This window comes from Megalobrama amblycephala, linkage group LG9 (genome assembly GCF_018812025.1).
Source record: "Megalobrama amblycephala isolate DHTTF-2021 linkage group LG9, ASM1881202v1, whole genome shotgun sequence".
Classification (NCBI taxonomy): Eukaryota; Metazoa; Chordata; class Actinopteri; order Cypriniformes; family Xenocyprididae; genus Megalobrama; species Megalobrama amblycephala.
In genome coordinates this window covers 41,054,989-41,179,640 of record NC_063052.1, presented here as the reverse complement: position 1 = coordinate 41,179,640, position 124,652 = coordinate 41,054,989, and the positions used below count along the sequence as shown (strand labels likewise).

At 37.5% G+C, this 124,652-nt stretch overlaps 10 protein-coding genes and 1 non-coding gene across 16 annotated transcripts in view; 8 read left to right on the top strand and 3 right to left on the bottom strand.

Annotated features, from left to right (window-relative positions):
• Positions 1-12,322: 12,322 nt before the first annotated feature.
• LOC125275946 lies at positions 12,323-38,686 on the top strand. 3 transcript variants are annotated; one of them, XM_048203302.1, is made up of 4 exons: positions 12,323-12,440; positions 12,563-12,904; positions 13,372-13,416; positions 13,536-14,374. In XM_048203302.1, the coding sequence occupies exons 1-4, from the start codon at positions 12,377-12,379 to the stop codon at positions 13,706-13,708; spliced, it is 624 nt and encodes a 207-aa protein (XP_048059259.1). In that variant the 5' UTR covers positions 12,323-12,376; the 3' UTR covers positions 13,709-14,374. The 3 variants fall into 3 exon arrangements, with proteins under 3 accessions (XP_048059259.1, XP_048059261.1, XP_048059260.1); XM_048203304.1 differs by lacking the exons at positions 12,563-12,904; positions 13,372-13,416; positions 13,536-14,374 and adding exons at positions 28,337-28,681; positions 37,497-37,535; positions 37,642-38,686 and having other exon boundaries at positions 12,333-12,440; XM_048203303.1 differs by lacking the exons at positions 12,323-12,440; positions 12,563-12,904; positions 13,372-13,416; positions 13,536-14,374 and adding exons at positions 28,051-28,229; positions 28,337-28,681; positions 37,497-37,535; positions 37,642-38,684.
• A 3,899-nt stretch (positions 38,687-42,585) lies between these two features.
• LOC125275942 lies at positions 42,586-44,267 on the bottom strand. Its single transcript, XM_048203299.1, has 4 exons — positions 44,029-44,267; positions 43,522-43,568; positions 43,139-43,426; positions 42,586-42,991 (listed from the first exon to the last, which is right to left on the bottom strand). The coding sequence occupies exons 1-4, from the start codon at positions 44,157-44,159 to the stop codon at positions 42,618-42,620; spliced, it is 840 nt and encodes a 279-aa protein (XP_048059256.1). The 5' UTR covers positions 44,160-44,267; the 3' UTR covers positions 42,586-42,617.
• Positions 44,268-45,857: 1,590 nt separating this feature from the next.
• Positions 45,858-52,485, top strand: LOC125276278. Its single transcript, XM_048203778.1, has 5 exons — positions 45,858-45,960; positions 50,455-50,739; positions 51,241-51,486; positions 51,565-51,627; positions 51,743-52,485. Exons 1-5 carry the CDS (start codon positions 45,858-45,860, stop codon positions 51,844-51,846), a joined length of 801 nt encoding a protein of 266 aa, XP_048059735.1. The 3' UTR covers positions 51,847-52,485.
• Positions 52,486-55,365: 2,880 nt separating this feature from the next.
• LOC125274622 lies at positions 55,366-58,541 on the top strand. Its single transcript, XM_048200991.1, has 5 exons — positions 55,366-55,420; positions 55,900-55,946; positions 56,648-56,944; positions 57,200-57,451; positions 57,649-58,541. Coding segments are annotated over exons 1-5 (732 nt in total). The 5' UTR covers positions 55,366-55,418; the 3' UTR covers positions 57,783-58,541.
• A 10,237-nt stretch (positions 58,542-68,778) lies between these two features.
• On the top strand, positions 68,779-72,745 carry LOC125275938. Of its 3 annotated transcripts, none has more exons than XM_048203292.1 (6): positions 68,784-69,135; positions 69,849-69,898; positions 70,325-70,621; positions 70,880-71,125; positions 71,228-71,275; positions 71,393-72,745. In XM_048203292.1, coding segments are annotated over exons 1-6 (789 nt in total). In that variant the 5' UTR covers positions 68,784-69,133; the 3' UTR covers positions 71,539-72,745. The 3 variants fall into 3 exon arrangements, with proteins under 3 accessions (XP_048059251.1, XP_048059249.1, XP_048059250.1); XM_048203293.1 differs by having other exon boundaries at positions 68,787-69,135; positions 71,221-71,275; positions 71,393-71,464; XM_048203294.1 differs by lacking the exon at positions 70,325-70,621 and having other exon boundaries at positions 68,779-69,135.
• A 1,921-nt stretch (positions 72,746-74,666) lies between these two features.
• On the top strand, positions 74,667-79,193 carry LOC125274621. Its single transcript, XM_048200990.1, has 4 exons — positions 74,667-74,878; positions 74,967-75,311; positions 77,957-78,001; positions 78,135-79,193. Exons 1-4 carry the CDS (start codon positions 74,815-74,817, stop codon positions 78,308-78,310), a joined length of 630 nt encoding a protein of 209 aa, XP_048056947.1. The 5' UTR covers positions 74,667-74,814; the 3' UTR covers positions 78,311-79,193.
• Positions 79,194-80,780: 1,587 nt separating this feature from the next.
• Positions 80,781-85,766, bottom strand: LOC125274620. The gene is made up of 6 exons (XM_048200989.1): positions 85,197-85,766; positions 84,540-84,595; positions 83,927-84,238; positions 83,456-83,707; positions 83,279-83,326; positions 80,781-82,492 (listed from the first exon to the last, which is right to left on the bottom strand). Coding segments are annotated over exons 1-6 (798 nt in total). The 5' UTR covers positions 85,199-85,766; the 3' UTR covers positions 80,781-82,364.
• Positions 85,767-92,041: 6,275 nt separating this feature from the next.
• Positions 92,042-96,498, top strand: nrm (nurim). Its single transcript, XM_048203291.1, has 4 exons — positions 92,042-92,264; positions 92,730-92,923; positions 94,025-94,201; positions 94,474-96,498. Exons 1-4 carry the CDS (start codon positions 92,114-92,116, stop codon positions 94,780-94,782), a joined length of 831 nt encoding a protein of 276 aa, XP_048059248.1. The 5' UTR covers positions 92,042-92,113; the 3' UTR covers positions 94,783-96,498.
• On the top strand, positions 92,618-92,690 carry trnak-cuu. Its single transcript has one exon. It is a non-coding gene; the product is annotated as a tRNA-Lys (tRNA).
• Positions 96,499-96,866: 368 nt separating the features above from the next.
• ppp1r18 (protein phosphatase 1, regulatory subunit 18) lies at positions 96,867-110,220 on the top strand. Of its 2 annotated transcripts, none has more exons than XM_048203289.1 (4): positions 96,867-97,277; positions 98,302-101,844; positions 107,680-107,916; positions 109,445-110,220. In XM_048203289.1, the coding sequence occupies exons 2-4, from the start codon at positions 98,362-98,364 to the stop codon at positions 109,556-109,558; spliced, it is 3,834 nt and encodes a 1,277-aa protein (XP_048059246.1). In that variant the 5' UTR covers positions 96,867-97,277; positions 98,302-98,361; the 3' UTR covers positions 109,559-110,220. The 2 variants fall into 2 exon arrangements, with proteins under 2 accessions (XP_048059246.1, XP_048059247.1); XM_048203290.1 differs by having other exon boundaries at positions 96,872-97,277; positions 107,680-107,920.
• Positions 110,221-123,653: 13,433 nt separating this feature from the next.
• Positions 123,654-124,652, bottom strand: part of LOC125275934 (eomesodermin-like) — a 6,146-nt gene continuing 5,147 nt past the window's right edge. The window contains 2 exon segments of the mRNA XM_048203288.1: positions 123,654-124,202; positions 124,205-124,652. The exon segment at positions 124,205-124,652 is cut by the window's right edge and continues 87 nt beyond it. Of these exon segments, the coding sequence (XP_048059245.1) occupies positions 124,036-124,202; positions 124,205-124,652 (615 nt within the window). The 3' untranslated portion in view covers positions 123,654-124,035.

The window sequence follows — 124,652 nt, the reverse complement described above, 5'->3', positions numbered from 1 at the left end:
AACTTCATTCTATAGTCTACATCACACAGTGAAAGAGTGCACTATCAAGGCCAGTTTCTGCAAAGTGAGTGACTCAATAATGACACATTTACACTGTTATGATTATGATAACAACAACAAAAACAACAATGTTGTTTTTGTTGTTTATCTCATTTTAAACGTCTTTAGAGAGATTTTTTTCCTTGTCGTTGTTGCCTTTAACTGACCTCTTGCTCTTCTCTTTGTGAAGCTGCATTATGTATTGAGAAAGACTCTATACCATGTATGAACTTGGTCTTTTTTACTTGTTTTGTAATCCACTTTTGATGCAGTAATATTTTGCTTATTTGTAATAATGTATTTTGGTATTATAAAAAAATTATTACTGTATTGTTTCAACACAGGTGTAAATATTGATACTCAGGAAAAATAATGAACTTAATCCTGTCTGTGACTAAAATGATCAGGAATCAACATAGACTTTAGCTGCCAAAAACATCAGATCTGTATGTGGTGCTCAAAGGCAGGAGAAGAACATGTTTGATGACATTTATACTTATATTGTATAAACCAAATGGATTTTTATTGTGCTTTTTCTGTTGTCTTCATTACCTCACTGTGAATGTGAAGCTTCTGATCATCAGATATGTGTGAATGTGAGCCGTCATGTCTTCTGAGGTCAGAAGTTGTGGTTTTTACACACTTGTGTTTTGACAGGATATTGCAGATCAAGCTGTATGGCATCTGTGAGATGCTGATTATTGTAAAGAATATCAGTGAGACTACAGTAATCACTTTAAAATGTGAATTAAACATGTCCATCATTTCAGTCTGATAATGCATTATAGTATCTGTCAAAGATTCTTCATGCTTATTGAAGATTGCTGAGATTGTTTATGGTCGTTCTTTCAGTTGTATTTCACTTTTGCTTAAAGAAAGATAATGAACATTTCTACTGTCTGTATATTTAAATGTGTAACTTAATAAATAATATTGTCTGATTTAGAGGTTTTGAGCATTTTTCATCACTGATGTTGTTTACTTTTTCAGTTTTGCAGCGTAGATACTGCTTTTGCTTCCTGTCTTACTGTAGAAAAGACGGACTTCCTCCTTCAGTTTGAAAACATGCACAGAAACTCAGTTATGACATATATAGACCAGGAAGAGACAGAATTTGTATTTGCACTTTTTTGTAAAGAAGTTATGTAATATTTTAAAGATGATTAATTAAAAGTGTCCCAGAATCTGTTCATAGAGCTTAACTTGAAATATTTATGATCATCTACAAACACTTAGTCAAGTTTTGTTAAGTGACTTTGAAAGTTAAAATAGACACATTCAGAGAAATCAGCACATTTGATGAGAGGATGCTACACTTCAACATTCACTATCAAAAGGATAGGACCAGAAAAGATGGAAAGAAGCAAAATGTGCATCTCTGATGAGTCACAAATCAGCAAAATTACACGTGTTTATTTGCCAATCTGTGCTTTTCTGCAAATCAGCATTGCTGCAGGGAAACACAAATGACAACAGACAACTGAGGTTTAGATGCTTTTCCTGTTTGCCAGATCGTACTTTCAATTCAGAGAAGCAGAGATGCAGTTTTTACATGTAGAGAATGAGCCTCAAAAAGAACAGCAAACAGCTTCTCCTTCATAAACATGTGCTTTAATATCATTAGACCAGCAGGACTAGTGCTAAAAATGAACATTGTGTCTGGCTATATCTTTAGACTTTATATAATTATCTAGAGGAGCATTAATGAGTACATTTAAGCTGTTTTCAAGAGGAAATATAAATGTAAATCTCTTCTGTAGCACATAAAACTTGATTTAATAAAAATGTAAGCAGATGTCTTCAATGATCAATGTGTTATTGAGAGATCTGATCAAATAAACAGCAGTAAAACAGAAATTGTTGATTGCATTTTCTGCCAGAAAACATGAACATTATCAAAGCTAAATCTCTTCAAACACAACTGTATAAATTCAGAGGTGTTAGAGCTTTTCCCACACTTCAGAAAAAAAAAAGGTTTCACTTCATTGTCACGCAATTTCCTGACTGATGCAAGTAAACCACAAAAATATGGGTGGGTTTGGTGTAATATCTGATTTCCTCACACTAAAGGGCAAATCATTCTGTGCAGTATTCTTCAGCTGCGCTAATAACGGTGCAGTAGGTGATGTAGGGATTGAGGACGAACCAGACAAATGAATCTTTCAGATGATTCTTTCAAAACATCATTCCAGAGGCCCAAATCAACATTGCAGGACACAAACTCAGAGAATCTAATTTTCGGCTCCAGTCCGTCTACAAAACAACCATAATGCTAGGTACTTTTATGGCCACACATGCTTCCTGAAAGGTGGCAAACTTTAAGCCATTTGTAGAAACCAAATGGTCATAAAGACAACACAGTTTAAGCCACAAAAAGATAAAAGAGTCTTTGATCTCCAGATCAAAAGAGACAGAGAGACAATGCAGGCCTGTTTCTCTGAGTGACCTCTGAATGACACAGAAAAACCCACAGAGACACACTCTAAAAAATGCTGGGTTAAAAAAACCCAAGCTGGGTAAAATATGGACAAACCCAGCAGGTTGGGTTAAAAGGCACCTTTTATGCCGTCTTTCACGTAATATAAGTCTCAGGTCTGGTCAAGTTTCAGCTTAAAATAACCCACAAATTTGCTCCTATTTGGGGGTGAGCAAAAACATGCCTTTTACTATATTACTATAATGCTGGCTAAAAAAATAAATCCAAATTTGGTTGAAAAAAATGGCTGGGTAAAAACAACCCAATCCCTGGTTTTGTCCATATTTAGCCCAGCAGTTTTTAGAGTGCAGAAATAAACTATATCAAATTGTTCCAAAACAATTCTAAATGGACTAACATCATTCAACATCAATCAACAACATAATTCTATATCATGTCTACAACTTATACATGTGACCATGTATGCTTAGAAACACTCACAATTCATGTAACTGTGTAACTTTTGAACAGTTGATTGAACGTATGTCTTGTTTGGTATGAATGCAAATCTCTATTTTCAATTTAGATCATGGCTTGAATGAAATCTGTGTAAAATGTATCATATTGTGTTTAATAGAAATTGTTTCTAAACAGTACTCTCTGTATTCTCTGCCAAGGTGTCCACCGAGGTTATTCCAAAACCGGAGCCAGAGAACATCGAAGCCCCGGAGTTGACGCAGGCTGGTCAATCCACCGCAGAGCCAGGAGCAGACCTGAACCTCATCGATCTGTGGTCCGCGGATTCAATTCCCTACCAAGTCCCGAATCCTCCTCATCTTTGCCAGTCCCGTCCGGCTATTTGGATGCTCCGGTCTTGTCTGGAGAACTTCTTCAGCCTGTATCCCTGCATGACTTCCTAACCCCGTCTCCATCACTGATAACAGCCAATCCCCTGGGTCCGGTTGCACCACTGGTATCGTCAAGCTCCTCGGCTCTGTCCCAGCCGCTCACTCCGTGCGACTCATCTTCCTCGCCTCGGGCTTCACCTCCACCAGCTCGGCTCCACTTCGGGCCTACGTCTCCATCTCGACCCGTCAGTCCGTCACCATCTGCTTGGGTCACCACTCCCTCAACGCCTCTGCAGCCAGTCTGTCCGGATGCTCCACTGGGCTCACTCGCCACTCCAGGTCAGCCTCCGGTGGTCGACGCCCAGCTGCTGCTACGGACTTCCAGGGTTCCATCTGCACCAGAACCCTGCACCCCTACAGCGTCATCGGGCTCCTCCCTTCCTGCTACCTCCCCGTCATACTTGCTCGCCCCATCGTCACCCCGGTCATCCGAGTCCACGTCATCGCCTCGGTCCCACGAGCCAGCAGCTCAGCGCCAGGCTTCCAGGCCTGCAATGTCGCCTAGGTCTGTCAGTCGCTACATTCCGCCGCCACCTCCACTCACCATGGTTCGTTCAGGTCTTATGAAGTGCATTTTTAGCTAGAAATGCTCATCACTCTCTCTTAAAGCTCTTTCTAATTTCCTTTCTGTTTGCTCCGTGTATAAATGTGTGTGTTTGTGTGTGTGGGTTTGTGTTAGATATTAGTTTATGTGTTAGAATAATCAATAAAATCTTCTGTAGATTTTTAAAAGAAGTGTCTTGTGTTAGGTGCTTGTAAATTTACTGTCTTAAACTGCCTATCTAAAGTTACCGTGCTACTAAAAAGTGTTTTCACGATAGTTGGATATTCATATCCTCTACGAGAGCTGAATGCTGGACGATTCAGTTGCTCAGTCGCAAACTAAGTGACTCTTTATAATTCCCTATAAATAAATTAATTATTTCATTTGAGCTGATTTGTCTTACAGTGATATGGGAATTGCTAACTTTAGCCATTGAAAGCATACGATCCCCACCTCCCTGCAAAATGCTGCTATTGAATTACATCATGTGTCATTAAAAAGTGTCATTCTCGCCTGTCATTCTCGCTCTGACTCTGCACCGAGTACAAGAAATGTGTTGATGACGTATGATGTCTGCATGAACAGGATGTATGCAAACTGACAGGGAATGCATGCTATCATTTCATTCAGATTGAATGCAATGATTGAATGAAAAATGTATGGTCCTACGCCTTCCACAGTTGATGTATATTTTTAAAAATACATTTAGACTGCTTAACATAGTGATTGCTATCAGGATATGAGGAGACTTCAACCTGCATGACAAAAACATTTTCCGAAGAGAATCTCCTATTGCACCTTTAATATGTTTGATTGTAGAATGTTTGCTTAAAAGGTTCAGCATGTTATTTGTTCTGCCTATTCCTGTTGAAACATGACTTTAAAAAATTCATCTTGTGGGGGCTGGGCATTAAAATCCAGGGCTGAAAATGTGGCCCAGCTGCACTCCTGATGAGGATGTGACAGGAAGCGGTTTATCTTGTAACATAGTTGAAACTTTTGCCAACTGTGAAACATTTACACTGCGTTCCCAATTATTATGCAAGTGACATATCAGTAAGATTTCAGTAGAATAAACATTCAGATTTTAGTTTTTCTAAGAAAATGTTTGTTTGTTTATTTATCCATGTCTTTTTAGATAACTGGTATCAATCTCAGACAAAATAATTTGCAAGGTCTATGGAAACCCTACTTAGAGGTTGCTCCACATTATTAAGCAAGTCACAGTTCTCATGCAATATGGAGAGGAAGAAAGATCTTTCTGAAGATGAAAAGCATGAAATGGTGCAATGTTGTGCAAAAAGCATGAAAACAACTAATACTGTGTGAAATTGTCTGAGATTGATTTATCTGAGGGAAGTTGTTTGGCAGGGAAGGGAAGTTGTTTGGCGTCACAGAATGGATACAGGGGGCTCGGAGTTCGATTTTATCGAGAAATGTGTGTATAGTAATTTTCTATACTACTGTAATATTTATGTGAGTTAGATTTGGTACATTATTATGATCAAAATGACATTGTACTTCAACAAAAATACTTTACAGCTCCCTTTATCAGTCCATTCAAATGTTTCAAATACATAGACACAATATACAATATGGTGCGATAAACCAAAAATAAATAAATAAATAAAAGGTGCAGCATCAGTGCATACAACCAGTGTACAAAATGTGCATCGTGCAACGAAGGCGCCTCGTTCGTTGGTTGTCTTGTTAAGATGACGCAGAAGTGCATTCCAAAAAAGTATTTTTTTTGACCCCTACACCCTTCATGCCTTTGAAGCTCTTACTCCTGAGGGTAAACCCTTTTTGAGGGGATTAGGGCATAGGGATGGAAATGGAATGCAGGGTAGTCACTCTTCGCTAGGTCTTGCAAGTCTGTAATTGTTGCATTTCTGAGCCTTTGTTTCTTGTTTTCCTGTGTCTTGTTCTGGTTTACTCTTGTGGTGGTGAGATGAAGCGTCATGAAGCATTGAAGCTTTTCAGCCAAGTGGTTCACAAAAGTGTTCATTTCTCATTTGCTCCCACCTGGTGTTCAAAGAGTGTAAAACAAGCAGATACATTACAGATGACCTGATGTGTGATCTGTGATCTGTGATACACTGTATTTTGCACCAGTTAAGGCATAGAAATAACAGTAAAGAAAAAAATTAACATCCACATAGACTAATCTATTTATATGAATATAATGTGGATTTTCTGGTGGTATATAATGATTGTATAACATAACTGTGTAATAAATATACTGGCTTGAAATGAATGGCCATCAAATGTGTGTAAATCAATGCTTTGGTCATAATAGGCAAAACTCACCTCCATCACAACCACACATTTTGAAGTGATCCCATGTGTTTATATATCTGTCAAAATGTCAAGATTCGAGGCGAGGCTTCAGATGTCGTCAATGATGTCATTGGTCTAAAGCGATATAAGCCTCAATACACGCTTAACTGAAAGATTCCGGGATTTCTCGGCACACTCTCTGAAGCCTCGGCACAGAACGTAACGTCACTAGAATTAATGTATGTAATGTAGACATGGCTGTTGTTCCAGGCAGTGGGTTATGGTAAATTGAGTCTGTGATAGTGAAGCAATAGTCCGGGGTGAAGTGCCCTCTGGTGGCTATCAAAGGCACTCCAGCAGGTGATCACAACAGGTGACTAGGAATTCCCATTTCCACCATCAGGACAATAACTAAGAATTTCCAATCAACTAAAGATGTTACAAATCTGCCTGGAAGAGGACGTGTGTCTAAATCGTCCTAATGCGCAGTGAGGAAGAAAATTTTGAGTGGCCAAAGACTCTCCAAGGATCACAGCTGGAGAATGAGTCTTGAGTCTCAGAAAGCCTAAAAAAATGATCAAACAGCACCTACATCCCCACAAGTTGTTTAGGAGGGTTTCAAGAAAAATCCTCCTCGCTCATCCAGAAACAATCTCCAGCATATTCAGCTGTCAGACACGACTGGAACTTTAAACTGGACCGGGTTCTATGGTCAGATGAAACTTTTTTTTTTTTTTTTTTTTAAGCAAACCCACCAGATGGGTTTGGTGCAAACAAGGATAAAAAGTACCCCATGCCCACTGTTAAATATGCTGCTGGATCTTTAATGTTGTGGGCCTATTTTTCTGCTGGAGGACCTGGACATCTTGTTCAGATACATGGTATGATGGATTCTAGCAAATACCAACAGATAAAAACAAAAAACACAACCTGAACACACAAAAACATAACATCGTACAAACATTAGTACATCAAACCTGGGAATATATGAAATGACACAAAACAGACATGAAATACAGCTCATCCAGTCATGTAACTGTCAAAAATAAATATTCATGTGAAAATAAGCAATGAGAAAATACGGAGACAGAAACACAACAAATACCAGGTGGACCTAATGCACTCAACAGTGAGTTCAGTATAAAACATCAATTATCCATCAACTCAAATATGAAATAAAATACTTTTAAAAGAACAATTTTGACCTTAAAGAGAAATAAAATCATCTCTGACAACATTTCTGTTCGACCGGAGAAAGATTTTCCAACTACCATTCTCCTCAACAGCATGAATGAGACTGAGAGAAATTGGCCGACTTCACTCATAGTTTACCCTAGTTGCCTGTAGGTGTCCATATCCCTTTTTTTTTTTTAGATGCATTTAATACATTCTATTTAATGTATATCTTAGAATTATTTTACAATATGAACAAACATTTTGGCAATTGTTTTATTTCAATGAAAGTATATATTATATATATAAAATGCAATTCAACAAGTTAAATGAGTTCTCTTACTGTGGTGCTGGCTGATTATTATTTCTACAACCAAAATTAGATTTTTCTTCCCCTAAAATCATGCTCTCGATATCAGCATGTTCACAGTTGTTTTGTTGATTTTTACAGGGACCAGATTCCACAGATGTGTCTTGCTGACTCAAACTTTCACCAACATCAGCAAGCTTCTACATGAACATGGTAAAATCCTTGGAAATGGCACGTATGTTGAACAGGAACTGTTTCAGGAATGGCACAAAGGTGTGTGACTGTGCAAGTCTTTGTGTTTAGATCAGTGTGCTCATTCCCACTGAGCAAATTACGTCCAGAAGACGTCTTTTTCAGGTCTTGTCTCAGGTTGAAAAGACGTCCACTGAGGGGCCAGAATGAAAGTTTTTATGACGTCTTTTTTGGACGTCTTCTGGACATCCGATATAGACGAACACCAAAATCACCAAAGGAGAAAAATCACAATTTTTAAGCCACCATCGTGGAGATGAGTGTTTGCTTTAGTTGGGCTCTTGACCCTTGCCTTATTAATATTAGAGTTTGTTTGGGCAGTTAACTGAGTCATAACAGCCAGACAAGTAAAGAGAAATGATCAGGTGTTGGTTATGTTTCACATAATCATTATTAGACCTGAATCACTGAACTCATTTAGAGCCCAATCTCTGAGTTTACATTATTGATTATAGCATCACTGTGATTTTACAGCAGAAGATCAGCTTTATCAATATAATCTGAAGGATTTCACAAACAGTTGTTCTGAGCAAAAAAAAATAAAAAATTCTCTTAGGCACACACAGACATCAAGAATCAGCCTGTGAATCTCAACAACGGTGACAAGCAACATATTCTGATCAACAGATCAACTCTGAACATTAGAAAACAAGCTACTAAAAAGTCACATAAACAGAACAAAATAAAATATGAGAATAAAGGAAATTACTAAAACAATTAAGCTCATAATTTATTCATGCAGCAATGCATGATGGGAGCCATGGATGAATTTTGATTGGTGGCTCCCAGAATGCACTGCAACATGCTTTTTGATGGTCACCACTGTTGAGATTCACAGGATGATTCTTGATGTCTGTGTGTGCCTAAATTAGAAGCTTTTTTTTTTGTTCAACACACCTTTTCTGAAATCATGTGAATCGCATTGATAAAGCTGATCGTCTGCTGTAGAATCACAGTGCTGCTGTAATCAGAGATTGGGTTCAGTGATTCAGGTCAAACAATGATTATGTGATAACATAACCAACACCTGATCATTTCTTTTTGCTTATCTGGCTGTTATGACTGAGTTAACAGCCCAAACAAATTCTAATATTAATAAGGCAAGGGTCAAGAGCCCAACTAAAGCAAACACTCATCTCCACGATGGTGGCTTAAAAATTGTGATTTTTCTCCTTTGGTGATTGTGCGTGTTCGTCTATATCGGATGTTCAGAAGACGTCCAAAAAAGACGTCATAAAAACTTTCATTCTGGCCCCTCAGTGGACGTCTTTTCAACCTGAGACAAGACCTCAAAAAGACGTCTTCTGGACGTAATTTGCTCAGTGGGTTAATGTGCCTTTTTGTCTTTCGTTATGTATATTTGGATTGTGTTGTGTTGTAAATAAAATACAAACATTTAAAAAGCCATTCTTTTAATCTCATCACATTCTTTGTTCTAATTCCCTCACAGTCCCATTCAGCTGATAGGCCCATTAGGGGAGGGTCTTTGTTTTACCTTTGTTGAAACTCATAATGATTCATGAATCCACTCATAAGCCTTACTGATACAAAACGACAGGATGAATTTCACATTGTTTTGAAGCAAGAATTCTAGGCTACAAGATATATTTTTTAAAAGTCTTGTGAACAAATATTCGGTATGGGTTTTATGGCCTTATTTCAGTAACTTAAAGGGTACATAACGCACACAGTTTCTGCCAATCTCATGGTAATCTTGAGTACTTAGAGAGTAGTATTGCATCCTTCATATCTCTGAAAAGTCAAATTTCTTGGCTTCCATAATCCAAACGTTGATGGGAGTACTCTTCCTCTCGCTACGGGTGATGTGTGCTCACGCTTATCAGGAAGAAGTGTCCATACAAGGAATTCACAATTTTATGACATGATACAGGGCCATACTCGAAAAAAGTTCCGAAATTTATCTGAATCCAGAAGGAGTGTTTTTGGCAGAAAAGTGAAGTTTTGGCCACGTTTAGCATGAGAATGCAACTGTTAAATAAGTCAGAATGCATGAAATAGCATTAGACCCCCCCCCCCCCCAAGCAGAATTTTATATTCACATATTTTTGTAGCAGAGTTTGTGCTGAATACACTGTAATCCAAATTTAGCCATTAAAATTTTTTTTATCAGTGGTTCTGAAAGATGCATTCTTTCATTTCCAGATAGCTTGCATTTGAAGGGGTAGCTTACCAATACACAGTGCTACCGTTCAGACTGTCCCCATCTCCGCGCACATTCATGAAATGCATGGATGCGGCCCGCTCCCCCTGAGATGGATGGGAGTATGCATCCTGAATTACCTTGTTAGTTGGTTCGAAGGAGGAACTGTGCGCACAGATCTCTTTTCCTCAGCCACTTGGAAGGTCTGGGAATCAGAATCAACCTGAGCAAAAGCTTGCTGTCCCTCAGCAATGCAACTCTTTCCTGGATTCATCCCAAATGTGGGCCTGGATTTCGCTGAAATGTTCTCTGAAAATTCAGTTACATATGCGGCCACTACCACACTGGTTGAAGGCCTGCATCCAACCCTGAATTCTCAGGGTGACCCATGGCTGTACCAGGGCCCTGGTCCCCTGGAAAATGCCCCATCTGTATTAGTTGGGGGTAGAACTGGGCTTGGTTTCTAGAAGGAGAGTGGTTGTAACGGACACCTCCAAGACGGGTCAGGCCCTATGCGATGACAGGCCAGCATTTGGCTCCTGGATGGAGCCAATGACGAGCTGGCACATCAATGTGTATAAATGATGGCAATTCTTCTGGCCTTCAAGGAGTTCCAGACAGAACTCATGTCTGATTGGACAGCATGACAGTGGTAGCCTATATAAATCACCAAGAGGGTCTCAAGTCTCATCTGCTAAACAAGCTGGCACAGCACCTCCTTTTGTGCACATAGTACAATTTTTGCTTAGTAAAAGCGATACATGTGCCGGGCTCCATGAATATGGGAGCAGATATTCTGTCCCAGAACGGACCGTCCATGGGGAACAGAGACTCCACCCTCAGATAGTTTGCATGATCTGGAGCATTTTCGGGCAAGTGCAGGTGGACCTCTTTGCCTTGAAAGAGAACACCCACTGCACAATATTTTCTCGAGGGAAAAGGACACATTAGCTCACAGGAAGTCCTCTCTGTGCCTTCCCTCTGGTAGCTCTGCTCCCTCAGGTCATTAACCGAATCAGGGAGGGGTCAATCTGGCATCCCCAAACCGAATTGTGAAGCCTCCATCTGTGGATGCTCGACGGGACTCTTCAAGTCTTTCCCGGGAGATCATGAACATGATCTCTGAGGCTAGGGCACCTTCTACCAGACCCCTTCTCATGTTCTCATTCCTTCAGGAGCTGTTGGACATTGGATGCACCCCATCCATGCTGAAAGTATACACAGCAGCTGTTACACCTATTGCTGGCCAGTCATTTAGGAAATACGACCTGGTGGTTAAATAACTCACAAGGACTATCACACTGTATAGTGGATGCAAAAGCTCTACCTTGCAAGTCCTTTGACTTGCAGTGCCTTATTGGAGTTAGGGCCCATTCCACTAGAGGTACGGCCTCCTCATGGGCTTGGACTAGCGAAGTGTCCATTGCTGACATCTGTGCGGTGGCTGGTTGGTCCTCGCCGTCCACTTTTGCTAGGTTCTACAACCTAGATATCTTTGCTCTTCAAGGACAGATATTGTTTGCTTAGTTGCTCCTAAGCCTTTGGAGTTTTTGCGTAATGTTGTCAAGCCCCACAGGCTCCGGTTCTGGACCTGAGTCCATCTTATCAAATGTATTTTAAGTCCCTGTCTTAGTAGTTTGCCATGGCATCAAACGGCCAAGGCTACGGACTCACAGGATGGCATTCCATTCTGTGCTAGAAGCACAGCATTTTGAAGTGTGTTCCCCATGTACGTCAGAAGACGCAATGTGAGTGAACGTATTAAAAAGGAATGCTCTGGTTACTAACGTAACAGGAATGAGCATTGCATAGCTCACCGTGCTACTGTGGCTTTCAGTGCGACTTCATCAGGAAGTGGGCCTTGTCCATTTTGGCTGGCTGAAAATTCATTGTCTGTGCAGGTGCACAGACGTGAACCAATCACAAAGAACCAGGAAGAGACAGGATTTGTATTTGTAAATTTTTGTAAAGAGCTTTTTATGTAATTTGGTCAAAATTATTAAGTAATCAAAAGTATGTAAACTTTACCGTATGACAGACATGTTGCCACTTTTTGTTAGCCATGTGTCTATGCAAGCTAAAGTAAACCACATTCAGTAAAAAATCCATTGAGAAATCAAGATTTTTCAGTCCAGGTTTGATGTGTGGATGTAACACTTGATCTGATATAAAGAGTGTTACTCAAAGCATTACATTGCTCTGGACAGGAAGTGATAACTCTGTGTGGTTTTAGTGTCTCTGCATTGAGCTGAAACCTTTAGTTTGATCGACACACTTATAAGCGACAGACACAATGGACAAAGTCATTTTCTTCTTCAGTGTATTTTCTTATTGGATTATGCAAATCACATTCAGTGGTAAATATTTTTTATATTTTTTTCAAGCAATTGTGAAATTAACATATCAGCCTCAAATCAATAGCTATTATTATTAACATACAGTAGTCTAAAAGGATCTGTGTTTATCAATGTGTCTCCAGATGCATCAGTACGAGGATCTTCTGATCAGAGAGCTCAGATTGGAGAAGACATCACTCTGAACTGCAGCATGAGAAACAGATATGAAGTGTCCTGGTATCATCTCAGATCTGAAGAGCTCGTTCTACTGATTTCTGCAGAGAAGGACAAAGCCGGGAAAAAACTTCTGATCAACTACAATCAAAACAAAACTCGCCTGAAAATCATTGCAGACAGTTGGGTCACCAGTGTCTCTCTAACTATTTCAGGAGTATCAGAGTCGGATTCTGGCCTTTATTTCTGTGGAATAAAGTCTGATGCTCCAGAGATGCACTTCGACAAACCCATCAGACTGGAGATTGAGGGTAACACATTTCAGTTTTCTCATCACATCTTCACAATCTTATTAGTGTAGGGATAAGATGAGCCACCCAAGATGAGATCTGAACATGATTTTTGTTTTATAATACATGGATTTGGCTGTTTGTGACTGTGAAAAATGCATGGGTGGGAAAAGTTTAGTTATTTGTTAAATAAAATTCATATGCTTCTTCTTTTGATCACAAAAATTCAATATCAATTAAAAGTTTGGACACACTGAATTTATAGGACTCTTTATTGTTATAGATTTCTATATAATTCCAGTTGATACGAGATATCCTGAAATGTCATTATGCATCATTTCTATTGCATAAAGCACAACTTAAAAACAGCAAAAGCTCATTTAAATCCACTCCCCCATATACAACTAAACAACTAAATCAGTTTTTATTGTTTTGATGTTTTTTGAGTGTGTGCGTTTGATCAAACTGATCCTATACTGTATTTACAGGTCTTATTTTAAAAGAAGGGTCGAAAGCAGTAGTTGGAATCTCAGGTAACACGATGGTTGTTATCTTTATTGTTTAATTAATAGAAACCAAGCGCTAAATCTAGTTATGAGTTGATACTGTCTGGTTGTGTAAATGTGAATATCTCTTCCGTCTTTTTCTGAAGATGAGGTGACGATGACAGAGCAGATGTTGATGTTTGGTGGTGTTGGACTGGCTGTGTTTGTGTTTTTTCTGGCTACATTCATTGTGGCACGAATCATTCACCATCACGGCTGGCAGAAAGGATGGAAAGAAGCGAAACATGCATCTCCAATGAATCACAAATCATCTAAATGACACATTTATGTGCTTTATTTTACAATCTAACGCAGTGGTCTCAAACTCAATTCCTGGAGGGCCACAGCTCTGCACAGTTTAGCTCCGACCCTAATCAAACACACCTGATCCGGCTAATCGAGGTCTTCGGGATTACTAGAAACTTCCAAGCAGTTGTGAGTTGGAGCTGTGGCCCTCCAGGAACTGAGTTGAGACCACTGATCTAACACAATATATCCTTGCGCTTTGCATTGCTGTTTTACCACAAAATAACAATAGATAACTATGTCTCAGATGCTTTTCCTGTTGGTCTGCTCTTACTTTCACAACTGAGATGTTGTGGTAAATTATGTCTTTTTCCACACAGAGAAACTTAAACGGCCATTAATGGTTGTGGTGACTCGTGTTAAAGATGAACATCGTGTCTGGCTATATCTTTAAACATTATATATTCAACTAGAGGAGCATTAATATGCACATATAAGCTGTTTTCAAGAGAAAATATAAGTGTAAATCTGTTCTGTGGCATATAATGCTTGATTTAATAAAAATTTCAACAGATGTCTTCAATGATAAATGTGTTGTCTTATTAAATAAACAGCCATAAAACTAAGAAATTTACATTAACATACTAAATATAGAATTATATTCACATTACACTAAATCAGTTGAGGAGCTAATCTACAATAAAATGAATAGTATTTTAACCGGGTAAGGTTTTAACCTGGTATTTTAATGTTTTTTTTTAATTATTATTTTATTTCCTTGTTTTCCTTGTCACATTTTAGTAATCAGCATAAATTATGTATCATTTGAAAGTGTTGTAGTTTCAGATCATCTCTAAAAGTTGATCTGAGATCAGGATCAGGAGCTGTCAAGGAAACAGAGGGCGTTTCTCAGTATGTGTTCTTTGCATTCTTAGAATTGAGAAACAGCCAGACTGTTCATCCAAAATAAAATTCCCAAAATCATGTTGTAGGAATATTCAAACTACATGGAATACTCAATCAGCAGTATTTAATTGTTGATGATTTGACATGATCCAAGATTGTTTGGTTCTTTGAAGCTCATCACAGAGTTGCTCTCACAGCAACAGGTCCGTAAGCTCAAACCGGCTTTGGAGCAGTTTTTTCATCAAAACAGGATTAGATTGCATCTTTTTAAGTCAAGGTGATCCTTAAAGTCTGTCCCAGCCATTGCTTCTTTCTTACAAGAGAACCCTAATGTGAGCCAGAGACAATAATAATGATGTACAGTTAGTCTATGCCGTTAATTTGAACCGCGACAGCTATTATGGGAGTGGCAGATAACTTGATCTTTACCCTTAAGAAACTTTAATTAATGCTGTCACCTAACAAATCTGTTTCAAAGGTAAAAATTTAATGAATTCCTAATTTCAACATTGAAATATAAATGAAATCCTGTACAAATCATGAATATAGCCTAAATAATTCGGAATCACAAAAATAAACAAATAAAAAATAAAAAAAAACAACCGCACATTTCATTTATCTATTATAACTTTTATGTCATTTTGGTTGCTTGGCTGTTTTCTTACAAAGGTCCAGTAAGTCTTTCGTCAGGTGTCTTTTTTAATTTAATTCAAGGAACACAAGAAAACTCAGTAATCTCAGACAACGTAATCCAGATATTTTAATCCAATCTACAAATTCGTTTGAAGAATCAAATTAGCCAGAGATCAGTTATCATGATTAGAAGATCTGGCATCTGTCAAATTATCTCAGATCTATTAAGCGAGGTACGAAGAACGGACCCTAGGTCCTCTCTCATCTTTCACTGTTGTCACTCCATCTTGAGCTCCTCTGTGTGACTCGAGGCCGGTGTGACGCACAGCTGACGCTCATGAACACTCACTCCACACTTTTATGTCACCATTATGGTGATCAGTGTTTGCTTTTGTTGGGCAGTTTGACTTGTCTTTTTCAATGCTAGTTTTTCTTTGACTGCTGTAAATGTGTTTGTTATGGCAAGAACAGCAACAAAAAATGTGATTAGGCCTAGATGTTGTTAACTATTTGAGGATATTGATAAAGACATGATCAAAATGAAGTGGTCTGATCAAATTATGTCATCAATGTTTTAATCAGATCATCTGTCGATTTTTAAAAGCACATTGTACACAAATCATTTTGAGTAACTGAACCACTTAGACACACATGGACATCAAGAATCAGCATATGAATCTCAACAATAGTGACATGCTTCATGCTGCAATGCATTAGGATCCTGTATCATGCACCAAGAATGCAGCACAGCATGAAGCATGTCACTATTGTTGAGATTCATAAGATTGAGGGAAATCTGGAACCGCACGTTTGGAGAGACTGTTTATGATTTATGGGGATTATAAAAAAGGAGTGGGTGGATTTACACACTGTGGACACAAATCTGTGTTCAAACACCTCATAAAAGTGAATTTTGCATAATAGGTCCCCTTTACATTTTTTTGCATGGTGTTTTTTTTTTTTTTTTTAATCCCTGAAATGATCTGATTAAAACATCACTGGATCTCAGTCGGTAGAATCACAGACTTGCTCCATGAAGTAATGTGAAATTAATACCATAGATTGGACTGGATGAAATCCTATTGCTGCATTATTATCATTTTTAATGACCAACAAATAGCTAACTTCATCTGATCACCTTTTCTTTTGCTGTACTTGCCATAACAAAGTTACAGCAGCCAAAGAAAAACTAACATCGAACAGTGAAGAGTCAAACTGCCCAGCTAAAGCAAACACTGATCACCATAGTGGTGACACCAAACCAAACTATTACTTTCAAATAGACATCAACATCTAAATCTCTGTTATTCTTAATAAAACTTGACTCTGTTAATCTTTTAATGACATTGGAGCTTGATGTGAAACTAATGCTGGGTTTAGACGTCAACCTGATTTTCATTTTTGACCAAATTTTGACATCTGAGCAAAATTTAAGTCCACATCCAATGTTCGATGGGAAACTTTTTAAGAATGTTAGGGGATAATGTTATAACAATGTTATCGCTAAACAGTTTTAGAATGTTTTTAGAGAATGGACACCTCATGGACACCATAGTGAAAACTGCGCAAGCATAACTACTGCTCTCACACTTGCGGTCTTGGCCACTTGAGAGTGTTTGCAAATGACAGGAAGCGCGCAAGAGTGTTCGATGTCTTAAATATGCCAAAGTGTAGTGCTTTTAATGCACACTAAACCCACACTGTCTTGAATACTGCTTCAGAGCAGCTGAAGTTGAACACACCTACTGCTTCATCATGGATCACATGGTCAAGGAGCTGTCACAGAAGCAGGCTTTTGTTCAAAATAAAAGTCAGAGTTTTCTATTAAAGTTGACATGATATGGAAATTGCAGAGTATAACTTAATCTAAGTGAAACATTTCTGGAACTAAAACAAATGCAGGGCTGGGCTTGATTTTGTCCGTGGGGAATTGATTGGATGGTTTTGGTTTGCTATTGGTGGATCTCATGTGTTAATTACATTAATAGAAAAAGAAAAAGTAAAAAAAGAAAGAAATGTCAATTTTGATTTCATGGTGACTTTAAATTTATGTGAATGATTAATCAGTCACTGAACATAAAAAATAAATAAATAAATAAAACAAAAATCAGAAATAATCTTCAAACAGCTAAACCTGCTTTGAATGAATGGCTAGAGGACAATAATGACCAGTCACAGCACAGCCAGCAGGGGGCTCCAAAGTCCCAGTTTCGGGAAGGGCTTCAGTACTTGATTTTTTTTTCTTTTTTTTTCCCTTTTCTTTTTTTCCTTATTGTACTCTCACCACTCACTAAACTTGCAGTAATTTATTATGTTTTGACACCAGACTCATTCATGCAGAATTTTTACCATGTAAGTTTTCATTTTTTTTAAACATATATATGTAAATCCAGTCTGTGTGTTTTTGTGACATTATAAGTTTTATCTTATTTGAAAAAAAAAAAAAAAAATGCTAATGATGCAGAAATAATTGGAAATTTTATGATCAATCCATTACTGTTATTATGATGATGGTTATTATTGGTGTTGGTGGTGTTGTTATAATTAGTAGATTGTTAGTACATATTGAAAGCTTGTTTGTGTTTTGAGTTTGACTGATCATTTTCAGTATTACAGAGGAATCATTAATTAAACCTTAATTAATGATTCCTGCATGCAATGTTTTTGTCAGGAGACAGGAGTAACAACTGCAGATTATGAGTTACCTGCGGTGAGTCCGACATAATGAATCCACTAACACAACACAGCGAATGCCGGTGGTAAACACTCGTGTTCCAATACTCCTGCACGAGTTTTGGGAGGCGTTCCTTTGAAACGAGCTGTGAAGGAGGGGGGTTGTTCTTACGCATGCACTCATTTCAAAAACTCACTAACAGTCTTTGGTTTCTCAGTCGACGAAAAGATCCTCTTTAGCACCTTTAATATATCTGCCTCAGAAATCTAATAAGGACTTTATTCAGCAGTTCATTGACTTTGTGAGTGGACTTTTACCCAGATATGCTAGACTTTTAATACTGGGTAATTTTAATATCCATGTCTGTTGCCCATCTGATACTTTAGCAAAATATATATATTTTTTAAATCTTATTAAAAAATCTTTTAATTTACAACAACATGTGCATAGGCCTTCTCATGGACATAGACATACTTTAGATCTTGTATTATCTGTTAGTTTGCAAGATTGTATTAGAAGATGTGGCTTTTTCAGTCAAAAAAATCATTCACTTTTGAGATTTTTCAATCATAAGACAAGTTTCTACTCGCTGTGTTTGGAAATTAAACTCTATAGCAGTATAACATTTGTTTATAAGTGCTGCTTTTACTAAACTTCCTCATGCACTTCCATTCTAAACTCCGTTGCTCCAATAAGATTTAGATCTGAAAAAATGAGCTCAAGTGGAAGAGGGAGAAACTCCAGGTGTCTTATGAAATTTTTAAGGAGCCACTTTCCACTTATCAGAGGTTCGTTAAAGAGGTAAAGGTGAAATATCTTTCAGATTTAATTATAATAACTATCATAAGCCTTGGGGCTTTATTCAGCACTATAAATTCTGATCAATCCAAATGAGAGGGTTTTTTATTGACGAGTCTTTCAATACTTGTGAAAGCTTTTCGAAATCATGGCAATTCGATCTGAGATCGTTAAAGGGATAGTTTACCCAAAAATGAAAATTTGTAGAACACAAATGATGATTTTTAACTCCAACCATTGCGGTCTGTCAGTCATATAATGCGTGTCAATGGTAACAAAATCTGTCAAAAAAACATGCACAGACAAATCCAAATTAAACCCTGCAGCTCGTGACGACACATTGATGTCCTAAAACACGAAACAATCAGTTTGTACGAGAAACTGAAGAGTATTTATAAATTTTTTTACCTCTAATACACCACTATGTCCAACTGTCTTGAGCATCCTGTGTGTGAGGTCTGAAAACGTGCTTGGTAGAAACGATTCTGGTATGGTGCCTTTGTCATTGAAACATGCTGTAGTTCAACTTCTTGTTAAAAAGGCAAATTTGGATCGCTCTGTTGTGTCTAATTTTAGAACAATTTCAAAACTTTATCTAAGGTCTCAGAGAAAATTGTTCTTAGCCAACTGCAGAGTTTTTTTGGACCAGACTGCTGTGTTTGAGATTTTTCAGTTCAGTTTTAAAGCTTACCAATTACCAGTACAGAGTCTGTGTGTTGTTAAAAGTACTTTCTGATATTTTATTATTCAGTGATTCTGGTCATTCTTGTCACAGACACGCCAGGCTCCAGCACCCTCCAATCACAGCGCACACCATCCCCGGAATACTAATCACCGTCACCTGCACCTCATCAGCACACTCATCACCAGCACTACTTAAGACACACTCACACACAGTCACATTGTCCGGTCTCGTTTGCATCATAGGACTTACCTGAATGCTTACCTCAAGGACTCCCCTTGCTACTTACCTGTACTACGTGTACCCAAGCTCCTCTCCTTGTCTTCTATCTGGTGTGAAGTGTTGTCTGAAGTCATCTACTCCATTCAGCAAGTATCATTCTCCATTGTCACTCTGCAACCACAAAAGAACTGTGTCATTCTTCATATCATTCATCAGTTACGAACTTGCATCTGTTTACTCACCTGTTGTCATCCTAATACTCTGCTTGTGTTCAATAAACTACCTGTTAACCTATCTTCTGTCTCCTGGCTGGTCCTATTGTAATAGAAGACCGGACCAAAACAGCAGAACACAAGCATGAGTCAATCGGATCCTTTCCAGGATTTGACTCTCCACCGTCACCTCTTCCTCACCGCCCACGTTCACCAGTCCCATGGCCAAACCGGCGCCCTACTCTGGTTCGGCGGAGGACTGCAATGGATTCCTCCTGCAAGTCTCTCTGACCCTGGAGATGCAACTGCACCTGTTCCCCACAGACTACTCTAAGGTAGCGTTCATCATTTCACAACTTTCTGGCAAAGCTTTACAGTGGACTGATTCCATCTGGTCGCAAAACAACCCCGTGACGCAGACATATTCAGGCTTTGTTGAACACTTCCGGGAAGTGTTTGGAAAACCATCTTGGGATTCTTCTATCGGTGAGAAACTGTATAACTTAAAACAAGGAAAGTTGTCTGTTAATGAATATGCTCTGCAGTTCAGAACTCTCGCTGCTTGGAGTGGATGGAACGAACAAGCGCTGCTGACGTCATACCGTCAAGGACTGGATCCTCGAGTGCGGTTGCAACTCGCTGCATACGAGGATACCGTCGGGCTCGAACGCTTCATCCAGCTGTCAATACGCTTCGCCACTCGTATGCAGTCATGTCTCGAAGAGCACCAGGGTCAGAGCCTCCACAACACCTTCCTCAGCCAGCCAGAATCCGTCAGCACCCCAGAACCAGCCCAAGGACCCATGCAAGTAGAATCATCACGGCTGACTCCAACTGAAAGACAGAGAAGGCTGACCCAGAATTTATGTCTCTATTGCGGATTACCAGGGCATGTACTCTCCTCATGCCCTACACGTCCTCCTCGCCCCATGGTGAGTGCCATTATCTCTACTCTCCAGATGCAAAAGCCACTCACCACGACTATAACTCTTAATGCTGCTGATGTTTCTCTTCCAGTATCCGCACTCATCGATTCTGGGTCAGCGGGAAATTTCATCTCTGGCGCCCTCTGTCATCAGCTCAACATCAAGACCAAGAGTACGCCAACCACTTACCAGATCCACTCAATAACAGGCAGACCTGTGAGTAATAGACGAGTCAGCCGCATCACGAAACCTGTACATCTCCAAGTCGGAGTGCTGCATCACAAGTACATTCAACTGCTGGTTCTGGAGGGTTCCACCGCTTACATGATACTAGGGCGCCCGTGGTTGCAGCAACATAACCCCATCCTCTCTTGGAACACTGGAGAAGTCCTGAAGTGGGGCGAAACCTGCTTTCCCGAGTGTTTCTCCGACCTGCCTGTTCCCAAGTCTCCTCGTTCCAACGTTCTTCCAGTCTGTGCCACATCCGTTGAGAGTCCCCTCGAGAAACGATCTGTGGACATCCCGTCCTGTTACGCCCCCTTCAGGAACATATTCTGCCCCAAGAGAGCCTCCAAGCTGCCTCCTCACCGGCCATGGGATTGCGCCATCGACCTGCTTCCGGGTGAGTCAGTGCCAAGGGGTAAAATTTATCCATCCCGGAGGAGAAGGCCATGGTGGATTACATCGAGGAGGCATTGGCTCAGGGATATATCCGACCATCAACTTCCCCTGCTGCATCCAGCTTCTTCTTTGTGGCTAAAAAGGACAGAGGCTTGCGGCCATGCATCGATTACCGAGCACTCAACGCCATCACAGTAAAATTCCGGTACCCCCTTCCTCTCATCCCAGCAGCCCTGGTACACCTCCGCGGAGCCACTGTGTTCACCAAGTTGGACCTCCGCAGCGCCTACAATCTGATCCGGATACGTGAGGGGGACGAGTGGAAGACCGCCTTCGTCACGCCCACCGGCCATTATGAGTACTTGGTCATGCCGTATGGCCTGGTCAACGCCCCCTCCGTATTCCAGGACTTCATCCACGAGGTGCTCCGGGAGTTCCTCCATAAGTTTTTGCTGGTGTACATTGTCGACATCCTGATATACTCCCGGAGTATGGCTGACCACCAACGCCACATTGCGGAGGTCCTGCAACGCCTGAGGGACTTCCAGCTCTTCCTGAAGGCTGAGAAATGCTCGTTCCACCAGCCCTCAGTGCAGTTCCTTGAGTACAACATCGACCACAGTGGCATCCGGATGGACGAGGGGAAGGTGGCAGCTATCAGGAACTGGCCAACACCCACTACAGTCAAAGAGCTCCAACGTTTCCTTGGATTTGCCAACTTTTACAGAAGATTCATCCATAACTACAGTTCCATTACCAGTCCACTCACAAGCCTCCTTCGCAATAAGCCCAAGTCTCTGTCCTGGACTCCATCTGCCACAGAAGCATTCAACACCCTGAAACAAGCCTTCACGACCGCTCCACTCCTGGTGCACCCTGACCCTGACAAGCCTTTCGTCGTGGAAGTTGACGCCTCCACCACCGGAGTTGGAGCGGTTTTGTCGCAGCAGCAGGGGAACCTGAGCCGACTCCATCCATGTGCCTTCTTCTCCCGCAAGCTCAACCCAGCGGAGGTAAACTACGACATCGGCAAACGGGAACTCCTAGTCGTCAAGCTGGCTCTCGAGGAGTGGAGGCATTGGTTAGAGGGAGCTCGGCACCCATTCCTAGTCCTAACGGATCATAAAAACCTGGAGTACCTCCGAGCCGCCAAGAGGCTCAACCCCAGACAAGCCCGGTGGGCTCTCTTCTTCACACGATTTAACTTCACCATTTCCTACCGTCCTGGCTCCAGAAATATCAAAGCTGATGCTCTGTCACGTATCCACGCTCCAGAGGACGTTACCGAAGAACCTGAGTCTATTCTACCAGAACAAATGATCGTCAGTCCCATCACCTGGTCTCAAGAAACTCTCCCTCCTTCCAATGCCTCCACCAACACTCCGCCGGGTTGTCCCCAGGGCTTGCAGTTCATCACCCGAGCACGGCGCACCCCACCGATCCACTCTGCACGCTCTTCACTAGGCACTGGCCACCCGGGGGTCAATGAAACCCTCTCGCTGCTGAAAGAGCGCTTCTGGTGGCCCAACATGGCCAACGACGTCAGGAGGTACGTGCAGGGATGCAAGGAATGCGCCATGTCCAAGAGCCCACGCCATTTACCATCCGGCAAACTTCTTCCTCTGCCCGTTCCCAACCGACCCTGGTCACACCTAGGAGTGGACTTCGTAACGGATCTCCCAGCCTCCAACTGTCACAGACACGCCAGGCTCCAGCACCCTCCAATCACAGCGCACACCATCATCACCTCACTGCACCTCATCAGCACACTCATCACCAGCACTACTAAAGACACACTCACACACAGTCACATTGTCCAGTCTCGTTTGCATCATAGGACTTACCTGAATGCTTACCTCAAGGACTCCCCTTGCTACTTACCTGTACTACGTGTACCCAAGCTCCTCTCCTTGTCTTCTATCTGGTGTGAAGTGTTGTCTGAAGTCATCTATTCCATTCAGCAAGTATCATTCTCCATTGTCACTTTGCAACCACAAAAGGACTGTGTCATTCTTCATATCATTCATCAGTCACGAACTTGCATCTGTTTACTCACCTGTTGTCATCTTAATACTCTGCTTGTGTTCAATAAACTACCTGTTAACCTATCTTCTGTCTCCTGGCTGGTCCTATTGTAACAATTCTGTGGTTCTTATGCTTTTAGATCTTACTGCAGTTTTTGACACGATTGATCATGGGATCCTTGTCTCACACCTTGAGGAAGTGGCAAGTATTAAGATCATTCTTATTGAATAGAAGTTTCTCTGTCAATTTGCCCCATTGATTTGTGGAATTCCGCAAGAATCTATTCTTGCCCCTGTTCCTTTCATTTTTATGTGGATGACATGCAAATTTTTTTGCCCTTGAAGAAATTTTGCCCTTGTGAATTGTTTAAAAGAGGTTAAAACCTGGATGTCTGTGAACTTTTTAAATTTAAAAACAGAGCTTGTCTAGTTTGGGGCTCCTGCTCTTCCTCAGCTGTCAAATTTAGGTGAGCTGACCTCTTTTTGTAAACCTGTGGTCAAAAATCTATAGGGGTACTGTTCGACAATACCTTAAAATTTGATAAACAGATAAATTCAGTCATTAAATCAATTTTTTTTTTTTTTTTTTCATTTACAACTACTGCCGAAGATTAAACATTTTCTTTCTTTAAATGTTTGTGATTAATGCTTTTGTGTTTGTGAGGCTTGACTATTGCAATTCTTTGTATGTGGGTGTCTACCAAACAGCATTAAATCGATTGCTTTTGACGGGGACTCGATCATAACTCTCCTATTTTGTCTTCTCTGGGCTGGTTGCCAGTCCAAAACAGTCCTTGAATGGGTTAGCTCCCTCCCTCTTAGCTGTCAGAGCTCTTACAGGTGCACAAGCCTCGGAATTTTTAAGGTCTTCTGACCAGTCTGTTTTAATTGTTCAGAGGACTAGGTATAAGTGAAGGGGTGACTGGGCATTTGCAGTTGCAGCACCAAAGAGAGAAAAGTCTACAGTCTCACATTAGATTTGCTACAACTCTAAGCACTAAAAGATGTCTGAAGGCACATCTTCTTTGCCTAGCTTTCAAGACTGTGTTGAGGCATTGATTTTGTTTGTACTGTTTTTAGGTGTCTTGTCTGTGTTATGAAGTTGTTGTTTTCTTTTATTAGGAATAATTGTATTATTGTACAGTACTTTGGTCAACACTGTTGTTTTAATAATGCTTTGAAAAAAATAATAAAACTACAAAAAGACTACAAATCTAGAAACAGACTAAATGAAAGTGAATGTTTAGTAATGTGTTACTGCTCAGGTAAGTGTTTATCCCTGTATAAATGTCTTTCTGATTATTAGCCTGTATTTGTGACATAATCCAGCTCTTCTGTTTTCTCATCAGGTTTTTGAATCTTCTGCTGCTGTTTTGCTTTATTAATTTTAGTGGTCAGTATCATTTCGTTTTTAAAAGTGATATTGAAAAAATAATTTTCAGTTCCAAGTAGAGTTGATCTATTGATTGTTTCTCTTTTGCACCAAGTGACTTGACGATTGATGATGGAAATATCTCAACATATTACATCATCACACACCATGACATCACTGACATATCCAGACTTATGCAGTTCATTAATTATTGATGATTTGATGGTTGTTTTTAGTTTTCAGAGGTTAATAAGACAAAAACAGGGAGTTAAAAAAAAACATTTAAAAAATGCATTCTCTTCCTTCCTCCTTCCTGCTGTAGATCCTTGGATCATTGTGCTGTCTGTGATTGGAGCTCTGGTGGTTCTGGCTCTGATTATATCTGCTGTCATTTGTAAATGTTGGAACAGAAACCCAGAACATGATCAAAGAGGATTCCCAATGCAACACATTGTACAGCAGTCTAGAGATGACACTGGGTACTTGTAATCTTATATTTATATCATATTGTATGGTTGAGCAAGAGTGCTGTTCTTCTTGAAATATCAGCCAGATCACAAATGTGATGTTTGTTTTTATACAATAGCTCAATAAACAAGGAGTCAATATAACGAGAGCTAAATTTTGGACCCAACTTTGTCTGAAAAAAATATGTAAAACATTTGAAATGAAAGAGGATGCATTTATCTATGTATGAAAAAAAGTCCATAAAGTTAAATGTCCCTGGAAATAAATTTCTGGGAGAAAATATCACCTTTAATGCACAGAATATGAAAATCTTTGTGAGTCAGACAGTCCCAAACCAGCCAAGATATTCCAGCACAAAAAACACAATTATTGTTATCAACACAATCCCAGAAAATATCAAAATATCATATGTGCCTAATTGTGAGGGACTTGAAGAATGTATTTTATTAAATAGGATACTGTTACACCCCGTCTAGGCCAAAAGATGTAACATTAAAAAAGAGAAACTGTACTTTTTATGGCAAAACGTATGAAACAATATTATATATATTGAAAATAGCAGATTTATAATAAATTTGGGGATTTTGTCAGGGTTCTGCCTTGTCAGTCTTGTCTTTGTTTAATGTGTCTCTGTTTGTGTTGTGTGTCAGCACATGGCTTTGTCTTTGTTTGTGTTTGCCATGTGCTCCTTTGTTCCCACCTCCTTGTTTCCAGTTAACACGCCCTCTTGTTTAGTTGTTGTTCAGTCCTCCTTTGTATGAGTGTTGTCACCTGTTCCTAATGTTCACTGCTCCCTTTCTTGTTGAGTCCTCCTTAGTCTGAGTGTTGTCACCTGTTCCTCATGTTGTTTGCTCCCTTTTTATTGTGCCCTCTTTCCACTTGTCTTTGCCAGTTCTTTAAACCTTGTGCCTCTGTGTGCTAATCTTGTTTCTAAACACATCATAAATGTTACAAATGTATTGCTGAAACACATTACAAAACTGTGAACTATGCAGTACTGAATTGTGGCGTGGCTAAACCGAGCATGGCACGATAATAACTACAGCATATTATGCCGCGGTCCAGGCAACCCATGTTTTTCCAACCTTCTACCCGTGAAAGTGCACTGGAATGGCAGTCAAACCCGTGACTTCCCACCTGTGAACTCGTACTAGATTGATGTACTTCCAGTTTCGTGTACTCTACTAAATTTTGCAACCGTCTAACATGACTTAACTCATTAGACAAGTAATTTCAGAGACACGGCATCTTTCTTGCGAGTATCACAAATATGGAAGTTTACAGGAAACAAACAAACAAACGACTTCTCTCTCAATCAAACACCTGAATGAACACGTGCACTGTAAAACTCAATAAGTTCAGAATACTCAAAATATTTAATTAAGCAAACTCATTATTTTTAAAGTTAGTAGAACTTAAATTGTTTGTGACAAGTGGGGTGGGGCCAAGAGCTGTGGAAGCGGAGCAAGGCCAGTGTATGGTATCTCTTATTAACAATCACGTCACCGGCATCGTTCTCAGAAACGCACCCCTCATCATAATGTTAATTACGTACACTTAATTTACAGTACATGCAGACAATGACACAGCATATGTGGTCTTAAGAGTTTTGCAGCCCATCCTCAAGCTAACCACAGGCCTTACTCTTCACCACAATGGTAACCCTACAAAACACTGTAAACCCTAACACTCAAAATAATTAATTGGTTTGAACAGGGAAAAACTCAAATTAAGCAAATTAGTTCAATCAAATTAACCTTTGTGAGTATTTTATGAGTATTTAGAACTTTTGAGTTCATGCAACTGACACATTTTAAGTAATATGAATTGTTTCATTGTTTTGAGTTTTATAAACTTGTTTCATTTAATTTGGACTTAATGTTCCCGAAACTAGGCTGGGATTTCTATTTCCCAGCATGCTTTGCTATGACACCCGAAAAGGAGAATAAATGCTATAATTAACTGTTATATAATGTTTTTTGTGTAATATTAATGTTAAGTGGGGAATTCAGTAATGTTTAATGCTTTGCTATCCCATTTTAGAAGAGTTTCTGTTATGTTTTTATATTTTGAAGCTCAAAGCAGCTTTACATTGATAACTGGAATATAATTTTGGCTGCACAGCAGCTCTTAAAGAATAGTGTCAATGCAGGCAGAGCACTGTTGAATATCAAATGTCAAGTCAAATGTCAAGTGTCCCCAACTAAGCAAGCCAAAGGCGACAGCAGCAAGGAACCCAAACTCCAACAGGTGACATCAGGTGGCAAACGGTGCCAAATAGGTGTTAAAATGGAGAAAAAAACCTTGGGAGAAACCAGGCTTAGTCGTGGGGCCAGTTCTCCTCTGCCGAACAGTGCTTTTCACTTTTGCATAAAGAGAGAAAATTAACATTTCTACTGTCTGTATATTTAAATGTGTAACTTAATAAATAACGTTGTCTGCTTTAGAAGTTTTGAGCGTCTGTCATCACTGATGTTATTCACTTTTTCAGTATTGCAGCATAAGCTTCCTGTCTGACTATATATAACCTTAGAAAAGACGGACTTCCTCCTTCAGTTTAAAAACATGCACAGAAACTCAATTAAGCCAAGAGACAGAATTTGTATTTGCACTTTTTGTTAAAGAACATTTTATGTAATATTTTAAAGATAATTAATCAAAAGTGTCTCCAAAGCTGTTTATAGAGTTTACTTTTAGAAACCTTGAATATTTTTTATCATGGACTCGCAAATCTACACACACTTAGTCAAGTTTTGTTAAGTTTCTTTGCAAGTTAACAGACACATTCAGTACATTCAAACTGCATTGAGAAATCAGCACATAAATGTTTGATGTGAGGATGCAATACTTGAAAAGAGGCTATTGATTCTCTGGTACGGAAATGGAAACTGCGGTTTTAGTCTCTGCATTCTGCTGAAACCTTTAGTTCAGCACTTTTTGAACAAAAGACACAATGGAAAAAGTCATGTTCTTCTTCTGTGTATTTTCTTATTGGATTATGCAAATCACGTCCAGTGGTAAATATATACTATTTCAAGCATTCATGAAATTAAACATACCATCCTCAAATACAATAGCTATCAATATAGTCTAAAAGGGTCTTTGTTTATCAATGTATCTCCAGATGCATCAGTACGAGGATCTTCTGATCTGTTAAAAGTTCAGATGGGAGAAAACATCATTCTGAACTGCAGCGTGAGAAATAGATATGAAGTGGCCTGGTATCATCTCAGATCTGAAGAGCTCATTCTACTGATTTCTGCAGAGAAGGACAAAGCCGGGAGAAAACTTCTGATCAACTACAATCAAAACAAAACTCGCCTGAAAATCACAGCAGACAGCTGGGTCACCAGAGTCTCTCTAACTATTTCAGGAGTATCAGAGTCAGATTCTGGTCTTTATTTCTGTGGAATAAAGTCTGACGCTCCAGAGATGCACTTCGACAAACCCATCAGACTGGAGATTGAGGGTAACACATTTCAGTTTTCATGTTTTGCATGTTTTGATGTATGCATACATTCTCAGACTTGGTGTTATTTCAGAGTTTCCATCACTGCACTGTTATTCTAATATGTGAAAATATAAATAATAAAGATTACGTCATTACACTGGCAGTCTATTTAATACTTGTTGGGGATTTGAAGTCATGATCTTGGAATAAAATAAACCAAATGTTTTTATCATTGATATGAATCATTATTACAGTAGATAATGTTTTTACAAAAGACTTAACCCAAATCGTACAGTTAATTGTGCCGATGGACCACATTGTTATTGAGAAATATCCTGGACTCATTGTTATAGATTCCTTTTTATTATAATTGCCCTGAAATGCCACAAGCATGCGATAAGCCGCTGATCACTGCGCCATAATCATAATCTCCAAATCACATGCATCCAATTATAACACAGTGTGCAATACATAAACATCTAACATCAAATATCACATAGAAAAACTCCAAAATACACTGAACAGAAAGATGAATACAGGCAGAATGATGCTAATTGGCTACTGTTTAGACTGGAAATTAAACTATGCATATCTCAGTAAAAACGGGAAATATGTAGACAATATTCACACGCGCACAGCAACTCAATACAGTCTTAAACTGAACAGCAATAAAGCATCGATGGATGAAGTATACTGATGATGACATACTTTAGACTCTAACATGCACTGACACTTCTCTCTCTATTTCTAACACGATTACGCTTCAGCACACGTGACGCAATGGTAACATTGTGCGCTGTGATTGGTCAGGATTATATGGGACATGTAAAGCATCCAGGACTTTTGCACAGCCGCCCCCAGAGTTGTAGCCCGTCTCATCCAGCTTCCAGTCCTACTGGAGGATGATCAGGACAAGATATAGACCTTTTGTGAGATGATTGAACTGAATTCGATCATCTCACAAAAGGTCTATATCTTGTCCTGATTATCCTCTGGAAGGACTGGAAGCTGGATGAGACGGGCTACGACTCGTGTGTAGGTCCTACCCTTGACGTCTAACACGACCATCTGAGCCTGGGAACACTTGGGTGACTTTGCCTACTGGCCAGAGGGCACGAGGAAGTTGAGGATCTATGAGCATGACCACATCCCTGATCTTTAGTGACTTCTTCTCTGTCTTCCACTTCTGGCGGGCTTGAAGACTGGGTAAGTAGTACTTCAGGAAATGTCTCCAGAAGTGCTCTGCAAGTAGTTGACTGTGGCACCATCGCCAGCGACTCAGGATCTCAGACTCTTGATAAACCACCTGACGTAAAGACGCATCACGACGACCAATCAGGAAACAATATGGTGTGATTGGGTCAAGGTCGGCCACATCTGAGGAGGTATACCCAAGAGGCTTTGAGTTGAGAATACCTTCAACCTCAACCAGGACTGTTCTCAACACTTCCTCAGTGACAGTCTGGGCCCTGATGGGCGGATCTCCCTCTCCCAGCAACCACCAAAGTGAGGTGCACTTAGCGGGTTATAGATGAACTTTATCTGCTGGATACTGAGATGACTCTGTAGCTCATCTTGGAGGGTGGCAAAGGAGTCATTCAATTCACATTCTGCTCCCTTAAAGTTGGTGCCTTGGTCACACAATAGCTCATACGGCTTCCCTCTTCGGGCAATAAATCGTCGTAGGGCCATCAGGAACGAGTCAGAGTCAATACTGGTCGAGATGGACTGCCCTGGTGGTCATACACTTAAAGACTATACCCCACCTCTTCTCATTACGGCACCCAATCTTAATTAGGAAGGGGCCGAAACGGTCCATGCCAGTTGAATAGAAGGATGGATGGAAGAATCTCTGTCTGGTAAGGGGCAGGTCAGCCATTTGGGGGACTTCTGGGTGGCCTCTCCATTTTTTACACCCCGCACATTGGCGCTGGTGTCTGCGGACAGCTTCACAACCTTTCAATATCCAGTATGTTCTTCTGATCTCAGCAAAAAGTCTCTCTGTACCAGGATGATGCAGCCTTTCATCATAATCCTTGATGATTAGCTCAGTGGGCAGATGTCGGGGGTTGAGGGCAATTGGATGTACAGCATCTGCGTCTAATAGTTTACAGTAGCGTAGATGTCCTCCTACTCGAATCAGTCCAGTAGTAGTGTGAAAAAAAATTAAGGCAACATTTTCCAGCTACTTTTTGTAAGTTAGGCAACATGCCCTGGCCAGATTTCCAAGATCAGTAAGCACTGGGATTCCCTCAGTGATGATGCCCACTGCATCTGGTTTACAGCAGACATATATCTGCATATTGCGCAATTTCAGGTCCTCGTGGACACTGCTCTCCGTTTTTCCCTGTATGAGACATAAACAGAACAATAAGTGGCAACAAAGAATGATCTTCAAAAGCCTTCAATAAAACCACACATTAAAAGTTCACTAAAGGTTTTAAGTTTGGTCGAACCAGCTCCTGCACAGAAAGCATGGCCTGTTGAACTGGCTTCATAGTACAACTTTCACCAGAGACTCACTTGCCACAACAAACCTGCTAGACTACATCACATACACAAGTAACCTCCAAGGCCTAAATCCTTAAAGGGGAGAGGGGTTCAGCTGGTAACACATAGGTGTGGTTAAGTAAAAGTATCTGAAAATGCCACTCTTACAGTTATATCATCAGATGATTATGACTCTTGCATTATTGTAAAACAAGAATTTTACTTCTGTGAAGCTGCAGTTGAAAAATATAACAGTATTTTTTAAATCAAGTCTACTAGCCACTGGAAGACCAAAAGGTTAATGTTGGACACTGGTTCCTGCACCTACATTTGGGTGTTTGTAGGTGTGTTTTTGAACTTTTGACAGAGCTAGACTAGCCATTTCCATCCAATTATAGTATTTGTTCTAAGACAAGCTAACCAATCCCCAACTCCAGCTCCGTACTAAACTCAGACAGACATAAGATTGATATCTGAGAAATAAGTGCTTTTCCCCCAAAAAGTCAAACTATGCTTTTTAAACAATACTTACATAGTAGTCAGAGATGAGCTCTTGCCCACTCTCTCCCATGTATTTAATGAGGCATCTCAGAGTCACGTCTCTCTTCTTCACCACAGATGTACTTGGATCCTATAGTTGGTAAGTGAATAATGAAAAACTGAATCTTGCAGGGAATATAACTACATACAACATACAATGCAATTATCAGTGTGGGTATGTACTACCTATTCAACAGAGCTTATATATACATTTTTTTTTTTTTTATATTTAACCTTAAAATGAATTAGGAGCTGTAAACAATTTTTTTTGCAATATACACCCAATTAGGCAAGACAAGAGAATAAAGTTCTTATTGTATTAATATGCCCCTGCAACATTGTTACCACTTTTGCCTCACCTGTATCAGTTCCATTAACAAGTTCCTGATGCGTTGACCAACCGCTCCACCCTTCGCACTAAACAGGTTGAGAAGTTTTGGAGTGTACTTGTCCAGCTGGGACATAAACATTGATTCTAGTGGAACTGCAGCACACCTTCGGAATTCTTCATTTATCTGTAATACATCAATTGTTTGACTGTTATTTGGAACACTCAAGATGTTTAAAGAATTGGCAACCATTCAATCCAATACTCCATAAAATATGTGGGGTGGGTCTTCAGTATGCGTTCAGCAAAAAGTGTGTCTAACATCACATAAACAAGCTTATTCACTATTATTTGCCTTTTAAAAAAAAATGAATGAGCAGCATGTCAGTGCTAAATCATTTACCTGGAATGGTTCAAAGAGGGCAGGCCATCTTTCTTTAAATTTTGCCACATCTGGGGACTGGACAACCACTTTCATTCTTCTCCAGCTACAGTATATGTCCTGGCCATCATGGCATTTATGCTTTTAACGTCCCTTTTCTTGCTGGCTTCTATATAGAAAGGGATGATCATTTTTTTATTTATTTTTTTGGTGATTACTACTTGAAGGTGATTACTACTTGACCCTCCCTGTCCTCAGGTAAGCCACTGACCCATATGCCTGCTCTGACGCATCACAGAACACATGAATCTCATGTCTACAGGAAGGGTGATCCATCTGTAAGTTGAAGTAACACCTGGGCAGAGCTATCTCCTCTATACCACTCAACTCCTTCTCCCACTCAAACCACAAGGTAAGCCATGCCTCAGGCAACTGGGGGTCATCCCAGTCACGCTTCTTGTCCCACAGATGCTGTACCAGTATCTTGGCTCTAGTAGTATAAGGGATGATATAACTGAGGGAGTCATATTGGCTTGCCAGAACATGGTAAATGTGATGCATCGTCACAGGGGAACAGCGGCTGGCTTGGTGTGTGTAACGTAGGGTGTCGGACTGACAGTGCCAGTGCAGTCCGAGCGTAGACTCGTGGACATCTTGTTGGCCTTGACGGAGCTAGAGTTCACAGGAACTGGATCTGGACTCAGAGGGGAGGTGAGTAATCGCTGATGGACAATTGCTGGCCCATTGACGAAGCTCAAAGCCTCCAGAGTCTAAGAGTGCGCAGAGGCGATCAACTAGTTCTCGGGCCTCTTTGGGGGAGTGAAGACTGTGCAGACAGTGCAGACAATTATCGACATAGAACAACCTCTCAATGACCTTTCTGAATTGGTCTCCAGGCTGGCTGTGATCTATGACGTGCCTCTACAGGGCATAGGTAGCACAGCAGCGACTACATGTGGTGCCAAAGGGGAACACCTGCCACTGGTACATGTCAGGGGGTTGCTCAGGCTTCAGGTCTCGCCACAGAAATCGGAGCAATAGCATGTCATCAGGGAGCAGCCTCACCTGGTGAAACATACTACGAATATCGCTGTTTATGACAAGTGTGGCATACTCTGCATACGAAGGAGTGGTGTGGCATACTGCATTGTCCCTTCTACTTCCACTCGCACAGTTTTCTCCTGCAGGACTCTTGACAGCTTCTTGATCTAGTTTGGATCTTGTCACTACCTTGTCGCTGCGGTAGAGAATCACATCCATCTGCCACAGTCTCTCAACATGAGCAAACAGGTCTGCGTTGGAAAGGATAGATGTGACGAAGCATTGGTGAGCACTGATGCCATGTTTAATCTCATTCGTGGGGCCTTAACCAAGATGGGTCTTACCTGCTGCAGGTCCACCTGGTGGGCCTAACAGGACAGGTTCAACAGGTGTGATGAGATGTGGGTAGTCTGAACCAATCAACAGCACGGGTTGTACTTTATCCATTTGCTGCAGTGGGAGACCAGCTAGGTGTCAATACCTCTTCTGTAAGGATGCCACTGGGAAGGTATGTTCAGCAAGGCTCAGTCTCTCAGCTGTAAATGCACCTCTAATGAGAAATTTCTTGTGAGGATTAGACACAGGAGACACGGTGAAAGACACAGCAGCTCCATGAAGCACCTGCTGATCTTGTCTAACTGTTCGCAATATCAAGTCTTCAGCCTGTCCTTTACGGATCAGCTGCTGTGCTGCAGCATGGAGAAGAATAGTAGAATAGTCCTTTCTGACCCATCATCTAGCATGGCATACGTCTCCATCGAAGCATCTCCATTTGTAATGATTACTTTACTCACTTTCAGAAGGACTCTGTGGCTGCTGACAGAATGGTCCACATACAAGATGAGCTCACTCATTCAGATCATGCAATATAAGGAGATTTCCTATTGCAAGTCATGCACAGGGCCTTCAGAGTGCATCTGGATGCATGATGATTGCGACCGCATCTCCAACAGCGCTTATTCTTGTGAATCCAGGCCTCTTTCTGTTCCTTATTCAGCTCTCTGAAGTTCAGACATCTATTAAGGAAATGACTGGCACTGTCACAATAAGGGCAGTAAGCATGTGACTTTTCTCTCTGCACTCTGCATTCACTGTCTGCAGCAAGCTTCTCGACACTCAGCAGGATGCTTGTGGATTACCCTGGATGCTTGGGGATGTAACAATCGTCTCTCTTCTTGGTTGATAAGTCTGGAGCAAAAGTAACTGTCCTGGCAGTATCATCCTGAATCTGGAGCTCATACTCTAACCAGTCCACAAAGTCAAGGAGAGTAGGAACTGTTATTCTGGATGGGTGGGCATACCTCTTGAAACGGGTCTTAAGCTCATGAGGAAGTTTGCCTTGCAGCTTGGACACATGCAAACCACATTCCAACTCAGCCGCCCCTTCTGACCCCAACTAATGAGCGCACACAGAGGGCAAATAGCTTGAATGCTCTAACATCTCCTGGTCTGATGTTGGGTCCTTCCAGCACTTCAGCGATGTTTCGCAGAACAAGCTTGTGGGGTTGTCCATACATCTTCACAAGAACTTGCATGGTGTCTGTGTACGGTCTCATGGAATTACAGTATGAGTCTGCAATCAAGAGTGCCTCTTCAATCTTAAAATGATCAGTCAGGATCTGATATTTGAAGCGCTCACTTGCATCTTCCAGCAGGAGGTTCTCCAGCATCAGCCGCAGTCTTGAAAACTGTCTGGGGTCAGATGCTGTCAGACTGGGTATGGTAGGTTTAGGTCCTCTGTATATCTTCTCTTGAACATGTAACATCTCAGCTCTAGATGTAATCTCAGGTCGTTGTGTTAAATAGAACTTTCTTTCACCTGGATAGAGACCATATCTAGATTGAGGAGGCTGTTGTGAGTATGCATAAGACTTCTGTGCGGTGGGGGGCGCGATGGCTCACGTTAGCACACATCTGCTCTGACCTGGGTGAAAGCGTAAGGTCCCTCATCTGCCTTGTCAACTGCTCACTCTGGTCAGGTCTGTATTGAGGAATATCATCAGAATATCCGGCAGGATTTCTCTGGATGACCAGTGATTACTGACTATGCATGGGAGTTGGCACATTAATACGAGGGACTGGTACTGGTGTCACAGATTGACAAGGAGTCTCTTTTCCTGTGGCTATCTGCTGGATTTCCTGCTTTAACTCAGCATTCTCTGCCTTGAGCCCTTGTAATGCAGACAGGATGAGGAGGTAGGATGTGGCTGTGAAGCTTGTCACTGTCTCTTATATCTCATGCCACATAGACTTAATGTCAGATAACTGTTGGGCTTGAAAGCGAAGCTCCTCCTTCTCCAGTACCATATCCTCAAATGTCTCTCGCCATTCATCTTGGAGTATTAGTTCATCTCTGTATGAGGGCTGGCTCTTTGGAGAGGATGATCGCAATGCATTCTCTGGCATGGGCAGAGCTTCCTGCATTTCAGCTTCATTCAGACTGGCAGTTGGTAATACTCTCTTCACATAGCCAGATCCAGGAACTTGATAGTCTGCTAGATGTGCAGGTAGCCTTATTGGTGGCCTTATTTGTCATCTAGGTCGGACAACAGGAGGATCTGGCTCAGGGCTCTGAGGTTCGCAGTTTGGCTAACTTAGATCTGTGCAAAACGCAGCAGGCAGTCAGTTAGAACTGTGTGAGTTGACTCTTAGTTTAAGAAACACACCAAGCAGGGTCTAAGTTCTCACTCTGTTTACTGAAGAGTTGTTTGAGTATACATGTGTGGTTCACTAACAAATTATACAATAGAAATAATTGTATTAATATATACATACATATATTCCACAAACATAAACATCCATTTAAATAATTAAACAGTATACAGTCTGCGCAAGAATTATAGGCCTATTAAAGGCACTTTAAGCTATTTGATGCGTTTTTAGGCCCAATTTTTTTTTGTTACATACCGCAAACATCTCCTCACTATCCGCTAGCTGCCTGTCCCCTGAACACACTGTAAAAAAACACGATCTCTGTAGTCGCCACAAGCTCCGAAAACTGCAATAAAAACAAACTGGTGCAGCCTGGACCACTTAACATAATAAACATGCTCCAGCCAATAACCGACAAGCAGCGTCAATACGCAAGCTACTTACATTTTAAATGCGCGTTCATGACTGTTTCAGGAAGCACGGATGGGAGGGCCAGGAGGAGTAGGAGGGAGGGTCTAGCTAGCCTCTGTTTTGTTTGACAACACTTCGAACATCAACAGGAAGTTACTCCGCTCAGAATCGCTTAGAGCGCCTTTAATAAAGTATTATTGAACAATTATGAGTAATTATCCTGAACATCGCCACAAGAGGGCGCTAGTAGCACGTGAATGCCATTTAACTAGGCATGCCACAAGCATGCAATAAGCCGCTGATCACTGCGTGATAATAATAATCTCCAAATCATGTGCATCCAATTATAACACAGTGTACAATACATAAACATCTAACATCAAATATCACATAGAAAAGCTCCAAAATACACTGAACAGAAAGATGAATACAGGCAGAATGATGCTAATTGGCTACTGTTTAGACTGGAAATTAAACTATGCATTTCTCAGTAAAAACAGGAAATATGTGGACAATATTCACTTACGTGATATGTACGCACACAGCAACTCAATACAGTCTTAAACTGAACAGCAATAAAACATCGATGGATGAAATATAATGATGATGACAAACTTTAGACTCTAACATGCGCTGACACTTCTCTCTCTATTTCCAACACGGTGCTTCAGCACACGTGACGCAGTGGTAACATTGTGCGCTGTGATTGGTCAGGATTATATGGGACATTTAATGCATCTGGGCCTTTTGCACAGCGAGGAAAAAAAAAGTCAGAATTGTGAGATAAATGTTCACCATTATCTTTTAAATTGTTTTATTCAGTGGCGGTAACAAGCTTTCATTTATTATGCATCATTTCATTTGCATGAAGGACAAAATGACAGTTAAAAAGATAGAATCTTAATGCACTCTTACATATGCAACAAGTTTTAATTGTTTTGATGGTTTTGTGTGTGTATGAGTTTAATAAACTGATGATATATTTACAGGTCTGTCTGTGACAGAAGAGCCAGAAGTTGACGTCACAGGTAACATGTTGATTTTGATCATTTGTGTTTAACTTCTGTGGAGATCCAGCACTAATTGTAATAATGTCTGGTTGTATGAATCTGAGTATCTCTCCTGTCTCTGTAGATGGTGTGACCCCGACAGAGCGGATGTTGATGTTCGGTGGTGTTGGACTCGCTGTATTTGTGTTTTTTCTGACTACAGTCATCGCTGGAGGAATCATTTACCATCGCGGTTGGCAGAAAGGATGGAAAGAAGCGAAACATGGAGCTCTCTTTAGCTAAATGATATCAGTCTCTGCTTTATTTGACAGTCTGAGCTTTGTCACAAATGTGTCTGTGGCTCAGATGTCTTTTCCTGTTGACAAGATAAAATTTTCGCTTCAGAGAAACGGAGATGTTGCGGTAAATGATGTATTTTTCAGCACCAGTGGAACGGTTGTGGTGATTATTCAAGTTTGTTTGATTCAGTCAATATTCAGATAAATATCAAAGTGTCGAGCTACTGTCTATAACACGATGTCTATTAATTCTGTATCAATGAACAAAATGTATGCTAGAGTGCAGTTTTTACATGTAGAATAAGCCAATGTCCTTCAAAAAGAGCAGCAAAACAGCTTCTTCTCAATGCAAACAAGCTTTAATATCATTAGACCGGCCAGACCAACATTTTGCCTGGCTATAGCTTTAGACTTTATACATTTATGAGGAGCATTAATATGTACATATAAGCTATTTTCAAGAGAAAATATAAATGTAAATCTCTTCTGTCGCACATAAAGCTTGATTTAATAAAAATGTCAACAGATGTCTTCAATGATAAATGTGTTGTTGAGAGATCTGCTCAAATAAACAGCAGTAAAACAGAATGTTTGATTTCTGCCAGAGAATCTCATCTCAGGCAGCAGGAAGACTGCAGAGAACAGGTATGATGTGCACTCAGCAAAGAGCTGAGGATACAGCAGAGTAAAGTAGCAGAGAAAATCAGAGTAGAGAAAGAACAGGTGTGGAGATGATCAGCATGAGCTCTGACAGCAATAGTGAACAGCTGAGTCTAACAGTAATGACAGGAAAAAGAAACAGGGAGAATATCAAACCCGACTCTTTCGGAAACTTTCAGACAAAAGGTTTCAGATCATTGTCAGGCAATGCACTATAATGATTTCCTGACTGACGCAACTAAACCACAAAAAAAAAAAAAAAAAAAAAAAAAATGAGGTGAGGGTGATAACAATCTGACTTGTTTACACTAAAAGGTCACGTAACACACATACACACACACACACACACACACACACACACACACACACACACACACAAAGGCTATTTGGAAACATTAGTTAGACTTAAAGTCATAAAGTTTTAAATAAATGAATCTAATCCATTTGCTGTCTGATATTCAATTAATTTATTTGGTTTTATTGACAACACGGTTGTTTAGACTCATACAGTCATCATAGCTTAGTGTTTTTAGAGGTTTGTATATAATACTGTGCTTTCCCTGGCTCACCTGTTACCCAGCAAACACAAAGAGTGACTCCTGTTTTCTATTCAGCAGAATCTGTTATTCGTTTTGAAGTCATTATCTGTGCATTTCCGACTAAGGTATTCGGCATCGGGCACATCCCTTGTGTTAGTTTTAATAGGTTGACATTTGACGTTTCTTGAAAAAAGTCCATGAAAGGAATTTTGTGCCTTTTTGAGATGGTGCCATAAGTCACTGTTCACTTGCAGAAAGCAAGCTTCTGGACAGACACATGTAGTGAAGTAGTGAGTTCAGGTATAGGTTAACTGAATGGAAAGGTTGTGATGAAGTGTTAGGTTGGCAGAGACCATAAGACGTTCTGTTTTTGTGAGGTTGAGTTGAAAACGGTGGTCCTTCATCCATCCAGAAATGTCTGTCACGCAGGTTGAAATGCGAGCAGCTACCGTCGAATCATCTGGCTGGAATGAAAGGTAGAATTCTGTGTCATCAGTGATAGGAAAAGCCATGTTTCTGAATGACAGATCCCAGTGTTGACTTGTAGATGGAGAAGGGAAGCGGTCCCAGCACTGAACCCTGAGGTACCCCAGTGGTTAAATGTTGCAACTTAGACACCTCACCCCTCCAAGAAGGACCTAACTGAGAATTAAGACCACTGGAGTGCAGTTCTGGAGATGCCCTTCATTATGAGGGTTAACATGAGGTTAAGTGTCTGGTTTTGATGCCAGACTGGTTGCTGTCCAGGAGATCACTCGCTCAAGTGTCTGAGCAATGAATGGAAGAAGGGATGATGAGGTGTTGATGATGTGAGTGAGTGCAGGTACAAGTGAAGAAGAAATGGCCTGAAGAAGATGAGTGGGGATAGGATCAAACAGACAGAGGGTAGGTTGATTGGAAAGGATGAGTTTTGGAGACTAATGCTTCCAGAGGTCCAGAGGTCCATTTGCGGTAGCTGCTCCAAGGTTGTGGAACAGTTTACCAGCGTATTTGAGGCAATTATCATCTCTAAATTATATTAAAAACATTTTTTTTTTTTACACTGGCTTTTGATCAGGTATAAGTATTGAGGTATTGTCGCTGTAGCTACCTTAAGTTAATCTTGTATGTGGGGTGTGAGGTTTTTATCGTGGTTTTTAATTCACTGTGGTCAACTATGTTGTTTTATTATGTGCTCTATAAATAAAGTTGGAGTTGGCTTCTGAAAGTTCACTAACAGCAACACTGGTATTTGTTTGGATGATCAGCTGTGTTAAGTAGATATTGATGTGATCACTACGAAATGAAAGTAAACTTTCAGAACACTGTGCATGTTTTCTGGTGTTTAAAAAATAAGGGCGGAGTTCCATTTTTTTCTAAGATATTTGTTTTTGTATTAATTTAAGCACTAATTAAACAACAGTCATGTAAGATAGTAAGCTTATGCTGCACTTTTTCGCTTTCAACACCATCTGTGATAAAAGAAAAGATGCTCAAAACTTTTAAAGCAGGAAAAGTTATTTATTAAGCTATACATTTAAATATACAGACAATAGGATGGAACAACTGTACACTGTATAGAACATATTAAATTCCTCTCTTACAGATGCTATAGTGCTTGATTTGCATTATTCCTTCAATGCAGTCACAAACACTCAAACACTGACAATATCTGAACTCAGAAGACAACACTGCTCATATTCACACATATCTGAAGATCAGAAGCTTCACAGTCACTGTGAGGTAATGAAAATTAATTAGAATAGATATTGTTCTATCCTAAACACGCAATAATTAATTTGATATATAATGAACAATACGAGTGTAAAGTCTACCAGGCATTTTGCTAGTTTAATAACACAAAAAAGTAACAAAACTACAATATAACCAAATTCTATTTCAAAATACATCATTAAAGAACAAAAATATTTAGACATTTGGTAATGACATTTATAAAGCAGCTAGTTCCTTTAAAAATATATATAGTGTTTTAGGCTCAATACATATTGTCCACAAAAATGGAGAATGCAGTATTTGCAGTGACACAATGGCGCCCCCTTCTGTGTGGAGCCACTGTGCCGAAATCATTCTTTGAAAATTTTCTTTAATAAGACGTTATAAATAATCAAAAGCTAATTTGTTAAAAAAAAAATAAACCTTGCTTATTTGTTAATTTTGTTTTTGTTATTTGTTAAACCTTGCTTAAAAATAAACCTAAAATTAGCTCAAATTTTTATTTTATTAAATCAAGTGATGGTGTGGGGGTGAACGAGGCAACCATGTTAAACATCATATAACACTGTTGGCTCAAAGTACACCACAAGCACAACCAGGTAGCCTTTTCGTCATTTAGTTTTAGTCATATTTTAGTCATGTTTAGTCATTAGTCAATATAAGATTTTAGTCGACTAAAAACTAGTGGCTTCAGTTATACTGTAATGCATCAATTAAGCATTTCTCTAAAATTTACAAACTCATTATATATTCCTTTTACATTTTACTAACCTGTTCATATGAATGATATTAAGGATTGAACATGCAATACAGACAAATAATGTTACTGCTGTGACATATAGCATGTCTTTATTTATCTTAATAGTTGACATTTTAAAATAATTGTGTGTGTATTTGTCCGATCAAGCATGAAAAGATGCAAAAGAGCGAGAGCTCAATGACGTACCTTCTGTGTGCGCATGGAAAACCAGACTGAATTGAGCTCTCTTTCGTGCTCTTCTCCTTCTCCCAGATGTTTACATTTTTTTTAATGTTTTATGAGACATGCAGAAACTGTATGCCAACTTATGTCCCACCGTTAGATCAGCACATTGCAATAAAACATGTGCTCATCTACAGCGCAGGACATCAGTTCTGACCGGATCTCTTCCCAAATCGTCCTGCCCTAACATTTTCATATTGTTTTATTACTGTCGTTTTCGTCAGTGAAATTAACACTGTCTCAAAATACCCATGGTGAGTATTCACGTAAACTCTGTTGGTTATGTCTTATATCAATGTAAACAGTTGAGAAAGGGAACAGACGTGTAACAATAGGCTATATTAGATCCGTGCATTAGTTCTTAAAGTGACAGCAGCCTATAAATACCTGCTGCTGTCTGTCATTAATGTTAAACGACAAAAAGAAAAAAATCACTAACTAATTTTAACTGTAAAACTTTATATTTAATTTATATAGTGAAGACTATGCCATGTTATATACATTTGATTATTTAATTTCTGTACCATTAGACCTACCCAAAAACATTTTTTAAAATTGGGAAAGCCAAGTAATGTATTATTATTATTAATTTACTATAATTATTGTTATTATTATTATTATTATTTTGATGGCTGTCACAGCTGATTGCATACCCCTCAGTAAATGTGCCATTGTGCCCCTGAACGTCTGTGCATCTTTTGACTTTTAACTGCAAAGAGCCAGAGCCATCAGAAGCACAGACAGTCCGACTAGGAAAATCCAGTACTCTACAGGTGGAAGTGGGGAAGCTGAGAAAAAAAGCACTAAAAAAAAAAAAAAAAATTATAATATGTTTAATGTCATTGTTTAAAGATTTTGTAAAGCTCTCATTGCCTCTTGTTTTACTTACTGTGTTGTTGTGCTTTATATGTTTTGTCATTTATGTAGCTCAATTTATCCACTGATCCTGCACTAGATTCTGCGGATGATATTGAATAGTTAGCGATTCAGCTTGCACATGTTTAAAAGCTTTAAAATAATATTTCTGAACATCCACTGATCTTCTCTCACCTTTGACTGTGAACATGATCAAGATTTCTCCTTCAGAGTCCAGAACCTCATATGTTCCAGCGTCAGTGGATGTAAAATTACTAATGATCAGTTTTCCATCTCTGAAGGTCATTCGATCATTCTGAACCCCTTCACTGCTCTTCCAATCCTCCTTCCACCCTGTGCTTCTTCTGCCCTGATGCTGCACTTTATCAGCATTGACCAACAGAACATCCATCTTCAGCTGCTCTCCTTTCTTCACAGAAATCTCATCTGAGGAGAAACAGAAAGACATTCATCATTATTATAATGGTGTCACTCAGTGAGGGCCATGAGCTCATATATGGATACTAAAATTAAGAATTTACAAATCTGCCTCTAAAAATCACATGATGATGGATTGATAAGATTTAACTTTACCATGAATACAAAGTTGATAGATCCTTTTCAGCACTTTCTGACCATCATCATTATAGACTCTCAGAATGTATTTCCCAGCATCACTGAAGATCAGATCCTTGATGATGATGTCACATGATCCTTCTTTAAATACTCTGCCATTTCCACTCTCACATTCTTCATTCTCACAGACAGGGATGATTTTTGAAAATCTGCTTAAATTAATATGAGAAATCTTACTGGCCTCATATTGACATGGCAGTGTGACGTTGCTTCCCTTTTTTCCTGTCACAGGTATAGTGCTGGTTTCTGAAAATACACACAGTATGATATTTATTCAATAAAAGGATCAATACTATATCAGATGTGTCAGAGAGGTACACAGAAAATGACTGTATACTGACCGCTGAAAGTGAAAAGGCACAACAGCAGCAGATTCAAGTGTGTGAACCTGATGAAAAAACAGAAGAGCTCAGATTTTCAATAATAAAAATGCCCAATAAGAAACATCAGACTATAATTCTTAGGTACAAAAGTAATAGGGGGTAAATCAGGTAAGGATACCTCTCCACTGACAGCTTTATACCTTTTTTCCTGAGAGTGTAAATGATTCTTGTGTAATAGTCGAAATCACAAGTCCCAATACAAACAACAGGTTTTAGAAATTCAGTAAAAATCTAATAATTATAATAATTATATTAATAACTCCACTAACTAAAACCATCATAATACTCATTGTTATATTGTCATATTAGAGCAATGGACACACTATAGATGTTCATTCATTTTCTTAGTATCAATAACAGGTTCAGTTTTGCAGAAACAGAAACACAACAACTGGCAAAACACAAAAACACAGGCTGGATTTACTGTATATTAAAAATAATAATAATAAAAATATCTAATCTTACATGGTAAAAATTCTGCAGGAGTGTTCTGGGCATCCGAACCACAGCATGTTCAGTGACAGTTCAGTAAAAACAAAACTAAAAGAAAGACACACAGGTGAGTTTTCACACACTAGTAATTTGGTGCCTCCCATATGATGAGTATTTAGTAGTATTATAGTATTGCACAATAATAACCAATTATTACTGTTCTCTACTAAATATGCTTTCAAAGCTGATTCAGCTGAATATTAAGATAATATTGCATGGACTGACATACTTTTGTGAATTATTTAATTATTTGCATATGAACTCAATATTAAATCTGACTTTTGTTTTGAAGGAATGCCTGTTTCCATGACAGCTCCATGGTTATGTGACATGATGAAACAGTGAAATCTGATCTCAGATCACTTGTTAGAGCTTAATGGGTCACATGACTAATGTGAAATCGAAACCCAATAAAAATGTAATTCCTTTATTCAGCTTCTGTGTTCAGAGTTTTAAACATGTCGACATTTCAATGTTATCATTAGACCACAATGCAGAGACTCTAAACCAGTCTTTCCACTCTTGTGCTTCCACAGAAAGTCAAATAGCATTCTGTCAATGTCTGCGCATACAGATGTATCCATTTATAAAGAGAGAGAGAGTGGGGTTAGTCATTTTTGAGATGCCCTTTATCATCCTTACATATACAGTATTTGTTAAATACAGGCTGTGGATGTCGTGCACCGGGTGGGAAGGAAGGAGAACAGCCATCCGAGAGAGGTGATCATTTATTTACACACAGAATGATGGGCCAACGTGATGAAATATGGAAAAGAACCAAGACGTCTTCGGTGTGCAAAGAAGCGGGCATCTGTTTTGTGGAGGACAAAGAGGAAGATAAACTTGCTTTTTTATAATAGGCTCTATGGGAGGAAACGCTTTGCCTATTAGGGCCTAGAAGATGAATGCAACACACACAGTTTCACATTCAGGGCATTTCCTCCCTCATAGAGCCTGTTTAAAAGATCACGCTTAACGTGACATCGCATTAAGACAGTGATATTAAAACTCAGTATACACCTTATTGATCATGCATACAGGCAAGCTGATGAGCCCAGAATACATTCATGCATTAAGACAGTGATATTGAAGGACAAGCAAGAACATCAACTCAAAATGCGCAAAGTTTCACAGTTTCTTCTGGGACATCCTAAAACGCTTAATATGGAAAAAAAGCATTCAGAATACTGTGGTAAAAGACCAAACTCTGCAAATAAAGAAATAAATAAATAAATAAATCCCAAAGTCAGTGATATTAAAAGAACAAATTCTGTACACAGCTCACTAATAAAGTATGTACAGAAAAACAGATGAGCCCAGAATATGAAGTTTTACATTAAGCCCTTTCCTCCCATAGAAACCAGTGTCACATGCGCAAATGATGATACACTAATACAAAAGAAAACATTTGTATTCACAAAAATGTCTTTATTTGTATAAATTGCTGTACATTTAATTCTGGATTTTGCACACACAAGTTAAAAGGCATTTGTTTGTGGACAGTAAAACATGCAACATTTATGAAGTTCATGGATAATTGTGTGTGCATTTATTAATCATTTTGATACTAAAATCATCCCATAGGAAAACATGATGACTCCGGGGGTTTTTAGTGAGCAATCAGCTTGGTGAAATTAAATCTTCGTGTCTGTCTGTGACCAGTGCACTGTAAAACTTAAGTTCAGAATACTCAAAACATTTGAGGAAACTTATTACCTCGAAACATTTAAGTTAACTAACTTATTTTTTTTAAGTTAGTAGAACTTAATTTTTTTGTGACAAGTGGGGTGGGGCCAAGAGCCATGGAAGTGGAGCAAGGCCAGTGTGGTGCACAGGTGTCTCTCACTAACAATCACATCACTGGCATTCCTTCACTCCCACAGTTCTCAGCCTCGCCCCACTCAAGTACATTTAGTTAATTTACATAAACATCACATTCAGATCTTGGTTAAATGTTAGTTAGCAAAAAACACATGCTATTATAAATATCAAAGAGACTGTCAATATATACTTGCATGTATGTAATCAAACAACATAAAGTATATGTGGTCTTAAATGTTTTGCAGCCCATCCTCAACCTAACCACATGGTCTACTCTTCACCAGAATGGTAACCCTACAAAACTAGCATAACAGAACCCCCTGTCAATCCCAACATTAAACACTAAGTTATGTCTCCCTATGTTAATCTTATGCAAAAACACACAAAATAACACTTAATTTCAACATTTATACAGTCTGATGCAAAGCATGCTGGGAATTAGAAATCTGCTGCAACTTAAACAGTTTAGTTTACCTGAAATATGTCAGTGCTGTGAACTCAAAAGTAAAAGAAAGTTTTAAATACTCATAACAGTTAATTTAACTGAACTAATTTGTTTAATTTAAGTTTGTCCTACTCAAACGAATTAAGTATTTTGAGCGTTAGGGTTTACAGTGTGCGTACAAGCTTGATGAATGATGAAAATAAGATGACTATCAAAAAGAAAAGCTATTATATATTGTTTAAATTCTTACTGCCTTTAGATAACATTATGAAATTGACACTTGGCTTTAATAAATAGAACATTACATAGTAAAAAATACAAAACAGAATTGTATTTGACTCTCTTTTTTATGTAATGTTTATTTAACAAGGAAAATTAAGTGCAAGAGTGAAATGAATTTACAGTTGATATATATATTTATATAAACTTTTATGCTGAATGATTAGGTCACTTCTAACTTTAGGTCACTTCCCCTCAAGAATAAGTGCATCTTTATTATCCGGTGGAGGTGTATGACCTGGCTAGGCAAAACACTGACGATAAGAGCCATTAGTGTATTGGATAAGTGCAGCATGGTTATAAATAATTTAGACATGTCAAGATACTGTTAATGCAAAGGCACTGAGAAAAAATACTAGCAAAACAATGTTGATGTGTAATATGTTAACATACATTTAATTATTACAAATTTAATAATAAAAAAAAATCCCTGCGAAAATTAAGTGCAACAGGGATATAAATGTACATTTGATATATATATATATATATATATATATATATATATATATATATATATATATATATATATATTTATTTATTTATTTATTTATTTTTTAATAATAATTAATAAAAATAATAATAATTGAGGACTTTGCATCCTCACAAGTGTGGCAGAAACATAAATCGGCGCCTGCCCACTGCTAATCACCTGCTATTTGTGTCTCTCATTGTTGAAAATGATCTATGTCTTGAGCTTTCCGCGTTCAAAGTGTTAACAATTTATGAGCGGGATTCTCCAGGAGTTCTCCCTATGATCACTCCGGAAAGGGGATCCAACTTTTGGTTTTGGTTTTACTCTTATCTCGCTAAGCGCGCTGTGGATTACAACGCCTGGATATATACACTTCATGCACAACTTTTACCATGTAAGTATTTATGTTTTAAAATATAAATCCAGCTTGTTTTGTGTCATTATAGCAATAGTTGTGTTTCTGTTTGTTTGATTCTGACGGCATGATGAACAATTACTGTGATTATGATGATGGTTTTTATTTATAGAGATATTATAATTATTAGATTGTCAGTGAGTTTCTAAAGCCTGTTGTTTGTGTTTTCAGTTTGTCTGATCATTTTCGGTATTATTACACAGAAATCGTTTATGAAAACTAAAGATTCAGGTTATAGTTTGATGTTTCTTATCTTATTGCAAAATAAATATTCACAGAAAATGTCATTGTTTTGTAATATTTTACCATTCAGGAAAGTGTTTTTTCCCTGTTTAAATCTGTCTGTGACATAAACCAGCTCTTCTGTTTTCATCATCAGGTTTTCAACAATACTGCTGCTGCTGATGTTGTGCTTCATCAGTTATAGAGGTCAGTATCATTTTTGTTTATAAACTGTATCAATCTTTAATCTTTAGCGCCCTGACTAGTTGATCTAATCGATTGTTTCTGTTTTGCACGAGTGACTTTGTGAGTTAATAATGGAAATTCTCCAGCATATTACATCATCACACACCATGACATCACTGATGCATTCAGTTCATCTAATAATAAACACAGTCCAGGAATTCAGCACAACTGGATGTATTTTAGCATGAATGAAACCTGTTAGCTCTGAATATCAAATAAGACATAATGCTGTCCTAAAAGTGGATCAGGTCTTGAAGAAAGTGAGAATAATCAGCTGTGACCTTGGGACTGAGAAACATACAGGATTTACCTCTTAAAGGGATAGTTTACCCAAAAATGAAAATTATCCCATGATTTACTCACACTCAAGCCATCCTAGGTGTATATTTTCTTCTTTCAGACGAACACAATCAGAGATATACAGTTGTGGCAGGAATTATTAGCCCCCTTCATAAATATGATCAAAGATGACTCTAAAAATAAATCTGCATTGTTTATCCTTTTGATCTTTAATTCATAAAATTAGCAAAAATCTAACCTTTCATTGAAGGAAAAGAATTGAAAGTGGGGGGGAAATAACATTAAGAAATAAATGTTTTTTCTCCAAAACACATTGCCCACAATTATTAGCACCCCTAGAATTTTTTATGAGTAAAATATCTCTGAAGTATATTCCCATTCATATTTACATTTTTTTAGCTCACCGGGGTGATCATAAACATGAAATTGTCCAGCCATGACTTCCTGTTCCACAGGAATATAAACATGAGGAAACACAAAGGCCAAATTCGGCCTTAATCATTCATCACAATGAGAAAAAACAAAGAATATAGTTCTGATGTGTAGCAAATGATTGTCGAGCTTCACAAAATAGAAAGTGGCTGTAAGAAAATAGCTGAAGCATTGAAAATCCCTATTTCCACCATCAGGGCAATAATTGAGAAGTTCCAATCAACTAAAGATGTTACAAATCTGCCTGGAAGAGGACGTGTGTCTAAATCGTCCTAATGCGCGGTGAGGAGGAAAGTTTGAGTGGACAAAGACTCTCCAAGGATCACAGCTGGAGAATTGCAGAGATTAGTTGAGTCTTGAGTCTCAGAAAGCCTTAAAAAATTTATCAAAAGCACCTACATCCCCACAAGTTGTTCGGGAGGGTTTCAAGAAAAATCCTCTGTTCTCATCCAGAAATAATCTCCAGCATATTCAGTTGTCAGACAAGACTGGAACTTCAAACGGGACGAGCTTCTATGGTCAGATGAAACTAAAACAAGAGCTTCTTGGCAGCAAACCCACCAGATGGGTTTGGTGCACACATGGATAAAAAGTGCTCCATGTCCACGGTTAAATATACTGCTGGATCTTTAATGTTGTGGGCCTATTTTTGTGCTGGAGGTCCTGGACAACTTGTTCAGATATATCGTATCATGGATTCTATCAAATACCAACAGATAAAAATCAAAACCTGACCACTTCTGCTAGAAATCTTATAATGGGCTGTGGTTGGATCATCCGTCGGGACAATGATACAAAACAAACATCAAAACCAGCACAAAAATGGGTCACTGAGCACAAAATGAAGCTTCTGCCATGACCATCCCAGTCCCCTGACCTGAACCCTAAAGAAATGAGTGGAGTGAACTGAAGAGAAGAAGCACCAACATGGAGCTGGGAATCTGGAGGATCTGGAGAGATTCTGTATGGAGGAATTGTCTCTGATCTCTTGTCAGGTGTTCTCCAAACTCATCAGGCATTATAGCTGAAGACTCAGAGCTGTTATCTTGGCAAAAGTAGGTTGCAAAAAGAATTGAATAAAAGGGTGCTAATAATTGTGGGCAACGTGTTTTGGAGAAAAACATTTATTTCATAATGTTATTTCCCCCCCACTTTCAATTCTTTTCCTTCAATGAAAGGTTAGATTTTTGCTAATTTTATAAATTAAAGATCAAAAGGATAAACAATGCAGATTTATTTTTAGAGTCATCTTTGATCATATTTATGAAGGGGTCTAATAATTCTGGCCACAACTGTATTTAAATATATCCTGGCTCTTCCAAGGTTTATAGTGGTTGTGAAAGGCAGCCCAAATTAAAAAAAAAATAAAAAAATGCATCCATCCATAATTGAAGTAATCCATACGGCTCCAGCGGGTTAATAAAGGCATTTTGACTCACGTTTGACTCTAGATGAAAATATTAGAGGATGTAGTGCCAAAAGATCCATAAACGACCCTAAGCACTTGTACTTTGTTTCGATGTGCTGCTCACTTTAAATTGTACAAACGGTACAATGGCGCAATTATGTCCTGTGGTCCAAGCAGGAAAAAGTGACCATGGAAAAAGTTAAAAATCATGTTTTTTGGAGCTTTATTAAATGCATAAAATGCTTTTGTTTTGCAACTTGACAAAGAAAAGGTATATTTTACAGTACTGATACTTGTTATCTTACTTGATACTTGTTAGTATGTTTATATTGAATGAATATTTTTCTGTCTGTTTGCAGAAACCTCCACTCGATCTGTGACGGGCAAAAAAGGAAGCAACGTCACTCTGTCATGTGAATTTGAGGCCAGGGACATTTTTCATATTGATTTAAGCAGGCTGTCAAAACGCATCCTTGTTTGTCAGAATGAAGAATGCAAGAGTGAAAATGACAGATTATTTAAAAAAGGATCATGTGACATCATCATCAAGGATCTGATCTTCAGTGATGCTGGGAAATACATTCTGAGAGTCCATTACACTAATGATCATGGAGAAGAGAGGGAGTATCATCTTCATATTCATGGTAAAGTCAAAACTGAGTTTTCTGGATTTCCTTTGGTAGCTGTGTTGGTCTTGCATGCTGTCACAGAACGGCTGTATCAATGAAGCACATCACGAAGGAAATTCTAGGAAATAGTCTTTTAACCCAAACACTGAAGGAACAGGCAGAGAAACTCAGAAAACAACCATCCAACATAGATGAGACAGGACAAAGAACTGAACCATACAAAGACCAAACAAGGAACTAATTGAGCTAATTAATGAGCAACAGGTGAATGAGATGAAACAAATAAACACATGGGTCAACTGAAGATGAGCAAACAGAAGGTGAACACAATGAAAACAGAACAAAACCCTGACACACGCAGACACTGAATGTGATGCATCCTGTCTAATAAATAAAGATCAGTCATCTCCAATTTAAGTTATCCAGTGGCTGATTTTTAATGTTTACATTTGGTCCCTTTAATCTGATTTGATTATAATAATGATTGAGGATGAATGTGTTTCTGTTTCTCCTCAGATGAGATTTCTGTGAAAACAGGAGAGCAGCTGAAGATGGATGTTCTGTTGATCAATGCTGATAAAGTGGAGAAAAACTCCAGAGGAGCGTGGACAGAGGTGTGGACGAGAGGTCACGGGGTCAGCAGTGATCGACTGACCGACAGTAATGGAAAACTGACCATTAATGAGTTTACATCCATGGACACCGGAACATACAGAGTTCTGGACTCTGAAGGACAAATCTTGATCACAGTCACAGTCACAGGTGAGAGAAGATCAGTGGATGATCAGAAATGTTAATGGATGCTAAAGTGTGTGACTAACCTTTGAATATCCTCTACAGATTCTAGTACAGGTACTGGCTCAAAGAGGAAAAAGGACAAACCTATTGACACTGAACAACATAGTAAGTAAAACAGTCAGTGAGAGATTTACAAAATCTTAAGCAGTGAGTTAAAAAAAGAATTTTTTTTTTTTTTTTTTTTTTTTAATTTGTTCTTTTCCCTCCTTCCTCCTTACAGCTGCAGTGTTTTGGATTTTATCTGTTGGACTGCCTGTGTTTGGGGTTCTGCTGGCTCTGCCTCTGATTACATTGGCTGGCATCAAGATGTGTACGAACAAGTGACTGACACGGGTTACTTGTAATCTGCCCTCAGAGCCGACAGATCTGTCAACATCTGTCTGCAATATGCATTCCTACATCAAGATTCTGTTTGTATTTGCATGTAGTTAAAGATAAAGATATGTTGCACTGGTACTGAAAGTTTACATCAACTAGGAGTTATTGTTTCAATCGAGTATTGTAGTAAAAATAATAATAATAATAATAATAATAAAGTATTCAGTTTTAAGAGTGAGCAAGCATATCTGCTTTGAAAGAGTATGCCTATGTATTGTGAAAAAGAAACAAAGCACTTTTGTAAGACACATTTTTGTTGGTATTGTTTAGTTGCTATTTATTTATTTATTATCTTATGATGAAATATGAAGAGGATGTTTTGATGGTTTACATTTGCTGCGTTTACTTACAAACTAAACAGCCTCTTTGTGAAGCTGAGATTCATGTTCAGAACACTGTGAATGTGAAGTTTCTGATAATTAAATGGGTCATGTGTTCATTTAACCTGGTTTGAGGTCAGTTCTGCAGTCATGACGTCAAATTCACCAGTGATTACCTCCAGTATTTATTTACTGTTTTTTTACTATTACTATTATTATTATTTTGTACTGAATTGTTGTGTGATTTGTCACTAAATAAAGCATGAAAAAGGTTTTTATGATGAGGTATTTCCATTTATGAGTAAAATAAGGTCTGTGGTAAACTGGTGTACATAAAAACTGCAATGCCGTCTGCAGAACCATCCATACTTCACATGCAGCAGTCTCATGATAGTAGTGCCGGCAAGCTGTACCTTAAAGGGATGGTTCACACAAAAATAAAAATTATCCCATGATTTACTCACTCTCAAGCCATCATAGGTGTATATGACTATCTTCTTTCAGACGAACACAATCAGAGTTATATTTAAAAATATTCTGGCTCTCCCAAGCTTTATAATGGTAGTGAATGGGGGTATAGACTTTGAAGCTCAACAAAAATCCATCATAAAAGTAATCCATACGACTCCAAGGGGTTAATAAAGGCCTTCTGCAGCAAAGCGATGTTTTTTTTTTTTTTAAGAAGAATATCTATATTTATAACTTTATAAACTAAAATAACTAGCTTCTGACGGACGACCGTATGCATACTGCACAAGTTGCTCTTCTTCTCTTATATTGAACTCTGACAACATTTCTCTTTAAAATTTCTTGTTTTAGACTTCTAATTCATGACCGGTGTTTTGTTTTGCTCTCCTCTCTGAGCTTCCATGTTCATCATTACATCATGCATCGGGTCAGAGGTCACTCTTCTGCTGCAAATCGATGCGTACGGCCATTGGATGGACGCCCCCGTTCACTACCATTATAAAGCTTGGTAAAGCCAGGATATTTTTTAATATATCTCTAATTGTGTTTGTCTGAAAGAAGATAGTCGTATACACCACGGATGGATTGAGGGTGAGTAAATCATGGGATAATTGTTGGGTGAACTATCCCTATAGTGAATGCCATGTTAAATGTGTGTACATTTATGTTAAATGCTTGTCCGTCCCGTCCAGTATTTCACCATGAGTCACCCTACAGAGGAAACAATCGTAACACTTCGTAGGAGGTGTCAAATATCACTTGTTCTTGGAAGCTCGAGCTCACTTGTGTGATAGTTAGGGTCAAAGCCCTTTAAAGGGTTGAAGGCCCTATTGTTTTCCTTAGGGAAATTATTTTTTTTTAACTATTAATGCCCTTAACATTCTCAAAAACTCATGAAACTTTGCACACACGTTGGAACCCGCGGCCATCAGGGCCAGACAGAAGCTGGTACCCGGGCATGGCAGGGGTGCTCAACAGCGCCCCCTTGAACGGTGTCTAAAAACTTGGTCCATATATCAAACATGCTTGCATGTATTAGTATGAAACTCTGTACACATATAGACCTCATCGGGCTGAACAACTTTCATGTGTGTGAGAGAGAGAGTGAGAGAGAGACACCCTTGATCAGTTATTTAACTCTTTTATTGCAGACTCACTGTGCTTCAGACTTTATTGCCAACTCAAATCAAACACACCTGAAGCAGCTAATCAAGCCAGTGTATCTGTAGGCCACTGACAACATAGTATTACATTATTAGTTTGATAATTAGGTTAATTAAAATATAAAAACACACTGCAAATGATAACTTTGAACTTTGAAATTGAACTATGACACTATATCACTATTAGTATAGGATTAGTTTTCTAAATGTCGTTCGAGTTACAAATATTATTTTTACAATTAAAATTATTTTTAAATTAATTATTTATTGATATAATTCAAATTTATTAAAACAAAATCTTTAAGTAAATTTCACATGATTATAAAAGTGGCTGTAGTGCATAAGTGAGCAGAAAAATCTAGACATGTACCTTACTATTACCTGAGACTGACATTAAAATTGTTAGGATTATACAACATCAGCAATCACAGACATTTGCATTAAAGGTCCCGTTTTTCGTGTTTTTTTGAAGCTTTGATTGTGTTTATAGTGTGCAATATAACGTGTTCATGTTTCGTGTGTAAAAAAACACAGTATTTTTCACATAATTTACTTATCTGTATACCGCTGTTTCCACTGTCATAAAAACGGGCTGATGACTTCCTTGTTCTATTGAAGTCCCTCCTTCAGAAATACGTAACGAGTTCTGATTGTGCCAGCGGTTCCTGTGTTGTGATTCGACAGCAGTTTAGCGCATCTTGCCCGGAAAGGTCACGCCTCTTACCATAACGTGGAGATGCACGCGCTCAGTGTTATTGTAAACATGTCTTTAATTTTACCCTATCAATTTGAGCCGGAATCAGACTCGGTGATTGGACTGCGGGATGAAAATAACAGCGTTTCGACGACATGGCGACAAACACACTCTACAAACGCAACTCTTGTGTATTCCTGTGGGCGGAGGTTAGTCAAAAAACTGTTTTAGTGACGTCATTAAAGAAGGAAGTAGAGGGATGTAGTCCAAACTGGCCGTTCGATGTAGGCGACTTCTGTTAAATAAAATATCTCGCTTGGCATTGAACTTTGAGCTTTAACATTTTACAGATTTTATTTATACTCTAACAACAACATTACACACTAACTAAAGTTTGAAACATGGGATCACGAAGAACGGGACCTTTAAGGCTGGATTAGATTTCTCAGAGCACAAATAATAGTATATAATTTCCTCTAGAATTTTTATAGGGGTTGTCTGACAAAAAACACAGACATGTCAGATTAGGATGATATTCTGCACTCATTTGAAATTGACATAACATTCTGTGACATGAAAGTTATCTCAATTTAAATGATCTCATGGATGTGGCTGTTTGTGATCAAAGGAGCATCATCTGCTGCAGTAAATGTAGTGTGAATTTGACATAGTCCTTTAATGTTTAACTGTTTTAAATGCCCATTGGCTGCCATGCACAGATGCCCTGAAATCACCGGGGTGGCGGTGCCTCCAGGCTTTGGCCCGTCATCGCTGCTTGCAGCTATATTTTTGTTTTTGTTTTTACTGAAATCTTGCCAAACAGGTTTACAATGTTTTGACGCCTGAAAATAAGACTCATGTCGAATTTTTACCATGTAAGTTTTTATGTTTGTACATATAAATCCAGCTTCTGTGTTTTTGTGTTATATATATATTGTGTTATAGCATATAGTTGTGTTTCTGTTTGAGGAAAACTAACCCTGCTAGTGATGAGGAAATGAGTTGACATGTTTATGATGATGGGTCCATTATTGTGATTATGATGATGACAATTATGATGCTAGTTTTTATTAGTGGGGTTATTAGTAATTATTAGATTGTCACTGAATTTCTAAAGCCTGTTGTTTGTGTTTTGAGTTTGACTGATCATTTTCAGTATTACATAAACCAAAGATTCGGATTAAAGTTTGATGTTTCAGATTGGACATTTTTTTATCATGTAAGATCCACATGTGTGCAATATTCACACTAAATGAACGTGAATATTTAGTAGTATTTTTCCACTCAGCAAAACATTTTGTCTCTGTATGAATGTATCTGTGACATAAATCCAGCTCTTCTGGTTTCTCAACAGGTTTTTGAATCTTCTGCTGCTGCTGTTTTGCTTTGTCAGTCATTGCGGTCAGTGTCATTTTGTTCAATGTTAGATAGACATGCAACAAGTGACTTTGATAAAGTCACAATTGATATTTGTAGATTGAAGTTGGAAATTTTCCACCTTATTACATCATCACACACCTTGAAATTAATAACTTCTCTATGCAGTGACTTCTAGTTCATTAATTATTGTAAAATGAGTATTAAGCAGAACAGTAGCTGAAGAAAGCAAGAAAATTATTTGATTGTTCGTTGTAAATGATTGTATAGAGATAGGTGATCATGGCTTGAAGCTTTAATAATTACATTCAGTTCTGATGTTAAATATTGAAGAAACTCCACCTTAACTCGGATGTGTGGTGATTGTGAAACATCTGGAGCAAAAGAAAACCCAGATGACTAAAATAACTCTAGAAAATGTTATGATTACAGAGAATAAAGTAAAACACCATATGTCAGCGCAGTAACAATTTTGTTCTTAGTTGTGCTTTTGAGAGTCAACATAAAAAGGACATTTCACTAAAAGTGTCATAGACTAAATAATTTAAGAGATTTTACATGATTTATTCAGGTAGATTCCATTAAAAAATAAAAACTCAAAAATATAATGTGTAATATTGTTACCATTATTTTTTTAAGTAAATAGCTCATACCATTTTTTAAAATGCACATGTATTTTTCAGCATTGATAAGTCAAATGAACTTTATACTGTCTGTATGTACAGGAACCACAACTACACATGTGACAGGAGAAAAAGGAGAAAATGTCACCCTGCCATGTGACTTTGAGGCCAGAGAAATTTCTGATATTGTTTTAAGCAGTCTGTCAAATGACATTCTTGTCTGTGAGAATGAAGAATGTGAGAGTGAAAATGACAGAGTATTTAAGGAAGGATCATGTGACGTTATCATGAAGGATCTGAGACTGAGTGATGCTGGGAAATACATTCTGAGAGTTTATTACTATAATGTTCAGAGAGAACTGGAGCGACAAATCAGAACATATCATCTTCATATTCATGGTAAAGTCATCATGTTCTTTCTGCATTTCCTAATAATGTTAGATAAGCAGTAAATGTCAGTAACCAGCAAAGACAGTAAATGTCTCACATCCCATCCAACATCCAGATTAGTTGATTCCAATATAGGCTTTTTAATGGCTGATTTTTAAATGATTAAATTTGGTCCCTTAATCCTGAACATGAGTTTATGATCTTGATTGATTCACACCATTATAATAATGATTGAGGAGTAACTGTCTTTCTGTTTCTCCTCAGATGAGATTTCTGTGAAGAAAGGAAAGCAGCTGAAGATGGATGTTCTGTTGGTCAATGCTGATAAAGTGAAGCATCAGAGCAGAAGAAGCAAAGGGTGGAAGGAGGTGTGGAGCAGAAGAGATGGAGTCAAGAGTGATCGACTGACCGACAGAGATGGAAATCTGATCATTAGTAATTTTACAGTCTCTGACACTGGAACATACAGAGTTCTGGACTCTGAAGGAGAAATCTGGATCACAGTCACAGTCACAGGTGAGAGAAGATCAGTGGATGATCAGAAATATATTTTTAATACATCATGAGGGTTTTTCTCTTTCAAACTGAAGCTAAACTGTATGGCTAATCTTTACATATCTTGTACAGAATCTCACAAAAGTCAGAAGAACAGTAAAGTAAGAAGTTATTTTAGACAATCAACTTAAAAATGTAAAATTTGTGCTCTCTTCCAGCTTCCACACATCCTGTTCGAGAACTTTTGAGTTGGACAGAGAAACTGAATGGGTATTTTGTGATGTCACTAGTTTTTGTGTATTTAGTGATTATGGCAGTTCAGATTGTGATGATGATTGCTGGTCACTGGTAATTTTCCTTGAGCGTCAAACACATCTTCAGAGGATTCTGTATTAAGATTATATTTTAAGATTATAGATCATATAAGATTTGTTTACTGTGTCTGCAAGTGGCCTATAGCTAAAGATTTGGACAAGTGACTGAACGTTTACCAATCCTAATTCTCAGAATTATAGTTTTTATTGAATATCAAACATTGTTTCTAAAGAGTTAGAAAAGTATTTATAAAAACAAAAACACTGAAAGCATTTACATATTTATTTAAAAGGATTGTAGAAAATATTTGTTTAAATAATATTTCTTATTTCTATATAAAATTTCTTTCTTATTTAAGATATATTTGAACAAGTATTTACATTTCTACTTGATCTTTATTTTCCTGTTTATCATTGTGAGGCTGCTTAATATTCAACAATTATTGATATTGTTGATTTGACTGATTTAAAAACAATCTGTACTGTAAAAAGCTCTAGAAATATATGGATTGAGGAAGGTTGGAAAAAATTACACGACTTTTAAAATCTTCACATATCTTAAAACACTATTGCTGCCTTTGTATGTGTTCAAAATAAAAAACTGGACAACACGTTTGATCTCCTCCAGCTGATAGAATTACACCCTTAAAAAATCAGTCTGTGCCAATAATAGATTATTAGATTTTCTGTGAAATCTTTCAGCTGAAACCTGCAGTTTGGCTCTGATTTCCATCCACCGTCCACCCATCCAGACTGTAAATCGGGGCAAAACTGTCTTCATTGTGTACACTTTTCTGACACTGTATGTATTGAATAATAATAATAATAATAAAAAACTATACAAATTAAACAACATTTGTAACTAATACTTTTGTTTGTGTGCATTTTTGTATGATATATACTGTATATTCTATGATGAAATATAAAAGGGGAATTTCATGAGTTTACTTCTGTCGCATTTACTTATAAAATATACCGCCTCTTTGTGAAGCAATACTGCAGCAGATTCATAAAGCAGCATGTGCTGAAATGTGCTGCTAACTGTTGTGATCAGACGGACATGATCCAGGATCTTGTTCAAAATAAACTTCAGTCACTCTAAACATTTCGCAGAGCCACATGTGGTACTGAGCACTTACAGTGATTTACCATCTCACTTTCTAATTTACCACCTGTCTTACTTTGGTGTCTTGTACAGTTCTAGATTGGTAAATCTGCATTACATCACTTAACGAAATATATGGTTGTAGGTTGTAAAACATACAGGCACCAATATGCAATTCAGTAATACCCAAAACATTGTCATCGTATTTTTGTATGGTGAATTTTTGGCGACTACTGTTATTGTTTTATTAACCATAATTTTATACATAAAGATGATTACTTCAAAATACATGAGATAAAAAGTTAAAATTATGAGGTAAAAAGTTTTTTTCTGAAAAGTGTAATCATAACATAGACTGATTCTGTTTACATTCGCCATTGTGATTCCCATCCTCAAGAACACAGAGGGAGAACTGAAGGCTTAAGTACACAGACCAAGCAAAGGAGCAAACAAGATAATTATTGGACAACAGGTAAATAGGATAACTAATTAAACTACAGTACAGTCCAAAAGTTTGGAACCACTAAGATTTTTAATGTTTTTAAAAGAAGTTTCGTCTGCTCAACAAGGCTACATTTATTTAATTAAAAATACAGTAAAAAAACAGTAATATTGTGAAATATTATTACAATTTAAAATAACTGTGTACTATTTAAATATATTTGACAAAGTAATTTATTCCTGTGATGCAAAGCTGAATTTTCAGCATCGTTACTCCAGTCTTCAGTGTCACATGATCCTTCAGAAATCATTCTAATATGCTGATTTGCTGCTCAATAAACATTTATGATTATTTTCAATGTTGAAAACAGTTGTTTACTTTTTTTTCAGGATTCCTTGATGAATAGAAAGTTCAAAAGAACAGCATTTATCTGAAATACAAAGCTTCTGTAGCATTATACACTACCGTTCAAAAGTTTGGGGTCAGTAAGAATTTTTATTTTTATTTTTTTGAAAAGAAATTAAAGAAATGAATACTTTTATTCAGCAAGGATGCATTAAATCAATCAAAAGTGGCAGTAAAGACATTTATAATGTTACAAAAGATTAGATTTCAGATAAACACTGTTCTTTTGAACTTTCTATTCATCAAATAATCCTGAAAAAAAATATTGTACACAAATATTTTGTACAATTGTACACATTAAATGTTTCTTGAGCAGCAGATCAGCATATTAGAATGATTTCTGAAGGATCATGTGACACTGAAGACTGGAGTAATGATGCTGAAAATTCAGCTTTGATCACAGGAATAAATTACTTTGTCAAATATATTCAAATAGAAAACAGTTATTTTAAATTGTAATAATATTTCACAATATTACTGTTTTTTACTGTATTTTTAATTAAATAAATTGGTGAGCAGACGAAACTTCTTTTAAAAACATTAAAAATCTAAGTGGTTCCAAACTTTTATACTGTACTGTAGTTTAATTAGTTATCCTATTTACCTGTTGTCCAATAATTATCTTGTTTGCTCCTTTGCTTGGTCTGTGTACTTAAGCCTTCAGTTCTCCCTCTGTGTTTGCCTGTCTGAAGTATATTCTGAGAGTTTTGTTATTAAAGTTCACACAAAAATGAAAATTATCCCATGATTTACTCACCCTCAAGCCAGCTGTATATGACTATGAAACAACAAAGAGTTATGTTTAAAAATATCCTGGCTCTTCCCAGCTTTATAATGGTAGTGAATTGGGGTTGAGATTCTGAAGCCCAACAAAAATACATTATAAAAGTAATTAAGAAGAATATCCATATTTATAACTTTATCAACTAAAATAACTAGCTTCCGGCGGACGACTGTACGCGTACTGCACAAGTCGACTTGCGCCACAAGAGATGTAGGAGTATCATAAACTTTGTTCAAACAAATTGGGCTGTGCAACAAACTCAAGCTCATCTTCTCTTATATTGAACTCCTCCAATATTTCTCTTTAAAATTTCTTGTTTTCTTCTAATTCATGACCAGTGTTTTGTTTTGTTCTCTCCTCTGAGCTTCCGTGTTCATCATTACGTCATGCGTCGGGTCAGAGGTCACTCTTCTGCTGCAAATCGATGCGTACAGCCGTCTGCCAGAAGCTATTTATTATAGTTAATAAAGTTTTAAATATGGATATTCTTCTTACAAAAAACCATCACTTTACTTCAGAAGGCCTTTATTAACCTCTGGAGCCATATGGATTATTTTCATAATGGATGGATACACCCCCATTCACTACCATTATAAAGCTTGGAAGAGACAGAATATTTTTTAATATATCTCTAATTGTGTTTGTCTGAAAGAAGATAGTCATATACACCACGGATGACTTGAGGGTGAGTAAATCATGGGGTAATTTTTGGGTGAACTATCCCTATAGTGAATGCCATGTTAAATGTGTGTACATTTATGTTAAATGCTTGTCCGTCCCATCCAGTATTTCACCATGAGTCACCCTATAGTAGAGGAAACTCCTCATCAATCATAACACTTCGTAGGAGGTGTCAAATATCACTTGATCTTGGAAGCTCGATCTCACCTGTGTGATTTTTGTTTTTACTCAGATCTTGCTAAACAAGTTTACAAAGTTTTGACGCCTGAGAATAAGACTCATGCCGAATCTTTACCATGTAAGTTTTCATGTTTGTCTAAATCCAGCTTCTGTGTTTTTGTGTTATATACTGTATAGTGTATTATAGCATATAGTTGTGTTTCTGTTTGAGGAAAACTAACCCTGCAAGTGATGAGGAAATGAGCTGACATGTTTATGATGATGGGTCCATTATTGTGATTGTGATGATGACAATTATGATGCTAGTTTTTATTAGTGGGGTTATTAATATTAGATTGTCACCAAATTTCTACAGCCTGTTGTTTGTGTTTTGAGTTTGGTTTTAAGTAATACTGAAAATGATCAGTCAAAGTTTCAGATTAAAGTTTGATGTTTCAGATTGGACATTTTTTTATCATGTAAGATCCACATGTGTGCAATAGTCACACTAAATGAACGTGAATGTTTAGTAGTATTTTTCCACTCAGCAAAACATTTTGTCGCTGTATGAATGTATCTGTGACATAATCCAGCTCTTCTGGTTTCTCAACAGGTTTTTGAATCTTCTTCTGCTGCTGTTTTGCTTCATCAGTCATTGCGGTCAGTGTCATTCAGTGTCATTTTGTATGTAAATTGTAACAATTCTTGATTTTCACTATTACATATACATGCACCAGGTGACTTTGACATTTGTAGATTGATGTTGGAAATTTTCCACCTTATTACATCATAACAAACCTTGAAATCACTGACTTCTCTATGCAGTGACTTCTAGCTCATTAATTATTTTTTTAAATGAGTATTAATTGAGCAGAGCAGTTAGTGACTGAAGAAAGCGAGAAGATGGTTTGATTGTTTATTGTAAATGATTGTATGAAGAAGGTGATCAAGCTCGAATCAACAACCTAAAGGCCCATTCACACCAACAACTATAAAGATACTATATTAACTTTAACTATATCTTTAGCATTATCTTTGTCATCCGTGGTGTGAACGGGCCTTTAATCATTACATTCGGTTCTGATGTTAAATGTTCCACCAGCTGTTGAATCCACTCGGATGTGTGGTGATTGTAAAACACCTGGAGCAAAAGAAAACCCAGATGACTAAAATAACTGTACTAGAATATTTTATGACAACCTGATAATAGAGAATAAACTAAAACACTACATGTATTTTACTTTGTATGAAATTAATTTTATACTGTCTGTTTTTGCAGGAACTACTCCTATACCCGTGACAGGGAAAATAGGAAGCAACGTCACCCTGCCATGTGAATTTGAGGCCAGAGACATTTCTCATCTTGATTTAAACACTTGGTCAAAAACCATCCCTGTCTGTGAGAATGAAGAATGTGAGAGTGAAAATGACAGAGTATTTAAAAAGGATCATGTGACGTCATCATCAAGGATCTGAGACTGAGTGATGCTGGGAAATACTTTCTGAGAGTTTATTACTATAATGATCAGAGAGAACTGGAGCAACAAATCAGAACATATCATCTTCATATTCATGGTAAAGTCATCATGTTCTTTCTGCATTTCCTAATAATGTTAACAATGTAACTGCATGCAGCGCAGTAACCAGCAAAGACAGTAAATGTCTCACATCCCATCCAACATTACATTCGGTCCTCTTTGTACTAAATCTGCTTATGATCTTGATTGAGTGACACCATTATAATAATGATTAATATCTGTTTCTCCTCAGGTGAGATTTCAGTGAAAACAGGAGAGCAGCTGAAGATGGATGTTCTGTTGATCAATGCTGATAAAGTGGAGAAAAACTCCAGTGGAGAGTGGACAGAGGTGTGGACGAGAGGTCACGGGGTCAGCAGTGATCGACTGACCGACAGAGATGGAAATCTGACCATTAGTAATTTTACAGTCTCTGACACTGGAACATACAGAGTTCTGGACTCTGAAGGAGAAATCTGGATCACAGTCACAGTCACAGGTGAGAGAAGATCAGTGGATGATCAGAAATATTATTTTTAATACAGCATGAACTTGGGTTTTTCTCTTTCAAACCGAAGCTAAACTGTTTTTTTTTTTTCATATCTTGTGCAGAATCTGGCCCAACAGGAGAAGACAAAGGTAACACAGAAGAACAGTAAAGTAAGAGACTTTAAAAAGTTTAAAAATGTAAAAATTTGTGCTCTCTTCCAGCTTCCACACATCCTGATCGAGAACTTTCGAGGTGGACAGAGAAACTGAATGGGTATTTTGTGATGTCGCTAGTTTTTGTGTATTTAGTGATCATGGCAGTTCAGATTGTGATGAGGATTGCTGGCTGCTTGTAATTTTCCCTGAGCGCCAAACAGATCTTCAGAGGATTCTGTCAACATATTTCTCCAATTTAGACCAAGATTCTATTTACTGTATCTGCAAGTGCTCTAGTTCTGATTGAATATCACCTATTGTTCTGAATGTATTTATGGTAAAAACAAAAAAACTGAAAGCATTGTAAAGATTGTAAATATTTGTTTAAATAAAATTTCTTACTTAAGATATATTTCTAATATATATTTGAATTCTATTTCATCTTTATTTTCCTGTTTATCACTATGAAGCTGCTTAATGTTCAGCAATATTATTGATCTGACTGCACTGACACCGATGAGGACTGAACTACGTTCAGCCCCGACAAAACGTTGCAAAACATTTTTTAAACGGAAACGGTGGTGCGTTGAACTGAACACCCCATTCTGATGATGCAAGAGATGCAACTATGGCAGCTGAGAAGGCCATTGTATGGAGTCAAATTAATGCCTTAAAGTTTTGCACAAAAATAAAGTTTTGCAAAACAAAAAAAAGAATTGAGCAATAAAAAAATGTTTTGCAAACAAAAATAAAGAATTGCAAAGGAAAAATAAAGTATTGAGCAGAAAAAAATAAGTTTTGCAAGCAAAAATAATAAATTGCAAAATAAAATAACGTAGTGCAAAAATAAAAATATAATCAATTACAAAAATCAATGACAGCTGTAATCCTATTTTATCTTTGCCACATATTTTTCATGCTCAAACCTACTAAATCATTTGCAACGCTCATTTTATTCTGCGTTTCAGTCAAGCGTGCGCTCACGATACCGGTTTTCCTTTGCGCTGCACTTTTCTGTGCGGTTCTCTTTATGGCACTGGTTTGACGTGGGGGTGGAGTCAAGAAACGGGGGCACGCCCCGCGAAACACGTCATCGACAGGAGACGCAGATCGCAACAGAACAGATCAAGCATAGAGACAGAGCGCATTTATTATAATCTGAAAACCATGCCCACCGGGGGAAAAATCAATCCAACCGTCTCCATTGACTTTGTAATGCATGATGCTGCCTCCTTGTCTTTTCTGACTCATTACAAAAAACAGAACAATGCCTAAAAGCTGCTGTGTGACAAGGTGTACAGCTAACAAGCTAAAAACCCCAGAAATAAGTTTTTATAAGCTGTCGACCCCAAAAAATGAATGTTTAAGGACACAAAAGTGGATACAGGCAGTGAGACAGAGCGCAACAGGTCATATTACTATAAGAAATGCATTGGAGGGGGGCGTAATTGGCGACAACATATGCTAAACAAACCAACAAAAACAAACCATTCATTATTTTTAACCATGTCAAAGAATTATTTCACCTGTCGCTGATTACGTTCCCCTCCAATGCATTTCGCGGGGGCGTGCCCCCGTTTCTTGACTCCACCCCCACGTCAAACCAGTGCCATAAAGAGAACCGCGCAGAAAAGTGCAGCGCAAAGGAAACCGGTATCGTGAGCGCATGCTTGACTGAAACGCAGAATAAAATGAGCGTTGCAAATGATTTAGTAGGTTTGAGCATGAAAAATATGTGGCAAAGATAAAATAGGATTACAGCTGTCATTGATTTTTGTAATTTATTATATTTTTATTTTTGCACTACTTTATTTTATTTAGCAATTTATTATTTTTGTTTGCAAAACTTATTTTTTTCTTCTCAATACTTTATTTTTCCTTTGCAATTCTTTATTTTTGTTTGCAAAACTTATTTTTTTCTGCTCAATACTTTATTTTTCCTTTGCAATTCTTTTTTGTGTTTTGCAAAACTTTATTTTTGTGCAAAACTTTAAGGCATTAATTTGACTCCATACCATTGTGTTCTTTTTGAAGAATTTTCGGAGCCTAATGAAGTCGGTATAAATACATGTTTAACACTGCAAAATACGCTTGATGTTACAGTCACTGCCCTTGCCGTCCAGAATAAAACATCTCAAAAGAGTGAAGGGATTTGTGAAAACTGTGGTTTCTAATTATTGTGATCCAACATTTGTCTTTATGTTTATAAAAGTTTATGAAAGTATCACTCCACAATACAATAACAAAATATATAAGTATAGAATTTTTTATGTTTATCACATTAATCAGTGTCTAGCACACCTTCCTAAGGAAAGGATATGGACCAGAAGACATTGCAATTACTAAATGATATTTAGACAGACTTAAAGAAGTTCCAGATCTATACTTGTGCACTTATTATTTAAGTTATTTTGCCATTAATGTAAATAAACATGTGTAAACAATATACTTGCTCTTGTGAATTTGTGATGTAAATTACATTTACGAGCTGTTTCTTTAATACCGCGTGGTTTATATGCATGTTGATGCTGATTGGGCTGACATTTTTGACACACCCACCAAACAAGAGAAAACGTATTTGTAACTGAGCTGATCGATGACATCACCGAAAGTCATTTAATAATTGATGTTTACAACTGCTTTACCGCAGAAATGAACTCTGTTTGCATCACTGAATCATTGTTTTCCTGTTCATCACTGTAAAGCTGCTTTGAAAACGATCTGTACTGTAAAAAGCTCTAGAAATACATGTAACTTGGCAATGGATGAGGAAGGTTTGAATATACTACATGACTTTTAAAATCTTCACATATTTTTAAAACACTAAGAATCATACACTTGCTGCCTTTGCAAATGGTTAAAAACTTTTTACATTGTTCTGAGCAAATCAAACTCAGGCATGTCCTTTGTTACTAGGAGACACGTGACAGATGAAAACATTAATGTGTTCTAAAGTTGGTTCAAAACATAAAACACATTTGATCTCCTCAAATTGGATAAAATTATACCCTGAGGCTTAAGAAATCTGTCTGTGCCAATCACACGATGATATTTTCTGTGAAATCTGTCAGCTCAAACCTGCAGTCTGGATATGACTTTCAGCAACTACACTGTAATCACATGTGATTATGGGAAATGTAGTCCATGATAGAGTGGCGATGGTCTGGGGTGGAGTGCCCTCTGGTGGCTATCAAGGGCACTCCAGCTGGTGATCCTGACAGTGATGCTGGGAGAAACATTTTGAGAGTGTTTTACAAAAATGCTACAACACAGCAGCAGCGACTAATTATCTTCATATTCAGAGTAAAGTTAAACTCAGCATGTGCTTTCTGGATTTACAAATGTTAACGTTGTAATAATAATGATGTCCATCAATATAATGTCAATTAATGTAAAAATATTTGTATTGCATGCAGGACCATAACCAGTTTAATGTAGTGAGGGGTGGTTTCAAAACACTGCTTCATGGAGCTTCAAACGCTTTATGAATCTTTTTATGGTTGCAAACATTACAAAGATGACATTAATGATATACAATTTTGTATATGGTATACAACATGTATCAACATTATGTACAATGTCATCTGAACATACAGAACAAAAAAAAAATATTAATAACAATAATTGCAAACAGAAAAAGAGTAAGATATTAATTTATATTTCAATTAGAGTGTGCTGTGCAAATTAAAGTAATTACAAACTGAGGTTGTTCTTCTTGCTTTCTTATTTACAGAGGATGAAATAGTGTTAAGGTACATTTTAAATTATTTAAAAAAAAAAAAAAAAAAACAAGAAAAATTGGTTGTTGATAGTGAATTTACATTTATGGATATAGAATTTGCCAAGAAAATAAATTACATTTATAACAAAAAAAAGCTTTGTTTTTATTAGAATCAGAATCAAAGTGGCCAAAAATAATATCTTTAAAAGTTACATATATATATATCTTGTTAAATATTAACTTTAATAAATGTTTCAGTATCTTTAGTTGTTTAGTATAGAAACATGACCAAAATAAATTATAGACAGTTTCTGTGTTCACTTGGCAAAATGAGCATCTTGTATCAATATTGGTATTATATTTAATCATAAAATATTTAACAGGGTAAAATCTATTTATTATTTTGAAAGACACTTCTTTTACTTTATTGGTGAGAAAATATTTTTGTTGTAAATGGTGAACCATTAAACAAGTGTCTGTGTTTTTACCTGATCTGATCTCTGATTTTAATGAGACATTTTTATAATTAAAAGGAATAATAGTAATTATTAATCTCTTATTTAGCTGAGCCATCTGTAGAACAAACAAAACAAGCCCTGAAAATTGTTAAAAGGACACATACAGACTCTTTTATACAGCTTTTGTTGCATTTACAGCGTTTTGACCAGCAGGGTCAAGTTCTGTCAACATATTTCTGCAATTTTACAATCAGGCCTGAAATCTGCTGCTCAGACTGTTGAGATCAGACTGAAATCATCAGGATATTATTCCTGCTCATGACCTCACTGTGAATGTGCAGTTACTATTAAATATATGTAGATATAATATATCCTGGTTTATGAGATCAGCGATTCTTTTTGCAGCTTAGTTTGAGCAGATGCCTTTTTGTACTAGTGTCCTGAAACAGTTATACTGAAATCTGAAATAACTGAAATCTGTTATACTGAAATCATGCAATTATCACACAGTTCTGAAAGTTTAACCAGAACACATTACACATGTTAACATCAAAAGCATGTGCCAGATGTGTTGTTAGATATTAAATTCTATGAAACCTGGAATATTTATGAACATGGATTCACAAAACACTGCTTTGTTAGCCAAGTGTCAATGCAAGCTATATAGAGCACATTCAACTGGTTAAAACTGCACTGGGAAATCAGGAGGATTTTAATACATCTTTACACTCAGTGGTTTGATGCAATAAAGTGGGTTATTTAATAATTAAATTATTTAATAAACTGAACATTAAATGGGTTATTAAGCAAAACATTTTTTTCTTATTTTTTTAAGAGAAACAGGAGTTTTTGATTGGATATGAATGCTATAGGGGTATTAAGGAAAGTTAATAGCATTATTAATAGTTTAGTATTATTGCAGGTCAGGGAAGAAGTGTGTGTGTGTGTGTGTGTGTGTGTGTGTGTGTGTGTGTGTGTGTGTGTGTGTGTGTGTGTGTGTGTGTGTGTGTGTGTGTGTGTGTGTGTGTATGTGTGTGTGTGTGAGTGAACGGGGGGGAAGGTGGATGGTTAGTCTGTAAACCATGCTGTAAACCTATGTTCTGATCCACACTCCGGAACAGAAGGGGGCGGTAATGCACCAAAACGCTGGATCCCAACCGCCGTAAACAAGAAGATGACTGACGCCGATAGGTCACGTGATGACAGCATGGCAGACTCTATTCCATTCATACTGTAAAGAACGTACTTTTTAATGGTCGCGAAGTTCAGATTCAAAAGTAGGCTAGTAGCTACTCAGACACGCGATTTCGGACGCACCGTGTGGAAGTTAGCGAGGGAAGGGCGCGAGGAAACGATCTGGAGCCGCAATAGAAGCTCGCACGTGGTACTTTCAGTTTCGCTTTTATTAATTTATTTTTTCGCTCACTAAACTTGCAATAAATCTTAAAAAAAAGACTCAAGCATTACTTATCATGTAAGTTTTCATGTTTTAAAATATAAATCCAGCGTGTATTTTTGTGTTATTAGTATATAGTTATTGATGCGGAAATGAGTCAGCATGTTTTTGATGAACATACCAGTTATGTCACCAGTGACCTTTGCCCTCTGTGTGTGTGTGTGTGTGTGTGTGTGTGTGTGTGTGTGTGTGTGTGTGTGTGTGTGTGTGTGTGTTAAAGCGCTGTGGTATATCAAATGTTCAGACATGTTCTAATTTGTTACACTGTTTATTCAAGTTTAAGTTATGTTAAAATATTTTCCTCTATTATTTTAATGGGGTTTTTTTTGTTTGTTTTATGTATATGTATTCCAAGCTTTGGCAATATTGTATTATTTTAAGTAAATGCCGATAAAGCAATTTTGAAATTGAACTATTACAGTGATTTATGATGGCCATGGTTGTGATGATGGTTTTTATTGGTTATTAATATAATTATTAGATTGTTAATTAGATTAAAGTTGTGTTTTGAGTTTGACTGATAATGTTCAGTATTACACAGGGGTTATTTATTAAAGCAGAGATTCAGATTTTATCATGTAAGACCCAGATGTGATAGCCTAAATATTCACACTAAATGTAATGAAAGTCATTGTTCAGTAATATTTTAGTGCTCAGGGAAGCATTTTAATGTGTTTATGTTTATTATCCTGAATCTGTCACATAAATCATCTCTTCTGTTTCCTCATCAGGTCCAGATGCTTGAATCTCCTGCTGTTGTTGTGCTTTATCAATTATATCGGTCAGTATAATATTTGTTTATAAATTGTAACAATGTTTAATCTTCAGTTCAGTAGAGTTATAGTTGTTTGTTAGCTTTCAGAAGCCAGTAAGCATTATATAATCTTAATAGCTGAACAAATTAACTCTGAAGAAAGCGAGAAGCTTGATTGATTGTTTATTGTAAATGATTATATGGAGAAGGTGATCATGGCTCGAATCAACAACCTTAATATAGGCATTTCTGATGTTAAATATTGGGGAAACTCCATCATCATCATTATCAGTTCAATTATTGAATCCAATTGGATGTGTGAGCAAGTGACTAAAATAAATATTTCATGATGACCTTTATTACTGAGTATAGACAAAAACATCTATTGTTCAGTTTGTATTGAATGAAGTTATATAAATATTTATATAAATATACAAATATCTTTATTTGCAGAATCCTCCACTGTAGGAAACATCCTTATACATGTGACAGGGCAAAACGGAGAAAACGCCACCCTGCAATGTAAAATTGGGGCCAGAGACATTTTTAATGTTATTCTATACAGACAGGCAGACCCCATTCTTAAATGTGAGAATGATAAATGTGAGAGTGAAAATAGACGAGTATTTAAAACAGGATCATGTGACATCACCATCAAGGATCTGAGACTGAGTGATGCTGGGAAATACATTCTGAGAGTCCATTACACTGATGATCGGAGAGAACTGAAGTACCATCTTGAAATTCATGGTAAAGACAAAACTGATCAAATCATCAGCTTTCCTTTAGTAATTGTGTTGGTATTCCATGAGGTCCTGTAACCATCAGAGACACTGAATGTGACGCTTATCACCTGTTCAGATTAATCATTACCAATATGGGTTTTTCCAATGGCTTGCATTGGAATATAATACCATAGTGAATGCATTTGGTCCCTTTAACTCTAAACATGTGTTTAGACTGACATCATAACAATGATTGAGGATGAATGTCTTTGTTTCTCCTCAGATGAGATTTCTGTGAAAACAGGAGAGCAGCTGAAGATGGATGTTCTGTTGATCAATGCTGATAAAGTGGAGAAAAACTCCAGTGGAGAGTGGACAGAGGTGTGGACGAGAGGTCACGGGGTCAGCAGTGATCGACTGACCGACAGCAATGAGACTCTGACCATTAAAGAGTTTAGAGCCACTGACACTGGAACATACAGAGTTCTGGACTCTAATAATGAAACTTTGATCACAGTCACAGTCACAGGTGAGAGAAGATCAGTGGATGATCAGAAATATTTGAGTTTATTCATCATGATTTGAACAGCAAATGCTAAACTGTGTGACGAACCTGTGATTTCCTCTACAGAATCTGGTACAGGATCAGTGGGAGGACAGCAGGGTGACACTGAACATAGTAAGTAGAAGAAGAGGCATTGAGATCTTTAAAATAAAATGTAGGCAGTGAGTTTTAAAAAAGAAATAATTTTTAAAAATTTGTGTGCTCTTTCCACCTTCCTCCTTCCAATCCCAGTGTACTGGTTCTGGCGTGTTGGACTGCCTGTGATTCTGCTGGTTCTGGTGGGTGTGATTGTCTTTGTCGTCATCAAGAAACGCCAGCGTCTCAATAGAGGTTACTCACAGGGCCATCAAAGTCCAGAGGAACCTGAGGGCCTATAATAATCTCTCCTAAAGGGCCCCTGTGCGATTAAACTGTAAACATGGCTCAGAACATCTAGCGACGACACTGGTCACTTTCAGAGCCAACAGATCTGAACAGTTTTTTTAACTATTTAACAGCATTAAACTGCCAGTATAAATACATCTAAATGCCACTTCAGATGCAGCTTCTGTGCCAAAGATGGGTTTTGTTGATGGTGATTTAATCCAATTGTGTCTTATTATTCTAACTGAATTTATTGATTAAATGTAAGAATTTGACATAAAAGATGATGCATACATCTAGGTTAGAAAAATCAATTTAAGGGAGAAAATATCACCTTTTAATGCACAGAATATGAAGAACATAAAAAGCTTTGTGAGTCAGTCATGCCTAAACCACTCAAGACAAACCAGCACAAAAACTCTCCGAAAAATATTGTCTATTATCGTTATCAACAAAAACGGAGAAAATATCGAGATACCTTATGTGCCTGTGAACTGTGAAGGACTTGAAGAAATATTTTTGTATGCTTTGTGTTAAAATATGCTGCAATCAGAGCCAATCTTCCCTATACACAAACTACGCAAGTTGCATAGGGCCCCTGAACCACTAGGGGGCCCTTTGCTCATCGCTATATAAAATAAACATGACATTAATTTACCATAATGTGAATATTTCTTTATAACATACATATTTATGTGAGGAGTCAAACATTCAATAACTGTTTTGGACTCTGACATCACGCAGTGCGTCAGATAAAAACATGCGTTTTGACATGGCTATGGCTGCAAAACAAAACTATCCTTCTGGAACAGAAAAAAACGTGCCAAGAACAAAGAAAGAATGTATTTTCATAACATTTCAGTTTCTTGATAAAGCTATATATTCATAAGCTAGTTGTAAAGCAATAACTCCAGTCCAGGTTTTATTAGACATGTCCCATGATGAAATGTAACTTTCGGTTTGCGTTGGTACAAATCAATAATCAAAACGATCTTATGCGTGATTTAATGTATAAATAAACATTCCTGTTCAGTATTACAAGCTGTCGTGTGACTCAGGTAAAAACAATGCCCATTTATCAAAATTAAATTTAAAAAATATAACCCAACGGTTGGGTTGAAAGAATCGTGCCTTATTTATTTATCATTCTGTAATTTCCTTTAGAAAGCCAATTCGGTTGTGGTGTAGTTTTTTTTTTTTTTTTTGACAGCTAGATGGTGCCAGAACATTACTATTTAAAAAGCATTTATTTAGCTGTCAACGAAAATTTAAAAAAAAAATTTTTTTTTTTAAAAAAGTTTTAATTTTACTTCATTTTACTATTGCCAACTGAACACGTTTTAATGGGTTTTCCTTTACATATTTCTACACGTTTTCAGACCATCCGTGATTTTCTTTGCTGCTGTTGCCTATAACTGACCACTAGGGCATAATATGATTTCAAACTATTTTTTTTATTGTTTTTCTAGCTTTAAATATTCATACTTTGGCCAAATAATGAACTTAATTTTGTGCCAGGAGAAGAACAATGATTTACATTCCTGTTGTATAAACCAAACTGATTTTCTGGTGTCTTCATTACCTCACTGTGAATGTGAAGCTGCTGATCATCAGATGTGAATGTGCAGGTGTGTCTTGTGAGGTCAGCAGGTGTTTTTTATACTGTTTGTGACTGCACTGAAGAAATATTGCAAATTAAGCTGTATGGCATCTGTGAGATGTTGTTATCCCTTTAAAAGTATAAATGTGAGTTAAACATGTCTTCATCATTTCAGTATTCAGTGATGCGATCCATCATGCTTGAGTATTGTTGTGATAATTTTAAGTTTGTGGTCTTTTTGTTTTCTTTCAGTTGTTTTCCACTCATGCTTAACATTTCTTTTCTCAGGGAAAATTAACTGTTGATGTGGTCACTTTATAAAGTATATTTTTTATAGAGTATATACAGAACAATTATGTTCAATGCTGTTTGTATATTTAAATTGTATAACTTAATAAACAAATACATGCTTTAAGAGTTTTGAGTGTGTTTCCATTCATCACTGTTCAAGTTTTCAGTATTGCAGCGTGAGATGCATGAAAATGGACTTCCTCCTTAAGTTTCAGAAACCCACACACTGTAATGCAGTTCATGTAAACCAAGAAGAGACATCATTTGTGTTTGTACATTTTTGTAAAGAACTTTCTATGTAATATGGTCACAATTATTAGGCAGTGGCTATGAAAACTAAGTGAAAATAGCGATAGATTCTATTTACCATGTAAAAGTATCAGTTCTTTGCAATAAGACTAAATAATTAGATGCTATCTACTTTATATCGGCAGATACTATTTGCACCTCAGTATTTTTGTACATTAACAGGATGCAATAATATCATAGAGTGTAAATGATTATATTTATTAAAATTCTGCCTTATTGGGAAAATAAAAACGTCCCTACACCTTCCTCTAACCCTACCCAATAAACACTTGAATTTTTGAGGGCCTAAACGTGCTTGAAAGCTCATGAAACTTTGCACACGTGTCAGAAGTGGTGAACATTTTTGAGTTTCAGAATCAGGTGTGACAAAATGGCTCGTTAGCGCCACCTACAAATTTTCAACAAAGTGCCCCACTCGCTACGTTTCACGTACAGGTATGAAATTCGGTTGACACGTGTAACAGCCCAATACCTACAAAAAAGTCTTCTGGTACAAAATCCGAAAACCAACAGGAAGTCAGATATTTTTAATTTTCTCTGCAAAACTTTTGCAGTTTTTGCCATTTCCAGACTCGATGTTGAATTCCATGTGTCTTTTTTAAAACTTGAGTGGACCAACCAGACATTGGTGGGTGGAGCTAATGTAAATAACATTTCCCAACGAGGGACGCTAATTGCACTTAGTGTAAATAGATGCTCCAAAATTGGCAAATTAATAAAAAGCACCACCCAATAGAGCTTAACTTGAATGAAACCTGGGTTATTTATGATCAAATCTACACATGCTTATAGCCAAGTTTTGCCCACCAAGGGTCTTTGCAAGCAAAAGTAAACTACATATATCACATTTTTGTTATGTTAAAATATGTGTACAGGTTGCACATCAATGAAAACAACAATAGCATTAATTATGCTTATTATTAAGGGAAAAGTTGATATTTAAAAAAAAAAATGTGAGGATGCAACCCTTAACACACTATTATTCAATGCTTTATATTTCTCTGGTACGGAAAGGGAAACTGTGGTTTTAGAGCCCCTGCATCTCGTTAAAGCTATAGTTTGATCGACACCTTTTTGAGCGACAGCTGCAATGGACAAAGTCATTTTCTTCTTCTGTATGTTTTTTTATTGGATTATGCAAATCACATTCAGTGGTAAATATATTCTTTTTCAAACATTCATCAGCCTCAAATAGGTATCAACATAGTCTAAAAGGGTCTGTGTTTATCAATATATCTCCAGATGCATCAGTACGAGGATCTTCATATGTGTTCAGAGTTCAGATTGGAAAAGACATCACTCTGAACTGCAGCATGAGAAACAGATATGAAGTGGCCTGGTATCATCTCAGATCTGAAGAGCTCGTTCTACTGATTTCTGCAGAGAAGGACAAAGCCGGGAAAAAACTTCTGATCAACTACAATCAGAACAAAACTCATCTGAAAATCACTGCGGACAGTTGGGTCACCGGAGTCAATCTAACTATTTCAGGAGTATCAGAGTCAGATTCTGGTCTTTATTTCTGTGGAATAAAATATGACGCTCCAGAGATGCACTTCGACAAACCCATCAGACTGGAGATTGAGGGTAACACATTTCAGTTTTCTCATCACATCTTAAAGGGAACCCGAGGTATTAAGGCTTGTATGGCTTAATATCACATAAATGATGTCTCTTACTGAAATATGTATTAGAAAACTAATGAAAGATTTACGTTATTCAAAAAATCCATGACATATTTGGACAATAGGGGACAGCATTTTTTTTGTCGATGAAGTCAGATGGTTGCACTCAGTGAGCGACTGACAATGTCCTGCAGCTATTTTTACCACAACACAACCCTGAATATACGATGCCACATTGTGCAGCTTTTGGTCGATTTTCAGTCGATGAGCCACAAGAGAAGTGATGTAAGTCTTCACTGCTTTACTAGCGATAAGAAGAGAAAATAATGGGAAGTTGTAAAGAATCTGTATGAATAAAACTTCTTAAAGATCCGCATCTTTGTTCTCCTCACATTAGCCCTGATGACTTTGAGGCTTTTAGTAGACCACAGCTGAAAGAGCGTACAGCTGCCGATGGATATAAGCGCATGCTTTAACTAAATTGTGTGCCGTGATGCACAAGATATCTGTGATCGCATAAAACAGCAGCATCTTCTCAGCATTTTTATTTGTGTGTATACATGCAGGTGATCAGACGATTTTAACACGTCAATCATACAACAGTAGCTCGAATAGCCATTTCTATGTTTTTATCCTCACTCATTTTGTGCTCTGGCTCAAATTGAAAAGTGCTTTAAAAGGAACCCCACAGATATTAAGACTTGTATGCGTTACTAGATTACAGTTGCACCAAAGGAAATTTTATTTAGGAAGTTTTATTCGTCCACTTTCTTCACAACTTCCCATTCTTTTCTAATCTTATTGCTAGTAAAGCAGTGAAGACTTACAAACCCAATTCCAAAAAAGTTGGGACACTGTACAAATTGTGAATAAAAACAGAATGCAATGATGTGGAAGTTTCAGATTTCAATATTTTATTCAGAATACAACATAGATGACATATCAAATGTTTAAACTGAGAAAATGTATCATTTTGAGGGAAAAATAAGTTAATTTTAAATTTCATGGCATCAACACATCTCAAAAAAGTTGGGTCAAGGCCATGTTTACCACTGTGTGGCATCCCCTCTTCTTTTTATATCAGTCTGCAAACGTCTGGGGACTGAGGAGACAAGTTGCTCAAGTTTAGGAATAGGAATGTTGTCCCATTCTTGTCTAATACAGGCTTCTAGTTGCTCAACTGTCTTAGGTCTTCTCTGTCGCATCTTCCTCTTTATGATGCGCCACATGTTTTCTATGGGTGAAAGATCTGGACTGCAGGCTGGCCATTTCAGTACCCGGATCCTATGGGAGCATATGTTGTTCTAGAACTTGGATATACCTTTCAGCATTGATGGTGCCTTTCCAGATGTGTAAGCTGCCCATGCCACACGCACTCATGCAACCCCATACCATCAGAGATGCAGGCTTCTGAACTGAGCGCTGATAACAACTTGGGTTGTCCTTGTCCTCTTTAGTCCGGATGACATGGCGTCCCAGTTTTCCAAAAAGAACTTCAAATTTTGATTCGTCTGACCACAGAACAGTTTTCCACTTTGCCACAGTCCATTTGAAATGAGCCTTGGCCCAGAGAAAATGCCTGTGCTTTTGGATCATGTTTAAATATGGCTTCATTTTTTACCTATAGAGTTTTAGCCGGCAACGGCGAATGGCACGGTGGATTGTGTTTTCTGGAAGTATTCCTGAGCCCATGTTGTGATTTCCATTACAGTAGCATTCCTGTATGTGATGCAGTGCCGTCTAAGGGCCCGAAGATCACGGGCATCCAGTATGGTTTTCCGGCCTTGACCCTTACGCACAGAGATTGTTCCAGATTCTCTGAATCTTTGGATGATATTATGCACTGTAGATGATGATAACTTCAAACTCTTTGCATTTATTTTTCTCTGAGAAACTCCTTTCTGATATTGCTCCACTATTTTTGGCCGCAGCATTGGGGGAATTGGTGATCCTCTGCCCATCTTGACTTCTGAGAGACACTGCCACTCTGAGAGGCTCTTTTTATACCCAATCATGTTGCCAATTGACCTAATAAGTTGCAAATTGGTCCTCCAGCTGTTCCTTATATGTACATTTAACTTTTCCGGCCTCTTATTGCTACCTGGCAATCCACTGAAAATTACAACCAAAAGCTGCACAATGTGGCATCATATATTATATTCAGGGTTGTGTTGCGGTAAAAATAGCAATAGGACAGTGTCAGTCGCTCACTGAGTGCAACCATTTGACATCACTGACAGAACGCATTATGCAGCTAAACAAAATTGCACCCCTATTGTCCAAATATGTAATGGATTTTTAAAATAACGTAAATCTTTCGTGGGTTTTCTAATACATATTTCAGTAAGAGACATCATTTATGTTATATTAAGTCATACTAGTCTTAACACCTGGGGATCCCTTTAAGATGAGCTACTCAAGACAAAATCTGAATTGTTGTTGTAGTGATTTGAGATTGAGAGCAGAACACGAATAGATATATAAACTTAACACTGGACATTACTCAACCCCAGATTTTAAGGGTAATTTGAGGAGTGGTCTTAAAAACAACTTAAAAATGACAGAAGCAGGTTTTTATGTGTGTTCATAAACTGATTATATTCACAGGTCTTTTTGTAAAAGAAGAGACGAAAGCAGAAGATGAAATCACAGGTAACATGTTGCTTGTTATCTTGTTTGTTTAAATGTTTTTTCTAATTGCTCTAACTGCTCTGCTGAGGAGATCCAGCACTAATTCTAACACTGTCTGGTTGAACACATCTGAATATCTCTTCTGTCTCTGTAGATGATGGAGTGACGGTGACGGAGCGTGTGTTGATGTTCGGTGGTGTTGGACTGGCTGTGTTTGTGTTTTTTCTGGCTACAGTTTTTGCAGGAGGAATCATTTACCAGCGAGGACGGCAGAAAGGATGGAAAGAAGCGAAACGTGCATCTCGGATGAGTTACAAATCAGCTAAATGACACATTCATGCTTTATTTGGCAATCTGAACCTTGCTCTGCAAATCAGCATTGCTGTAGGGAAACACAAATAGACAACTGTGGCTCAGATGCTTTTCCTTTGGTCTGATCTTACTTTCACTTCAGAGAAGCTGAGATGTTGTGGTAAATGTCTTTTTCAGCACCAGTGAATCTTAAACAGTCATAGTGATTATTCAGGTTTGTGTGGTTCAGTCAATATTTAGTTAAATATCAAAGTTCTTCAGCTGTCTTTAATGAACTGTTTATTAATTCAGTATTAATTAACAATGTGAATGCTTAGAGCTACTAAAGTTTTTTGAAAAAGAACAGCAAACAGATTCTTCTTAATGAAAACATGCTTTAATATCATTAGACCAGCTGGACTCATGTCTGGCTATATCTTTAGACATTATATATTTATCAACAAGAATTAATATGTACATATACGATGTTTGTAAGAAGATATATAAATGTAAATCTCTTCTGTGCCACATGAAGCTTGGTTTAATAAAAATGTCATAGATGTCTTCGGTGATAAATGTGTTGTTGAGAGATCTGATCAAATAAACAGCAGTAAAACAGAAATTGTTTATTGCATTTTCTGTAAGAAAACATGAACATTACCAAAGCTAAACCACTTCATGTATAAATTCAGAGGTGTTAGAGCTGTCCTTACTCTTAAGAACAAAAAGTTTTCACATCATTGTCATGCGATGCAGAATAATGATTTCCTGACTGACTGCATTATGTGAAACCACAAAGAGGTGAGGATGATATCAATATGACTAAACTAAAATGCAAATGGACAAATTAGCCTTAGCGTGTGTGTGTGTGTGTGTGTGTGTATGTGTGCGCGTGTGCGTGCGTATACACACATTAATGGAATGGAAACATTAGTAAGACTTCAAATCATGTTTTAAATAAATGAATCTAATCCATACTGCTGTCTCATATTCATTTAATTTATTTGACTTTTTCATTGCATTGTTTTTCAGCGGTGCCTATTAATATGTTTGATTGTAGAATGTTTGCTTAACAAGTTCAGCATGTTATTTGTTCTGTATAGCCTATTACTGAGCCTAAACATATGTAAATAAAGCCGTCTTGTGGGGGCTGGTCTCGGTGTTAATATCCAGACCTGAAAATAGGCCCAACTCTGCCCCTGACAAAGACGCAACAGAAAGCTGTTTATCTTGTTGCATAGTTGAAACATTTGTGTGTATTACACCTGTAACCCCTCACCCAGGTCCTGGGTCTCCAGTGTGGGAGTCAGACGCTCTATCAAGGAGGCTAAAGGCTACTGTAACATCAGTTGCTAGAGCATCTCTTGAGATCAGAGGAGTAAGGTTTACTTGCACAGCGACTACTAGCTGGCCTCCACTACACATCTGCTATATAATTCTTGGTTGTGGCAAAGAAAGTGTAAAGTTCCCCTGTAGTAAATAATTGCATCCCTTAAAACTAACCAAAATGACATATTTAAACATTTTTTTAAATATGAGTCTTTGAAAAGACTCATACCCGCTACCGCAAATCGATGTCACCCTGGACTATATTGCAGGGTCGAGCTGGTTCAGCTCCCTTGACCACCAGAGTGGGTACTGGCAGGTGGAATCTAAACCAAAGACCTCCTTCACCATCAGCCAGGGGCTATGGCAGTTCTGGGTAATGCCGTTTGGCCTCTGTAATGCTCCAGCCACCTTCTCCTGGTTGATGGAGCAGGACCTGGGACATCTTTTGCCACTGTTGCGTGGTGTATCTGGACGATCTGTTGGTGCATGCACCAGACTTTGCAGCAGCACTGCAACACCTCCAAGTGGTCTTCGCTGCTATCTGTCAAGCTGGGTTATGACTCAATCAAAAAAAATGTCACCTATTATGAAGAGAGACGACCTTCCTGGGGCATGTGGTGAGTGAGTCGCCACTGACCCGCCAAAAATAGCAGCAGTGACAAATGAAAACAAACTAAGAAGTCCATGATAACTAAAAGTCAGTGTTGCTACCCCACTGGAATGATGGTCAGATACTCCTTAAACTGATGTTTCCATTAGCGTTTTATTCGTGACACTCATGTAGACACCGTAAGAGCTTATAACCCTCTAGTGGGATGCACAAAAATACAATAGGAGAGAAACGGCAAGCTGCGTCCTTCAATCAGCTTACACACACACATACACCTGGCGGAAATGGGCCCCACTTTATACAGTCCAAATGTCACGCACATAGGTCGCGCATCAAGTCGCTTACCAAAGTAAAAGTCCCTTAAGGAACCTTGATACAAATGGATCGATGAAGGCTAGAAAACTCTCCCTTGTAAGTTAGCCGTCCGTTACAGTCAGTGAAAACTAAACATAACTGAGACAACAGGAAGCTTATGCTGCACTTTTTCGCTTTCAACACCATCTATGATTAGAGGAAAGATTCTCAAAACTTTTAAAGCAGGAAAAGTTATTTATTAAGTTACAAATTTAAATATACAGACAATAGAATGAACAACTGTACACTGTATAGAAAATATTAAATTAATTTCAACTTACACAAATGCTATAGTGCTTAATTTGCATTATTCATTCAATGCAGTCACAAACAGTACAAAAAACACAATATCTGACCTCACAAGACATGACTGCTCACATTCACACATATCTGAAGCTTCACAGTCACAGTGAGGTAATGAAAATGATAGAAGATAAAAAGGATAGATGTTGTTTTATCCTAAATGCATAAGAAATTCATTTAATGGACAATAAGACTATAAAGTCCACCAAACATTGTACTGCTTCTAAAACATTTTTTTAAGTTAAATAACACAAAAAAGTAACAAAAATACAATATTACCAAAATTCCATTTCAAAATACATTACATAAAAAACTAAAAATATGACAGTATCAAAAGTGGTTAAGACATTCATTAAGCAGCTAGTTCCTTTAAAAAAAATTATTGTGTTTTTTTTTTTTTCTCAATTATATATTGTTTTTAATCAGGGGTGTAAAAAATGGAGAATGCAGTATATGCAGTGGCACATCAGCGCCCCCTTCTGTGTGGAGTCATTGTGCCAAAATCATTCTTTGAAGCTTATTTGTTAAAAAAAAACGGTGAAAAGAAACATTTTATTATATCTTTTGTTCAAGTTTTTTAAAATTAGCTCAAAAATGTATTTCATTATATCAAGTCATTATATCAAGTGGGGGAGGCAATGTTGTAAAGGCCAATTTCAATATGCTTTCAATTTGTACTATTATTATTATTCTCAACCTATTTCTGTTTGCTGCAAGTGCTGTATTAATTAAAAAAATTTAAAAAAATTACAAAGTTTACTTAAAGTTTTCTTTGTATATTTTACTTGTTTGCTTTAAAGCCACTCCTCCTCATATGTTCAGACAAGTATAGCTTTATTGACTGATTTAGCTAAAATGATTCAAAAGAGGTAGAAGGAGAGAGAGAAACAGTTACTTTACCATCTGTCTGTCAAAAATGTTGAATTGACGAAAATTGTCTAAACCAGAATCTAAGCAAAATATTGTACAGATTTAACACATGTACGTTTTCAAAGGAGTTGGATCCATACTTGAGCACTGTTTGTAAGTATTGGCTAAATGAATGAAGTATTTTTTTCCTGTTTTTGCATTTTTGTGTTTGTGAAAATAAATGTGCAACAGTTTAACGGACTGGTCATGTATTTTTTGACACATATACTGACACTAGCAGACACTTCAACTTCTAATAGAACCAAGAAAAAAGGCTTTGACCCTTGTTTCAATAAAGGTTATGCAACATATAACATTGTTACCTGAGAAGGAGAAGTGCACCTATTTGCACAAACTAGGCCCTGTTTGGGCCCTCGAGGCCCTCGATTGGAATCGAGAATGCTGAAATTATAACTTTGGTGGCTTATTTATTAGAATACAATACATGGGTCAAAACAATGAAAACAATACCTACCTACCTACCTACCTACCTATTTATTTAGTTATTTATTTTTAATGTATTATAATTATTTTAATTATTATTTTATTTTCTGTGGCGGGGGCCACAACACTGATCTTGCATACTCCTCAGCAAATGTGCATTTGTGCACCTGGACATCTGTGCATCCTTTTTCTTTTTAAAGCAACCAGAATCAGCAAAAATACTGACAGTTCAACTGGGACAATCCAATATGCTTCAGATGGAATGGGGGGAGCTGGGAAGAGAGCGCATTAATTAATTAATTTAATTTAATTTATTACATTTTTACAGTAACATTGCTTTAAAAAGTAGGTGGGACAGTAGTGTGTGTGTGTGTGTGTGTGTGTGTGTGTGTGTTTGTGTGTGTGGGTTGGGGGGGGATTGCATATCAAAAATGTACAATAATGAAAATGTATTGACATTTAACTTGTGTTTAATGTGATAGTTTCATCCTTACATCTATTATAATACAATATATTGTTAGTCTCGAGAGTATTTACATTAGTGAATAAATACATAGATCTGCTTTAAAAACGCATACGGTCTAGTGGTAGAATTTTTGTCAAGCGTGCGAGAGGTTCTGGGTTCTAATCCCCCCTCATATTGTTTATTTTATTTTTCCTCATTAAAACCAAAGATGTTCATCAGTGATTGTATATCAAGAGCAGGGACATGTTTGTGTGCATTTTGTTTTGTGATTTCATAAAACGCATAGAGTTTCCACAACAGCGTTAAGCAATAGCCTAGATTGAAGTGCTTGTCCTCGTGAAGACTGCGCAGTGTGCACGAGCGTCATGATAACAGCGACAACGAGCACTCGACGTGATTTCAAAAACAACACATTCCAGCGCAAACGAACAAATTGCTAATCAACTAGAGATGTTTATTTTGTATCAGATACATCCGTGCGGCGAGATGAAAAGTGATGGGGGCATGTTCAACACGCAAATTACGCCTCTGAATTTTTAAACTGAATGTTTAAAAATTGTGTAAAGCTCTCAATGCCTCTTGTTTTACTTACTATGTTGTTGTGTGTCATAATTTATGTAGTTCATTTTGTCCTTTGATTCTGTAGATGATATTGAAAGGTTAGTAATTCAGTTTAGCATCAATCTGATGTTCAAATCATGATGTAACACTTGCACTTGTTTAAATGCTTTAAAATAATATTTCTGAACATCCACTGATCTTCTCTCACCTGTGACTGTGACCATGATCAAGATTTCTCCTTCAGAGTCCAGAACCTCATATGTTCCAGCGTCAGTGGATGTAAAATTACTAATGGTCAGGTTTCCATCTCTTATGGTCATTCGATCACTCCTGACCCCGTGACCTCTATTCCAATCCTCTTTCCGCCCTGTGCTTCTTCTGCTCCAGTGCACTACTTTATAAGCATTCATCAACAGAACATCCATCTTCAGCTCCTCTCCTTTCTTCACAGAAATAAAATCTGAGGAGAAACAGATATTAATCATTATTATAATAGTGTCCATCAATCAAGGCTATAAGCACATATTCAGGACTGGAGGACCAAATATAATCATTTGAAAATCTTCCATTGTAAAGCCTAAATTTGAGACGACTAATCTGTCAATTTCAGTGTCTCAATATCAACACAATTATTAGAGGAAACGGCACACTCTGATGGTTTGATCAGTTTTGACTTTACCCTGAAAATGAAGTCGGTACGTCCTGATTTGTCGCTTCAGCTCTGTCTGATAGCTAGTGTAATAGATTCTCAGAATGTATTTCCCAGCGTCACTCAGTCTCAGATCCTTGATGATGACGTCACATGATCCTTCTTTAAACACTCGACCATTTTGACTCTCACTTTCACTTTCACTTTCACATTCTTCATTCTGACAAGAAAGGATGCTTTTCCTCCTGCTTAAATGAATATAATAAATGTCTTTGGCCTTAAAGTCACATGACAGGGTGACGTTGCCTCCCTTCTTTCCTTTCACAGATCTAGTGGTGGTTTCTGCAAACATAGACATTATAATATTCATTCAATAAAAATATAAATACTAAAAAAAATAAATGTGGGATTTCTCTCTGTTCTCATAGAGTTATTAATGAGACAACAATATTAGCTGTGCCACATTTTAATTTTTCAAATGTTGATGACTTTAGTATAAAGCTGTATCAGATGTGTCTGTGCAGTTGCGCTGAATTCCTGAACAAATAATTGAACTCAGCAGAGAAACAATCAACTAAAAGAAATCTAACAATGAAAATTGAAAATTGTTACAATTTATTAACAAAAATGACTGTATACTGACCACTGTAATTGAAAATGTACAACAACAGCAGCAGCAGAAGATTCAAGTGTTTGAACCTGATGAGAAAACAGAAGAGCTCTGATGTCACAAATACTTCACAAAGACATTCATACAGGGATAAAATGCTTTCCTGAGATAAAAAAAAATAATAATAATAATAAATCTTTCACTTTCATTTTGTCTGTGAATCTTACATGATAAAAATGCCCAATATGAAACATCAGACTATAATTCTCAGAAAAAAGCTGTCACTGGGGTTAAAAAAGTAATAGGGGGTAAATAAGGTAAAGGTTTGTACCTTAAATAAGGTTTGTACCGTTTGTCCAGAGACTGTAAATGATTCTTGTGTAATAGTCAAAATCACTCAAACCAAAACTCCCAATTCACAAACAACAGGTTTTAGATATTCACCAACAATTTAATAATTATCTTAATAACCTCGCTAATTAAAACCATCATCATAATAATCATTTTGTCATATCACAGTAATGAATACATTCTGAATTAAAATGTTGATTAATTTCCTTATTATCACTAGCAGATTGGTTTCCCAGAAACAGAACACAACAATTGATATAATAACACAGGCTGGATTTATATAGCTTATATATATATAAAATAATTTATATAAATGTTTAAAAAAACATGAAAACTTACATGGTAAATATTTTGCAGGACTGTTCTGGGCATCTAAATCACAGCTTGTTTAGTGAGAGTTTCTCTTTCAGTAAAAACAAAACTAAAAGAACGGCACACAGGTGAGTTTCCAGGCACTGCTAATTTGGTGCCTCCCTCTAACGATGAGTAAATTATTGGTCATTATTGTTCTATTAGATATTCTTTCAAAGCAGATTCAGCTGTAGTTTAACATAATATTGCATGGTGTTCATTGACTGACATCAGTTTGTGAACTGTTTAATTATTTGCATATGAATAAAAAAAAAATTAAAAAATTATCCTTAACCTGACATTTGTTTTGACAGAATGCCTGTTGCCACGACAGCATGATGACAATGTGATCGGCATAAGGGGTCACATGACTGATGTGACAACACAACACAGCAGAAATGTCACTTCTCCACTCTTTTTCTGTGTATAGACAATTTTTAAAATTTATCATTAGATCATGCACCACAAAGTCTTTCCACTTCCTTTCCAGAGCAAACTTTAAACTTTTATTTTGCTTTTTGTTATGTTCTGGTTTCCATGTGCCAGTTTCTGTAGTTTCAGAGATAAATCTCTCAGCAGCCATGAATTGAACAAATGGGTCAAAGTTCAATCTGACTTTATCATCATTAGTAATGGATATACCCAAGTAGATCAACAGTGACTTACCTGAAAAACTGTAAAGAGAAAGAGAAAGACAGGTTTTAATTGGCTAACAACTCACATGTGTCCTATTGAGGTAAATAAAATATTTTAAAAATACATAGTTTTTAGCAGGAAGATAACTTTGCAAGTGTGTTTGAACTTCTTACCCAATTGAATTTCTCCATTTATCGTCCAGGTACTAAGAAAGTGAAAGCTGATGCGCTCTCGCATCTGCATGCTCTAGAAGAGATTATATCATTAATTTTAATGTGTTCATCAAAAAAAAAACTAATAGCAGAAATGAACTTACGTTTGACAGCCCTAGTTTAAATAATATTTACATTTAATATTGCAAGAAAGTGACTTGGTTTCTCCTAAAGTCCTTCTGTTTTCAAAGCCGATCTGCACTATTCTTTGTAAATCTGCTTTGAGAGAATATTGTGAAAAAATAGAGAATTGAACCACTTAAATATTTTGTTGGTATTGTTTTGTTGGTATTTTTGTATGAATTAAATATTTTTACTATTTACTATCAGTATAAAATGTTTTATTTATAATATTAAGATGAAATATGAAGAGGATGTTTGAGTAGTTTACATCTTGCTGCTGTTACAAACTACACCAAGACTGGGTTGGAGATACAAACGCAAGTTTAATGTTGTAATCCACAGACATTAAAAACAATGGTAATGGTAAGAGCTGAATACAATGAGCGTTAACGAGTCCAAGCAAAGGATTATGGGTAATGTAGTACATGACAGAGTGGCAATAGTCTGGGAGGAGTGCCCTCTGGTGGCTATCAAGGGCACTTCAGTGACTGCTGCATTTACTTACACACTAAACTGCCTCTTAGTGAATCACAGATTCAGACACAATCTGAAATCTGCTGCTCAGACTGTTTGTAACAGGCTGGTTGAATTATTAAATGCACAACGAAGAATAATGACAAATACACTCGCATCTACATTATAATGTTTTGATGCCAAAAATTAAAATGGGGATGCAACACTTGATCTAATATAGAGATTATTATTCAGTGCTTTACATTGCTCTGGGAAGGAAGTGGAAACACTTTGTGGTTTTAGATTCTCATCATGCTGTAACCTATAGTTTGATCAACACCTTTACGAGTGACAGACACAATGGACAAAGTCATTTTCCTCTTCTGTGTATTTTCTTATTGGATTGTGCAAATCACTTCTAGTGGTAAATATATTCCATTTCAAACATTCATGAAATTAACATATCAACCTCAAATGCAATAGCTATTATTATTAACATGCTTAGATGTCTTCATTGTTTATCAATGTGTCTCCAGATGCATCAGTACGAGGATCTTCAGATCTGTTAAAAGTTCAGATTGGAGAAATCATCACTCTGAACTGCAACATGAGAAACAGATATGAAATGGCCTGGTATCATCTCAGATCTGAAGAGCTCGTTCTGCTGATTTCTGGAAAGAAGGACAAAACTGGAAGAAAACTTCTGATCACCTACAATCAAGACAAAACTCGTCTGAAAATCACAGCAGAAACTTGGATCACCAGAGTCTCTCTAACTATTTCAGGAGTATCAGAGTCAGATTCTGGTCTTTATTTCTGTGGAATAAAATCTGATGCTCCAGAGATGCACTTCGACAAACCCATCAGACTGGAGATTGAGGGTAACACATTCCTGTTTTTCACATCATGTCTTCATAAACTTGTCAATATAGAGTGAAATGGATAAGATGAGTCAATTTTGGGATACATGGATTTACCTGTTTGTGATTGAGGTGGAAGAAGTGCTCTTATATGCTAAATACATTTTATATGCTTATATGTTTACATGGAATTTTTTTCATGCATAGCAGAGTAAATTTTCAAATGACAAGTAGGCTGCAAATCAAATGTTAAAATTTTAAAAGGCTGAAATGGGCTTTGTAGACAAAAACGTCCAAACTTTTACCGTAATACATGTCAGTGGTTTGCCAATTTACCCCAGATTACTCAAATAACACACGACTTGAGGCTAATAAAATTTAGTTTGAGAAGTCATATTTCTGATAACTCAAAAGCTCATCTCACCTCACTCTCTTATAGTGTTTATATCATTTTGATGGCTTTCTGTGTTTGTAATTAGTGACATATATATTTACAGGTCTTTATATAAAAGAACGGCCAAAAGAAGAAGCTGATAACACAGGTAACATGCTGGTTGTTATCTTGGCTCTTTAATTCATTGTTCATGTTGTAACTGCTCTGCTGTGGAGATCTAGCAATAGTTAGTTATCGTTTAGTACTGTCTGGTTGTACAAATATTAATAACTCTTCTGTCTCCCTGTAGATGAGGCGCCTACAAAAGAGAGGTTATTGATGTTGGCTAGTGTTGGACTGGCTGCCGTCGTGTTTTTCCTGACAATACTCATTTCAGGTGTAATCATCATCATCGCGGCTTGCAGAAATTCTGGCGTGCATCTCTGATTAATCAAGAAATCAGCTAAATGACACATTTGTGGGCTTTGTTTAACAGTAAAGTTATCTCAGTAAATCTCTGAACTTCATACTGCCAATTAAATAAGTATTGCTGCAGGTTATTACTGATTAAAGTAAAAAAAATGTGGCTTAGACACTTTGTCATCTCAGAAACTTAAATGTTTTGGCAAATGTCGCCTTTTTCAGCACCAGAGAAACTTAAACATTCATTCATTTGAATTCAGGTTTGTGCAGTTCATTTGTGCTTGTCGATAATATTCAGTTAAATAGCAAAGTATTTGTTGTCACTGTCTTTAATGCAACAGTTATTAATTCAATATATAAGTTTTATGCAAATGCAGTTTTTACATGTATGAGCTCAAAAAGAGCAGCAAACATATGCTTGAATATCATTAGACCAGCAGGACTCGTGCTTGAAATGTGCACAGTGTCTGTCTATCTTTACACATTATATATTTATCTAGAGGCGAAGTAATATGTGCATAAGCTGAGTTTGATTAAATAAAAATGTCTTTCATTTTAAAAGTGCTGTTGAGAGTTCTGATCTAATAAACAGCAGTAAAACTAAAGACATGATGTGTCTGTGCATGTTCTGGCAGGAAACCTGGTTATTACCAAAGCTAAACCTCAAACATAAGTATATATATATATATGTAATGATGCCCTCACACTTTCAGAGGTTTTTTCAGATGGTTTCAGGTTTGCCCTCGGTTTCACAGACAAGGCTCCCAGACTAAAATGTGTGTTAAAATCTCCTCCTCATTCAGTCTTAAAAAACAGCAGAAAACACATGTGCACTAATACAATCCTATATTGGCCAAGCATTGAAATACATTTTAAAAACATGTAATTATCAAACAGTTCGGCAACCACTTAAACATTACATGTGTCAATCTAAGACTGATTAGCTGTCAACACCTTTTTCACTCATTAACCAGGAAAACACTTTTTTTGATTTGTAAATAACTTAATGTAATATGGTCAAAATGATCAATTAACCTCATGTCACAGAAGTTGTTCATTCAATTATCATGTATGGACTCACAAATCTATGCATGCAAGATAAAGACCACATCCAGTGAAAACTGAATTGAAATGAAATTTAAAAAATGCATTTGGTGATCATGAGGATTTAGAGGTTTTTTATTTGTTGATGTAACGCTTTATCTGATAAGAGGCTATTATTTAATGCTTAATAATTCTCTGGGACGGAAGTGGAAACACTTTGTGGTTTTAGTCTCTCTGCATTGAGCTGAAACCTGTAGTTTGATCAGCATCGTTTCAAATGCAGACAAAATGGACAGATGCGTTTTCTTCAGTGTATTTTCTTATTGGATTATGCAAATCACATACAGTGGTAAATATATTCTATTTCAAACATTCATGAAATTAACATATCAACCTCAAATAGCTATCAATATAGTCTGAAAGGATCTGTATTTATCAATGTGTCTCCAAATTTGTCAGTACGAGGCTCTTCAGACGTGTTAAAAGTTCAGATGGGAGAAATCATCACTCTGAACTGCAGCATGATTGACAGATATGAAGTGGCCTGGTATCACCTCAGATCTGAAGAGCTCGTTCTGCTGATTTCTGCAGAGAAGGACCAAACTGGAAGAAAATTCCTGATCAAATACAATCAAAACCACACTCGTCTGAACATTACTGCGGACAGTTTGATCACCAGAGTCTCTCTAGTTATTACTGGAGTATCAGAGTCAGATTCTGGTCTTTATTTCTGTGGAACAAAGTCTGAAGCTCCAGAGATGCACTTCGACAAACCCATCAGACTACAGCTGGAGGATCAGCGTGCCGGTAACACATTTCAGTTTTTCACATCATGTCTTCACAAACTTGTTGTTGAAGGGGAGAATGGGTTATTTGACAGTTTAGCAGTCTGTATGTGAGAGCGAAACATTTGAAGAGAAAGTGCTCTTATATGCTAAATGTATTTTATGGTTTTATATGCAATTCTTAGATAAAATTAAAATTTTGAACACACTGATTTTTATTTCTGTTCCGAGAAACAATGCTAAAGGCTGCTTAAATGCTTTGTAGAGAATTATACTCAAGTATGAATTTCTTTAATAAATTTGTAAAACTGAATTTTTAGTAGTGGAAACTACATATTCCTCCTTCAGTTGTGTTATAAAGCAGCCCATGATGAACCTCATGAAGTGGGCTGATGAATGAGCAGAGCTGGAATCTAGTCAGAGAAGCTCAAATATAAGCGAGGTTTCATTAGTATCATCATTTCCAGACTTCCACTGGTATTATTTCAGCATTATGCACTATTATTCTAAAATGTGAAACATATAAACAATAAATCCATGTGTCCAAACTCTATACACTAGCAGTGTATGTAATACATGTTGGTGATTTGCCAAAATAATTTGACTTATAAACAGGTCATTTTGTATCCAAAACAATGATTGTGGAATAAAATAAAGCAGACGCTTTTAATAATTGTTATATTATTGCTCATCATTATTTTTAGTTTTTACACCATATGGCTCAACTTGCTTGACATTTCTCATATTGATTTCTTCTTATCCCAGACACCTAGAAATACATTATGCACCATTTTTATTTAATAAATGGCAACATAAGCTCATCTTAACACACTCTCACATATACAGATTTTAAGGATCTGTGGAACTAACAACTAAATCTGATCATATATTTACAGGGTTTTTTTGTATCAGAAGTTGACTTCACAAAAGAAGCCATCCCAGGTATCAATTCAGTTTTCATGTTTACAGCTGGAGATCCAGTACAAAGTTATGAGTTAATACTGTTTGGTTGTATGAATCTGAGTATCTCTCCTATCTCTGTAGATGGAGTGACGGTGACGGAGCGTGTGTTAATGTTCGGTGGTGTTGGACTGGTTGTGTTTGTGTTTATTCTGACTACAGTCGTCGCAGGAGGAATCAGGAAGGCTGGACCGCAGTGAAACATGCAGCTCTGATTAATCAAAAGTCAGCTAAATGGCATTAATGTCTGCTTTATTTTACAATCTTCATTTTCTGTAGGCTACCACTGATTAAAATAGAAAAAATGTTGTTCAGGGGTCTTAATCTGTTGGCCAGATTTCACTTTTACTTTAGTTGTGGAAAATTTTAACTTTCATTATCAAAAGTTTAAACAATCATAATCATTTGTGGTTAATATTTAGCAATACTGCTTTAATGTAATATTCATTAATTCAGTATCAATAAACGATATTCAAGCTTAGAGTTTAAGTATGCATGTTTTTATATGTAGCTATCAATAAGAAAAGCATGTGTCAATGTCCTTATTTACAGCCAAATCAAGCAAATAGATGCTTTAATATTATTTACAGTAAATCTTTATATCTTTAGACATTATATATTTACACAGAGGAGCACATATAAGCTGTTTTCAAGAAAAAATATAAATGTAAATCTCTTCCGTGGCACATAAAGCTTGATTTAATAAAAATGTCAACAGATGTTAAATGTGTTGTTGAGAGATCTGATCAAATAAACAGCAGTAAAACAGAAATTATTTGATTTATGTGCATTTTCTGGCAGAAAACCTGATCGTTACCGATGCTAAACCTATTCAAACACGATATAAAGTCAATGATGCGTCGTCTAATTAATTATTAAGAGAATTAAATTTAACATTTGTTCTTATATATTTCTTATAGCACAAGATTGAAAACCACGAAGCATTAGCGCCACCCTGTGGTCATCCGCGATTCCGCGTTCCTGCCCCGCCCCGCCCGGAAGTATCGTGCTGTCCGTTGGAAATATAAATATTATCATGGCGTCGGTGACTTTTCGCGACTGTTTTCTCTGTGTTTCTGCTTTAATCACATTCGTCTTCGTTTTTGTGACCGGCGCAGACTTTGTTCGCTTTGTATCGTTTCGTGCCATCTATCATAACCTGAGCGGGGCCGCGCCTCCGTGTCGAGGTAAGGGAGCGCGCGTCAAAAGTTTACTAATGCACATAAATGCTAATATTATGTTTCTAAACCCATGTGCACACACATATAATAATAATAATTAATGGAGAGATTATTACGAGTGCACGTAAATTCACTTTGTAATGTTCAGTCCGAGTTACTAGTTTCTCAGTAACTTAGTTTCTAGTTTGATCTGACTTTTAAAATGAAAAATATTAATTGTATTAATATTAATTTATATGCAGTTAAATATTTTGTGAAACTATCCTATAATTAGGTGTGCATTTAAATGAAGACGGAGCATAAGAAACGTACACATGCGTCATGTCGTCATTAAGGAATGTGTGCGTCAGTTGCGTACAGCCCGGCTAGCTCAGTCGGTAGAGCATGAGACTCTTAATCTCAGGGTCGTGGGTTCGAGCCCCACGTTGGGCGCAAAGTTTTTTATCTTGTTTTCTGTCTGTTTTTCCTCAGACTCTGTGCCCTGGTCTGTGGCTCTACGGGACGGTGTTGTTCTGAAGGCTGTAGCTGTGGATGTTTTCCTTCTGGTCCTTTTCAGTCTCCAACACAGTCTATTGGCCTGGGCTCCAGTTAAGAGAGTGTGTCAGAATGTGTTTGGGGTTTTGAGCAGAGCCATGTACTGCTTCACCACCGCCGCAGCACTGCAGGTACCTCTAATAATGTTAATGGACTGTAAACATTGCATACTGCATGCTTATCACTGTGTGAAACAGTATGCAACAATAAATATTTCACACATTAGTATACTACATCATTGTCACGTTACCTTGTTATGTTGCATATTTAATTCTGCAGCTATAATCTCAAATAAATTAGGCTATTTTGATTTATTTTTTTTTAAATCTTTTGAATGCCACAAACATCCAAATATGATCATCCTTGTACAAGGGACCCTCATTCTAAAACTTTAAAAGACAACTATATATATATATTCACATATAAAAACCCTATTAATACTGTGAAAAATTATTATTATAAATATGGAAAATATTATTTGGAAAATATTTAGCTTCTATTACGTTACATTTTTACTCCCTATAATACTTTACAGTTAGATGTGTAATGTAAATCAAATGTAATTAATTTAAATGAATTTGTATTTATTTTAATTTTTTATTTTAATCATATTAGTTAATCTTAATTTATTTTTAATTTAATTACTCATTTTTATTTGAATAAAATATATTATTTTAATCAAATTTTATTTATTATTTCTAATTTTTTATTTATTAAAATATTTATATTGAATTGTTTATTTTAATCATTTTAAAATAATATCTAGTATGGTAGTTTAATCTTATTTGTACAGTTAGATGTTTAATTAAATCAAATTAAAAAAATATTTTAATCAACAATAATTTGGAAAATACATTTATTTACTTCAAATTAAAGCAATTTAATTTTATTACTGATTTAATTATTTTTTTATAAGTATTTATTTCAATCAAATTTGTTTTTTTAGTTTAATCTAAAAAAAAAATATTATTTTTTATTTAATCTTTTATTAAAGTTTTTCTCTAAACTTTTCCCCTGACTCCCAGCACTCCCTTGCGACCCCTGGTGGTCACCAGAACCATGTTTGAAACCCATTTTAACATATTAACCCTGTAATGTCTAAATAGTTTTTATATAATTAAATACCTTAATAATTAAACTGTTTTTAAATAACACAACCTATATTAGTGAAATGTGACAGTTAGAATATAATATCTCCTGCTGCTCTAACTGTGATCCTGCTCAATGTGTAGATATTGATGCACTATTGGCACCCGGTCACCAGCGCCCCCTGCCTGTGGTCAGTGCACAAAGCACCCTGGGATATCTGGTTCCCGCTCATCTGTTTCATCTTACACTTCCTGTGCTGGGCCATAATCTGCAGTATCCTGCTCATCTTCGACTATCCTGAACTGCTGGGCATCAAACAGGTACATTTGCATCTACAAACTGAATTTATAACAACATAAAACTCTATTTTTAGATATTTTTACTGTATCATATGTGATACAGGAATTTCTAAGGCCTGCAAATGATCAAAATGTTGCTGTTGCACACATTCTCCTCCAGGCCTTCTGTCTCTGATTGATAGTTTAGACATGTGGCATATATGACATCTACACTACATCTGACAGAATCATTGCACATTGTGTATTTAATTATTTCACATTGCACTTTTTTATTTATGTTGTGTATTGGTCAGGTGTATTATGAGTGTCTAGGTCTGGGCGACCCTCTCCTGCTGAAGTCTGAGCGCGCGCAGCGGCTTTACGCTCACCTCAGGCATCCGGTCTGTGTGGAGCTGCTCACGGTGCTCTGGCTTCTTCCCACCTTCCCGCTGGACCGGCTCCTGCTGGCCGTGTTCCTGTCCGTGTACCTGATCCTCGCTCACTCTCTGGACAGTCAGGACTGCACTTACCTGCGCCGGCAGCTCCGGAACAAACTGCAGCTCTTCTCCGCACCACTAGAGGACAGCGATCAGAGCAACAACAACACGCATAAGCAAGACTGAATGACGAGCATGTCAATAAAGCCCAAAGTATACTTCGGTTTTTACACGTACACGTGATGTTTGTAACTTTGTATGCACATGTCACACATGCACATTGAATTTGATCTGCACTAATTAGTTGTTCCACCAGGTGGCAACACTGTCCCGGGCCGTTTTACAGTAGAAAACAAAACTAAAGAGACGGAACAACTAAATACTGGACACTGAAACAACAACAGATGATAAGTGCTTGTGTGAGGAGGTTATGAAATCTTTAGTTTAAAAGAATATAAAGACATTCATCAAGAGACGTTCATGCACGCTATCAAATGTACGCGTAAAACAATGCAGTATACTTTGGGTTTAAGAGTGTAGCGCTGCCTTCAAGCCCTTTGGGAAGCCATTATGGAGTTTAGAAGTCATAATTAAAAAAAAATCCCTTTTCTATTGTTCAATTTGTCTCTTCCTAACAAAGACAGAAGATTTTACTGTTAATGCAACAGAATGAATAACAAATAATGCACGTTTAGTGATGCTAATCTGTGTATTTGATCATTCTTACGTGCTACAGGGAATTATGGGAAATTTAGTTTTTTTGCCTTATAAACCAACTAAAGCCTTAAAATGTGCACAAACTAAAATTGGTACTTTAACAATTAAAACGTCTTATTTCACCTTGATTCTTTAAATTGTCCTGACACTTAAATTATGACTTCTGGTGGTCATCATGTGACTTGAAGGCAGCATTACAATCACATATATATTTGGAATACTAGCATACTGCATAATGCACAATATACAATGCCCAAATATGTTTAAATATGAGTATGAGAAACATTGTGCATGCATCAATGCACATTTCAAACAGCCTTATGCTACATTACAATATGCATGTTGAATACAGCGTTATTATCTCAGAAATAATTAATGTTATTGTGCATTTTTCAGTATGCTGTTCCAATATTGCAGTATTTGAAGTCCTCATGCTTCATGTTAATTTTTTTCTGCACATTTACACTGTTTACTATTTACATTACAAGTTCATTAAAATAGCTTTTACAAACAAATCAAATTATCTCTATTTTTAGTCGGCTGAAAAGGAGCTAATGTATTGTGACTTCAGATGAGGAGCACAGGTCAGAGGTCATCAGATTAAATTGCTCTACTTGGCCCTGACCTGACACAGGAAGAGGGACACAAAACACACACACACACTTAACCACCAAAAGCCAGTGCGCAGCTATCGGTAATGTAATTGAATGCTTTTGTTTTGGTCAGTAGTAAAATATTTCTGTTTTTATGAGGACTTTTGTTTTGTGTCTATTGCTTGTTTTTTTTTATATAATGCTTTTATATTTGACAAATGTCTGCAGATGGTGGGATAAAAACTGCGTTGCATACTGACCTCCTGTGTTTTTCACCATTAAGTGTCATAACTACTGGAAAACGTGCCTTTTGTTTTGCTTTATAAAAAGTTGCTTGAAGTTGATGCTTGAAGCGTGTTTACATAATGACCTCAGAGTTAGTTGGCGCAGAATGTATTTTTACATGGTCAATAAACATGAAATTATTTTTTATGAAAATAAATGCACAGTTATTAGAGCTGAAAACCACCTTCATTTTGTTTATTAACTTGATTACATGGTAAAATCTTTTTTTTTGTTGTTGTTCTGTATCACACCGCATCTGCCTCTGTTAGAATCAGATCATTCTGAATAAAGAAAATGTTGCAACAAATTATGTTTTTGTCTTGTAATTAAATGTATTTTTTCAGGAATCAGATAGTTGGCAATGATATGTTCAAAATATGGTCGAATTTTAAAGTAATGTGTATTTTTAGGTGCGATAACTGGTCACCATGGTGCATATGCATAACAATGGTTAAAGTTTGGCTTTATATCTTTTTACATAAATAAAAAGCTGAAAAATTATGTGGACTACGTTTATTCACATGCATGGGAAACTTTAGCAAAAAAAAAGTGTGATTATTATAATTAAGAGGTCAATTAATCAAGAGTTTCTGATCTGTAAGTGTGCGCTGATGCTGACGTTACTCCCGTGCCTCCGTCACCTCGCGGAACTCTCCCGTTAACGGATCCGCTGCTCGGGAGGGACACAGAGGAGGAGATGGAGGACAGCAGACGGTCGTTTCAGCTAAACGTCTTTTCTCAGGCAATATGGTGTGTGTGCCTGTGATTCTCCTGCTGGAGTTTAATGATATTATGGGATTACAGTCCTGCGCCTCTAAAGCCGGTAATATTTACTACACTGCCGCTCCGATTGACGGGACCGAAATACAGTTCAGGGAATCACAGAAATATGAATTAACTGGAGGTTTCTTACTTGTTGCACGATAGAAAGGAGGGAGCGTCCATTTTGCAGGGAGTGGATGAATTATCTGGACTTTTGATGCGTTTCTTTGGAGTTTAACACATGGAAAGATGAACGTCGAGCGAGTGGAAACGAGGAAAACTTTATTCCAGTGAATCAGGAATTCAGTCATCCCACAAAATAAGGTAGGCTATGTAAAAAATAATTATTTAAAACACTTGTTTTCATGAAGAACCTTTAACATCCATAGAACTTTTCCATTGCACAAAGGTTCTTTAGATTATTAAAATGTTCTTTAGATTATTAATAATGATTCTTTTAAGAATGTTTCACATTGCATCACTGCTTTTGGAAATCCCTTTATATTTAAGATTGCAGTACTATTTAAGAATTTAAGTGACCCAAAAAAAAAAGCTAAAATTGTATTAAGATTGCAACAAAATGGTGCAAATGGTAACCAGTCACAACACCTAAAATATACACCTTTTCTTGTCCATTCAGATTCATTTTAAACATAAAATCTTGATCCAGAATGAAAACATGTTTTATTATTTGTACTCCTGGAAGACTTGAATTTAAAGGGATAGTTCACCCAAAATTGAAAATTATCCCATGATTTACTCAACCTCAAGCCATCCTAGGTGTATATGACTATCTTCTTTCAGACGAACACAATTGGAGATATATTTACAAATATCCTTGCTCTTCCGCCCAAATCGACGTACGCAGTATGCATACGGTCGTCCACTGAAAGATAGTTATTTGAATTTATAAAGTTTTAAATATGGACATTTTTCTTGCAAAAACACGTCCATTCACTTCAAAAGGCCTTTATTAACCCATGGAGTTGTATGGATTCATTTTTTAATTTTTTTTATGGATGGATGCATTATTTTAGTTTTCACAAACATTATAAACTTTGGCAGACTAAGGATATTTTTTAAATATATATCTCACATTGTGTTTGTCTGAAAGAAGATAGTCATATACACCTAGGATGGCTTGAGGGTGAGTAAATCATAGGATAATTTTCATTTTTGGGTGAACTATCCCTTTAATAAGATTCTGGTGCTATTAGACAAATGCATGGACATATCTGTTTTAGACATACCTGTGTTTATTCTGACAGTAGTTTTGCACTCATTAACACAGAGAAAATAAAACAACAACAGCCAATCTGTTAATCATTTGGTTTATTGGTTTTGACAGGACTCCCTGGAGAAAACTTGTCTTTGATCAGTAAAACAATACTGTTTCATCAAGAACTGCATGGTTATGTCTCTGTCGGCTCTACCGGAATGGAAGCAGCTGCTACTGGAGCGAAAGCGAAGAGAGGAGGAGGACAGAGAGAGACGAGAGCGGGAGGAAGAGGAGAGGCTGGCCAGCATGCCGGCCTGGAAGCGAGGGATCATCCAGAGAAGGAGGGCGAAGCAGGATGAGGAACGAGAGAGGGAGAAAGAGAGAGATGGAGGACAGCATACTCCGGATGTCCTGGGAATCACGGAGGACATCGTCACAGAGCAAATGGACAGTAAACTCGCACATCACCTCCAGAGTGACCAAACTGGGCACAAAGTGCAAAAGCAGATATCCAAAGACACCATCAGCCCCATCCAACAGAACCCCTTCATCCGTTCCGAGAACAGCTTTAGGAGAGATAAAAGAGGGAAGGAGGTGATTAGAGATGGAGAGAATGAGTATAAAAAGACCACCAATAATAAAGAGAGAGAAAGGAATAGGGAAACTGAGAGGGAGATTTGGAGAGGACGAGATAGAGAGATGTGGGTAGAGAAGATGGGAAACAAAAACGAGGGACGAGAGCGAGACCGAAGCACTGGGAGAGAAAGCAAAGAGGCAGACAGTAGCAAATCCCCATTTTCTCCGGTCATAGGTCTTCGCACGATCCAGGCAAACAACATTATCATCATTGAAAAAGAGAAAAATTGTAAGGAAAAACTGGATAGGAGGAATAAGGATGTTGATGAGGAAGAAAAGAGGATGAGGATGGATTTTAGAGAGTTTCTGGCTTGCGGAGGAAGCGTGACGGAGATTAGGGCGTCGGAAGTATTGATCATCAAGCCGCCCGTGACGGAAGGGAAAAGGGAAACAGAGATGCCAGAGAGAGGGAGCAGTGAAGAACGTTTAGATAGAGAAGGGATATGGTCCTCCATGCACCTGATGTCGAGGAAGGTCATGCAAAGAGCAGAGAGAGTCCTGAACCACAAGGACAGGCGAACTCCAGAATGTAGTGGCCGGGTTAGTCAGCTGCTTAGTAAGTTTGGCGAACACCCCAAACCTCCGATGCGCTCCAAGAGCACGGAGTGCTTCAACCGACCGGGCAATAGTCAGACCAGATACAGCACAGGAGACCTGTTTGTGCAAGAGGATCAGAGCACAGAGGAGACGGACACGAGTCCGACATTAAGGGGTGTTCCCAAACGCTCCTTTAGCTTCTCTGACCGTGTGGTTTGCCAACAGGAGAACAGTGAGGAAAAGACAGACTTTAAGGTGATGGAGAGGACATACTCTGACCGCAGGGTCAAGTCACAGGGAACATCGGAGAGCCATTCGAGGGTCACCAGGCGATGGGGCCGACCCAAACATGATGAGGTGATGCACGAAAAGAGACAAAAAGAACGAAGAGTAGAAAATAAGAATGACTCTGTTTGTGGAGAGACAGAGGAACGGACTTCAAGTGTAGACGGAGAAGAGGGCTTCACTCTGGCCTCCGTCAGAAACCCAGAAGGGGTCGCATTTGCACGACGAATTCCTATCAAACAAGATGGGAGGGAGAGCAGTTCAGAAAGAGAGATCAAGAGAGAGGAGAATGAGAGAGAAATTAAGATAGATAAAGAGAAACATAAAGAGAAGAGGCGGGAGGAAGAGATAATGGTAAGACAGACAACGGAAGCAAAAACAGAATCCGAAAGGAGATGGAATCAGGATGAGGTAACCGTCGGAGCTTCAATACAATCCCATGCTGCATATATCCCATCCTCAGATGACCGTATTATAGATTTCTCTGCAGACGTTCGGTGCCAATGTGTAGATGCCAGCTGCCAGACTACGGCCTATGTTGAACAAAGACAACCCTCTGGCCAAGAAAAAGTCCAATCAGACAGAGAACTTAAGAGGACAGGGCATGTGTTTTCACATGGTGAAATGAGTAACCAGGATCAAGAAGAGCATCAACAGTATCAGAATTTACCAAAACGAGCCACAGAGGAAATACATTTTACCTCACAACCCCCACAACACTCTGTTACACTGGGACAGAGCAAACTCTGCACCCAAGAGGGAGTCACCATCCCCAGGACTGTGTTTTATGGAGTCGATATATCAGAAGAAAGGAGGGCCAGTCTCCCTGTTGGGGATGGACAAGATGGAGGACAAATGGAGAGGAAAGGGAGCTGGAAGGCTGGGCGACCTCTGACCCGAGTTGAGTCTCTAAAAGAGAGAATTCGTCAGCGAGAGAAGGAAAGAGAGAAATCTGGGGAGGATTGCAAAGAAGTGGCCAGCAGAGAAACAGAAGGAACTGTGAAAGAACAGGAAGAAACCACATTTCAGTCTGTCAGACTGTTTGACGTCACACAGGACGCTAGCATGTCAAAGTCAAGCCCTCAACTTCCTGTTCCTGTTTCTCTGTCGCTCTTGCAGTCAGCCTCGACAGAAACAGAAGTCGGGGAGATCTCTAGAGAAGTATCCGCGAGCGATTTCTGCCCCGGGAAAACAGAGAGAGAGACAGAACACCATGTAGAGGAGTGTGGAACAAGCAACGCTTGGAGAACACAGGACATTGACGGAGGAGAAGACAAGAAAGAGAGAGAGGAAGAGTTGCTAGAGGAAGAGTATCTTCCTCCCTCTCTTTCTCCCTCCCCACCACTTTCGGACTCATTAGACGCCATGAGCCGTATATACAACCTCAAGACGGTGGGCTCCAGGACTGCAGTATGTATCAGTGAAAGGACCGCTGATTTGCCACCACACAGCGGACCTCAGGGCAAGTACAACCCCATTAGAGAGGCACCATCACCGGACGTCCTGCCTGAAACGGCAAAACTGTGGAATCATGGGAGGGACAGTGATAAATCTGAGACGACGGAGTCGACAGGTGTTCAGATGGTACAGCGCAAGTTGGAACGGCTACAGCTGAGGGAACAGGAAGCAGGATGTGGTCCCCACAACGACAGAAAGGCACAGACCAGCATGGAGAGGAGCCCCTTTGTAGAACCGGAGGTTCGTGCAGCCAAGAGACCAGACATATTAAGAGAAACACAGAAATCACAAGAACCTACAAATCCTAGATTTCCACAAGCCCAACAGAAAGCCCAAAGGCAACCAAATAAACCCCAGCAGGTCAGATCATTCACAATCAATGCCCGGAACACCGAATCAACAGAACAAAGCTCTCCATCGTCATCCTCTCCCTGCACCGCATCCCCCTCCTCAACTCCATCTCCACCTCTCTTTTCCATTAGGAGCGCCTCGGGTGGACCAGGAAAGAGAGGAACTACTATCACAATCACCCCTAGAAGACCTGCTGGGGCAGCCTCGACCAATAGCATCCCAACAGGGACCCCTGCAACACCCAAAGCAGCCCCACAGGCCAATATAATACCCACGCCTGCTCCCAGCAACACCAAGGCGACAGGGAAGAAGAGGTATCCTACAGCAGAAGAGATTGAAGTGATTGGAGGGTACCAGAACCTCGAGCGGTCATGCTTAGTGAAGAGCAGAGGGACACCGAAATCGGTGAGTGGGTTTATGTCATTTTGCATGACATTTACAATCTAGTGATCAGGGCAATGAGCATGCAACATGCTACAATTAGACTCTAAAGTATGGGATATGCAGTGCAACTAGCATAATGCAATGTTTTAGATAATGTAGTTATGGTTTAGTGGGATTTCTAATTTCAAAGAAACAACTGCACTTAAGAAGATTCCCAAGAATGAATCAAAGTGTGATCTCTCAATAGTCAGGCCAGAATATCTCTGTCGTCTTTGATTGTGGCCAAAGCAGTTTCTCAGTGTTAAGCCTGGATTAGGCTTATCTCTCACGCCATCACAGTCCACAGGTGAAGATAGTCCCTGTGTGTGTTAACACATTTAAAAGCTGCATTAAAAAAAAAGCGAAATCAGAGAATGACTTTGGGAAACACGTGCATTGTTCAGAAGTACTTAAACCAAGTCATGAACAATTGATACATTTAAAATGAATTTCTTGGCTTAAACAACAACAAAAAAGATCATTACACCAAAAGTCTGGCTTCAAGGTAGAGTGAGTGTCTAAGAATAGACTGAGGTTAATCTATTGCAGTCGTGCCTTCTTCAGTACCTTTCACCCTGACACTGTCCTCCTGTCTGACCTAGACATTGGTTAGCCTAAAATGACCCAGCTCAAGATGTAGCTGTAGTTTTAATACTGGAGTAATGGCTGATGAAAATTCAGCTTTGCATCACAGAAATAAATTATATTTTAAAGTATATTAAAATAGAAAACCATTATTTTGAGGAGCATAAGAGACTTCTTTCAAAAACATTGCAAATTTGACCGGTACTGTATATGTATTTGCTCTTTTTTTTCCCAGAGTAATAAATGCGATAAAGATTTTGAGCTTCCTAAAATTATACAAAGACAACATGTCCGTCTATTGCATTGCTTTGACTGTTTATACAAAAACAAAGAAAACTCAACCAATGTAGTCTGATTCACGAGCGAAAGAATCTCATGAGTCATTCTTTTAGTGAATCGCTCAAAAGACTAACAGTTTGAATCAGTCTAACAAATCCTTCACTGAATCAACCATTTGGTTAACTGAACGGACATGAATGGACTCACTGAACTGTACACTATCATTGCTTTCAGCCATGTCTCACTTTCAGTCATGGGTTACAGCAGGGGGAATTACAGTATGTAGGGAACACTGGTGTGACCACACGCCATTTATGATGGCATCTGATTGCAGTATATGTCAGATACTTGATATACTGCTGAACGTTTGGCTTCCCCTAACTAGCTTTGTAGTTCCTCCCTTGAGCTGCAAAAAAACACTGACACACAAAATACTGGAAACTTTCACTTCTGGAAACGTATGCATTATCACAACTATCATCAGAGTTTGCTTGCAAGAGATATCTGGTCTTCCGATGTGGGGTTTAATGGCAGTGCCTGCCCTCATCAGACAAAGCTTTTTGAAGTAAGTGGGACACAGCGAACACAAAGCAACTCAACAGAGCAGAAAGGAGGAACGAGAGAATTTGGCAGCGTTTTCTTTGGAACAGAAGAATGACCTTTTAATTTAGTTGGGCTTTATAAGGGAGTTAATAGAGCAGTATGTTTGCATTGTGGCGATCAGAGTAACCACATACAATAACTTCTGCCAGGAACTGGAGTCAACTGTACACGAAGAGAACATTATAATGAAATTGGACTCTTGAGCAGAAGACCACAAGCATTTATGATAATAATAAAACAGTTGCAGTTCCAATTCAAATGGAGAAAGCAATTTTATAAAAGAAAGTTGTGTTACTTTAAGTTCTGATTAGAGGAGCCGTGTTTGAAGCCACTGTACAATGCTTATAAACGCACACCCGTGACTGTATTTTATACATTAGAATACATTAATTACATATTCGTTCATATACGTGATCATTGACGGCCTACATTTATGCTAATGAACTATATTATCTGGCAAATGGTTTGACAGGGGGCATGCAGGAAGTTTGTGATTGCTGAAATGCTAATAATTAATTAAATCATAAAAAAAATTTAAAATAAAGAATCAAATTAAACACATACTAAAAAATTAAATATTTTATTTAACATGCATGTCATGTGACAATTAACTGACATCAGTGAACCGTGAACATGTGCATGTGTTGTTAAATTGTGTGTGCAAAAGTGTTGTTAAAATATTGAAATATTAACTTAAAGTAAACAATTTAGTTCAAAGAGTTTCAGCTAACAAAAAAAGTTTAGGAATTCCTGCAGAAACCAGCAGTGATCTAACAATAAGTCAAACAATATCAGTGAAAATACACATTGTATCTTGATTTAAAGATGTTTAGATATTTGTACTGGAAAACAGGACAAAAATACTGAGAAAGAAAATCATTTTTACAGTGCACACAACATTTAATGCCATAACTTTATGAATTTAAGACCTTCTGCTCTGATTTAAGACCTTTTTAAGGCCTTAATTTGCGTAAGTTTGAAGACTTTTTAAGACCTGCAGATTATTTGATGAATAAAAAGTTTAAAAAGCACAATTTATTTCAGAAATCTTATGTAACATTATAAATGTCTTTACCGTAATTTTTTAATAAAAGTCCTGAATAAAAGTTATTTTCTTCTAAATTTTGCTGTATTTTTCAGCCTTGGTGAACAGAAGAGACTTCTTTCAAAAACATTTAACAATATATACATAAAAATATTCATATTCAATATTATTTTATGCAATATTTAAAACTACACATAAAAAGCAGAGGATTGAGTGAAATGCTAAACTGTACACGTGGAAGAAAGTGATGTGTTGTACTTCTTTTACAAGCTCAACCCTATGACTAATGTGTGTTTTATTTGGCTGTAACATTTTGGGGTTTTTAAAGCAGTCTGGTGACAACCCTATAGCTACTTCCTCCTCACAGCTGTGTCACTTCCTGTAGCACAGACAGAATGCATTAAAACAAAAGCAACCTAACCTCAGTTTATCACTTTATGTTAATTTCAGTTCATATGACCGGCAATATCACATGTTCCTGCGTTACATTTAACAGCGGGTGTGTGAATGTGTCTCTGCTCCAAGAGTATTACCCTGGTTTACACTCTGACCACATCTAACTTTCAATCTTCTTACTGTTGTGCACATGCTGACTTTCTCTGGAGACCCTTTTATGTTTTGATGACTTTAACATTTATGCATTTTGGTGCATAAACTTTAACATTTATGCATTTGGTGACACTTTTTTATCTTTGAATCTATCTTAAGTAACCTAAATGTTTTTGTTCAGTTTACATTTATGCATTTTGGCAGATGCTTAGATGTAGAAGATCATCTGCGTATGCATGCAGAAAATCTCGTACTGATTCCCTAATGCATTCGACAGAAATAGCAGTAGTATATGGTAGTGTGCTGTCATTGCTGTATTACCGCGGCCCCCTGCAGGCCGACTGACGTCAGTCTGTTAATCTGTCAGAGGGGGGTGATTCTACTTTCCTCATCTGAACCTTAAGCCACTATAGTGCTGCCTTTCTCTCTGTATTATGTCCTCTGTGTTATTTCTGTTTTATCTTCGAAGGTTTGCTGGTCTGATTGCTAAGAGGTATCAGCATTATCAGCAGGTTGTTCCAAGGGGATTGTGGATTGAAGTGCACTATAAAGGCGTCTTTACACAGCCAAGTTAAGGCTGCTCTGTGCTAGTGTTGCCAAAAGTATCAACAAAAGTACCAAGTCAGTAGTGAATTTTAAAAATGTGACGATACCAGCATTTCCCCATTTTGAGCGCTGTTGATTGTATTCTTAAAGACCTCTGATTGGCCATTGTGTTCATGCACTCAACAGATATGTCTGTGATTGTCTACAATGATCAACGCTTCAAAAACATGGGGCGTTCAACAGCGCTCAAAATGATAGGGGGAAATGCTGGTATCATCACATTTTTAAAATTTCAGTAATGACTGACGACACTTACTCTGTGCCTGCTCAAAATTCAGATATAAGTCAGACTAAATTGTGCCTATTCAAGCCCCTAGTATAAAAGCGTGGTCATAATTGCTGTGTAAATGCATTTATGGCACCTCTATCCAGCATTATACAGAGTTAAATGCCACTGCTGAAGTATTTTTAGTATAAATTTGGCACGTTGGATTGGATAAAAGCATCTGCTAAATGGCTACTTTGTAGTCTTATAATTTCTGAAAAATTTCTGTAACTGAAATCCCTGAGGTGTGACTTGATATAGGGTACATTTACTCAACAATGATGTACTAAAAAAAAATGTCCTTTGTGTTGTCAAAATGATCCCCGATCCGCGAAAACGACGAAAAACGCTGTATTCTGCTGCCAGGCCAGTAGATGGCGATGTCACTTTGTTAAGAAACGCACGTGTCTATAGACTGAACACGTTATACACATGTGTTTGACGTCACCGTGTTCACAAATTCAGGAGACGATAACAGTATCTTGCATTTTGAAACCCGTTTTCAAAATGTTTGCACTTTTATGTCCCCAAAATGGAGTTGTCATGTAAATAAACGGGCAAAAACGTATAAAAAGTTTTCAGTTTTTAGTTGTAATCAGCCCCTTAGAAAAGGGAAGGGTTTTAAAGTTTTTAACTTTAACAAGATGTCTGTCCTGCTCTAAAATTCAGACATTTTCAGAAACTCTCATGCAGTACACCAAAGTAACTTCAAAGTAAGTGAATTAAATGTGAAATTTTGAAGTAGGAAGACTGTAATAGTATTTGTAAAATGTACTCCGAAATGTTTTGTTCTATGTACATATTTTTTATAGTTTATTTACATATACTAAAAATTAGATGTAGAAATTACTTTGAATAATGGCAAGTAACATATTGAATTAAACATTAAAGTCTCCCTCTGGTAAAAAAAAATCAAGTTTTTAATGTTGTTTATATGTCTATGTGGTGTTTTTAATATACTTTAAGACAAATCATGTGCAAATTCATAAGTCAACAGCATTGCTGAGTATTTTCACCTTGAAACTGCAATGAAAAAAGATGCCAATCACGTAAAATTGTGGGCGGGCTTTAGCATATCATTAACAGGGGAGTCTCAAGAGGTTTTTTTTTTTTTTTCAATTTTGTTGATATGACAAAATTGGGTAGATTTAGCATTATAGCGGGTGTATGATGAATATTATGATGTTACAATGAACTATTTCAAAGCATTTCTAAGGATACTGACTTTTAGAAGGCAGCTGTCTGATTTGCAAACGGAAACATAGACATGGTTTGTCTAATATTAGCACCACATTATTAGCTGTTTTATAACATAGTCAAGCAAAAGGCTAATTATATTAATTACTGTCATGTGTCCGATGTTGTAAAGAGCCATACCATTGTGCAACGTTGAGTAAAGTTGAGTAAAAGTTGTCCGAGTGGATCTCTGAGTTGGTGTGAGTGAGTGGAGGCGGGGCTAATTTGCATATTCATGGTCTGCGTATACTAAATAAGGCAAAGGTGTAGAGTTACGTTCAAGCTATTTTAAGGCATGACAAACAAAATTCACAGGAAGAAAATGTTTAAATATGTCATTTGGTGATCAAATAAAATTATTGACTACAGGAGGACTTCAAATTTTGACATAGAAAGACTATAAATAGTATTTTCTTGTAAAACATACTCCAATAACAACTCCAAAATCATTTATTCATCTTTTTGTTACACCAAACCCGTATGACTTTCTTTCTTCAGTGGAAATCCAAAGGCAAACTAAAAGTCTTAATCATAATCCACTTTTATTGTTTTGGGAAAAAAAGAATCCTAACACATTTGCATTTTTATAATGAGTTGGATTGTGTCTCACTGACCGTTCTGCCACTCTTTCTCCATTTCTCTGGTTCAGGTGAAGGTGTGTTTCGATGACGCTCAGCTGGAGAGAGTTTGTGAGTACCCTTCAGAAGCCTGTGAGCTAGCTTCCCTCCCCTGCTATCCAGGGCCAGAAGACGGAGGGAGGGAAGAGGGGTGGCGTGGGGGGGAGCAGGAGGCCGAGGGACAGGAGGAAGATGAGGAGGACGAGAGCGCAGCGTTTGTATCTCGCAGTGCCATGAATGAGAGCACAGGAAGGGTTCGATTCCTAAAAGTGGGTCAGTGGCTTCTAAATTACATCAAAATTAAAACAAGCAAACGTGGAATAAAAAAACTCCATGAAAAAGAAATACAAATACATTTAGGTAATTATTTTCATTAGTGCAGCAATAGGTCCGTTCACATTGATAACTTTTGCTTTCAGATAAATTCAAACTGGAAATAGAGTGTACACTACATTCACAAATACACTGCGCCTGAACTTGAGGGAGGCAGAAATACTGCTAAAATATGTTTCCTAAATGCACTTCAGAATCTGCCAAATTAAAATAAATTCAAATGTAGAATGTAAATATGAATGCAAATGTTGTGCGTGTCTAAACTGTAGCATTAGAGAGCTTGTAGAATAGACTATGCATGTGTGCTTTATCATGATGTATGTATTTTTATGATAATTTTATGAAATAAAATTTTATGTTCAGGGTTGTGCAAAATTCAGAATCAAAAAATTGTCTCACTTTCCATTCATGAGGAATGATCAAAATAGAGTAAATAAGCTTTTGAAAGTAACTTGCTTCAAATAAAGACTGTATCATTACATCGTTACACCAGTAGGTGGCGACAAGTGGCTGTTAAAACTTTTTTTTTTGTCATTGAATCATTCATTCAACAGATTCTTTCAAAAACGCTGATTCATCCAGTAAGAAACAAGTGAATTTGGCACAACCCTGCTGCAGTTAAAGGGTTAGTTCACCCAAAAATGAAAATAATGTAATTTATTACTCACCCTAATGCCGTTCCACACCCGTAAGACCTTCGTTAATCTTCGGAACACAAATTAAGATATTTTAGTTGAAATCCGATGGCTCAGTGAGGCCTGCATAGCAATGACATTTCCTCTCTCAAGATCATTAATGTACTAAAAACATATTTAAATCAGTTCATGAGCGTTATATTAATATTATAAAGAAGAGCGCCCAAAAAAACAAAATAACCACTTATTTAGTGATGGTCGATTTCAAAACACTGCTTCAGGAAGCATCGGAGCGTTATGAATCAGTGTATCGAATCTGCTGTTCGGAGCATGTGATTTCAGCAGTTTGACACGCGATCTGAATCATGAGTCGATACACTGATTCATTTGTGCTCCGAATCTTCCTGAAGCATCGTTTTGAAATCGGCCATCACTAAATAAGTCGTTATTTTGTTTTTTTGGCACACCAAAAATATTCTCGTCGCTTTATAATATTAATATTGAACCACTGTACTCACATGAACTGATTTAAATATGTTTTTAGTACATTAATGGATCTTGAGAGAGGAAATGTCATTGCTGGCTATGCAGGCCTCACTGAGCCATCGGATTTCAACAAAAATATCTTAATTTGTGTTCCGAAGATGAACGAATGTCTTGCGGGTGTGAAATGGCATGAGGGTGAATAATTAATGACAGAATTTCCATTTTTGGGTGAACTAACCCTTTAAAAAACATTAAACTGCACATTTTTAAATCATGAAAATTGACGAAACAAAGTTTTATTTAATGTAATTTTAAATGTTATTTTTGTCTGTCTTTTTTCCAGATGAATCCTGTAAACGACTCTCTAAATGACAAACCATGGCATCCTTTAGATTTAAAATTATTTACTTTTGCAGAAGGTGTAAGTAATGATCAATTTTTTAAAATGTGGTTTTAAAATTATTACAATTTTTTTTTATTCTTTAGTTTTGCTTGTCCTGTTGGCAAATCAAAAATACATGCACAATATTTGATTTCAGTTTCATGTTCAGAGATGAAGAAAATAAACATTTGTTTTACGCTGTGCGCAGTTCAAGCCCTGTAAGTGCTGCTCTGATTCACAGAATGATTACTCAGGTCCGATATGATGGTTTGCACAGTTTACAGAGTTTTATTATTAAAACCTTTTAAGGACTGAAGGCTGTTCATTTATGAAAATAACTGGAATAGATTTTATTTCTTTTTATTGCATTATCCTGCATCAATTTTGAGGGGATTTATTTTTATTTATGAATGAAAATTAAACCCTCATTCTCTGATTGTTACATGTTTAGAGTTGACTCTCTCTTGTGAAAGTATGATTATGATTAATAAAGATTAGAATTAGTACTTATATATGATATCTGTTTTCATCTTGAGTTTGTAAAATAGAATTTTGACATTGCATATAGAATGTGAGCGAGAGAGAATTATCTGTATTGATGGGTCACTTGGATTTTTACAATGCGATCAAATAAAAATCCATTTTTTGTATATTATTTGTACTTGAATACAGGTTTTCAACTTTCCCATGAAATGAGGAAGCACCTTTAAAATATTATTAAACATTTTAGACAAACAGTGTGTGTCTGTATTTTAAAAATGGGGTAGTCCATCATCTTTGAGTGACAGGTTGTTTTAGCTATTCTATTACATACTTGTTGTATTAAAGCGCCACCTGCTGGTTATTTACAGTAACAATGAGTGATTCTGCACATTAAATCATCTAAAATATTGATGAGATGCCAATTTGCACAGTCCCTGTGGACAGTTAAATCAATTTACCAATGTTAATTTATTCCAATTTACTGCCTTTGCCAAATTTCATTAGAAATTGTTTCTGCTCATTGGTACTTAAGACCAAAATAAGCTTCCAGGTGAATTGATAAGGACATTTACCTCACTTAAAAAAAAAAAAAAAAAAAAAAATGTTTGGTTAATATGTTGTTATGAATAACACTAGTAAAAAAAAATACAGTTTAGCTGTAAGTCCTATCAACAAATTTCGATAACTGTACAACATCAAAAAGTTGTATCTGATTGTCGTTTCCCCATTCAGTACTGTACATTCATTCACCATCATTTTCAGGGTATATGTTGCCTTACAACTGTTGTATACTATAGTAATTTATAGTAAATACTATAGTGTTTTTGAACCATACTATAGTTATATTGTAGTAGGCTATACTGTATATATTATAGTATTTACAACACGAATGCTACAGCATACTGTAGTTTTAACTATAGTGAACTGATAAACTGTAATAAATACTGTAGTATACTTTAGTTTTTACTACAGTAAACTGTAGTGTATATTATAGTATAAGAAAAATTACAGTAATTTGTTTATATTACTATAATTGTTATGTTACCACAGCAACTATAGAATTACCACAACAAATTAATTCAAGTACTATACTATAGCATGGTTCAAAAACACTATAGTATTTACTATAAATTACTATAGTAATTTTTCACCTGAGTAACAACAAAGTTGTTAAGTGATGGTATAAACATGACGATAGCATAGCGTGACATGATCCTTCCGAAAAACGAGCTAATTAGCTGTTTGCTCCATCACAGTATGCAACGCCAAAATACGCGGGAATCCGTGAATCAAGCGACCCGCCATTGACCGAATCACCACAGACATGTAATCACGTGAGGACGTCTAAAATGTGCTTCAGAATATTGTAAGGATGGACAACTAGCAGATTAATTTACTCAGTTTCTTGGGGGGTTATTAATTTGTTCCGCACTTTTTGATTTTCCCCCCTAATCATTCAAATTCTCCAAGAGCGGGAAAATCTAACGGCTTCTCTCGCGCTGTGTTTAGTGTGTCAACGTAATCCAACTTCTTTTTCTTTTGTTTTGTTTGTATGTTTTTAAGATTATGAAGCGGATAACCTCACCCCCACGTCATAATGTAAGTATGTTTTAAGCGCTTACCATGGTATTCATTGAAGTGTCATGTTAATACCAGACTGGCTATAAGATATGGTAATCGGAACAATATTATATAGGCCTATTAGAGTAGGATATGGTATATTACCATCAGTACACTGTACCTTACTGCTTTACTATTTGTAAAGGCTATACGACCACAAGTTTTTATGCCGTATTGTGGTTTTCATTTTGAATATGTGTTGTATTTTAAAAGCAGTGGTGTAGTCGGGGCGATACGCACGCATACGCCGTATGCTTACTTTTTGCTCAGGGCTGTTTGCGTATTACAACTTCTAAGGATCAGTATTTGCGTATACCCACTTGTTTTTTGCTTCGAAAGTCCATAAAATATTGTCCTGTTAGCTTCCCCTTTAACTGTGTGTCCAATGCTGTTGTGTAAACTCGCGATTCGTTGATGTAATTGGTGCATGAGCACTTCTGTCATACCTTGTCCCGCTCATAGTCGGCTAAAAACCAGGCTTCACAGTGCGTGTTCGCGCTGCAGTGAGAGAACTCCGATCAACGCCGCTCGGTGTTTTGAGCCGTGCATTGAGCGCATTTCTCTCACTGCAGCGGTCTCGGCGTGAGAAACATGGTGGTGAGTAAATAAGACTATTAATTAATTATATAGCCTACATAATGCGTTTTCCAAGTTTCCGTACGAACTGAAAAGACCATCAGCGCAACTGAAGCCTTGTTTATAATGCATTAGTGGTGCGGGAATCATAAACATACTAGGCTAACTTTACTCTCTGAATCTTATCAAGCTCCAAAAGTTTGATAAGATTTCCATTCCGACACTGATGATAAAATGTGCGATCCATTTGAATTCTATTGAGAGTTAAACACTTTAAAACGCTATAGAGAAAGTCAAACATGTTTCTATAGGCTATGTGTAGGTTGCTATTTTTCATAACAAATGCTATGATAATGGAAAATGATATAGTTTGACTTCTTATGGCACACTGAAGTAGAAAATTCTGTCAAACTGATATTACATGTATATAAATAATACAAAACTGAGTTTACAGAGGTTACCGGGGAAACAACTCTATTTCTGCTGTTCCATAAGCACCACCTACCGACAGAGAGTGGTTTAAATTTTCATTCAGCCTGACTACTGTTTTTGTTTGTTTGTGAAACTCATGACCACATTTTTATAATGTTAATAAATTAAATTTTGAATAATTGACTTTTTTAACACCCTTTTGAATAAAATGAAACTTTAATTTCAGATATATCATTTTTTTTTTTTTACAGTGAATATAATTCCAAAGCAGCATGTTTAAATAATAGTCAAACTGTAAAGCAATAAAAATGTCAACCAATTTTAGAATGCACTGTATATATTTGTTTTTAATGAAACATGTTACTAGTGAACAACAACATAAAACACATTTACTGGCATGTTTATGTTTATGTTTATGTTTTTTTTTTTTTTTTTTTTGGGTTTTTTTTTGGGGGGGGGGGGGGGGTCTGGGTAATAGTACACCACTTATTTTTTTAGGACTACACCACTGTTTAAAAGTAATCACGTTTTTAGGTAAAATATAATGCACTTTAATGTTTCCAAACCCTTAATTCTAGACTAGTTTGTGAGTTCGCTGGTGTAAATCAGTTAGACCTACCCATAAAGACCACTAGATAGCAGCAGAAGATTAAATTCTGTGACAAACTTCATGCCTATCATCAGTAAAGAGGAAAGACTGCTTTATTCTGACCCCAAATGGGCCTGGTCCTCTAGCCTGATCACATGATCTCTGGAATCCGTCCATCAAAACCTGTTTCTAATGTACATGTCAATCAACATCCAATTTTAGAGTGAGTGTCAAGACACCTGCTCATGATGGACCTGCTCCGGGACTCTCATCAGCTCTGTTCTTGCTCTATAAATACTCTGTGCTCGTTAAGAACTCTTGTCTAGTGATTAAAAAGGGTGTAAATATATGCTGTGACAATGATTCAATAATGATTCTTCACTAAATTATGCATCATAAAATCAGGAATTTGATCAGGTTTGATTAAATTAGATTTGATTATTTTGGTTGTTCATCAACATTTGTGTCTTCAGCATATTTACTTAATAATTTAATACACTAGTAAACGTAAGTAAGTAAGCATAAACATTATGCCATTCTTTTAAGACGGTGTCTTTCGGTATCAAATTTGTTTTTATGTAGGCTAACTGATTTAAAAAAGTTATGAACATGTAACATGTAACTTGTAAGACTAGTCTTAGTGGTTTATGCAACCGTTCCCAGGATGGTTTTACATTCATAGTTCCAGGCATTGTATTTTGAATAAGAAATGAATGCATTTATAAATTATTATCATTTTTAAATTTTAATTGCATTGAAATTTCATTGTCAGACTGATGCATATGGCAAATTTCTACACCCCTATTATGAACAGATGTTTGTGCAGTGTCAGTTTTTTGGTTTTCCTCTTGTCGTTTTGGGGCCTATCTGAGCATATGTTGTGTATTCTCTATGTTTTATCATGGTAATTTCCACTTAACATGATTTGTGCTTTTTATTACGTCAATTTGGTATGAAACATCTGCTTAGAGCATAAACATAAAGCGTATTTTTAAGGCATCAGAAATCTCATCCAGTCATTAACAGCTTGCTGTTAATCTCCGTCCCATCCCAAATGTTCTCATGTCTTTTGAAGGCTCCTGTGTTTGTTTGAGTTTTGTGAGTTTAACTGCTGTACCTAGAAACTTCATATTCGAATGCATAAGTCTGTCTAAAAATGTAGGCACATCTCTCTGTTATAACGGCGGTGTGCGCTGTAAGATGTCAGATGTGGCTTTCTCACTGTGCAGGGGGTTCAGTCTTGAAATAGTTCTTTTCCCAAAAGGCAAGTCACACCACAGAACACGGATAGCACAGACTCTCTCACCAGTTAATTACACCTCGATTGTAGTTCTGTTCAGATCCTTGAACACACACTGAGTACCGGAGGTGTGTGTGTGTGCAGGTTTGTCAGACAGATTGCATTGCTTTACCTGAGCACACCTTTTCACCCTGATGCACAGATATAATGCCTTTATTGGAGCTCATGCAAGCCAAACATTCAAACTTTTGTGCCATAAGACGCCATGTATCTTCTTTGTTTTAACAAATAATTTATGTATTAATTCTTTTTAGTGACTCACTATTGTTCTTCATAGAGTTTATCTAAAGGGTTTTATTCCCACCAAACACACATACTGATAAAATGCACAGCTTGAATGCACTACAGGTCGCTACTGATTCAATGGCAAGCTTAGATTAACACATTTTATTGTCAACATTTTATTGTTGCGCTTGAAAAAACATAGATTTTGGCTATTAGTTATGTGTCATACAGAGCCGCTGTCAGAAATTTGTCTGGATGCGAGCTGCTAGTCACCACAATGACGCAATAGAGTCTAAAACGCTTCAGTGCCAGAGGCTTCAGGAACAGAGACAGACATTCACGTGTCTAACTGTTAGGTACAAACCCCATCAGCCTGCGCTAAAGGAAAAATAAGTCTTAAAGGAATAGTTGACCATCATTTATTCACCCTCTTGCACTTCAGATTGGATATTTATTGATTACGTCTGAGTGAAGCACGAATGAGATGCTCGGATAGCAATGCAATGAAAATGGATACTTTATCATAGTATGATAAAGTATCTAAATAACTGGTGCATTGCATTATATTTCAGGTCTTCAAGCACATGGATTAGTGTATTTTTGTCTTTTCTATTCTTATTTTGTGCAGAATTACAGCTCATTTTGTGTCTATCTGAAGAAAAGACGTCATATAGGTTTGAGTGAATTTTTTTGTAAACTTTCCCTTTAAACAGCATTTATTATGTTTAGGAGTTTTGCGTTTGTTTTGGTTCCAGGATTTGTTTTAGGCTCTGTGCTCGAGAGAGATCAGCTGTTTTGGTGTTGAGAGGAGCTGTTTTTAACAATCTGAAGTGATTTCTAGAAGATTAGTGGGCTGATCTGGTGTGGTGTTGTGGTCAGAGCTTGGAGTTGGTATCTGGAAGGTTGTTGGTTCAATTCCCACAAGGAGCGACCTATGAATTATCACCTTTGTGTCTGTTATGAAGACACTTAACCTCAGGTTACTCCATGGAGACTGACCCTATATAATAAATTCATGGTGCTGCTCTGTGGCACATCATGTGAAAGCCAAAGAAACAAACACTGGCTCTGGTGTAGAAATAAGATTTATATTCTACTTTATCCACATTGACAGTTGTATTATCTGGTCGTGACCCTGTTGCTCATGGCAAATATACCAAAGTTTGGGGTCTGGTGTTTCTGAATTAAGTCTCTTCTGCTCACCAAGGCTGCATTTATTTGATCAAAAATACAGTAAAATTGTGAAATATTATTACAGTTTAAAATATCTTTTTCTGTGTGAATATATAGTAAAGTGTAATTTATTCCTGTGATCAAAGCTGAATTTTCAGCATAATTACTCCAGTCTTCAGTGTCACATGATCCTTCAGAAATCATTCCAATATGATGATTATTAAAACGTTTGTGCTGCTTCATATTCTTGTGGAAACCTTTTTTTTTTTCAGGATTCTTCTAGAAATCATTCATTTGAAATCTTATAGCATTATAAATGTCTTTACTGTAACTTTTCTATAAATTTCATGCATCTTTGCTAGTGCACTTCACAAACAATCAGACATTATTTATGAGCGAGAAACACATTAAGAAATATATTCCAAATCATATTTATAATTATTTGGATGTAAAAGCAAAAGCTTTTATCTGAAGTGTCTTATAGTTGACCTACAGTCCCACAGGTCCGTCCCTCTGGTGTAACCTGAGGTTAAGTGCCTTGTGCAAAGACAGTGGTGATGGTCATAGGTCAGTCCTTGTGGGAACCGAACCCGCAACCTTCCAATTACCAGCAGCAGCACACCACACCAACCTGTACCAAACACTCATGAGCTTATGATCTCCAGCTAACTAAACCTAGATAGATGAGCTTCCTCAGATTTGAACCAACAGAGCCTCTGGTTCTCCAGGATCCTGTAGGTCTGTCATAACTGGGGCCAACGGGGTCAACAGTTCAGCTCTAGAGGGGCCGCCATCTGCTGCCAATGACATTTGATCATACTGTGGGCATTATGTTTTTTTTAACATTTAACCATCAATGCTTATCAGTTGCAGTGTTCAGAGGTTCGGGGTTGGGGGAATATATCGCAGTGCTAAAACTATAGAAGTCAATGATAGAAAAACTAGCGTGTGTGTGTGTGTGTGTGTGCCGAGCAGGTTATTCAGGTTGGAGGTTATCGAGTGTGTTGCGTTTGTTCCCCAAGGTGATAGAGAGATAGCATCCCTCTTTCCCTGGGGCTCTGGAAGGATGGAGGGATGTTGTTTTTCTTTTTTTTCCAGTGGTTTGGACCCTACAGGGACATCCTAAATCTGTCGGACGCTCCTCAAAGTGCCAGTGCATTGATTTCAGCCACCGCGACTTTCCAGCCCGCCGGCTACGGACAACACACACACACACACACACTTCACTGGAACTTGTTTGCGGTCATGTTGGTAGCTTTAGTGCTCTGTGTGTCTGCTGTTGTCTCTGGGGAGATCCACAGGGGGGCGCTGGTACCGAACCACGCCCCGACCCACCATCCTGACCCAGAACCAGTGAAGTGAAAGTGTGGCTGTGTTCTAAATGCAATACTGGCATACTAGTTACTGTTTATTTTATTTTTTATGTAATGTATTAACTTTTGCCAGTTTCTTTTTTTTTTTTACTCCGATTTTATGTAATTTCCTCTTAACTTTTGCCAGTGTGATCAAATAGAATGAGACAAGAATGAGATACAGAAGGTCAAGTTGAATGCGACATGCATTGTGGGATACAGTACTCAGAGTGTGTTGGTTGTGCACATTTTGGCAAATGTAGCTGGCCATCCAGGTTTACAATAAGGTATTAATCTTACACTTTTAAATTTTTTTTTTTCAGTGTTTGGGTAGTTTTACCCAGCTCCGGGGTTCAGACATAACCCAGGGTTTGAGTTATTTATCGTGGGCTTTTTGCGCCCTCTTCAGGAGAGAGCAGTGCAGCTCCGTCAAATTGGTGCATGTCTTCGGTAAAATACAGGTTTAAAATACAGTGCTTCCCACAGGTTTGAAATATACTTGCGGTGGTAGCCAGCGAAAAATCCTCCTATTACCCACGACACAAAAATTGTCTAATGTGACAAACAAATAATGTGTGATTTTTAACAATATTTTTATTTATTGAAATTTATTTTAATTACATAACATATTACATTTAATTACATACTAATATTACGCATTATTATGCATTGTAAATTATGCAAAATTACAGCATTTAAATGGTTCACATTTTCCTATGTTCTCCTTGCTGTCATATAGTGTCTATCTCAGTGAATGGGACACAGATTTTACTAGTAAAATTTAGCCTATGCGTGTCAAATAATGTTCTTAGTGTTTTCTTCCTGTGGGGGAGACTACAATAATTTACCATGAATTAAATAGAAATCAAATTAAATACAATTTATTGTGTGACCAAAATACCAATAATGCCCAAAAGAAAAAGAAAAAACTTAGCGTGTGACTTTTAATTATAAACAAGCCCGAAATACACATAGGAAATACACCGGTACTCTTATTTTGAAATGTCTGTACTATTGCAGGCTGATCCTTCAGATTCTTACAATCGTCTAAAACATTTTATATAAAGGCCATAAAGTAGACATTGTAATAATTCATCAACTTGAGTTCATTAGCAATCGCTTGGCATAAATCTGCACTTTTCATTGATTGAGAATCACTTTGAAGCAGACTGAAGCGCTGTTGCGCGAGCTTGTAGAACCCTTGTGACTTTGCAAAATGCAGCGCCCGTTTGAATGTTAGAGGGAGTAAACAGTTCTGACGCACACATAACGAGCAGGTACGAAACGACTAGTTAATCGATCGCAGATGGTTTCATTATCTTGCGCGGATATAAAAGAGGATAAAAATAATAAAAGCAGAAATGTGTCTCCGAATATACTTGGGCGGCCATTATTAAATGTGGGCGGCCCGCCCAAGTAAAGTCTGTGTGTGGGAAGCACTGACAGGTTATGACTTGCAGAAAATTTTACAATTTTATTGAGAAAAAGAAAAAAAAAAAAAAAAAACAGAATATAAATACTTAGGATGTAAAAATATGGACTCAGAATTGTACACTGATTATTTATGGACAGGTTATGGAGTCAGTCACAGCATTTTTCGGCTACGAGTGAAACGCAGGCGGTGGTCTAAAGTTAGCAGTTCCCCCGCCGAACGCGAGCCATCTCCGGCACGAGATCCAGGCCGGTCGATTACTTCTAAAAGTTTAATTTTTACTTCTAATATTTGTCAAACAAGCTTAAATGGCAATATGTATTAAAATTAAAAATGATATAAAATATGCTATACTATAAAATATGATAGAAAAATGGCATTATCATGCAAACCAGTGATTGTGTGGAGTATTTAAAAAAGGTGTAGAGGATTTAAATTAATTTGTAAACATTAATTCATGTATGAAGTAAAAGGAAAAAAATACGCTAGTATTAGTAAAAATTAATTAACCCATTGTACTGGGTTAAATAACTCAATTTGGGTAAAATTAACCCAACATGTTCTATATTTACCCAGCCCTTGGGTTGTTTTTTAGAGTGCAGATGTTTGATTTTACAGTATGTGTGTTGCTAGATGTGTGTGTGCCGATGCTCAGTCTGTGTGTGTTCGGGTTGTTCTCCAGCGGTAAAGCCCGGACCCTCCCAGGACGGCAAGGGGTGTCTAAAATCAATTCAGTGTTAAGTGCAGGTCTGAGCAGGGGACAGTTTCAGGCCCCAACACTGTTATTCACGCACTACTGACCCAGACTTTACACACACACACACACCGAGAGCAGTTCAGCCACTGACACACAGGCCGTTGCAGGATACAGCTGGACGATCTGTGTGTTCACGACCCAACACAAACAACCTGACCTCCTCAAATCAGCCTGATCAACCTAATCTGAAAATAAACTCAACTGAGAACAAACTGATCTCAGTTCTGTCTCTCGTTCCCCACACCTCCTCCTGCATGTGCATGCACTCAATCCTTGTTAGAGGATATCACTGCGTGTTAATGATGTTTGAGGGTCTAGGGATTGTTCACTCCAAAAAATTAAGACTGTCATCATTTTATCACCTTCATGTTTTCAAACATGAATGACTTAATTCCTTCCATGAAACAAAATGTTCCATACAGTTATTATTAGTGCATATAGAGAGAGTTGTTAATTTTTATCGAAGGAGTTTTAAATAATTTCTTGTCTATGCTGATAAGACTTTATACTGACATCTATCAGTGTTGCCTCATGCAAAAACAAAAGTTTCTGATTATGCAACTGATAACTCATGATATATATATATATATATATACACTCTAAAAAATGTTGAGTTGTTTCAACCCAAATTTGGGTCAAATACAGACAAACCCAACCCAGCATTTTTTAGAATCTACATTCCATATTCAGAATTTTCATAAAATAAAAACAAAATCACATAAACTAAATTTAAAGTAATTCTGTTTGGCGTCACAAAAGGTTGCATGTTTTTCCCTATTTCTTGCCATTTTTTTCTTGCCAGTTTAACTGCATTTTTTACACCTAAACTAAATTATTTTTGACATGTTTAAAATTATATACACTCAAATGAAAGGAAGAGTGGCATAGACACATGACCAGTGGAATACTGTACTTTATCAGTTACATTTGTAACCAAGAACCTTTGCTTTTGCATGATGCAACTGATAGATGTCAGTATAAAGTCTAAAATAACTGTCATAGTAGCCATAGACAAGAAATTAATAGTTCTTAGTCAGTCAGGTTAGATGCCACATTGAATTTAACGCAGATGTAACCGAGGCTGTGAGGGAAAGACAGTCTTTACAGTCTTTACACTGTATAAAGGTCCTATGTCATGTAATTTTCACAACTTTTAAAAAGTGTTTTTCAGAAAGATGTTTCATCAGCTTGACAATCGGTGTTAAACAGTACAAAATATTCCTGTCAAAAAATAAATATTGCACTACCCTGACTAGGCCAAAGCTCCATTGATAACAAAATAAGAATCAACTCTTTACTTATCTCAACATATTGCTCACTATTAAGTCTGAAGATGCAGCCCTTCTCAGAGGTCCTGCTGTTTTTATGATGTTGGGATGTGCCTAACTGGTTCAAACATCTAGTGTAAAAGCAGTTTAGAGTGAATCTGCATCACTTCCTCTTTGGGAATCCCTTCAGGTGTCTGATGGCTCGGGATCAGGCGGGTCGTGTTTTCCTCTCCTCGTTTACATGCTGTGACTCTCGACATGCAGAGCGCAGGTGAAGTGTCTATTGATTACTGTAGTTCCTGCATTAATGCGTGTTAGTGTTGCAGTCGATTGACTTGTTGTAAGAGTACAGTTCCTGTCCTCCCGATGCTCAGGGTCATGTGTGCATGTGATCCATTAGCTAAACGAACAAGACAAGATCAGACATCCTTCAGGACTATTCATGAAGAGTTCAATCGACACAAAGAGAAAAAAAAATGAAAAAATGTACCACCAGCTCTCTGAATACTGGCATGGTTCACTGAAAACCCCATTAACTACTTATAATTGTGCCTTGAATGTCAGCATGTGTATCATTGACCTCATCTCCACATAGGCCTTGAAAAACTTTTAGTTGCCATTTGTTTGATGAGCAGTTTGATGTTGATGAAGAATAAATCGATATGTTGAAGGTCTTGGGGCCTATAAGCTTTAGTTTGTGCTATTTGCTAAATAGGAAGAGGTGGGTAGTTATAATGTTGAGGAGGGACATTCTTAATTTAGAATAGCCCTATTTGTACAAAATAAAATTGTATATGCCTCAGCGTACAACATAATGTCATCAATATTTTGGTCAGTTTTCCGAAAGAGAACAACTGTCTTCATATTTTAAATATGAAACACTAGAATTATTTTTGTCAACTTTTAGGAGTACACAAGCATATCTAACACGAAAGTTAGCTATTTTTCCAGATTCATTAGCCGCTAGCCATATGTTAATAATTAGGCTAGAAGAATAACAGGTAGGCTAACTATTTGCGCAACAAACAGTGTTTATGATTATGATAATACATTAAAATAGGCTAATATGATAAGCTACCAGTTTGCGGTATCAAGCAGCATAACTGACTGTTTTGGACAGTTAAAATAAATAAGACACCGGAAGTCTCGCACATTCAAGTTCGCGACCGCTCTGATGTTAAAAATAAAGTTACCTCAAAGCTAACAGATGTGGCCTAGAAGAAAGAAAATTAAAACAAAAATATTTAAGAAAAGACTATTTTCATATAAACCGCCATACTTTGTGTTTTAAGACTCATGAACTAAAAAAAGAGCCGCCCATGTGAACGCGAGTCAGCAGCAGCAGCGAGGCGCGCGCGTCCGCGCAGATGCTCGTCACCGACAGGAGTTCGTACACGCTGCGCGAGGCGGATCGCGGTGATCCGGTCTGGGATTCGCTGACACGAGTGATGAAGGAGCACAGAACATTTTTAGCCCCGCTACCCCCATCAGTACCCCGCCCGGGGCAGATGATCTCAGCGCCATCCGGAGCTCAGCATCATTAGAAGGTGTTAATTGGAGTTAGTCGGAGTCTTCGCTTTCTGTCAAGAAGTCTGACAACAGAATTCATTAGACTTAAAAATACCGGGGCATTGAAATGAATTCAAGAGGGATTCGATGATGAGGAAGGATTGTGAGCTGACAGACAGAGCAGAGCTCCAATTCTCGTTAAAGATGCCAAAAAATGGGCCCGTCCTCGTGCATATTGCTTATGAAGTTTATCAGCACGAGCATCTTTTCATACTATTTGATGCGTAATATTCACACTTTCATTGAGCTTCTTCCGAAAAGTATAGCAGGAAGGAAGTCTCTTGCCTCCTCAATTAAGAAAATTGCATCTGTCAAAAATTTAGGTCTAAACAACGAAGGCTCTTTAATAGTATTAATGCTTCGTGTTTTAATATCTTCTAGAGTTTCTTCAAAATAACTGTTTAGCAAAGTCAACTTTTTATTACAGTTTCTCCGTGATACATCCGAGATCTTACCTTTATTTTTAAGAGGCTTCTGTTTGGATGCTATTTTGAACATAACATAAATGTGTTATATTTCTTGGCCAAAACGTTGATCTTTTTAATGCAATGGAAGTAAGTGCGGTCGCTGTACAGAAACACTTCTAAATGTATTCAGCAGGGGCTGAGAAGGAAAATGTATTTGTGTCACTTTCATCTAAAGCGCAGAAAATAGTGGCCATAAAACACGAAATGAGGAACTGCAGTGACTTCCTCTGTCATGTTCACCCAGAAATGCGTTTCGTATGATCCGAAATAACTCCGGGAAAAACGGTTGATATGCATGCGACAAACTCCTGTTTGACAGAACACGGTTAAAATAAAGAAAAAAAGACTCGCACGCGTTCAAATAAAGACATAACGGTGCGTTTGTGGTTGATCTGAAGATCAGAATAATCATGACGTTTCTGCGGAACACGAAACAGAATAATTATACAGTATACACGATTGTTTAGTACAAAGATTGCGTTTTCGAATAATATTTAGAACATTATTCGTCAACTATAAATAATATAAAACCTTAACTTCATTATAAAAAGCTAATACTGATCTTTGGTTTATTATACAAATTGTGGGTATTTCTTAAACGGCTTTAAAACGTTTAAATACAAGAATGCAAATTATTAGTTCGCCTACATTTCAAAATCAACGAGAAAACGTTTTTGTTCTTTGTTTTACAAATGTTTTGCTCGTTCCCGCGCAAAACGGCCGTTTGTTTTTAAAAATTTAAATGTTAGAAACTGAACGTTAAAAACAAGACACTGTTAAGTACGCTAAATTAACGAATTTAACGAATAAATATTTTAAAGCTCCATGAATGTGTGAAGTTTTAAAATAAATGTTCGTTAAACAAAACGATTAAAATAAATAAAAAAGGATAGACTAAATATAGCAGTGAGAAACAGACAAAGAAAGTATGAAAAGCACATTTTATTTGACCTTTCATAAGAGTGCCATGAGAACATTTGTACAGGATACATCACAATCTAAAGTGCACAAATACTGTACAACAAAGGGATCTTAAATAAAAGGAAAAACCACATTGCTGGGCTTCATAGAAAAATAAGATTAAAAAGAATTAAGGGCATGCTTTAAAAAGAATACAAAGTAAAAACCCCAAAGAAATGAAGCATATTTCACAAATGAGCCAAAATAAAAATGAACAAGCACAACTGGAGGGGCACGAAAGCTTTGGCACTTGCAGATTAAAAGATTAAAAACACAGATCACTTCAAACAAAATAAGAGAGAGAGAAAGAGAGAGAGAGAGAATTGATAAATGATCTGAAAAGCAGTTCTTAAGGGCTCGTGTAGAAGGCGTAATAACCCATGGCTTTATGGCTCTCTTTGTTGTACTCCTCAGAGCTCAAGTCCTCACACTTTATAGTGGGCGAAGCGTCTGTACTGGAGCCTCCGGGTGAAACACGCCTCCTCTTACACGCCATGGAGTACACGCTGGCGTCCCCGAGTCCACGGCCTTCAGCACCGGCGGGGCCTCCATCCAGGGGCCGGTGCTGCCGGTCGTCGGGGCCGCCGCGGAGCTCTCGTCCTGCAGCTTGTCTTTAGAGGACAGCAGGTCGTCGGTGTAGGCCGGAGGGCTCGGCCGAGGCGACCAGGGCAGGCCGGTGGTCATCTTCCTCTGGTATGAACTCCTGCTGCTCCAGCCGGCCGCCATGGAGGCGAAGGCCGAGTCGGGGTAGTAGCCCAGTGCGTGCGGGCTCTGCAGCGGCAGGGGTTTGATGCCGTAGGGCAGCAGGCTGGAGGCAGAGTACTCGCTGTCGTAGGACAGGTCCAGTTTGGAGGACGCGCTGCTCTGCTGGACGGGCCCCACGAACCAGCGCTGAGCCGAAGCCGAGCCGGCGGCCGAGTCTTCGCTCTGAGGAGAAAGCAGGCCGTTGGTCTGAGGCACGGCGCG

Bases quoted from the DNA above. Each gene is read 5' to 3' on its own strand.
- LOC125275946 (XM_048203302.1), top strand. From the start codon at position 12,377: ATGGACAAAGTCATTTTCTTCTTCAGTGTATTTTCTTATTGGATTATG. The intron at 12,905-13,371 runs GTAACACATTTC...CTGTATTTACAG, and splicing joins CATCAGACTGGAGATTGAGG to GTCTTATTTTAAAAGAAGGG. The intron at 13,417-13,535 runs GTAACACGATGG...CTTTTTCTGAAG, and splicing joins AGCAGTAGTTGGAATCTCAG to ATGAGGTGACGATGACAGAG.
- LOC125275942 (XM_048203299.1), bottom strand. From the start codon at position 44,159: ATGGGAGGCACCAAATTACTAGTGTGTGAAAACTCACCTGTGTGTCTT. The intron at 43,569-44,028 runs GTAAGATTAGAT...TTTTTTCATCAG, and splicing joins TCCTGCAGAATTTTTACCAT to GTTCACACACTTGAATCTGC. The intron at 42,992-43,138 runs GTAAAGTTAAAT...GTTTCTCCTCAG, and splicing joins CTATCAACTTTGTATTCATG to ATGAGATTTCTGTGAAGAAA.
- LOC125276278 (XM_048203778.1), top strand. From the start codon at position 45,858: ATGGAAGTGGAGCAAGGCCAGTGTGGTGCACAGGTGTCTCTCACTAAC. The intron at 45,961-50,454 runs GTACATTTAGTT...GTCTGTTTGCAG, and splicing joins CTCAGCCTCGCCCCACTCAA to AAACCTCCACTCGATCTGTG. The intron at 51,628-51,742 runs GTAAGTAAAACA...TCCTCCTTACAG, and splicing joins TATTGACACTGAACAACATA to CTGCAGTGTTTTGGATTTTA.
- LOC125274622 (XM_048200991.1), top strand. The intron at 56,945-57,199 runs GTAAAGTCATCA...GTTTCTCCTCAG, and splicing joins ATATCATCTTCATATTCATG to ATGAGATTTCTGTGAAGAAA. The intron at 57,452-57,648 runs GTGAGAGAAGAT...GCTCTCTTCCAG, and splicing joins GATCACAGTCACAGTCACAG to CTTCCACACATCCTGTTCGA.
- LOC125275938 (XM_048203292.1), top strand. The intron at 70,622-70,879 runs GTAAAGACAAAA...GTTTCTCCTCAG, and splicing joins GTACCATCTTGAAATTCATG to ATGAGATTTCTGTGAAAACA. The intron at 71,276-71,392 runs GTAAGTAGAAGA...TTCCAATCCCAG, and splicing joins GCAGGGTGACACTGAACATA to TGTACTGGTTCTGGCGTGTT.
- LOC125274621 (XM_048200990.1), top strand. From the start codon at position 74,815: ATGGACAAAGTCATTTTCTTCTTCTGTATGTTTTTTTATTGGATTATG. The intron at 74,879-74,966 runs GTAAATATATTC...ATATATCTCCAG, and splicing joins TATGCAAATCACATTCAGTG to ATGCATCAGTACGAGGATCT. The intron at 78,002-78,134 runs GTAACATGTTGC...CTGTCTCTGTAG, and splicing joins AGCAGAAGATGAAATCACAG to ATGATGGAGTGACGGTGACG.
- LOC125274620 (XM_048200989.1), bottom strand. The intron at 83,708-83,926 runs GTAAAGTCAAAA...GTTTCTCCTCAG, and splicing joins GTACCGACTTCATTTTCAGG to ATTTTATTTCTGTGAAGAAA. The intron at 82,493-83,278 runs GTAAGTAAAACA...CTCTCTTCCCAG, and splicing joins TTATGACACACAACAACATA to CTCCCCCCATTCCATCTGAA.
- nrm (XM_048203291.1), top strand. From the start codon at position 92,114: ATGGCGTCGGTGACTTTTCGCGACTGTTTTCTCTGTGTTTCTGCTTTA. The intron at 92,265-92,729 runs GTAAGGGAGCGC...GTTTTTCCTCAG, and splicing joins GGCCGCGCCTCCGTGTCGAG to ACTCTGTGCCCTGGTCTGTG. The intron at 94,202-94,473 runs GTACATTTGCAT...TGTATTGGTCAG, and splicing joins AACTGCTGGGCATCAAACAG to GTGTATTATGAGTGTCTAGG.
- ppp1r18 (XM_048203289.1), top strand. From the start codon at position 98,362: ATGGTTATGTCTCTGTCGGCTCTACCGGAATGGAAGCAGCTGCTACTG. The intron at 101,845-107,679 runs GTGAGTGGGTTT...TCTCTGGTTCAG, and splicing joins GCAGAGGGACACCGAAATCG to GTGAAGGTGTGTTTCGATGA. The intron at 107,917-109,444 runs GTGGGTCAGTGG...TCTTTTTTCCAG, and splicing joins GAAGGGTTCGATTCCTAAAA to ATGAATCCTGTAAACGACTC.